A 142313-nucleotide genomic window follows, 5' to 3' on the forward strand; every position below is an offset into this window, starting at 1 on the left:
CATACACAGCGTCACCGTAGCCCATGTGAGAACGACCACGACCGGGGCCGGGCCTTAGACCTGTGCTTTGGAGTGGGACAGGCGAGGGAATTTTTTTAACCCTAGCCTAAAATTCGCTCCCACGGGGAGTCGAACCCAGGACCTGAGGAGTGCTACTAGAGCCACCTAACCAACTCAGCTAGAGGCTCGTTCGCTTACTTATTACTCATATAGCTATAATCATGCATGGATTTTAGAGATATCGCAATCAACATTTCCTTTTGTGATGGAGTTCTTTTTCTTATCCTTACTATCGTTAACGTCTCATACTGTTTAGGTTCTTTGTGGATCAAGGTTATCAAGTGTGCCACATGGCCTTGAAAACTGTGCTAGCTGTGTTCCGCTAGTGTCACTACACACATCTCAGCACAATGAGCAGCTAAATCCCCGACTGCCTCACGAGTCATCATCAACAGAAAACTATCTTAATGCAGAAGCAGCTGAACAAAGACAACAGGTAACTTTTATTTTTAAAAAATGAGCACCCCTAAAAAAATATGTAATATTAGAATTGTATAGCCAGTCTTATGTACTTATTTATGCACAAATCTATTTTATTGATTTGAATTGACCCAACATGCTTAATAGTTATGTATGCACCATACTCTGATGCTGTAATTGCTTCACAAGTCCACTGTATTGCTTGAATATTATCACACTGTATACAGCACTTACTAGAATTCTCAAGGTATAAAAAGTCTGAACAACCACTTTCTATGTGCTTTGATATAACTTGCCATGCTGTAATCTCTGTGATGCATGTTTTTTCATGTACATGCACGACTCAAAGGATGCTCATGTTTGGGTACATTTGTTTGATTTTTTTTTTTTATTGTTTACTTGTTGCTCTGCATTTTTTTATGATACTGCACAGCAAGCTACAAGTTTCAGTTCTCAACAGAGATGGTTGGGAAAGACGAATTTTGTTGAGGTCCGTTCTTTTTGTCATCTCTTCAGAAGCTTTGATAGGATGTGGACACTCCTTGTGCTTGGGCTTCAGGTTTACTTTATATCTTTATGAATGGGTCGATGCATTTAGGATTGCTTTCATAATTCTGTCAGACCTTTTGGCACATTTCCTTATTCGTTTTATTTTCAGGTTCTGATAATAATGGCATGGCATGGATTGGGAAGCCCTACTCAGTTACTTGATCCAGTAATTTTTGAGGATATTCTGAGTATTTTCATCACCAATGCAGTACTTCGAGTTATTCAAGGTTGTCATGAGTCTTGTATTGTGTGTATATATTATCAGTTATTATGTTATGAAAACTAGTGCTTAATAAACTGAAATACCTAATTCCTTTTTTCACCATCTTCAATAATGGTTGATGTACCTACTTTTTCTTGCAGTCATCCTTGACATTGCTTTCTCACGGAGAACCAAGGGAACATTGAGAGTTGATCAGATACTAAGATTTACTATAAAACTTTCTCTTGCGGTGGCATGGGCGATTATTCTTCCTATATTTTATGCCAATTCTCAAAATTATAAGGCTTGTTCAACTAAACGGTCTAAAGCCTTTTTGGGGATGTTCTGCTTGTCAAAATATATGGTGGTTGTCGCATTGTACCTTGCAAGCAATGTGGTTGGGATGGCATTATTTTTTGTCCCAGCTGTCACCAACTACATAGAGACATCTACATGGAAAATTTGTAATGTGTTGTCATGGTGGTGTCAAGTATGTTCTTTCTCTCTCCATTTGTTTGTAATTTAGTATAACAAATTATATATTTTTCGTAAAACTATTCAGATGTGTCGTAGTGACATTTTATCAGATAACTTCAGTACATTTAAAGTTCTAAAAGATTATACTGTTTTCACGTAGGTTATACCTCTTTGTACTTCACCTGATAGCTTTCATATCTTGTTATTAAGCCCTAATTATCATTACCTGTGCAGCCACAATTATACGTTGGACGAGGAATGCAAGAAGGACTAGTATCTATACTGAAGTACAGTATTTGTTTACATTTGTATGACTTTATGTCAGCCACTTAGTATGAGCTTAATCATTCTATTTATACCTCACAGGTACACAACTTTTTGGATGATTCTATTGTCATGTAAATTTTTATTCAGCTACTACTTTGAGGTAATATTCTCTCTCACACATGCACTGAACATGATCCTAGTTACAACTAGAAAAGTTATGTTTGTTGTTGTTAGTTTCTTCCTCTGCTTCCTGATGCATTGTTTCTTAAACAAAATATATACAGATTAAGCCACTTGTGGGACCAACGAAAGAAATTATGAAGATCAATGTGAACAAATATGAGTGGCATGAATTCTTTCCACAAGGTCCTCCATTTGATTTTTGTGTTTTTTCCTTACTTTCTGTAATACTATTATATTTTTGCACTGTCAAATTACAGTCAAACAAAAATAATGATACCATGCGTCTCTTGCACCAGTGAAGAGTAATGCTGGCGCTATTCTTGCTGTGTGGGCCCCTATAATTCTTGTGAGGACTCTATTCTTGCAGTACTTATAGTTTTAATTGTGCATATGCCTCTGTAACTGGGATTATCTATTTTTTTTTTCTCCCAACAGGTCTATTTCATGGACACACAAATATGGTATTCTGTATTCTGTACTATTTTCGGTGGTATGTGTGGTATTATCCATCATCTTGGTGAGGTGAGATGAGGCATCACTTAACATGGGTACTCATTTTAGATGCCTAAAGTGTACCAAATTGTTAACTTCGATACTCGTCTAGATTCGCACAATGGGAATGGTGAGAAGTCGGTTTTGTTCCTTACCAGAAGCCTTCAACATGTCTCTTGTTCCTCCAGCAATGCCAATAGAGAGAAAGCGAATGCCTTTTAGTTTCTTAGAGAAGAAAATATTCAAGGTGAAAATTGTTCATGTCATTTTGTGAACTACCTGAAGGTGCATTTTCCCTTATGTGCATTCTTTTTTTTTCCCCAAATGATTCCTCTTTTCAGAAATTAGGTAAAGCTGAAAGACATGACCCAACAAAGTTTGCACTGGTTTGGAACCAGATAATAAGTAGCTTCCGTTCAGAGGACTTAATAAGTAATAGGTACACTTTGATTACTCTGCTGCAACTCATGTCTCACCAGATTTGTAAAGAAAAAATGTTGTTTTTCCAGAGAGATGGATTTGATGACAATGCCCATGTCACTAGTGCATAGTTCTGGTTCTATCCGTTGGCCATTGTTTTTACTTACTAAAAAGGTATGCTGATCTATTCTCCGATACATGACATCAGTTTGGGTGACATGTGTTCACCGTCTTTTGCTACACCATAGTGTTAAAGTTCACATAACCTATTTATTTTGATACGTTAATTTTCTTGTTTCGACAATCCTTTGACAGAGTATATGGTGCATCTCACAGTAAGCACATTATCATGCAAAGGCAAATTTCTCAAATATAATATTGTGGGATTATTCAGAATAAAGCTTGGCTACCATAGAATTTGTGTCACTTAAGTTCTTAAATTTAGAAAACATTACTTTATGAGAAGTTTTCAGCTAGGCTAGCTGTATACTCCCTCTGTTCCAAAATGTAGGTTGTTTTAGTTGATTTTAAACAAATATGATTTCAAAGCTTGCACGCCACTAGATGTTCTGCATTTAGGAACAACTTGCAGTGTTTGGTCGCTTGTGCAGTCTGGCATATATTGAGTACTTCTATCTCTGTATTTATCTACACTCTTATATCTGTTTTGATTACATTGTAGTTTTCAGAAGCAGTGGATATGGCAGCAAATTTTACTGGAAAAAGTGCTCAACTCTTCTGGAAAATTAAGAAGGATCACTACATGTTTTGCTCTATAAATGATTTCTATGAACTGACAAAAAATATTTTTGGATTTCTCATTATTGGGGAGATAGAGAAGAGGTAATTCAATTTGATCCTAGATTATCTCCACTAGTTCTTTTGCCCAAGCTTGCAATTTGGTAGTATATGTTCCTGTGAATATTATTATGATGTTTACAAATTGTATTCAGGGTGGTAGCTGCCATATTTGATGAAATAAATAAGAGTATTCAAAATTCAAGCCTGATGACCGATTTTCGGATGGATCAATTGCCTTCACTGTTCCGCAAATTTGACCGGTTAGCTGAACTTCTGGTAATAACTGAACTAGAACTATCCCTCTTTTATTTATCGTGGTTTATACTTCTCTGTTGTTACTGTATTTCATATGCATTGTGATTCTAGAAATCTGGACCTTACTTTGTTAGAGCAATGCTAGACTCTGCTTTGACGATCTTTTGAACAAAAGATTACTTTCACAATCTACCTGCCCAGCTATTTATCCCTTTTTTTACTGCAACCTTGGCAATGATTCCGGGTTTTGCAATTGATATGTGTTAAGGTGAATTTCCAATATATAATAAGAAGTTAGAGGGCACAGCAGCCAAGACAGCCATGGGAACTGCTCGCGTCAGCCAGTCCTAAGAAGCTGAATTGTTGAGGGACTTGATAGCACCCGCACCCACCTTCTCCATGTACTACAGGCGAACCCTGCCATTGGCCGTGCCATCACTTTGTCGCCGAGGAACCCACCTTCCAACTGAAACCCAAACCATAATAGTTGGGTTGTTGCTTACTCAGCACGCTCACATGTCACACCAGTCACAATCCAGGATTGAGGCAAAAATGTCAATCAGAGGGTGTATATGTAACTAGAAACCTAACATTAGCCAACACTCTTGTAGTGTAGTGGTAACCTCCCCAGTTTAGGGAGACACTAGCCAGGGTTCAAATCCTGATGGCACAAAAAAAAAATCCCCTCACCAAAAAATAGTGGTAGGGTGCCAGCCTGTGGCACCTATGGTTGGTTTAGGCCCTCCTACCAGGGGGACAGTTGTAGTGGTCGCCAGCCCAGAGGTTGTGATCAGTCCAGGTTACAGTGCGGCACTATAGGGTAAAGCCGGGGTTCGGGGATTTTCTCTGTAGGTTTGACTGAGAGCTTCTTCTTAGTGCAATACTATGGGGTGGTCTTTCCCCACCAGCTGAGTTTTTAGAAACGCAGCATCACATTTGGAGAACTTAGGATAAATTATTTCTACTTCAGCTCTTTATATTAATGGATAGCCAATACAGTTTTTTCTTTATCTTGAACTCTGTTAACATGGTACAGGCAGCCCTTTCCATGTCTTTTCAATCCTCTTTATGTGCCAACCAATATAATTGAATTTTCTTGCATGTGTTACCTAGTTTATAAATAAACAAGAACATCGATATGAAGTGACAATTCTGCTCCAAGATATTGTTGATATTCTAATCCAGGATATGATTGTGGATCCTCAAAGGTAAGAATTTTTTAATAATAGTTTGATATGTTAATGTATATACCAGTACAATAACTTCCTTTTTGTACAGTATACTGGATGTGGTTAATTCTTCAGAGAGACTGAACTCTGATGATTATGGAGCATTCAACTACTATGAACCAGAGCTCTTTGCATCAGTCAGCTCAATAACAAGCATCCGATATCCATATTCTGATAAGCAAAAAGAACAGGTCTGAGCAAACCTTTGATTACCTGAGGACAAAGGAACATATTATAATTCTTTCAATGATGAAATGTCCTTGCATATTCAGGTTAAACGCCTCTATCTTTTGCTTAGTACAAAAGAAAAGGCTGCGGAAATACCATCAAATTTAGAGGCTCGGCGACGCATTTCATTTTTCGCCACATCTCTGTTTATGGATATACCTGCTGCTCCCAAAGTTCGCAGTATGTTGTCGTTTAGGTAATACTTTTTCTTTCAAAGGACACTTGAACTTACTCCCAGTTACCTTGAATATTCCCAAATATTGAACCAATGAGGACTTTCTTTTTTTTCATGTCTGACAAATGTGGCCTTCATCGATTTGCTTGTATAATCAACTCATATTATCTGAATATTGGTGGCATACACTGCCAAATAAAAGTAGCATAACTTCAACATGGGATCTACTCAGAGATGAACCAGATCCAAACTATCTGATAATGCTAGAAGTCTAAATAGTTCACACTGTATCCCTGAACGATCTCCATTCAGTATCTCCTAGATGTAGCTCAGGCACACCCTATGGTTGCCTGTATATATACACATGTATCTTGTACTTGGCGATCAATCAATCTAATCACACGCAATTGACTTTTCTTACACTCCTTTCTCTCTCTCTTTTTTATCAGTTAGAGTTGCTACCTGTTCGTAACATACTGTCTCCTTTTAAGTCAATCGCATAGTTCAGTTTTAGGAGTCCCATCAGTATCATGGACCACGATAAACCTCAAATGCAACCACAATCAACCAGTTTTTATGATTTTGTCTTTCATCACTTCTGGTTAATCACCGCACTGAAATAATAACCAATAAGAATCACTATACATATAAAGCAAGCTGGACTGTTAATAGTTCTATAAAAAAAAGGGGCGTACCCAGTGCAGAGAGCTCCCGCTCTGTGCGGGGTCTGGGGAAGGGTGTCAGTGGCAAGCCTTACCCTCGCCTGTGCAATGCGAGGAGACCGCGACTCGAACCCGGGACCTTCTGGTCACAGGCGGTAAGACTCTACCGCTTGCACCAGGTCCGCCCTTCACTGTTAATAGTTCTATGTTTGATAATTTTGATACCTGCATCCATCTCAATGGAAAACAGTTGCAATTTACATGTTACTGAAAATAGTTTTGATTTACATGTCATTAAATCCTGACATGACATACTTTATGCAGTGTAATAACTCCATATTTCATGGAAGAAGTGAAGTTTTCGGATGAAGAACTTCATTCAAATCAAGATGAAGCATCCATCCTTTCCTACATGCAAAATATATATCCAGGTCACCTATATAATGAAACTTTCTTTTGACTGCTACGACAACTGCTTGCATGGTTTATATGAAGGCGTACTGGATTTCCATATGTTACTAAGATATACTCCTTCCCTCCCAAAATAACTGCACATCTCGTTTTTTGAGGAGTTAAACTTTTTTTAGTTTGACCAAATTTATACAAAAGTATACTAATATTTGTGATGTGTAATAAGTATCATTAGATTAATAGTGATAATATTTTCTATAAATCTAGTCAAACTTCTAAAAAAGCTTAACTCCTAAAAAAGCATGATGTGCGGTTATTTTGGGACGGAGGGAGTATCAAGACGAGGCATCCATCTTAACCTTACTGAGATTTCGTACTCTCGTGATTTTAGATCAATGGAAAAACTTTCTGGAACGCCTTGGTTCAAAGGTAACAAATGATGAAATTAGATACTGGGCTTCCTTCCGTGGCCAAACACTGAGCCGAACTGGTAATCCAGAGCACATTCTCATCTGTTGTATTACCATTTAAGCCTATGGCCACCTCATCTCACACCTGTTTTTATTACAAACTATCTAGTTCGGGGAATGATGTACTACAGAAAAGCATTGAAACTACAGGCTTTCTTAGACAGGACAAATGATCAAGGTGCGTATGCAAATCTTGTCCTAACGAGATTCAGTAACAACTTCTCATTTCTTCAATGGTGGAAATTTATAGCCAACTAGAAAGTTAAGACATGTAAAGTTCTAGTAACAATTTTTTTATTTCATAAGCTTCATCTCTATTTCTTTGGAAACAGTTTCCACTAATTCAGTTTTGTAAAACTTATGCAGATTTATTTGAAGCACCTATGGCAACTGAACAAGGAAAAAATAAAAGAAATATCCACCAAACATTATCGGCTGAACTAGAAGCGCTTGCAGATATGAAATTTTCATATGTCATTTCGTGTCAGAAGTTTGGGGAACAAAAAATCAAAGGTGATCCCCATGCTCAAGACATCATAGATCTGATGATGAGGTATGAAATGACATATATAGCTTTGGAACATAAATAATTTTAGAAAAATGATGATCACTAGAGCCATCCTGATCTTTTTCACTTGTGCCATATGAAGGTACCCTGCTCTGAAGGTTGCTTATATCGAAGAGAAGGAAGTCATAGTAAATAACTGTCCTCATAAGGTTTATTCGTCTGTGTTAATAAAAGCAGAGAATAATTTGGACCAGGTAATGATATCAGATTAAGACTAAAAGTAGAAAATCTTGTAACATCTTTTTTTTTTTTGAAACAAAATCTTGTAACATCTAAGATCTCTTGAAAGCACCTCTCTTCTTTTATTTTATCATCACGACTATCTCTCATTAGTTATTCAGCATAATTATCACCCCTATTAAAAAATCTTGCTTGTAAAACATATGATTCTCTTTTTTGAATCCCTCTAATCACTTGGCCTTTATTGACGTGTTGGTTATGTCCATAGGAGATTTACCGTATAAAGCTGCCTGGTCCACCTATCATTGGAGAAGGGAAGCCTGAAAATCAGAACCATGCCATTATCTTCACTCGTGGAGAAGCTCTACAAACAATTGATATGAATCAAGTAATGAATTGTACATGCTTCTATAGTCGTGTTACCTTTTGTTTAAAGATTGGCAGAATAGCCGTTTTGGTCCCTGAACTATTACTCGAGGCTCACTTTCATCCTTGAAGTTTCAAAATGGCTATTTTAGTCCTCAAACTCTACTTTTGGGCTCACTTTCATCCTAGAACTATGAAGATGATCATTTCAGTCCTCAAACTTTGCATTTTGGACTCAATTTCATCCATAAACTATCAAAGTGCATTTCGGTCTTTAAACTTTATCTTCAACTCAACTTTGTCTATAAATAAAACTTTATATTTTAGGCACAATTTCATCCATGAATTACAAAATGCATTTTGGCTCAACTATAATAATATAGGGTTATAGGTCCAGCACCACCCACGTTTTGAGATGGACAGTTATTGTTAGGTACTATTGTCCCTAGTGTCGTCCCAGCTAGCGAATCGGATAGCAGACTTTCAACATTTATATTCATATTCTAAGATGCATATAGATATAAATATTCTTAAATATGAACTATTTTTAGCCTATGGATAAAAAATATTATTTTATACACTAATTATTTTTTAGTTGAGCCTAACTCTAGGAGTAGCTAAGGAAAAAATTATAGATTTGCTATTATTTCAGTATATATCCATGTATTCTTAGGGAATAAATAGCGTTCCAAGCAACTGTAATTGCTCCCACAAAAATCATTTAATCAGATATATATATAAACGGTACCATTATAAGGTAACATAACAGCTTGGGATTATTAATGGCCACTAAAGAGTTTTTTATGAATATTATATGTTCTATCTCCAATCGTTGGTGGTGTTGGAGATGAATAGGTGCAACAGTGCAACGTTCCACGTAGGACGATAGACAAAGTTCAGTTGAAAAATAAAAGTTTAAAGTCTGAAATACATTTTGATAATTTACGGATCAAGTTGAGCCCAAAATGCAAAGTTTGAGGACTGAAACGATCATCTTCATAGTTCTGGTATGAAATTGAGCCTAAAAGTAGAGTTTGAGGACTAATACGGCCTTTTTGAAAGTTTGGGGATGAAAGTGAGCCTTGAGTAATAGTTCAGGGACCAATACGGCTATTCTGCCTTAAAGATTCTATGTTCATGTATGTAAGTTGATATTAGGACAATTATCTGGAAGAAGCTTACAAAATGAGGAATGTCCTTCAAGAGTTTGTAAGGCGTCCTAGGGACCAATCTCCAACTATCCTTGGGCTAAGAGAGCATATCTTCACTGGAAGGTCTGTAATCTTACAACACACGTCTTTGATGTTTTGTCTCGTGGGATAATTATGATACTATTATTTGTGCAGTGTTTCATCTCTTGCTGGCTTCATGTCATATCAAGAGACAAGCTTTGTTACAATTGGACAAAGATTTCTTGCTGAACCCCTTAGGTGAAAACATGCTTCTTATTATATCTTATAATGTAGGCACATTCTTTTATTTTAAGTTCTTATTTCTGGTAGAATTAGCTAAAGAGCCTCTAGCTGAGTTGGTTTGGTGCCTTGAGTAGCACTCCTTAGATCCTGGGTTCGACTCCCTGTGGGAGCGAATTTTCAGACTGGTGTTCAAAAATCCCCTCGTCTATCCCACGCCAAAGCACAGGTCTAAGTCCCGGCCTCGGTCGTGGTCGTTCTCACATGGGCTACGGTGCCGTTGTGTATGGGTGGGGTAGGGGTTCGGGGGCTTTCTCGACCTGTGTAAGAAGGTCTTCTTCTTAATGCAATGCCCAGGGACTGTCTTACCCCCCGCAGGTTGAGTTTTTTTTTATTTGGTAGAATTATGTTCTGTTTTAGACAGAAATCTGACTATGTTATTGCAGAACCGTAGGATATCATTTTAAGGTAGATGAGTGGAAAACTGTACAGCACGAGACCCTTGCACAACATTACAATTTACAACCAACGCACCATGGACTTAAGAAACAACCCGACTAGGAAAAAGGCTAAGGAAAACAAACACCTAGCCTATCCCCATAAATAGACATGGAGCTCCTTAGCTTCAGTGTCAGCAGCCATATAATGACATTGAATGATGGCTGAGTTTCTTATCAAAATGTCACTTCGTCAAAGTTGAATAGGAGTGGCATGTTTAGAATGTTAATTTTTGGAGGTGAGCCAAGGTCAGTTCGTCAGAGGTGTGGGTGTACACCCTCACCACCAAGCTTCAAGTCCTCTTCTACTTGAATTTGGGTGTCTATTTTCTTATTTACAATGGCACCTAGTTCCTTAAAGATTGGTTGAGCCTTTTTTTTTGCAAAGTGGTAATTTTCTCTTCCATTGTTTGAACTTTATTAGGTGATTTTATAGTCATTCATAGACTGTGACAAATCAATTGGACGAAGCAATGGGGAATCTTGTTGCATTAACTAGCGGAGCTTTTCTTTTCTGAATGCTACTAGCAGAGCTTAGTTAAGGCTAATCATGGCTATGCCCAGTTGCTCACATGTCCCCTTCTTTAGTTAAGTTGCCTAAATATTATATAGTTCTACTGGTTGTTTAAACTTCACAGACCCCTTTTCATTTGATTGCTTGGGTCACTGACACTATTTGTTGTCAAAGTAGCGAGATATTATTTGGTTCTGCAGAGTCCCGTATACATAGTTCAGTCAGTAGTGGCCCAGGTGAGGTAGCAGCAGTAACACAGGTATGGGATGACACAAATATTGATGAATAATACTGGCTATGGTGGCTGCAATACATAAAGAGGGAGGATAAGGCAGTAGGAGCAATATTGCGGATGCAGAAAAGAAATTACTAAGATATATAATCCCATTCAGAGAAAGCTTTGAAATGGGTGTGATACATTCCCTTTCATAGTTGTAAGTGGAGTTTTCAGCAGTTTAGAGTGCACAATGACATATGAAACCTTTTTACCTTTAGATAATATCTATACATTTTGATTTCTCACAGATTGATAGTGATGGAAACTTAGTATCAATGTCAGGAGTCCCACCTTTATTAAACTCCAGCTATAATCCAATACATATAAATAACGGGTGTGAGGATATTGAGGACAGCACACTGTTTTTTTTATAAATTTCTACCATATAATATGAAGAAGCCCATTCTGAAGTCAATTTTGTTATTCAAATGACTATTTTCCTTGACTGTAGGGTACGGTTTCACTATGGTCATCCAGATATTTTTGATCGGATATTTCATTTAACAAGAGGCGGCATAAGTAAAGCATCTAAAACTATAAACTTAAGTGAGGATGTCTTTGCTGGTAAGTTAAAATCTTCCTTCTGTTTTTTCGAGAAAACAAAATCTTCCTTCTGTTGAAACTGAAATTGAAACTAATCATGTCATTTTCTAAAACAAGTGCTGCTTTGGAATTCTGTTTACAGGGTATAATTCCATATTGCGTCGTGGGAGTATAATTTACAACGAATACATTCAAGTTGGCAAAGGGCGTGATGTTGGTCTTAACCAGATATCAAAATTTGAAGCTAAAGTAGCAAATGGCAATAGTGAGCAAACAATCAGTCGTGATATTCACCGGCTAGGTCGGCGATTTGATTTCTTCAGGATGCTTTCATGCTATTTTACAACAGTGGGATTTTACTTTAATAGCCTAGTATGCTCTCTCTCTCTCTCTCTCTCTCTCTCTCATCAAAAGTTTCGGAGTTATCTTATTCATCAAAATGGACCATAGCAATCAGCTCTTCTTATATTTCCTTTGTTTGGGCTTAATAATAATGGACCATAGCACTGAGTATTAGTCTAATTGTTCAGTTGATCCTTATGTTGTGCAGATATCAGTTGTTGGTGTTTATGTTTTCCTCTATGGCCAGTTGTACTTGGTTCTCAGTGGCCTGCAGAGGGCTCTGTTACTTGAATCTCAGACTCAGAATATAAAGTCCTTAGAAACAGCCCTTGCATCTCAGTCTTTTCTCCAGCTAGGACTGCTTACAGGATTGCCGATGGTGATGGAACTAGGTTTGGAAAAGGGTTTCCGTGCAGCTCTGAGTGATTTTATCCTCATGCAATTGCAGTTGGCATCAGTTTTCTTCACGTTCTCTCTTGGAACAAAAGCACACTACTATGGCCGTACTATTCTCCATGGGGGTGCTAAATACCAGCCTACAGGGCGTAAATTTGTAGTTTTCCATGCAAGCTTTACTGAGAACTATCAGTTGTATTCCAGAAGTCATTTCGTCAAAGGATTTGAGTTGATCTTCCTTTTGATAGTCTACCACATCTTTAGGAGATCTCATGTGAGCAATGTGGTGCATGTGATGATCACATACTCAACATGGTTTATGGCAGTGGCTTGGCTGTTTACTCCTTTTCTTTTTAACCCGGCTGGTTTTGCTTGGCAAAAAATTGTTGATGACTGGGCTGACTGGAATAGGTGGATGAAGAATCAAGGGGGCATAGGAGTGCAACCAGAAAAGAGCTGGGAGTCATGGTGGAATGGTGAGAATGCACATCTACGTCACTCAGTATTGAGTTCTAGAATTCTTGAAGTGCTGCTCTCCCTACGCTTCTTCATATATCAATATGGCCTTGTCTATCACCTGAATATCTCTCAAGACAACAAGAATTTCCTTGTCTACCTTCTTTCATGGGTCGTAATTATTGCCATTATTGGTTTTGTTAAGGTATCTACTTCATCTCCAGAATTCTATATTGTTTCATACAATTGAGATTCTTTTTCTTATGCTGATTTTTCTTTCCAAGCCGAATATTCATTTGTTAAAATTGCTGCAGCTTGTCAATTGTGCTAGCCGTCGTTTGAGCACAAAGCACCAACTCATCTTCAGGCTCATAAAACTTTTGACATTCCTCTCAGTGGTTACTTCCTTGATCCTTCTCTATTGTCTCTGCCAATTATCTATCATGGATCTGATCATCTGTTGTCTGGCATTCATACCAACTGGCTGGGGTCTCCTCCTTGTAAGTTTCAACTGGCAGCTCACCATTTTTGCCAAATTTAGTTCCTTTTGCTGCATTACACCCTAATTTCTTCCCATTGTCTTACAGATTGTTCAAGTTTTGAGACCCAAAATAGAGTACTATGCAATATGGGAGCCTATTCAGGTCATAGCTCACGCTTACGACTATGGAATGGGATCTCTGCTTTTCTTCCCGATCGTTGTACTCGCATGGATGCCTGTTATCTCGGCCATTCAAACTCGGGTTCTTTTCAACAGAGCATTTTCCCGGCAACTACAGATCCAGCCTTTCATTGTAGGCAAAACTAAACGGGGATAGCATAACTGATGGTTTTACATGGATGCGTATTGGGGATTTGTGAATATGATCTATTGGTTGGTCAGCAGGGCAATAAGTTTCTGTACTCTGGTAGCGTAAATGTCGTGTGCAGTGTGACCCATGATTCTTTGGTCCAAGCCTGTGCCAGATCTAACATAGTAATACCTCAGTTTCGGCTTTTGTCGCGGTGTAACTTTTACATATCGTCTCTGTAAAAAGAAACAGCTCTAGCATTGCTCTTAGATGAGTCATGACTCATGAATCTCATGATACCTATACAGTTACAAAGGTACTATCTTATTTCCAATATATTTTATGGTAATATTAGGGAATATATTGCGACCAACTTCACGTACAGCAAGCTTGACGAAGAATTCATGTGGTTGAACTGCTGCCTGACTGTCGAGATACAGAGGTTGCGCGCAGGTGTGCCATTTTGGCATTCAAACGCCTCCAGAACCAATAGGAAAATTGTTGAGCTCATGGATTCCCAACGCAACTGCATCGTGTTTCTTCATGTGTGGTTGCTTTTAAATGGCCCAAGCATATATTGCCATGTCACAGACTCACGGTTGATTACAGAATGGCTGGCCGGAGCCGGTTCCGGTCGGATTGGATTTAGGTTGCCACAGATTGAGCAGCTAGCTGAATTTGCAGTCTGTCGATAATTCGGTAGTGATGGACCCCAGGTTGTTAACATGATATTACTTTGGCCATTTTGTAACCTACCCAACACTGTTTTATATAGGATTAGTTTTTTTTTTTCTAAGTCAATGTTTAATTTATTAGCATTGATAAAACGCACCAATATCTACACAGATCGTTTTATGTCTTATTGTCCATTTTATGTCTTATTGTCCATCTTCTACACTAGTCTTTATTTTCCTCGATATATCTCAGATGAGACACTGAGTGTCTCTGTCAAAAAAAAAATCAGAATATTGAGCATTTATCTGGTAATTTTAAATGCTATTAGTATTTGTGTCATGTAAGGGACACAAAAGCAGATGAAAAAAAAAACTGTGGCCCAAGTAAATAAAATAGAGGAGACAGGAGCTACCAGTGAGTCCGAATTTTTTACTTTTTGGCCCTTTTTCCGAAAGTTTCTCTCAAATAGACCCCTGACGGAAAGAATTCCAGAAATGGACCCTTGGCTCGGCGCCAGAGTGAGTGGCGCCGAGCTCGGCGCCACACTGACTGGCGCCGAGCTCCTGGCCACGGGCAAACGGCCTGCAAGGGGCTCGGCGCCAGAGCGGATGGCGCCGAGCTCGGCGGCCGTAGATCTTGGCGCCGAGCTCGGCGCCACTCACTCTGGCGCCGAGCTTCGGGCCTAAAGATCTACCCGGCCGGCCGGCCTTCTTCCTCCTCTACTTGCCCTAGCCAGCCCCCGAGCGCCGCCGCCGCCGCGCCCACGCCCGCCCGCGCCCGACGTCGCCCGCGCCCCCCCGCCTCGACGCCGCGCAAACCCGTCGCCCGCGTCCCCACAGCAGCGCGCCCGCGGCGGCCCCCCCACCCCGCGCCTGCCCTTGCCCCGCCTGCCCTTGCCCTTCCGCGCGCCCGCCCGCGCGTGCCGCGCCCGCCGCGCCACTCGCCCTCCCGCCGCCTGCGCAGAGCCCGCCGTCGCGCTAGGCCCGTCCGAGCCGCTGCTTGCTGGCGCTCTCGGTGACTGGTCCCGCCGCTCCCTCCGCCTCCCGTCTCGCCCGAGCCGCGCCGCGCCGGGCCCGTCCGAGCCGCTGCTGCTCCGGCGGCCGAGCCCGCGCCGCTGCCTCTGCTCCCTCGCCCTGAGCCCGCACCGCGCCGCCGTGCCCTCGCGCTGTTGGCCGTTGGTTGGCTGCAGCGCCGAGCCGCCACGCCCTCCACCGTCGTCGTAGCCTTTGTCTCCACCGCCGGCCTCGGCCTCGCCCCGCCTTCCCGACGTCCACCGCTGTCCTCGCCTCGCCCCGCCTCCCGCGGCCATCGAGCCGGTCTCACAGCGCGGAGCGCCGGCCACCCCGCGACCGCCGTGTGCCACCTCTGTCGTTGGCCGCGCCACCGCAGTCCCGGATATTCGCCTAGACCTACGCCCATCGTCCGTCGACCCGGAAAGGTATAAAATATGAATATGCAATGTATCTATTTAGTTGGTGTATGTTATTGACTAGTTATATTGTGATGACTTTGTTAGTTGATTTAGTTATATATATATATATGTAGATAGATAGAAACATAGATACATTGATAAATAGATATAGTTAGATAGCTACTTAGATATGTAGTTATATTTGTAGTTAACTACATATGATCTTGCTATTTAGTGAGTACACTATAAATATATACGTAGTTATGATCATGATTACTTAGTTTGTAGTTAGAAAGTACTTGTTAGGTACTATCTATCGTATAATTTGGACTAAAGGACATGTGTTTCGTTACGTTTTTTAAATAGATGGACAACCTAGTGACCATATATCATGGAGGCACGGTTGAAAGCGATCGTTATGGATATGTTGAGTTTGTTGACATGCAAAGCGTGCCTGTGCTATTCAATGATAGGCCTTCATTTAGTGATATGGTTGCAAGGGCTCGGGAGGAGCTGCATTGCTTTGGAGATGATGACATTGCAGTTGATGGTGTACTGCACCTAGGTTGTCCTCCGAACATCTTCAGGCGAACGATCTCAATTGGTTGTGCGGATCAGTGGGACAACTATGTGAGATCGGCTATGAAGAGCCAGCTGCAATGTTTGGACGTGGTTGTTCGTCGGGTGTTAGTTGATCCAATCCCTCATGGGTTTACCCCAGCAATGGATCATCCGGCACACATCGACCCTCCCGTTCCGGAACCTTACCTGCATGTGCAGATTGCGCCTACGGTTCCTGATGCTCAATCTGCCCCCAATGCGTTATTTGGAGATGGTTGTCATACTCATGTTTTCGTGGCAGATCCTCCTTATGAGATCCCTTTGACACAGAATCATCCGAGTAAGTGTCTTAACCGCATGGTTTTTGGGAGCTCATCAGAATCATGGTATTTTTTTCATTCTTTCCTCATTTCTGTAATGACGTTGCAGGAGACATTCCTGAGAATATCGATGTGCCCCATGTTGCTGCGCAAGTGCACTTTTCAGATGGATTTCGTGGCTCCAATAATGTTGAAATTATGAATGATTCGGAGCCATATGAGATGGCTAGGGCTCTTGATTCTGATGATGATCGTCCTATTGGAGAGCTGACGGAGAGTGATGTTGAGATGATGAGACGTATCTTTCCCGACCGCCGTGATCCTAGAGTTCATGAGTTTAGTGATCTTGCTCATTCTGATCTGGCGTTTGCAGAAGGACGTGATGATGAGCTCCTAGAAGCTCCTGAGGCCGGTCCTAACATGGTAATTGAGGAGGGGAGGGTGTTCAATGACCTCCCTGCTTTGAAGAGGTGGTTGCAGGCTTTTGCAGTGATACGAAAGAGGCCTTACAGGGTATTGCATTCATATGTGGAGCGCCGTTACACAGTTGTGTGTGACAAGGAACGCTGCCCATGGAGGGTTTGTGCAAGGAAGCAACAGGTGACCGGAAAATGGAAGATCACAAAAGTAGTTGGGCCACACAATTGTGCTGACCATGAGCTGACACTGAGGCATCGGCAGTTGACATCTACCCTAATTGCCAAGCGGTTGATGGGAATTTTGCAGGGAGAACCCAACATGAAGGTGAGAACAATTATCAGGACCGTTGAGGCGTTGTATGGAGGATATGTGATAACTTATGGTAAAGCATGGAGGGCTAAGCAGCGAGCGTGGAACATGATATATGGGGACTGGGAGGATGGGTATGAGCAGCTGCCAGTTCTTTTCAATGCAATCAAAGCGGTGAATCCAGGCATGCATTATGAGTACATCCCAAAACCTAATGCATGGAAGGATGGGAGGCAGATATTTTTCCGTGCCTTCTGGTGCTTTCCTCAGTGTGTCGAGGCCTTTAGGCATTGTCGTCCTGTCTTCTCCATTGATGGTACGTTCTTGATTGGTAAATACCAGGGCACACTTCTTATAGCCATATCCTGTGACGCGAACAACAAGTTGGTTCCTTTAGCATTTGCTTTAGGTTGAGAAGGAGAACAATGACAGTTGGGGATGGTTCTTGAGGCTAGTCCGGATACATGTGGTTGGCCCTGGCAGGGAGGTTGGCGTCATATCTGATAGGCATCAGGGCATACTTAATGCCGTGCGAGAGCAGTTAGAGGGGTATGCACCTTTGCACCATCGTTGGTGTACTCGACACCTTGCCGAGAATCTCCTACGGAAGGACAGTGTGAAGAAAAACTTTGATCTATTGCAGGAGGCTGCTCGACAGCTTGAGGACAAGTACTTTAGAGAAAAGTTGGAGCAGGTCAGAACCGCATCAAATGCAGAAGGTAGACAATGGCTCACGGGTTTGATGAGGGATTTGGAGAAATGGACGAGAGCTCATGACGATGGTGGCTGGAGGTACGAGTTTCAATGCAGCAACATGGCAGAGTCATTCAATAAATTGCTATTGGGGATACGTGGTATGCCCGTGAATGCAATTGTTCAATTCACCTTCTATAAGCTTGTTGCCTGGTTCAACGATAGACACGCCCATGCATTGCAGTTGAGTAGTGATGGAGAGGTATGGGCTCCAAAACCAAAGGCACACCTAGAGAAGGCAAGAGAAAGGGCTGGCACACATGAGGTTGCATGCTTTGACCACGCCACAGGGACTTATCAGGTCGAGCATAGGGGCGGTACAACGTCCGATGGCGAGGTCCGAGAGTCGAGGATACATGTGGTTGTCCTCCAAGATTTCAAGTGCACTTGTGGTAAACCAAGGCAATACCACTTTGTATGTTCGCATTTGGTGGCAGCAGCTAGGCATCGCAACTATAATATCGAGAGGAGGATACCTCACGAGTTCAGTGTCAACACGCTTGTGAACACATGGAGCCCTCGCTTCGTGCCTTTCCGGGACCCTGGAGAGTGGCCTCCTTATGATGGGCCGAAGTACATTGCGGATCCAGCTTACCGTTGGAACAAGCGTGGATCAAGGCAGAGGACGAGACATAGGATGGTTATGGATCAGATACCCGGAAGAACTAGGCGTGGGAGAGGAACTCCATTTGTTACTGATCCCGAGCAGTACGAGTGCGGCAAGTGCGGTAGACTTGGCCACAACTCACGAAGTTGCCATTGGCAGATTAGTGAGGTAGGACTATTGGTTTATAGTATTATTTTATATTTTGTCGTATCATATATTTAATTATGCATGTCTCAATTTATGCTTGTATTTGTGTCAATTATGTATACATTTATAAGTTCATGTTTCATTGTACATTGCAATTCTAATTCATTCACTTTTTTTGTAGGATGGAGCAATTCCACCTGCTCGACCCGACGTACGAGGAGACCCACAGAGGACGTCTCGTTGCGCTGGGGCAGGTAATAATCTATAAGTTTTATTCGTACATGTGTTCGTGAAGTAACATGTTACTATGTTATCTTCGATGCAGGACCTTCCGCACCTTCGTTCTAGGACCCACAGTGGGTTCTTGGACATTCGGTACGATGATAGGTACACTCCATTCCTGCAAAGAGCTGGCCTGGATGTCATCTCCTTTCAGGTTCGTCGTGGGTTGCCCAAGTTCAACTCAGCGGCGATAACTGCGTTGGTAGACAGGTATTAAAGTGAATCATTGCCTTCATTCATGGCCATTTATTAATGCGATTGACTGTTTGACAAGTAATCTTCCTTGGTCTTAAATATAGGTGGCGGCCGGAGACTCACAGCTTCCACCTACCTTTCGGGGAGATGACAGTCTCGCTTCAGGACTGTCAGAAGATGCTAGGCCTAAGGATTCATGGGAACCCAGTCACCGGGCAGTGCAGGTCAGAGGGATGGAGAGCACGAGTGGAGGCCTTCCTTGGGCGTGAGCTTGGCGAGCAAGGGGCTCGCACTTCTGGAGTTCCCGTCTCATGGCTACGTACAGAGTTCGCACAGTGCCCCGAGGAGGCAGATGAGAAGACGGTTGTGTACTACTGCCGGGCGTGGATCCTACACCTTTTTGCTTGCGTTCTCTTTCCAGACGCGACGGGTGATAATGCGTCTTGGATGTGGATCCACTGCCTTAGTAACTGGGACCAGGCAGGTCAATACAGCTGGGGCTCTGTAGTCTTGTGTTTTCTATATCGGCAGCTGTGCGAGGGGTGTCGTCGGTCTATGGCGAACCCGTCACTTGGTGGATGCGTGTACCTGTTACAGTTGTGGATGTGGGCTCGTTTTCCAGTTGGTCGTCCAGAGGTACTGGCTCGTCGTGAGTGGTTCCCAGGTCAGCCGCCAAGTCGCCAGCCGACGTGGGCGTACCTTTGGGACCAGGTCAGGGTTTCGCACACGAGGATAGACCGGGCGTACATTCAGTACACGAACGAGCTAGATTCGCTGACGGCGTCTAGTGTAAGTAAATTTTATTTTCCATGCACCTATTAAAAGGATTAGTATACCATCTAACATCTTATTTGAACATGATGCAGGTAGAGTGGGAGCCATATGGTGGACAGGACGCACTACTTTTTCAGCTGAGCACCGTATGTGGGGCCGACGACTACTTCTATAGGATGAGGTGTCCTCTAATCTGCTTTTATGCTATCGAGTACCACCTGCCAGATAGGGTTGCACGCCAATTTGGAGTGAGACAGCTTTGGCCTATGCCTATGTTCTCAACTGGCGTTGACTTACATAAGTAAGTGTTTTGATATTTCAAATGAGTCATGATGATGGTCCATTTATTATAATATGGTGCCACGTACGTGGATTAATGTAACGATGACATACGTGCAGGTTGGATCGTCAGAGGAACAAGAAGATTTTTGACTGGGAGAGGCACCACCAATCCTACATTGAGGAATGGGAGGAGATGCACGACAACCTGGACGACAACAACGAGCCGCACACGAACCGTGAGTTCAGGCGGTACCAAGCTTGGTACCAGCGTTCGACAAGGTGCAGGCTCAGACTACAGTGGACCGAAGCTGACTACGCCGACATCGAGTCCTCCGACGATGAGGACACGACGTACGACCGGTCCACTCGTGCAGGAAGGCAGGTGGAGGCAGGACCGATCTTGGACAGAGTGGTAAGCCAATCGACTTATTTTGTTACGTTTAGTTACATAACAATACATTAGGTGTTCTTGGACCGACGTTAGGAGTTATCTATTGTAGTTATTGCAACCTTCGCGCTGTATAACCCTTGTAATAAGTTACATTCTTGTACAAAAGAAAATAAAACTAAATATATAACCCTTGTAATACATTAGGTGTTCAGAAGTCTTAATATTGAAAACATTGTTGCAGGGCAATACACTGAGAAGCTCAGTTGAAGAGATCGAGCGCGTTCGGCCTAGAGTCAATGATGACTACATACTTGGCTTCCTAGATGTAAGATTACAAATATTCTTTCAAACAAATCATTAATACGTTATATTCTTTCACTTAACATTGTTTTGTACAACAGAGGCTGTCACGTCGTCTACGCCGTGCGGCTGGTCGTTGTGGTTGCAGGACAAACACGACGCATGACGTGTACGATCCTTCCGCAGGAAGAGGAGCCTTGGGTTCCTCTAGTCAAGCAGCTACAGGGGACGAGGAGGAGGACGAGGAGGCCGAGGACGACGATGACATGGACAAGAGGCACGATGAGCTTGGGCCCTCTCAGCTCCATGACGCTCCATCGACTTATCCTACACCGCCTCTAGGCACTAGGCGACGCCGTCCCCGTGACCCTTACACTCCAGGCACCAGCGCTCTGGGTCACAAGGGTAGGGGCAAGAGTAGGAGACAGTGAGGGACGTGGTAGATGTTACTATGAACTATTGTATTTACTTATCTTTAATTATTCGGGACCGTATGAATATTGTGGACTATTTGTACTTTGCATGACATATTATGTTAGTTGTGATATTCGTTGTGGTTGCATTATGCTTGTTGGATGAGTAAATGTTTAGAATATATATTGATGTCTCTGTTTGTAACTGTGGATGCTTCTAATACAAGACTGTATCTTGCGAATTTTTTTCGTGAATCTTTAATCATACTATACTTGTACAAAGACACAAATGTAGTACACAGATTAACTATAAATTTATTACGTTTATAATCCAGGAATATTTGTACATACGCTGTGTACAAGATTCTATGCATTTCAGAGAATCTATGATTTTCATAGAATAAATATAGACTTTTCAGATACACGGACATCATCGAATTATCACATCACTGATATAGACCTCTCAGCTGCAAGGACAACATGCAAGGAAGCACAACTAAACTCTATCTCCACCATCCATCTTATGACTGTTTGATCCAAGGGCTGAGGTAAAGCGGCACACGGATCGCTGACATGGCACATTGACAGGCCTCCATTCCTCCTCTTGACCTATAAATAACCACTCACTCCCTCTCATTCACACAAACAATAAGGAAGAAGAACACTCCTCAGCATTTGCTTTCGTTGTAGTACCAATGTCTGGAGGGTCGTCCAGAGGGAGAGGAAAGGGGAAGAAAACTACCTGGGGGTGGGAGGGTCCTCTTGGTCCCGATTTCTTTGAGGAAGCTCTTTATGAGAGGTTCCCAGTTGAGAGCAAAAGTGATTTCACCAAAGAGGCACCACTGACAGGATACGATGAAAGGAAAGAAGAGTGGCCAAAATGCATGCATGGTGAGGACTGCCTAGTGCAGATGTTCACCGAGGGAATAGATGGAGGTCGTCGTTTCTTCAAATGCCCGCGAGCATGGGTAATTTCTTTTACTATTTGTTTCTTCATTATGTTTGTCTTGTATATCACTTACACGACATACTTTTTGTAGTCTTCCTTGTCAGAAGAAAATTGTGGGTTCAGTAGGTGGGTCGATCCTCGACCTATTTATCCGCATGCGGAGTACATCTACTACCTACAAGACCGTATCTTCGATCTAGAAAGGGAAGTTAGCAGCGGTTACAAGGACGACGAACAGGACGACAACAACAATGGTGCCGATTCACAGGAGGCACTCTGCAATGATCCATATTGCACCTGCCCTAACCACAAGAAAAAGGGGTCTCCCCCATCACCCCCGCCACCACCACCACCAACAACGGGAGGCTACTATGGAGAAGGTGCAACACAATTTGCTATGTGGCCACACTACTAGGATGAGTTTATGTTTTTCTTGTGGAGAATCCCAGGTTTAATTATCTAAGGCATGTTAGGTTTAATTATCGAAGGCATGGTTTAATTACCTAAGGCATGTTAGGTTTAGTCAAAGAACACTATGTACCCAGGTTCGGTACCTGTAGTCACATGCCATTTAATGTGTTTCGTGTGTTGATTTCTATAATATCGTATGTCGTTAACTGTTTTTTGCAGCACGTGTTCGAATAGAAAGAAGTCTGTATTATTAAGCGGAATATTAAGACCATTGATAATGAAAACAACCACATAATGAAAAGTTAGATACTATATCATATTACACAACATATTAATAGTATAACTAAGTGCCGACATTAGACAAAGGGGCAAATGCACTTCCAAATCCTCAATCTGAAACGTACTGAGTAAGCAACTCATCATCCGAGTACCAGTCCTCTACTACAACCCTGTTGCTGCGGCTAGGCTCAACTGCGTTGCTCTCACCTGCCTGTCGCTTGTAGTAAGCGGCCTCCGCTTCGTCTGCAGCCGCTGCGGCCTGAGTGAAGAACGCGTCGTCATCCTCCTCTGCCTGTAAGCCTGCCTCTGCTAGGGCGATGAGCTCGCTCAGTCTGCCAGTGTCGTCGTCAGCCTCCTGCGCCTGAATGCCCGCCTCTGCTAGAGAGATGAGCTCGCTCAGTCTGCCTGTGTCGTCGTCAGCCTCCTGCGCCTGTATGCCCGCCTCTGCTAAAGCAATGAGCTCACTCAGTCTGCCAGTGTCGTCCTCATCCTCGTCTCCATCATCACACAGCACAATCGATGATTGAACGGTGCGACCAGCTCAGTGATCTATGGGCATCTAACTTCTTCTCCTCATATCTTGCACGAGCCACCTCTGCAGCATGTTCTCCGCTGCAACCAATCCCTTGATGTATAAAATGCAATCAGTTAGCAACTCGATAATATTACATTTAAAACCAGGCAACGAAAAAAGGTTTTCAAGCACTCACTGGCACATAATGTAGCAACATGCTCGTCCAAGACCTGCATCTGTACTCTTGTCTCCTCCCTTGCCTCATTCCTTGCCCTCTCCTCCTCTAACGTCGTTCGCCTCTCCAATCCCCATTTGTTAAGCCCAACATCGATCGGGTTACAAATACCGCGCTGTCTAGCAAACTCACACATCTTTTCTTTGTGATGTTTAACGAATAGGTTGACGTAGTCAGGTCCATATCCCCTCTTCCGTGCAATTAGTTGCCTCTTCTTCAGTTCATCCAAGAACTTAGCTTGACCATCATAACATTCCCAACTGCATTTCCTAGTGCTCTGTTCAAAACAAATATTATATCATATATGTATTAGGAAAACAAACAAAATACGATTTCATGTTTACCAGAATTATAACAAACCTCATCATACTCAATCATATGGCCGCAATAATGACCTATTCCAAGCTCCGAAGGGACTAGGCCATAGTTGGATTTTACACCACATTCGCACATGACAGGAGGTGCTTTGTAGATTACACGTTCTTTCTTCTTTTCCTTAACCCTCCGCGGTTCTTCCGGCCATTGGTTCTTAGGACCATACAACCACTCCTTGAAACGACACTTCGCCATTGAATACACCTAAATAATGAGACATTAGTACATAAACACATATAGCTCAAGATTTTAACACATATACTTTGCACTTACTTCATGCTTGTTTGGACACACAAACTCCAACGTATTCTCAGGGTTTATCACAGCTCGATCTCCGCAATCGCACAGAGGAGGTTCCTCGAGTCGTCTAACGGCGGCTAGGTGCTTCTCCTTAGCCGTCATTGCCGGAGGGTTAGGGGGGGTGGAACCCACCGCTTGAAGTGCTCACGTGGATGTCTCCCTCTAAACCAATCGTCGAAAAACAGGTACCTAGGATCAAACTTTTCTGCACCATCGATCCACTGAAAGAAAAAGCACCTCTCATGGTCCTACACAACGAGATTCCAATAATATATTAGTACCATACTTAAACAAATAAAGAAAAAGGATAGTACAAATAATTTCTTACATTAAACCGACTACATGTGTAGAAGCAACGCGCGGCTGTGTCCGGATGTTTCGATTGAAAAACATGGGCCGGGAAACCACAATCACAGTTAGGGACAGGAAGGTCAGGGGGAACAGGGGCATCTTTGCTAGACGCGTCGGGGTATAATTCGCGAGGACGACCCCGTTTTCGCCAAAACTCCTCCCGAAACATTTCTTGCATCTAACAAATAGGATGTAATTTAGCAAACAAAATATCAATGAGAACCATAACTACAATACAATCAATTTCGTTATAAGAACCAAAAGCAGTTAACATTATACCCTAAACCTAGGGTTTCTCATTTCATCCACAACAATAAAACCCATAACATAACTACATTCGGCTTGGTTTGCTAGCATTTTTCAACCCTTGAAATGAACCTAAAGTTGTATAATACATATATTGAGGGATACAATGAAACCCTAAGTGATGACGATTCTTAGGTTCAAAAATCCGACTAATATATACCGAATCGATGCGAAAAAAACAAGGAGGGGAGCGAGGATACCTTGCTCTCGAAGATCTACGGATCAAATCAAGGTTTTCAAGGTCCAATATGTCGATTCGTGAGGTAGGATGAAGTGGCGAGAAAAAAAACCGAGGAGAAAGAAGAGGAAGAACGCTCAGGGAAGAAGGCTGGGCGGGGGTTAAATGCAGGTAGCTCGGCGCCAGAGTGAGTGGCGCCGAGCTCGGCGCCAAGATCTACGGCGCCGAGCTCGGCGCCATCCGCTCTGGCGCCGAGCCCCTTGCAGGCCGTTTGCCCGTGGCCAGGAGCTCGGCGCCAGTTAGTGTGGCGCCGAGCTCGGCGCCACTCACTCTGGCGCCGAGCCAAGGGTCCATTTATGGAATTCTTTCCGCCAGGGGTCTATTTGAGAGAAACTTTCGAAAAAAGAGCCAAAAAGTAAAAAATTCGGCCAGTGAGTGCATAAAGAAGAGAAGTGGTCCATGCCTTGGTTCATCCTAACCCACAGCATATATAATCCGCAAGGCACTGATGAGTGATTTAACGTCACGAGATCGGCCGCCGTGCATGTGCTGCTACGGCTGGCTGGCTGTCAAAAAGGAACATCGCTCACGAGTACCCACCCCTGCTGGCTGGTGTGCATCTCTACCTCTACTTGGGTTTTAGTTGGGAAAAAAAACGCAGCAAAGGGGACCCTGCAGCTAGCGACAGCGCATCAATAGATCGACGCGCATTGGCGCACACGGCAAAGGCGAGCACACGGCGGGCCGGATACTACGTGTAGGAACTGGTAGAAGGAAACTTTTTTTTATATGGTTACACACAGTACAGTGCGATGCAAGGAAGGCACCATCTGCCGCGTATGCACATGTGCAAAGCAAAGGGCAGCCCTGATGTATATAGCTAGCTAGGTGGAGAACATACATACACACACGTTGCGTTGGAGGCTGCTTGGAGGTTGGAGCAATGCAATGGAATGGAATGCAAAGCGGAAGGCGGGCGGGTGGTGCATGTGAGGCGATCGGCCCTGTTCGTGGGAATGTCCTACGCCCAGCGGGCACATGGCCATGGGGGCGCAACCGCAACGCATTATTTGAGCCTGTCCTGCCGCTGCGCCACTTGTTGCTTACGACGCGGTCGTTCCCCGGCCGTGTCTTCTCTCTCTAACCATCACTACTACACCTAGTAGCAGCGATTTCTCATGAACTAGTAGTATGATTGTATGAACTAATAAAGAATTGCTACATATGAGTGCAAGAAAGAATTCATGGTAAATCAAACAGTTGAATTGCGTAAAATTTATGCGCTCCAATTGGAGACCATGCATTAATCTAATACTCCTACTAGTTTATTTTCACAAGCAGAGCAGGCAACCAAACTAGATGCATCTTTTGAGCCACGTTCCTTCCCTCGGCCTCATGTGCCGCTGCCGCCCCGCCCCGCCCCGGCTACACAAATCCTGGTAACAGACAGCGCATGACAGAAGAGAAGAATATAAAGCATCCATCCATCATGCCCGCCGTTTCATTTCAGTCACATATATTAATCTTACCCTATCTATCTAATGATTCATTCCCCAGTATGTAACTGTTAGCATAACTACGCCATGCATGCATCCAGGTCGTTTGGCATTTTCCCTGGACAGCAACGTTTCATCCTTATCTGAGTTATCTCCATTCACGATAGCTAGAATCTGGATCTGGCATGTACATCGATGCCGAATTTGAACTGCTCGTAACATGGCAGACGAGAGCAAGTGACCACACCTTGTCTGGTCCAGGCGTCCACCACGTGGTTGAGCTGCTCTGCAGTCTGCAGCTGCCCAGCTGAGTGACGAGCTGCTCACGTCTGAAACCCAGAACCAGAAGCCAGTCCCTTCAGCTCCACGATTAAGGCCTTGTTTAGATCGAAAGTTTTTTCAACCTGATGAATAGTATCACTTTTGTCTTATTTGACAAATATTGTCCAATCGTGGACCAACTAGGCTCAAAAGATTCATCTCGTGATTTTCAACTAAACTGTGTAATTAGTTATTTTTTTTACCTACATTTAATACTCCATACAAGCGTCCAAAAATTGATGTGATGAAGAGAGAGTGAAAAAACTTAAAATTTTGATGGGAACTAAACAAGGCCTAATTAGTGGGCGAAAAACATTTACAAGTACCACTAGTACTACTAGTACCGGTCTATGTCTATCTATCTATCCTACATTTCTACTATTTTCTACTCATCAGCATGTGCAGTTATATATGTACTGGGCCTAATGCCATGCATCTTCCTCCACAGCCTCTCACTTAGCTGTTGCTAGCTGTCCGCTTCCCCGCATCATGTGACCTCCCTCCACCCTTGCTCCTACTTGCCACCTTTTTTCTTCCCGTAATAAATAAAACAAATAAATGGACCCTAACTAACTTTGCCCAGCTAGCTAATTACTGTACCTTTGGATAACTAATCACAAAGGTCATTACATGCATCATCTCATCCATAGCAGAGCACAAGCTCCCTGCTGTACCGCCAAGGCACCAATAGCTAATTAACATAGTAGCATCAACATTACACATCTTGGCAACAATTTGATCTTGCTTACTCCGTAAGTATCAAGAACAAATGCTAGAAACTAAAGGTTAACTAGGAGCAGTAATCCATTTTGACTAGGCAACAAGATGAAATCATTGCCCTAGCTAGGCATAGTAGTAGAGTACTCCTAACCACCTAACCTACCATATCTCTTGGATCTTGATATGCATAGCCCTAAACACATGCATGATGCTGCAAGAAATGGACTCTAAAGGTCACCAGCTTAGTTATAGCTCGCATGCATGCAGATGCAGGGGTGGTTAGATGCTTTTGGAATGACAAAATTTTTGCCCCTAATTTTTTGATGTAAAACTTTTGTTATTTAAACTTATGGTATTTGGTGTTTAGATGCATAGTAAAATTTTAGCCATGCAGACATAGCACGCGCTCCCAAGATATTTTTTTTCTCAGTTTTGGGCCTCTTGGGCCCCAAATACCAAAGTTTTGTAGCCCAAGTTTTACTGTTTTTACCTACGATGTTTAGATTTATTTTATCAAAAGATAAAATAAAAACAAAAGTTTTGAAAAAAATGGGGAACTAAACATGCCCGCAGTCTATCTCACACACTGATGCAATGCAAATGCAGTGTGTGATGTGCCCCACCAGGCCATGGCCATCCCCATCCCCATGCATGTGCACTGAGTCCACCTCAATATATACACACCATAGATCTCTCCACCAACACTCTGCCTGCTTTGCAACCAATAACCATATACATACACACTTATATAGTACATCTCAAGCGCAGCTATAGCACAGCACACTAGTCCAGCACTCTAGCCTGTAGAGTCTAGCTTTGCCTTCGCATTTCACCCAGAGCAGGAGCAGCAGCAGAGGTACCGGCCTTGCCAAGAAGATCTCCAGAACAAAAGTGATGGCGCAGCTGCCGCCGAGGGCGCCGAGCGCCTTGCCGCAGGACCACTGGTCGGCGGGGGCGGAGTTCCTGGGGTTCGCCGCGACGAGGCGGGGCGCGCACCGCCGCTCCGCGAGCGACTCGGTCGCGTTCCTCGAGGCCGTGCCCATGGACGACGTCATCGGCGGCGGCGGGAGCGCCGGCGACGACTTCGACCGCCTAGACGATGAGCAGCTCATGTCCATGTTCTCCGACGTCGACGCGCCGGCCGTCTCCGACGGCGGCGCCGGGGAGAGGGCCGGGGACGCGGCGCAGCTCATGGACGTCGGGGACGCGGACGACGGAATGGCGGCATCGTCGCCGGCCGCCGCGCGGGCGGCTGCGGACGGCGTCGCTGACCCCAAAAGGGTCAAGAGGTTAGTTGCAACTTGCAATTTCTCTAGTGTATAAAGTGATCTGCTAGTACATTTTAACTTTTTAAGTAGTCATCTTTTTCATCTACCAATCTACCATGGTAAAACAGTAGTTCTTTTATTCAAGATTAATTTTTTATTGTGGAGTCACGACTCAGGAGTGCCTTTAATTTGTCAAAATTTTCTGTTCATCTCTTAGATTAGGATTTCCAAATTGAAATTACCGCTGCATAGTTACTGTGGACCACTAATAGTTAAGTCAACTTGCAAGGTCCCCAGAGAGGGGGAGATAAAAGAAAGGGGGCTAATTTTCACCAGACGTTGAGAATTGAAAGGGAGGAAATGAGAAGAACTTCAAAATTTTAGCTCTTAAAACTTGAATTTATTTACCTACGTAGTGCACATTTATTCATGAATTTCACAACATTATTGTTCATATAACTTGTACACAATTTGTTTAAACTGAGCCTTTTAAGCAGGAACAAATGCATTTGCATGGTTCGTTGTCAATCTGTTTCACTCAAACAAAGTAACATACACAAGTATATATTGATCCACACGCACATGTATTAATCGTAATTTCTTAACAACTATAGATCATAGATGCCTAGCAATCGTTCCAAAAGAAAAATTGACGAGTAGCAATATTTTTTCTCCGTTCCTTGGGTTTTTTTTCAGGATATTGGCAAACAGGCAGTCAGCTCAGAGGTCACGAGTTAGGAAGCTGCAGTACATCTCGGAGCTTGAACGGAGTGTCACCGGTCTCCAGGTGACCACTTCTTTCTCAGACTAGCTAGCTAATGGATTCACAGGCAGCACTTGAGCCATTCATTCTGAGATCCGATCCATCTGTTTCATCTTCTCTCTGCTGTTGCTAACTGCAGATGGAGGTGTCAGCACTGTCCCCTCGCGTGGCCTTCCTGGATCACCAGCGGTCACTGCTCACCGTTGGCAACAGCCATCTCAAGCAAAGAATCGCGGCGCTCGCCCAAGACAAGATCTTCAAAGACGGTATGTATGCTATCAGAATCAGATCATTCTGTTCAGTTTCACTAGACAGGCACGTACAGTAATGAATGGTTAGGTGTCGATTTAAACTGATCGCAAGCTATGCATGCAAAATATAACAACAACGCAGCTCATCAAGAGGCACTGAAGAAGGAGATCGAACGGCTACGCCAAGTGTACCAGCAGCAGCAGATCAAGGTGGCCACCACCGGCGGCGCCGACATCGCCACGGCCGCCTCCATGCAGGCCAGGCAAGAGCTGCTCGCGTATGAGGGCGCCGCCATTCGATAGCGGAGGACGGAGGCGTTCATTGCGCCAACTTTTGCTGGGTTTCTGGGGGCAATTCATCGTGCGTGGAAATACACGCGCCTGGTAGTAGCTTAATTTTTGTGCAGTCTCTGATCAATATATGTTGGCTTTGTTTGCTGCTTCTTAATTAATTCGTATTATGTGATGTATTCTCCTCACCCTAGCAAAAAAAGTTGTGCAGGGATGAAGAGTTGTTGTGAATGAATGTATTTGGTTATTTTTTGGACGGGCTTACAATTTGTGTTGGTAAAGATTTTTTTCCAAAGGTGCAGCCTGTTCGCTTGCTCGTAAACGATCTAAAATTTCCAGTCAGGAACAGTGTTTTTCTCTCACACCAAACCAGCCAGCAGTAAATAATCCACGATACGATACGGCCTCCCGAACAGGCTGGTGATTGGTTGCTTCAGGTGTTCAAGTCATTTTTGTACAACTGCAAATGTCGTGCATTATAAAGAGATCTTGGGCCATAACATTTTCCCCAATGTCTGCTAGAAATATTCCTTGAACTCACTGGTATTTTGAACCAATTTTTGGCGTCACAACTCACAATACGATGAGGATGACAATTGCCTATGGAGAATTGGTGGACAATTGCCTTGGAAAATTGGTGAGTGCTCGCTCCTTCCTAGTAAAATGTAAGTCAAACAATTCTAATTAGCTGTGTGGTTTAACTTTTTTTAGAAAAGAGAATATGTATTAATATTCCAGCCTCTGTATCGATCGATCCATAGTTCAGTTGTGTGTCGCCCTTCCTATTGTTTTTATTCTTGTGCGTACTCAAACCTCGTAGGTTATCATGTCGATTTGGGAGTGTAAATCAGATAACCGGTTAGGAATGGAGGAAAACAAACTATGGTTTTTTTTAAAACTAACAAACTATGGGTTTTGGTGACAATGGCGATTAGCAATGACATGCTTAAAAAACGTACTCCTAGGAGTTTTGCCATTTCTTTGGGCTTCATGGCAGCACGGGGACGGGCAGTATGGGCTTTAGTGTCCCCCGTGAATTATTGTAATGGGCCAGAACCTAAAATGGCCGATACAATACAAGTGGGAGAAATCTGTACTGGCCTTTTGTAGACCTATTTAGGACATCGGCGGCAGCTTGGCAATTACAAGAGCCTCTCATAAAATTTAATCTATAGTTTCTCAAAAAAAAATCTCTATACTTCAATGTGGAGAGCCATTTTATAGATGTTCTTTTTATATACTCCCTCCGTACTAGTAATTCAAGTCGTTTTGGATAAGGTTTAGGTCAAATATTGGGAATATAAATCATGAATAAAACTTTTAAGTTATTGAGTTTGGAAATATAAAAACCATATTAATAGATTTGTCTTGAAAATCATTTTCATAAAAATATACATATATCACTTTCCAATAAATATTCTTATAAAAATAAGAAGTCAAAGTTATACTTTGAAGATCATGTCGCGAACGACTTGAATTACCAGTACGAAGGAAGTATCTCTCATGTGTCTGACGAAATCTCTAGGCCCATCTAATCAGCAGCAAACGTTCCCTCACAATCAATCAGCGCCTCACAATCAATCAGCGAACACTCAAACAACGCTCATTTTTTTCTTTTCCGACAAAGGCGCCTTCTATTTTCTTTTTTCGGCCACGTAGTGCACATGAGCTGATTTTAATTAATGTAACACTTGTCCATGCCATCGGTGTGGTTTCTTATTTCTCTTTTGTCGAACTGTATCATTTCTCTTTGCCACGCTCCGTCATTTTCTATTTTGACCGCAAATCTTTCGGGACAACGGCGGAGAAACATGCAAAATAATTGGGTGGGAGAGTCAAATAAAAAGCTTCTTTTACCAATTATAAGTAACTATTGTTGTTCAAGCATACAACTGCATTCAAATCACTGACCATGAAGAAAAAATTTCACTCCAAAGAAATTTCAAAAGTACATGACGTTTAAGAAGAATATATGCGTTTCTGAAAAAAGACCATCCATATTTTGTTGCTAAAGTCAAAACTCGATGCCATAGATGGAACGAGATTTGGAGCCTTGCACAAACATAGAAATGTTTCTTTCCACCTCCTATATCTGCATTAGAAAAAAAATTGTATTCACAAATTCAACTTCAAATAAATTATCTAGTTTTTCATCAAAAAAATTTATCTATTAGTGGCTAGATCATAGTGGCTAATTCGGGTCACACACAGTATTAGTGGCTAGATCGTCCGAAGCCACACATGGCCTAGATACCTAGCAGAGGGAGGTTGACGAGGTCAATATGACGCTCGTTCTTCGCAAAAAAAAGACGCCTTTTAGGAAGACTCATCGGAGAGATGTGCAGCGGGGGACTCTAGGATTAACGCCAGCAAATCTTGTCAAGAAAAGTGTTGGATAGCAAGGGGGTTGAAAAGTTTGAGGTATAGAAGATAAAAAGTAAATATAGAATTTTGATGATTGGACTGATTCATCTCTATATAGGTTGTGATCCTCTCATATAAATAGAGTGCTAGTCTTGTCTTAGTAAAAAAAACTTATTTCGCAGGAAATATACAAGATTTCCATCGGCTAAGTTTTCATAAGGAAAAACACTTTTTTGGGCTCGGATTGTCAAAACTGGCATGGACCATTTTGTACGGGGCGAAGTGAGGAATCAGCCAAATTTGTCTTGTGTTGTTTTTTAGGATTTTTGTATTTGTTTCCTCAAATGATAATGAGAGGATGCGGGCATCCATCCTGTCAGGAAGTCGCACGCCGCGCCCCATCTCGCACCGCTCGCTCGCTCACACCCATCTGATTGAGCCAAGGCTAGTGCCGGTGGGGCTTGTGGTGGTGGTGGTTGCCCGCTCCCTCCCATCGCTGCGTTGCCTGTCTGTCTGAGCCAAGCCCGGTGCTGGTGGTGGTGGTGGTTGCGTGCCGCCGCTCGCTGCCAGCTCCGACCCCGACGGCTGGAATCGACCGGCCCCGGTCTCCCCTATGTTGCAAAACTCATGTTTTAAGTGTTTCAAATGTTAATGTTGCAAGTGTTTCATATGAACGTTGTAAAAGTAGATCAGGATGTTGCATATATTGTAATGGTTGTACACGTATATTGCAAGCTTCCATTCCTAATGTTTCATCTTTTTTCAGACGTATGTTGCAAGTGTGTTTATCGGGATGTTGCTTATGTTTCACGTATATGTAGGTGTTTTATCTGAATGTTGCGTATGTTTACGATGGTTTCAAGTGTTTTTCATGTGTTTTTGCAAGTGTTTCAGACGCATGTTTCAAGTGTTTCATCTAGATGTTTTAAAAGTAGATCATGTGTTGCATCTACCTCATCGCCTTCTGCTGACTCGCCTTGGTGTCTCCTCCTCCTCCAGACGCTGGATGGACATCTGATATGATGCCGTGGCCAGGGCACACCGTTGGTCCTTCCGAACCAGAGGCGCAGGCGGGCGCCGTCCCCTCTCCTTCTTTTCGAGGCCGGTGACGTTCGGGCGGCGCGGGCCCCACGTGGGGCGCTAGCACTGCCGTTCCTCTAGTTACTCCAAATTTGAATCTTTTTGTTCTTTTGTTGTTGTCAAGTGGGCAGAAGAGTCCACTACTGGAAACTTGGTTTTTTCTGTGTGTGCGAAAACACACAGGAAAATACGAATCCTGTCAGAAAAATATTTTTCTGACGGTGTACCCTCAGAAAAATACCCACAGAAATATGATGACAGAAAAATTTAATTGTTCTGTGTGTTCGCCGTCAGAAACAATTTTTCTGTGGGTGTTACACGCACAAAAAAAATTGCGTTAGCCCAGATTAATTTTAAATATTGTGTGCGTTAATCCTCACAGAAAAAAGAAAAAGCCCGACAGAAAAATGATTTTTCTGTGGGTGTTACACGCACAGAAAAATTACGTTAGGCAGATTAAATTTAAATGTTGTGTCGGTCTCGGTTAACACGCAGAAAAATAAAAGAACCACCAACAGAAAAAACCCTTAACCATGCAGCAAATATGGACTGTCCATACTGTAATTTCATCACAACATAATAGATAGCATACATATAAAGATCCAAATGTTCAGCACATTCATTAATGGCATCCGGGCTACATATAGATGATGTCCAAATGGTCCGGCATCAATACATTCAAAAGCATTACCATCTCATCTCAACAGTTTAAGTCTCAGTCAAGATGAGTAAAGTACAAGCATGCATCATTGAGTCATATTATAGCTAAAACTAAAGCTAAAGCTAAAACTAAAGCTAACACAACCATCACATTATCGATGCATGATCGCCATTGTTGTCGGAACCTTGATTGTTGTCAAGGTTTGCAGCATGAAGATCCCCATTGGTGTGGCTGCAACATTGAACCAGTATAAGCAATCAATAGTCAGGATAAGTTAAATGGTCTACTTGTGATAATACTTACAGCATGAGCACCCATTGGTGGAAATCCAGCTGACTTAGGGATGGATCCAACAAGCGGACCATTGGTAGGTGGAGGTGCTCTTGCTCCATTGGTAGGAGCAGCACAAGAGTGATCAGTAAAGAGTGTCTTGATGTCAGGGTTTGGTCTGGGGTTCTTGCAGAGCTGATGTTGCCAGTTCAGACTGAAAGGCATTAGAAAGAAAGAAATAAAGTCCAGTTAGCCTCACCTTTTACATGCACGAAATGTGCTTCTAGAAGCACTGTTAGACTTGTAGGCATAACAAGTAGAGAAATCCCAATTGTTGCATGTATGGATACGACCTTACAATAAGGGAAAAAAAGGATGGTAAAGTACAAGCATGCATCATTGAGTAAAGTACAATAAGGAAAAAGTCTCTGCCAATTGATAATGATTTACAATGTTCTGAGGGTTAATTGATATGTTTTTTTTCTTCTGTCCATTACAGTTTTACAAAATCTGCATGCATGTAATGCTTAACACTTTCCCCTATACGACTGAAATCAAAATCTAGGCACCCAGTTGACATGTGCATGCAGTAAGATATTGTCTGTTGGTAAATGTAATTGGATCAAGCATGAGCAGGGGCGTGTACCTCAATTATATCAAGATGAGATAGCATTCTTTTTTATTAAAGAGCAAATGAGATAACATTCTGGCTAATTATATCAAGAAAAGATAACATTCTTTTTTGGCTAATTTATTATTCTGAACATCTGCACTGCTTAAAAAATGGATTTTATACACAGATGAAGTCAACATATTAAGCAAGAGTTACATATGCCCACAATTTCACGATACTATGACTGTTGTGAAAACTTATATACAGGTCGGAACATAATTTCTGAAAATGGCAAATTTCAGACAATTGATGTACCATAACAAATCTAAGTGTTCACGAAATGGATGGAGAGCAGCGTGAACCTGGTTTGCCGCTTTGTGCTCTGTTTGTTTGTCTCGATGAATCCAAAACCAGAAACAAAGAACGCGCACTCAACAGCTTGGCGATGGTGAACAGCACATATCTAATGAAATGTATATATAGATATCATGTATATTTGAAAACCATCATTGAACAGTGCACTCTGACTGTTACATGTCATTTCAGTAGTTTATGCAGCCCTTAAACTTCTATAGAAATCATCTAGCGTTGCTGCTGTGCTACATGTAATGTTTCCTGGATGTGGGTCACTATTACAAGGAAGTTAAGATGCTGAAAAGCTGTTAAGATGGCATGCTGTTAAGATGCTGAAAGCAGCACTTGCTTCTATTTTTTTTAATGGTACCACTTTCTTGTTATCACATATTCGGTGCTTGACATCTACATTCTAGAGCTAAAAATGGCGACTGCAACATCTTTGATTGCCAGGTGCCTAGGATCTTGTGATAAAAATTGAATAATAGGATGCAAATAGGTGCGTATTTAAAGAAATCTTATAAGACTGGATATGAATCCACCAAACCTCTATTGTGCACTGGAGCTGCGAATAGATTTTGCAACAGCACAGAATAGGTTTGGAATCCAATGGGTGGAAGTATGGGGTGTTAAAAAAATGAAAAAATAATAGGGAAAAGATCTATGCTTTATCACTTAATTAATAATAATAATCACTTGATTGGGCAGTACAATATCCAAATAGACTACGACAAGATTACAAAAAAGCACAAAGTGTTTGGGTTTTAGCTGCTTACCTAGAAAGTTATGGTTACACAAACTGAAAGGTGATTGATCAAGGACCGGACCAGTGAACAACTGACCTACAGATTGCCAGAGACCTGCATGAGTAAAATAGTTTGCATTACCTAAAAGAAAAGTTAACAGTAAATTCTGCTATAACATAAGCATCTAAAGCTAGAGCCGCTATAAAGTGATAAAATTTCTTTGCACATTGTCGATAAAAGCTGATTACTTGGGATAAACAGGTAGAGATGTCCAAATCACATGAAAACAATCCCAAAAGAACCATATCAAGAAGATTCTGTAGTGCTGGACAACCAGGAGCAATAAAATTCCAACAAGTCAAATGAACAAAGGAAGCAATGACTACATTTAACTGTCACCTTATCCATCCATAAATACTAAGGGAAGTCAAAGAAACACATCATTTGGCATCAGAATAACCAAAAAGAAGATAAAGAACAAAAATAGTGAACCTACACAAGTAGCAGTTAGGTGATTGAACTATTTGATTTATATCAGTTGTGCACATAAAAATAGTAAACCGACAGCAAATTCAGCCAAAAAAAACAACAACCTTGACAACAACAAGGGACCAAGAGTAGCGTAGTGATGAGTCGGTCACCTATCAAGGGCCTCAGGTGTAGTAAAAACATGCACTAGTGATATGTTGCCCTGTAAACAGTGTCTCAAAATTCCATTAGTGACATTCCTTGCATGGCAGGCAGTGTAATGTAGAAATACAAGGTTGAGAAAAGTTGGTAACTTACATGGGAACTGCATTTTCTAAATGGTCTGGATGTTAAATTGTAGAGTGATCTTCTGAAGATTTGGTGTGTGCTGGAGAAAGCTAAGTAATGCATGAAGATCTCCAGACACCAATCAACAAGACAAAATGTTCTTAACTTGTGAAACATAGGGCAACATTCCAAGTCCTTTTTGAAATTAAACTGAATTGCAAATGGATAAATCCAAGTCATGACTTAAACTTAAGATCTGATCATGCGATGATATATACTGAGGTGGACATATATGAACATTGAATATATAAGCACTGCATTTAAATATTATAAGCTCATCTACAACATTTACGCTGAAAGGAAAATCATCAATATCCCTAGTTTAGTTATTCATCAACTGAGAAATTGAAAGAACTGAAGTGTATGCAGAATAAGTTATGGATACATATCATAAAAAACTCTTACATGTATTCACCACAACCTGGTCTTTCAAAGCACATGGATGCATAGCAATTGACTTGGACTTTATTACTTTTCATGTTAATAGATGTAGAATATAGTTGGTTAAATATATCGTGAACTAAAAAAAAGAACTAAAGTTCATGACAAAATAAGGACAGGGTAACTTCTTACATATATCATTGTATCTCCACAACCTGATCTGTAAAAGAACATTCATGGATAATTATATCATGAACTAAATTTAATTTAGTAGCTGGATAATTATATCATGAACTAACAAATTAAAAGAACTAAAGTTCATAACAAAATAAGGACACAGGCGGCAGAAATACGAGAGCGGTCATCATTTTCCCCTGGGCTAACACCAAATCTGCACTTGACAAAGCTCAAGCGTTTCGCAGATGGGGAGATGAACTCACAGGCTTCGAATATGCACGAGGTGATCTCAAGATCCTCGAGCGCTGGACATCTCGAAAAATCCATGACATATTCTTCGGTGTACACACGCTCAATATGCAGCACCGGTGAGCGGGCACGGCGCCGGCCACCGGCGGAGCCCAGCCGCGCTGCGCTCTGGCCGGGGACGGCCACCGTGGGCGGATCGGCGCTGGGCAAGGAGGGGAGGGACCGGGGCCGGCCGCCGGCGGGAGGAGAGGAGGCGGCGGATCCGGGGCGGCGCGGGGCAAGGAGGGGAGGGGCCGGGGCCGGCCGCCGGCGGGAGGAGGGGAGGGGAGGGGCCGGGGCGGCGCGGCGGATCCAGGGCGGCGCGGGGCAAGGAGGGGAGGGGCCGCCGGCAGGAGGCAGTGAGAGGGAGCGGGGGCAGGGAGAGGAGGGCCGAGCAGGCGCGAGTGCGTGCGTGCGGCGGGCGACGGGTTAGGGTTAGCACTTCTTCGTTTTTTTATTTATGGTGTGCATATATTTTTTTTGTGTGTGCATACATTTTTTCTATGCGTTTTTAAAGCACCGACAGAATAAATTGAGTTTTTCTGTGAGTTCTGATTTTTTCCGTGTGTGTATTGTCACGCACAGAAAAATCATACAATTATTCTGTGGGTTTTTGTATTTTTCTATCGGGATATTTTAAAACCGACAAAAAAAATTTCTATACGTACCAAAAAAAAACGATTTTTTTTCACGCACAGACCAATTCGAGTTTCCGGTAGCGGTCAGCGAGAGACGACCGGTTCGCTGGCTGGCAGCGACGTGCACATGCGGATACGCGTCGTTATCCGAGCGTTACACGTGTTACGTGTGATACACCTGTCCAGAGAAATCACACACACCAGTTCCTTACCTTTTCTTTTCCTTTTTTTCACTATGTATAATCTGTGCGCCTTGACATGTGCCAGTTCCCAAATCGGCCGGATTTGCAAAGCTGTACCACCGTCACCGGCGGGTTCCTTGCCGCTTTTGGCGCCTCCTCCTTTCCTCGTGTAGCCGTGTTGCGCTGGCGGCCGGCCGAGAGCCCGAGATGTGGGGCAATGCTGGGAAAAAAAAAAATTCGGCCTGCCTGCAGCGTCTCCCCCGAGCCAGGTCTCCGGTCTCCCCCTCCATTCATGGCATCAGCGCCCATCCCTGCACTAAACAACAGCACTAGTATACCCGATCATATCCCACTCTTGGCTGTTGGCGTCCTGCCCGCTTGCTCTTCCACTCGCAGCCCGTGGCCGTGCGTGACAATGCCCACGCGTCTCCCTTTCCCTCTCCCACTCCTCCTCCTCCTTGCTGTCGCCGGCGCCGCGTATGGCCGCCGCGGTATCTCTTCCTCCTCCTCCCCCGTCGGCGGCGGCCTGCTCCTCCTCCCCGCCGGCAGCAGTGATGATGGTGCCGGCGCGACGACGACGGTCCTCCGGCTCCCGTCGGCGGGGGAGGAGAAGGATCCGCCGGAAACCGCCGCCTGCGAGATGACGTACGGCTTCCTGCCCTGCACCGACACCGTGCCCGGCAACCTCTTCCTCGTCCTCGCCTACGGCTTCCTCATGTTCAAGGCCGCCACCTACCTCTCCGCCGGCAGCGAGCTGCTGCTCCAGATCCTCGGCCCGGGCATCGTCGGTGGCCTCTTCCTCCCCATCCTCGGCGCGCTACCCGACGCAATGCTCATCCTCGGTGCGTACCGTCTCTGCTTTCGTTTCACCTTCTTGTGGTCATTCTACTAGCGGCCGTGATTCCGTCGCGTCCGCTCCATGTGAATGAGATCCACGCCGGCACCGCCGTCATCAACGCTTCACTAGCTAGTTACTATTTGGCGCTTCGTAGTTGCCTTGCATGTTACTTACTCTTCTGCTCATAAACAAAAAGTTCATGTTTGTCGGTTTCGAAAACCCGAAAGGTCGTCAAATAGGAACCATGGACGTTATTGGAGTATGCATTGCCAGTGAGCACAAGCTCCGTTAGCGTCCGACAAATGCGTGCTCTGTTCTTCATGAAAAAAAAACGTAGTCATATATATTTATTTATGATAACAACGGGAGCATGCAACAGTGTTCACTGTTTAGTACACTTGTTTCAAAGTTCAGTATGGTCATGGCCTGTTTACCAGTAGTCCACTTCTTTGAAGGTTCAGTATGATCAAGGTTTGTGTGTACTCACCAACATAGTATGCTTCTTTTGAGGTGCTATAACATGCAAAATTACTCAACTAGCAAGCTATCGATTCATTACCATGTTCTTCATCTGATTTGAGTTCTTATAAACACAAACACGGTTCATCTGTTTATCCATCACAATTGTACATCCACTTGATTGCATTCTACATGATGCAGATCCATGACCTGTTGTTTTTATGTTTCAGTCTCTGGGCTCTCCGGCACTAAAGAGGTTGCGCAAAGCCAGGTTTTGATTGGAATGGGCCTGCTTGCAGGTTCAACAGTCATGCTTTTGACCCTTCTCTGGGGATCTTGTGTTGTTGTTGGCAAATGTGATTTGTCGGAGAACTCAACTGCAACTGATTCTCGAGATACAAAAGGCTTCAGTCTTTTTGGTATGCTGAATATTTGCTGTGTTCTTCCTCATTTCCGTTCTATTCAATTCGGGCATCACCCATTATAGATCCATATTTAAGGAACATCGTTGTTTTAGCGCAAGACAGAAACCGTGTATTAATCAGGCAACCGCAGAAGGCAAGGCTACTCATGGTCTAAGTCTAACCAGGAAACAAGAAATTTAGTTCAGTTTCTACAACTATACTACAACTGCCTGTCTGTCAACATTTAAGAATTTTTTTTGCATTTGTCCTTATAACATTTGCTAAATACCTTGTGCATTTTTGCAGGATCTGGTGTTTCTACTGATGTGCAGACCAGCTATGCTGCAAGAATCATGGCGATATCTGTGCTTCCCTTTATTATTGTTCAGATACCCCAAATTCTTAAGCTCCATTCTGGTCATCGTTTGACTGTCCTGCTTGGACTTATTGTTGCAGCTCTACTTGTGCTCGCCTATTGCCTATATCAGGTATTGTGCTGACCTCAGGAAACTTTGAACTCTACATCTTGGCAACTTATTTAATTCAACATTTTCATATAGAATTAGGGTGACTATTTTTCAAGTGGCTGAAAAAACAGCTCATTTTCACACTGTCCTATGCCCTTGGAACTGCATCAACTGCCTCAAACCATATGAAGTTTGGCTTTTGACTAGGATTTGGCTGAAAATTAAGTTTTTTTTAATAAGCTGAGAAATTGTCCCCATCAATTGATATAATTGTTGTATGGAGTTTTATTCGGAAAACATTGAAAAGGTTTATTGAACAAGACACTTGATAAAATCTAGAAATCGTCAATTTGAACCAAGAAAAAATGTGACTCCGTACCATCCAAATCCGGCTAGTTTTTCTCTAGATCCTTCATGCAACTTTTTATTAGGAATTCATTTACTGCTAAATTTCTGCGCTTCTGGAGTTCTGTCGCTGACTTTTTGTCAGGAATTCTTTTACTGCTAAATTTCTGCCCTATTCTGGACTTCTGTCCCTGTTACTGCATTATGGAGAAATGTGCTTTCTGTATTAGAATCTATTTTGTTTTTTGTCTGCTCAATAGATGTCGATATTCCTTTGCTGAAGTGTCCCTTTTTTATCTGCATGCAATTTTTCATCACTGTCTGAATCTTTCTCAAACAGATCTTTCAGCCATGGATCCAGAGAAGGAGGTTAGAATATGCAGGACTAAAGCACGTAATGTCTGGACTTCTAAGACATGCTCAGATGCACGTTTTTGGTCGTCTTCTTCATGAAGATGGAACACCAAATATACCTGTGATCGAGAAGTATGCCTTGGCACCCACCTCATCTTTTAGCTGTTTTCGCAATTGTAAATCTTTCAGAACCGAGATCCAATAAAAAAATTTTGCAGGTTGTTTCATAAGATTGATCTGGACAATGATGGAAAACTTGAACGCGGCGAACTACAAGCTTTCATCATTGGTGTTAAGTTCGAAGATGTTGACTTGGATAGTAACCTGGCTGTAGATCAAGTCATGGCAGACTTCGATAGATCACATAATTTTGTCATTGAAAAGGGGGAGTTTATCGACGGAATCTTGAGGTGGCTAGAAGAAGCGAAACGCTCGGCTGTTACCTCCGGTTCCTACTCGAAAAAGTTTCTGCAAGATTTTCACACAGTACGTTTTTCGGTCCGCATGTTTATCAAGTTTGTTCTTCATGGGCAACAATTAATCTGCATCAATCAACGTCCTGTATTTTTGCAGAGAACTAGGGATGAGCATAATCTGCTGCTTGGAAAGGACGATAACGATGGCGAAGCTATTGAAAACCCAACCTGGACCAGCTTTAAGGCCATTCTACTTTTGCTCCTGGGAACTGCAATGGCAGCGGCATTTGCAGACCCACTTGTTGACGCCGTGCACAATTTTTCAAACGCTACGAGTATCCCTTCGTTTTTCATCTCTTTCATTGCAATGCCCCTGGCTACCAATTCCAGTGAGGCTGTCTCAGCAATCATATTTGCTAGCCGGAAGAAGCAGCGGACTCTGTCACTTACATTCTCTGAGGTGTGTATGTCTGCTGAATACCTTCCCGTTGGAGTGGAATTGCATCTTTGTGAATACCTTTTGCATCTCTGTCATAAGTTTCAGATATTCCCATGTGATTGTGGATTGTGATGCCATCCTTTTAACAACCGCAGGTCTACGGTGGGGTGACCATGAACAACACGCTCTGCCTGGCCGTGTTCTTGGGCCTCATCTACGTGCGGGGTTTGACGTGGGATTTCTCGTCAGAGGTCCTCATCATCTTCCTCGTCTGCACCATAATGGGCCTCTTCACCAGCTTCCGGACAAACTTCCCACTCTGGACGTGTTTCGTGGCCTATCTGCTGTATCCGCTGTCCCTCGTCATCGTCTACGTCCTTGACTTTAAGTTCGGCTGGTCATAGACCTGCATCACCGTCTGGAGCTTAGCTTGTAACACATTACACATATGTTGATATAACCTACACGTACATTGTTTAACGTTATACGATGGGCAAAACATCAGATTCTCCATGCGAATTACGTCTTTGTTACGTAGTACTATACTCCGCTCGTGTATGTGCTTTTTTAGAACTTTATTTAAATAGAAAACGTAATAAGTATTCAAAAGCTTAAAAACGTAACATGTTTGCTGGTTGGTTTTAGCCAGCCCAAACCAGCCAGCCAACAGTGTTTTCCTCTCACAACAAACCAGCATCAACCAGCCCAAACTAGCCCAGAAACCAACCAGCGACCCGATCGCTGCTCTCGACCAGCCCAGAAACCAACCAGCGATCCGATCGCTGCTCTCGACCTACGTAAGGGTGTGTTTGATTGCCTGGACGTTTTTACCTGGTTCATAGGTAGAGGCTAGTCCAGCAGGTGCAACTTTCTGTGTTCGGTTGTTTTTCCCTACACAGCCAGGCTAGTTACAGTGTTTGTTTAGTTGCACGATGAGATATAGTCACCTTGCAGCAACATGGGGGTAGAGTTACCCCTGCTCTCACCATTTGGGCATTCCATCGAGCACCTGCTCTACAGCTATACTAGCGGAGGTTGGAGCGCCGGAATGACCCACTCTACCCGTAGGGACCACCACCTCCATCTCGCCGTGGATCCCCAGCACCCTGTCCGCCATCTCCGCCATGGACGCGGTGCCCATGCCGGCCGTGCCGCGGAGCTCGAGCGTGGACCCAAGGCGCTGTGGCACCAGCGGTGCATAGAAGGTGCTACGGCATTAGCAGGGAGGCGGTGCCACGCCGCCGCTAGCCGCGAGCAGCCCCCAGGAGAAGAAGCGCTGGAGCTTCAAGCGGCCCACGCCGGCGCCATCCTCGTTGGCATCGCTGGAGCCGTTGGCGCGCGAGATCGACGATAGCGATCACGCCGCGGTGATGGCTGACGTGGTGGCTCGTTTGACGGCTGCAGCACCTTCTCCGGCGGCACCGGCGGAGGAGCCCTCATCCCTGTACGCGGCGGGTGCGGTGGCGCCGAGACAGCTGCAGGAGGAGGTGACGCGGTGGCGGAGGCAGCACCGCCGGAGTCGCACCAGGCGGACGGCATCGCTCGGGAGCCACGGCATGGAGGAGGACGGGAGGAGCGGCTCCGCGGCGGCCTCCGAGCTTTGCGTCCGTACCGTGGAGAAGAGGAGGCGGGTGAGAGAAACGCTAAGGCCTCGTTCGTTTCTATCGGATCGGCCCGGCCCGGAAAGATCAAAGAGGTCCATTCCACCCGGATCGGGCCAGCACGGAATGAATACTAGTCCAGCATAGAACATATGTTTGGTTAAGGCTAGGCTAGATTATAATTCAGCCCGTTTCGACAATTCGACCCCATCTATAGCCTAGAACCAATCCCCACCTATGACTCGCAGGAACAAATCCATCTGGAATCTGGGTCCATGAATGAAAAGTGGGTCAGATTCAAGCCTGAGGTGCCGAACGAGGCCTAGGTGGTGATAAAACCCAGCCGTTGCCAATGAGAGAGCCAAGTCCAGAGGAAACGAAGTCCATTTCCGTTTCTCGCCAGCCTAGCCCAAACCTGCTTTAAGACGCGTGCGAGCCAGGCCCATAGCTTGTTCAGGAAACAAACACATCCGGTTGTAGCTCGTGAGCCTATCCCAAAAGACCGTCCAAGCAATCAAACACGCCCTAAGTGTCCGAAATTCATTGGTGGGTAAACTTTGGGAACGACTAAAATCTTATGTGATATAATTAAGAAAATTAGAAGTTCTTGATAAATATAACAATAATGATCTACTGAGGGCGTCCATCCATCCGGACACACCTCCCTTGGCCTACGAACCACCCCGGCTTGCTCCCCCTCACGGTCCATCTAAAAAATGGAACAGACGCATTTCTCTTCCTCCTCACCCAATCGCTCGTTGCGCGGTTCTCGTTACCACAGTCGCGATGCCCTCACCGATCGCGGAGCTAGCGCTCCCGGCGGCCTTCCTCTACGTCCCGTCCCCGATCCTCTCCATGCCACTCCTCGGTGCTGCATTCTCCGCCTCCCCCACGCCCTTCTCCCACCATGCCTCCCTCCCACGCCCATGCGGCGGGCCCTGAGCGCTCTTTGTCGGTATCTCTGTCTCGAGCCCCACTTTCTCTATAGCGTCATGGCTCCATCCTCCTTCTCCACCGCAACCTAGCGCCAGATCCCATTGTGCAATGCTCCGCCAGCCCACTCGCCTGCAAGGGTTTACTGAAAAGCGCATGTTGCAAGTGTATGTTTTAAGTGTTTCAGATGTTTCAGAGGTATGTTGCAAGTGTTTCATATGGATGTTGCAAAAGTAGATCAGGATATTGCATATATTGCAATGGCTATACACGTATGTTGCAAGTGTCTGTTCCAAATGTTTTATCTGTTTTTTTAAAAGTATGTTGCAAGTATGTTTATCTAGGTGTTGCATATCTTCAAACATATGCTGCAAGTGTTTTATCTAGATGTTGTATATGTTTTTGTAATAGCTTTTCAAGTGTTTTTAGGTTTTTTGCAAATGTTTCAGATGCATGTTTTAAGTGTTTCATCTGTCTTAGACGTATGTTACAAATGTTCCTTCTATATGTTTCAAAAGTAGATCGAGTATTGCACATGTTGTAATGGCGCTGGTGGCTGGTGGACAGCGGCCTACCGCAAGGCTTTGGCTCCTTTCTCGTGCGGCGCACCTCACCCTCTCCTCTCCTTGCCCTCCATTCCCTTCCCTCCCTTCCCTTCCTTCCCTCCATCTTGACGCGGCAGTTCGAGCTTAGCGAGCACGATGACGTGGATGCTCGACAAGCGCGATGCCCGCGGATATGGTGAGCCCAACGAGCGTGAGGAAGTGGTGGGCCGGGGTGGGCTGACGGCGGGTCTGATGTTCGCGTGGTGGCCCCGCAGGAAGCTGAAAGGTCCTAAATGGCTAAAAGGGGGTGAATAGCCTATAAAAATCTCTACAAAATCACTAGAGCAATTGATTAGTACACTAAATGATGTAATGCAATTTTGTTCTAACTCTACAAGTGTTGCAAGCCACCTATACCAACAATTCCAGTTGTTATGATCTCTAAGTATACACAAGCCTAAGTCACTACTCTCTAATTTAGTAAGCTCTCAAAGACTAACTAAAGAGCCTCACTAACCAAACTAACAAGCTCTCAAAAACTAACTACACTAAAGAGCTTGACTAGGCAAGAATGTAAACAATGTAAATACAAGAGAGTATGTAGGGTGATTATACCGCCGTGGCAAGTGAGGTGAACCAATAAATGAATACCAAGACAGTCACCAGGAGAAGTCCAATGCAAAGAGACAATCAATTTTTCTCTCGAGGTTCACATGCTTACCGACACGCTAGTCTCCGTTGTGTCGACCAACACTTGGTGGTTCGATGACTAATTTACACCACACCAAGCGTTCACTAGGCGCCGCAAGAACCTACCACAAGTGAGGTAACTCAATGACATGAGCAATCCACTAGAGTTACCTTTTGACTCTCCACTAGGGAAAGTACAACACCCCCTCACAATCACCGGAGATGGCTATGAACAATCACCAACTCATGCTAATGCTCCTCCGCTGGTCCAAGCTATCTAGGTGGCGGCAACCACCAAGAGTAACAAAAAATCCACAGCCACAACGATCCCCAAGTATCACTAGATGCAATCACTCAAGCAAATGCACTAGGAATCACTCCTAATCTCACTATGATGATGAATCAATGATGGAGATGAGTGGGAGGTATTTACTTAGGCTCACAAGGATGTCAAGTATGTCAGTGTCAAGAGAGTGAGCCAAAGCCGAGCCAAGTCTATTTATAGAGCCCTCAAGATTCCACTAGCCGTTAGTCCACAGGAAGGGCAATCGGACCCAACTCCATGGGGTGTCGGACCGTCCGACGTAGGGGTCCAACGCCCTACCACGGCCACTCCCATGAAGCCACACATCCTGTTTGAACAAAATGACTGTTGCCGCCTAAGAACGCACCGTCAGACTTAGCCAGGTGCCACCATCGAACCGACCGACGCCTAGAGTCCGATGCCCGCAAAAATTACACCTAGAGGGTCCAGAGCCAGGTTTTTAGTCAGACCCTGGTCTGACGCCTATCGTCGGACCTAGGCAATGGTCTGACGCCTCCACGTGTTAGGCTCGTGTCAACCTCCTCGTCAGCTAGGCACTGTCGAACCCGAGGAATAGTGTTCTCGTCGCATCCGATGCCTCCTCCTTGCATGGTCCGACGCTGCTGCGCCCACGCCTGAGGGTGAGGGTTCGCCGTCGGACCCGGCTAGGTAGGGTCCGATGCCTCCTGAGCCAGGGTTTGACGCCCCAGCTCCTACTCTTCTCCTTTTTCCAACACTTCAACCACTTCACCCTTGCTTATAAGTTGCTAACCACAAAGTATAGAACTAGTGTGCAAGTGTGTTAGCATTTTTCAAGGGTCAATTGTTAGCACGCTAGGTTCGTAATGCATATGCAAGAATCATGTCACCTTGTGGCACCCGATAACCGCTTAGCCAAAGATTTTCCCTCTTTATAGAACGGCTATCGATCATAAACACACTCACACGCTCTATGGTGTCTTGAGTGCCAAAAACAACAACCTATTTGATACCTTTGCCTTGATCACCTTGGTTTTTGTTTTTCTCTTTCTTCTTTTCCAAGTTGGAGCTTGATCTTCATCATCTCATGTCCATCTCCACCTCCATGGACTTCTAACTTGCTACATCACTTGGTGTGTACCAACCCAGCTCATGATCACACTTGATGACATAGGTTAATACTTAGGTTTCATCAATTATCCAAAACCAAATTAGGGCTTTTAATCTCCCCTTTTTGGTAATTGGTGACAACATTTTCACAAAGATATTCAATGATATCTTTTTGGATTCATGTTGCTTGCCCAAGAATTTTACCATGTGGAAAGGATATGGACAAGTTTCATAAACCCGAATTGATTGCATTAGCTCCCCCTATATATGTGCTAAGAGTTTAGATTTGAAAGCTTGCACATATGCATGGATTGAGAAGTGTGGGAGAGTAATGACTACCAAATGATGCTAAAGTATAAAGAATAGACCTTTGAAGCGTAATACCAATCGGAGTTGCCAATAATACTATCTCTAGCACCATGGTTAATTAGATAGCACTTGCAAAACACAAACACTAGATACCTCGTGAGATCAACATTATAAGCAAGGCTCTAGTTCCATTTGTAAAGCAAGCAAGGCACATCTAACTATCATCCTATGCATGCTAGTTTTGCATTTCATCAATCAATCCTACAACTAGCATACACCGCACAAGCATGGATATGGAATTAAAAAACTTATGTCATGCAAGCAAACATATGTAATGCACATTCAAATGCATCAAACAAGTTTATGAGCTTGCTCCCTCTACTTGTGTGCTTTAAATTTTAATTGATCCCCTTCTATTACCATTTTATTTGTTTGCTCCCCCTATCTTATTATCTTTGTGAATTACATCTCCCACTTTGACATCAAATACCACAAAAGGTGAGCTTAAATTTTAGATAGGTTAGAGTGAAATCATGTTAGGTGAGAATCATTTTTCATATTTGGTTCAATCTTGACCACTTGCAAAAGATATTTAACTTAGGGCCTGTTCGACTGGTATTAAAGCCAGTTGATAAGCCGGCTGAAGCTGTTTTGTTGTGAGAGAAAAATACTATAGATTCTAGCTGATAAGCCGGCTGATAATTTCAAGCGAACATGCCTTTTGCAAGGTCCCCAGAGAGGGCAAGCTTTTTCACACCTCATTTCAAGGGTTATTTTGACCATGTTGAGTTAAACACTTATAGCTCATTTTTTAGATTAAACACTAGGTTCATAAGCCCACAAACATTTCATATGCTACCACTAGATTATTTCAAGTATACAAGCAATAGTGGTACCATATAAGCACCAAATCCATTTGATTTTCATGAATGAGCCTAAGACATGTGAGGAATGACTAGATGCACTAAACAAGTCCTTAGCAATGTATGAATGATACGTCAATCAATTTTATCTTGCTTTTCTCCAAGGAGAGGCATGCCATATAATGGGGGTGTATCAACACATATTTGAGAAGTTAAGTATGTTCAATTTATTTCTTAGCTTACAAAACCTCTTCTCATCAAGTGACTTGGTAAAAATGTCGGCAAGTTGATTATCAATGCCCACACTCTCAATGTAAATGTCTCCTTTTTGTTGATAGACTCTTATGAAATAATGGTGGACATCTATGTGCTTTGTTCTTGAATGTTGAACGGGGTTGTTGGTGAGCTTCACGGCACTCTCATTGTCACGTAGCGATAACACTTGTTTGAACTTGATTCCAAAATCATTTAAAGTAGTCTTCATTCAAAATAATTGAACACAACTACCACCGGTCGACATGTACCCACTTTGACTGTTGAAAGTCACTGCACGCAAACCAAACAGTATCTAACGACCACGTACAATACGTGGTCGTCGGTTGCCACGAATGAGTAGTTCTCGATTTACCTGGGGTGCCCGACGACCAAAATTTTGGTGGTCGTTATCTAGCTTTGGCATGTGGTCGCTAACCTTCATGGTAAGTATTTTTTCATTGATGATTTTCTTCCTAGGCCAATCTCCAATCAGCTCTTGTTTAGTTCCAGAAATTTGGAATTTGGGGCTACTGTAGCACCTTCGTTTTTATTTGACAATTAGTGTTCAAACATGGACTAATTAGGCTTAAAACGTTCGTCTCGCAATTTCCCACCAAACTGTACAATTAATTTTTTTTCATCTACATTTAATGCTCCATGCACGAATCGTAAATATTCAATGTGACAGATACTGTAGCATTTTTTTTTTTGAATTTGGGGTCGAGCTCAATCTCTCCGCCGCTCTGTTCTCCAGAACCACGCAGATTCCAGAGACGGTAATCATTTCCGTCAGCCATCGTCCTTTGCTGCCCTACCTCGGCACTTCCTAACTCCGACGCATCAGCCTAATGTCGTTCACCTGTGCCTTCTGCCGCCGCCATGGTTTGCACGCACTTCTAACCGTCGCTGCCCTCATCTCATCTACGATGTCCCATGTCACCGATCTACAACCACAACTCCCAAAGATCCACCTGCAGGGCTGGAACTAGCGGATCCACAACTACACCAGTGGATTTACAAACAAGTAGATCCAAATCTGATTTCAATGGTTTGTTACCAGGCACTGTGATGGTACTGCTACCTAGTATGTTCTTATCCACTGTGGATTCAGAATCTCTTCTCTTTATGGATCCGTAATCACCTATGTGCGTCCTCTTCCTCGTGTGAATTCTGCAGCTGCAGCTGTAGCTGCAGCCGATTTCTGATTTGTGGTTGGATGCCGATGTCACAGCCAGGACATAATGCATTGGGTAATTGTATTCTATTTTGCTACTGTTTCCTCGATTCATCCTAGAGTTGTTATCCTCTTATAGAGCAACTCAATCTATTGAATCCGTAGATCAGTTTGAATTCATGTGATTGTTTATATTCTCCAAGTAAATTTACAAAAAAAATAAAATATGATATGTGATGATTATTGCAGATGCTAACCTAAAATTTCTGCTGGGTCAATGGAATCTATATTTAGGGCTCGTGCTTGTCGAATAGTTTCCTCTGCAGGTCAATATGTATCCACCATTGTGCGTTAAGGGCTTCAGGTTTCTTTGCCCTATGCACTATGCCTCTTCAGCAGAGATCTGATTGGTGGCTAACTGGCCAATAAAATAAGTCTGTTGGAATTAAGGTAGGTATGCTATTGCCTCACTCTGTTTTTGTTAATTCATTTAGCTGCACTGTTGTTTTTCTTTCTCTTAGTCACAGTGAATCTGTGGCATGTCAATTGGATTATACTCAGTTGGTTTTGTAAAATTAAATTTCATATAACTAAACAAAGTATATGAAGAAAACTAAACAGGTTCAGTAATATTTCTTTAGGGAAATTTGTCATCCTGTCCAGAGTACAGATTGCATAACCAGTTCACCATATCAATTGTTATTAACCCGCACAACCTCGTATACATAGGAATTCTTCTATGACCTGCACTGGTGCTTTTGTGGTTGGATACAAAATCATCAGTGGCAGCATAAAGCAGTAATGTTTCTTCTCTTGGTTTTCTATCCTAGTAAATTCTTATATGTATTTGGGTTAGAAGACTAAATATATGAAGAGCTTTGATATTGTTGTTTTTTCATTTTTGAATCAGATTACATATATGGAGCTCGAATATTTGGTTGCCATTGGAATCATTTCCTCCTTGCATTCTGCTCCAACAGCTAACAACCAGATTTGTGCATCGGAGGTAAATTACTCAGACCTTGGACACGGAGCTTCCTAGGGGCGGGGTGGGGCGGCCGCCCCAGCTATCGGCGCCATAGCATCAGACCCCCGGACCCCCTCTTCTGCGTTCTTCTCCATCTCCGACGTCCGGCGACCGGCTGTCGAGGACGCGAGGCAGAGCGGTGACGTGCGACGCGAGGAGAGCGGCGATGAACGACGCGTTTCGGCTGCTTGCTTCCTTGCTGGGCCTTGTTTTTGGCAGTATAGGTAAGTTGTTTAGCCCACTAAGGGCCCAAATTTACTCCCCAATTCCCCAATCCCATTCTCCAGTTGGTGTTCCGCATCCACATCGAGCGAGCGCGGCCGCTGCACGCTGCGCCCGCACGCCGCACTTCCTCTCCACCCGCCGCACTTCTCTCCACCCGCCGCCTGCCGCACTTCAGCCCCCGGCGCGGCGACGCCCATTTGCCCGCTGCCCGCCGCTCGCCGCCGGGTGCCCAGCCGCCTAGGCCAGCGCTAGGTGCGCCCGCTGCCCGCCGAGGCTCCGAGCAGGAGCTGGCTGCGCCCGGCGATGGAGGGAGGAGGAGAGGAGGAGCAGGAGCTGGCCCCTGGGACTGGGACCGGCCATGGCCGCAGACAGATTAGCGGAGCAAGGGCAGCAGCTCCACCTCCACCAATATCTGGATTCGGCCGAGGTTGAGGTTCAAGCAAAGGCCGAGGTTCAAGCATTGGCAAGAACAACAAGAAAAATGGTATTGTTTTATGATTTTTCAGTTCACGAATCATTACTTCATTAGCATCTTAAATTATTAGCAAGACAGTAATAGAGTATGCTAATTTGACAAGTAATTTTTGTGCAGACTTGAAGAATTATTTTACAACTTTGAGTGTTGGTTCAAGTTCAACTGGCAGCCGCCCAAGCACTAATGAAAGTGCCAACGCCACTACTTCAACGGCGGGAGAAGTTGTTTAAGAAAATGAAGCTATGCAGTCTGTAGCAACAGATTTAGCACACGTTGATATTGGTGTTGATGATGCACAACCACCAGAACCACAACAACGGCCACAGGAAGAAGAACAACAAGAAGATGAAGGTATCAGCCTTATCACAGAATTTGACCCGCATGTTCATATTGTAGCTGATCCAAATCCAGCTCTTAGAATGCCAATTGAAAGATTTCATCCTAATGTTCAATCAGATGTTAGAAGGGCTTATTTATTGAGAGGTTCGACACAACCCATTGGACATAATTTTCCTCGCAAGCGTGTTGGTAATGATTGGAGACAATTTCTCCCAAAATGGTTTAAGGAACATGATTGGCTAGAGTATAGTGTGTCCAAGGATGCAGCATTTTGCTTCTATTGTTATCTTTTTAGGCAAGAAGCCGACCATGAGAAATTTGGTCATGCGGTTTTCACAAAGACAGAGTTTAATGATTTTAAACATGCATATAGAGGATTTCCAGGTCATGTTGGAGGAGTTTCTAGTTGCCACAATAAAGCTAGATTATGTGCCGAAGATTTTAAGAATCAAAGAGCAAGTATTACCCATAAGATTGATGCTAATACCAAAACAACAGAAATGCTCTATGAAGTTTGCTTGACTGCTGCTCTAGATGTTGCAAGCTTTCTCATTGCACAGGGTCATGCTTTTCGTGGCAATGACGAATCTGGCACCTCTCTAAACAAGGGCAATTTCCTAGAAATGATTGATTGGTACAAAAACATGAATGATGATGTGAGGGTTGCATATGATGAGTTATGTCAAAATAATGCCTGCATGACTTCTCAGATTCAGCAAGATATTACATGGAAAGTTAGAGAGTGGTGAGATTCTAAGAGGGAGGGGAAGGAATCAAATGACAAACTTGCATAGACCAGGAGAAACAAGATGGGGTTCTCATTATATAACATTACTTCGTATTGAGTCAATGTGGGATTCCGTAGTCAAGGTGTTAGCCATGATTCATGAAGATGAACGTAATCCTAGCCGAGCCGGTGGTTTGGTGCACAAAATGGAAAGCTTTTCCTTTGTTTTAAATATGAAGTTGATGTTGAAAGTGTTCCGTATTACAAATGAGTTGTCTCTTCTTTTTCAAAGAAAAGACCAAAACATTGTTGAGGCCATGTCATTGCTTATTGATGTGAAAGCACGCTTGATCAGTTTAAGAAATGAAGGCTGGGAGCAATTATTGGAAGAGGTCAAATCATTTTGTGTTGCAAAAGAAATTCCAATACCAAATATGGAAGAGGCAATACCAAGATGGGGCAGATCAAGGCGTGATGGCAACTTAATCACTCAAGCGCATCATTACCGTGTTGATACTTTCCTTGCTGCACTTGATGCTATAATCATGGAGATGGATCATCGCTTCAATGAGGTATCATCTGAGTTGCTTGTTTCATTTGCTTGTCTTGATCCAAGAGAGAACTTTGCTAGGTTTGATGTTGAAAAGATTGCTCGGATAACTGAGATCTATGATCAAGATTTCTCTATTCGTGATCGTGATAATATAAGGGAAGAACTTGAGACATTCCTTGTTCATGTGAGTAGAGTTGATGATTTCAAATCTTGTCATGACCTTGGAAGCTTGGCTACAACAATGATTGCAAATAAGAAACATATCCTTTTTCCATTGGTCTATCGCATCATTGAGTTAGCATTGATCCTACCTGTGGCAACATCTTCAGTTGAAAGAGCCTTCTCAGCTATGCACTTCATCAAGACAGCTTTGCAGAACAAGATGGGTGATGAATGGCTCAATAACTTGTTAGTGTGCTACATTGAGAAAGGGATCTTCAAGGAACTTGGTATTGATAAAGTTAAGAAGAGGTTTCAATCTATGAAAACCCGAAGAGTGAGCTTGCCAAAGAGCCCTCGACGTCATCAACATTCTTAGTCCTTCACCACTAGTAAGTATTTTCTCATGATGTCCATTATTGATTGAGGGCTACCATTATTTTATTGTTACTCGCTAAGACGCTAATTGATATTCATTCAATCTACAGGTTCATCCATTCTTAGTTATTTCACTTATTTGTAATTTGCAATGTATGGATCAACATCAACTAATCAAGAACTAGTTTATTCTTCAAATTTGAGGTAACATCTTTTGTTTCTCGTCTACTTTTTGTCGTCATGTGTGATCGTAGCGTTTTTACCATGATTTGTGTGATTATAGTATGTGAGTACGGTACATTGTGAATACGATATCTTTTTGGTTCATTTTCTGGTTGAAATTCGCCCCACCTATAATTTTTTCCTGGCTCCGTCATTGCTTGGACTTGTTCTGAACTTCTGATTTGCTTAACACCTATATTTGTAGAACTTTTAAATTCTTGAACAGAATGAAAATATATTTTAGTCTTTATAGTGGTGAAATGATATTAAATACCCATAAGTAATTAAGGACATGCTTTTTCATCCCTATGAAGGGCGGGCCTGGTGCAAGCAGTAGAGTCTTACCGCCTGTGACTGGAAGGTCCCAGGTTTGAGTCGCGGTCTCCTTGCATTGCACATGCGAGGGTCAGGCTTGCCACTGACACCCTTCCCTAGACCCCGCACAGAGCGGGAGCTCTCTGCACTGGGTACGCCCTTTTTCATCCCTATATGGGTTTTGTAAGATAGGTTTAAGCAGTTGTTATTGCCAATCATCATATCTGTGTGCTGCTTGGATGTCAAAAATCTCATAGATCTTGTCAGGCACATTGCTGATTACTGATTCATGGTATGATACTTGTTTTTTCTGATGCAAGTATTATAGCCAGCATGATCAATTTACCATGTAGTATGCTAAGCAATATGGTGACTGTTGGTGACATGCACTGCAAAACTTTGGCATTTTGTTCCAAATTTTCATCTTAATTATTTTTTCTTCAGTAGGTTTGCTAATTGTTCTGTTCTATGGTATTAAAGCTATATTTACCTTAGTTTAGGTAACAATTTTTTTTAGCAGAGTTTCGATGACACATGCAGGTGCTTTTTAAGGAAGAGGAGCTGTGCTTAGTTTAGTGGAAAGTGACTACTACTGACTAATTACATGTCTTGTTAGTTCTTTTAATAATGAATAATGGATATAGGTATACAGACATACAAGGTAACAAGTTCCATTCCTTTAGACCTTGCAATTTCATTTAAGTTCATTTAATTAATAATTGGTTATGATTTTGTTTGGGTCGTATATAGGATTAACACTGAAGTTACTGTAGGCTTCTGAAGGAACTTCTTGTTCACAAGACCAAGCTATCGAAGGACAGTGTGGCGGTGTGCCTCCAGTTGAAGATTAGTATTTTGTTACAGTAGTACAGGTTGTGTTCATAATTTTTGTTATAGGAACTGTCTGTAAGTTAGGCAATGTTAGTTTCATGGTTAGTTGATATTTTTTTCTCTTTTATGTAAAGATACATCTTGATATATTGACCATGTGAATCAATAATATTTGCTTTCTGTTACAAGTTTATTAATTATTTATTTATCCTTGTGTTGTTGAAAATATGTCAGATCTGGTGCCTAGTGGTGGCTGCTGTAATAAATAAGTAGGCACTAGGAAAAAAATATCACTATAAATCAATATAAATGTAGCCTAAAGTATTATTAATAAAATAAACGATGAAAAATGTGGTCGTTATTACTAGAAATGTGGCCATTACTGCCTCATGGTAGATGGTGCAAAAACATTAACGATGGAAAATGTGGTCGTTATTATTAGAAATGTGGTCATTATTAATCTAGTATCAATGATCACATATTATACGGTCGTTGAAAAGTTAACGATGGGAAATATTATGTGGTTGTTAATTATATTAACGACAGCGCTTTTAACGACCATGGACGACCACATTTTTGTGGTTGTTAATAACTTTTAGCGACCACATTTGGACCTTTAACGACCACATATCCCGTCGTTAATACCACTTTTTCTTGTAGTGTTCTTTGCTTTGGCCTTGCTCTTAGATGATGTGCTAGCCTTGAATGCCACACTCTTCTTCTTCCTGTCCTCTTCCTTCTTCTCATCTTGGTCAACCCCTCCCTTTTCACATGGTATGTCTCTTGTGTCATGACATCACCTAGTACTTGGTTAGAGGTTATGTCCTTCAATCCTCCTCTTATGATGATCAATCTCAATGTTTTAAACCTTGGAGATAGGCACATTAAGAATCGATGAGAGAAATCACCATCTTGTACTTTCTCACCCAAACTCTTAAGATCATTGACAATCACTTGCATTCTATGGAACATCTCTGGAATGCTCTCATCATCCTTCATCTTGAAGCTTGCCAACTTGTACTTGAGAATGTACAATTTTGCACTCTTGACCGTCGGTGTGCACTCATATGTTTCTTCTAATCTCTTTCATACCTCACTAGCTCTCTCAAGATCCTTGATTTACTCAAACACATTTAAATCAATGGCACTGTAGATGGTGTTGAGCGCTATTGTGTTGCATTACTTGTTCTCTAGTTCTCTTGGGGTTGGATTGGTGGGATCAAGAATCACAAAATCATTCTCGGTCATATCCCACACCTTGTCATTGATTGAACCCAAATACATCTTCATTTTTCTATTCCAATAATCATAGCATGTGCCATCAAAGTGTGGTGGTTTTCTCCAAACATGGTTGAACACTATTTGAGCCATCTTTTGATACCAAGGTTGTTAAGCCTTCAATCAAACGCTGACCACAGCTCCGATACCACTTGAAAGGTCCTAAATAGCTAGAGGAGGTGAATACCTATAAAACATCTCTACAAAATCACTAGAGCAATTGATTACTACACTAAATAGTGTAATGCAATTTTGCTCTAGCTCTACAAGGGTTGCAAGCCACCTATACCAACAATTCTAGTTGTTATGATCTCTAAGCATACATAAGTCTAAGTCACTACTCTCTAAGTTAGTGTGCCATCAAAGACTAACTAAAGAGCCTCACTAACCAAACTAACAAGCTCTCAAAGACTAATTGCACTAAAGAGCTTGACTAGGCAAGAATGTAAACAATATAAATATAAGAAAGTGTGTAAGGTGATTATACCGCCGTGGCAAGAGAGATGAACAATAAATAAATACCAAGTCCATCATCAGGTGAAGTCCAATGCACAAGAGAATCAATTTTTCTTCTGAGGTTCACGTGCTTGCCGCCACGCTAGTCCTCGTTGTGTCGACCAACACTTGGTGGTTCGGCGGCTAATTGGCAGTTTGGCACCACAACATGCCTTCACTAGGCATCGCAAGTACCTACCACAAGTGAGGTAACTCAATGACACGAGCAATCCACTAGAGTTACCTTTCGGCTCTCTGTCGGGGAAGGTACAATACCCCTCACAATCACTAGAGATGGCCACGAATAATCACCAACTTGTGCCAATGTTCCTCCGCTGCTCCAAGCCGTCTAGGTGGCGGCAACCTCCAAGAGTAACAAGAAATCCGTAGCCACAACGATCCCCAAGTGCCACTAGATGCAATCACTCAAGCAAATGCACTAGGAATCACTCTCAATCTCACTATGATGATGAATCAATGACGAACATGAGTGGAAGGTGTTTGCTTAGGCTCACAAGGATGTCAAGTATGTCAAAGTGCCAAGAGATCGAGCCAAAGCCGAGCCAAGTCTATTTATAGAGCCCTCAAGGCTCCACTAGCCGTTAGGCCACGGGAAAGGGCCGTCGGACCCAACTCCACGGGGCGTTGGACCGTCCGACGTAGGGTCCAATGCCCTACCACGGCCACTCCCACGAAGCCACGCATCCCGTTTGAACGAAACGACCATTGTCGCCTAAGAACGCACCGTCAGACTTAGCCAGGTGCCACCGTCGAACCGACCAACGCCCAGAGTCCGATGCCCGCAAAAATTACACCTAGAGGGTCCAGAGCCGATTTTTTAGTCAGACCCTGGTCAGACGCCTACCGTCGGACCCAGGCAATGGTCCGACGCCTCCACGTGTCATGCTCGCGTCAACCTTCTCGTTAGTTGGGCATCGTCGGACCTGAGGAAAAGTGCTCCTGTCGCGTCCAATGCCTCCTCCTTGCCCGGTCCGACGCTGCTACGCCCATGCCTGAGAGCAAGGGTTGGCCATCGGACCCGGCCAGATAGGTCCGACGCCTCCTGAGCCAGGGTCTGATGCCCCTACTCCTTATCTTCTCCTTTTTCCAACACTTCAACCACTTCACCCTTGCTTCCAAGTTGCTAACCACAAAGTGTAGAACTAGTGTGCACGTGTGTTAGCATTTTTTCAAGCATTTTTCAAGGTTCAATTGTTAGCACACTAGGTCCCTAATGCATATGCAAGAATCATGTCATTTATTGGCACTCGATAACCGCTTAGCCAAAGATTTCATCTCTTTATAGTACGGCTATCGATCTTAAACACACTCACATCCTTTATGGTGTCTTGAGTGCCAAAAACAAAAACCTATTTGATACATTTGTCTTGATCACCTTGATTTTTGTTTTTCTCTTTCTTCTTTTCCAAGTTGGAGCTTAATCACCATCATCTCATGTCCATCTCCACCTCCATGGACTTCTAACTTGCTCCATCACTTGGTGTATACCAACCCAGCTCATGATCACACTTGATGACGTAGGTTAGTACTTAGGTTTCATCAATTATCCAAAACCAAACTAGAGCTTTCAGAACCTGAGTCCGGTCTGTTCGCTACGTATGCGAAACAGAGCAGCTGCGGGCATCCGGACGTCCGGACGCTAGTCCTGCCCTAAATATAATTATGTAAGATTTCAAATTGCGTATCTATGTTTGCTTTCTATTTTATTTTCTAACATAATACTAACATAATATTTGTACAAACGCTCTGTAATATCTAGTATCTTGTATCTACCCGATTGTCATAGATATTACCAATTGCTCTGCATGATTTACTGTTCATATTTATAGATTTTTTTTCTTTATATCACACTTTTTGTCTTCATGTCTTCGATATTAATGTAGCTGATATTTTAGCTCAAGTTACGTCAGCTGGTGCTACATTCGATACACCTGCAGCGAGAGTGGTTAAGTATGGAAGTTGGACAATTTTGCTGTAATAATTAACTTAGGGCCTTCTTTGGAATACAAGATTTTTTTGTTTCTAGTTTTTTTTCCTATGACAAATGAACTTATTCCTGTGAAATTTCTACGTTTTAAAGGGACTCTTAGAGTGGGTAGGAGCATAGTTATTAGGACCAGACCGGCAATCGAACCAGCAAGGTCATTGGTTAATTAGTTCAACTATTAAAAACCGGTTGAACCGCTAAGGTCGTTGGTTCATTGCTAAGATGTAAATCTTAATATGAATATGTTGAACGTTATATAATGAGCAATGTTTATGATATTCTCATTTTTGTTGCTACATGTGTCTTGTAGACATCTGGGCATACATATAACAAGTGCTTAGTTTTATTTGAAAAACTAGGTGTATCATCACCTCCTGTACTCCACTGAAACATAAGCTGAGATTGTTCTTCTTCAACCCTCTGTATGTTTAGACCGGAAAGGTCCGGTGCTCCTTCACCAAAGAGCTCTGGTGCTCCTAGCCTGAGCACTCCAATAGTCTATAGGTTCTCCTTTTCATATCTTTTCATTCGAGCTTCTTCCACTTATGTCTTGAACTTCTTGATTGTTATGTATGGTCTTCATGTCAGCTTCTTAACTTTTTCTTGAGGTGTTGATGACTTGATGGTCTTCGTACCCTTGCTCAAGTCCATCCTTGTATCCATAGGACTAAAACCTTATATACTAGCAAACAACATTAGCCTATATGATCATGTTGTCACTCAATGACCAAAATCACTAATGTTTCTTGCTAGACACTAGGTTCATGAGAAAGATATTCCACCTTTGCAAACAAAAAATGCTTAATAATAATAATAATAATAATAATAATAATAATAATAATAATAATAATAATAATAATAATAATAATAATAATAATAATAATAATAATAATAATAATAAATAACAACAACAACAAGAATAATAATAGCAATAATGATGATGATAATAATAATAATAACAGCAACAACAACAACAATAATAATAATATAGTTTATAGAAGATTAATGTTTCGGTTTCATTAGAATAATATTCCGGCTTCATGAGAATATATTGCAAACTCCAAAGAATAATACTCTAAGATCAGAGAAATGATATTCGAGGTTTAGTACAACAATATTGCAACCTTGGAGAAAAAAGTGCTAGTTCAAGGATATTTTGTACAACAATATTACAACAATATTACAGATTTAAGAGAATAATGTTTCATATTTTGTTGAAGTGAGTGATATTTCAGATCATGTGAATATATTTTTCTATGTATCTAGACATATTATTATATGCAGACGTATAGTAAAATAGATGTATAAAAAAAAAGTCAAAACAATTTATAATTTGAAACAGAGAAAGAAGTAAGTAAATCAAAAAAAGGAAAGGAAAATAAATTCAAGTTTAGAACTCCAGCAGGCTTTGTGGAGCCTTCGATCGCTCTCTATCTGGGGCACCAAGGACTTCCCTACCATCGCACCATCCTTTTTTTTCCCCATGTGCCGCCCGTTTCACGCCACACATTACTAGAGCCTGAGGTCTGCTTGGGCATGCTGCAGACGCGGTTGTCCCCAGCCCAGAGTTCCACGGCTCTCGCGCGTTGCTTTGGCTTGTTGGGGTCCTCGGGCTGTCCGTCTTCCAGTGGCCTTGGCTGGCGAGGATATGGCGTGTTTGGTTGGAGACCAAAGCTTATCATGTCAAAGATCAATCATGCTATAATTTATTTTGGCAGCTGTTTGGTTCAGTGCCCCGCCACGCATCGATGGCCATGCATTGATGCATCTATCATTCGGCTGCTGCAGCGAGCGACCTGACCTGAGATGCTAGCTAGGCCAATCTTTGATCTCCGTGTCTATGCGCTCGTTCACCACACGTGCACCTCGTTGGTCGTTGCTGTGCGGGATACCATGGACCCACCACTCTGATGGCCCGACTGATCTCCATGTCGACCATGCATGCTCAGGTGGTGTTGGATGATCAGCCTGTTCGTTTGGCTGTGACTTGTCGTAAACGATCGTAAATTTTCAGCCGGAACAGTATTTTTCTCTCACACAAACCAACTAGCAGTACTTCTTCACGAACCAGCAACGATACGAACCAGCCAACCGAACAGGCTGATGCTCGAGATGACCGACTTTTTTTTTTATTTTGTAGCCTTTTTTAAAGATATTCACAAATACGTCTATGATGGTATTCTTTTAAAAAATAGATCCTGACCTCGGCGCCGTGACAATTGGCGTCGAGGTTGTACGTCTCAGCGCCAATTGCTTTGGCGCCGAGGTCCAGGGTTATTTTCTGGGTGTTGCTGACGTGGCTGCTTGTGTGACGCAGATGTGGCATGAACTCGGCGCCGTGGATCTTGGCGCCAAGCTCGGCGCCAATTGCTACGACGCCGAACTATAGAAATTGATAAATTTGAATTTTTACCATGACTTGGATATTGAGAAATGTGGCTAACTCTATAGTTTTTACGGTGATTTGCTGTTTGATCACTTAAAACAATCTAGAATTACTTAAGACAAAAAAATGATCAGGGGTTTACATTCCCTAACTAGCCTAAAAATGCTTTGAAGTGTTGGATCAATAGTTAACCCCTTTTTTCGTGATGTTGTTTTGACCAGGGTAAAACTATAGTTTGTTTTCTAAATATGAAGTTTGACCTTTAATAGAAGTTGTAGTTTGAGTTGAGTACAACGAACTTTGCTTTTAGACCTAAACCTAAATCAGTCTTTAACATCGCTGAATAGTGACCACAAGTTTGAATATAGTGTTGTTTGGGCCCCTCTAAATCTTTCTAATCCCCTGATCGCCGGCAGTGAATTGATATGTTTGCGACATTTTATCTTCCAAATTTGTATAGCAACTCAGTTTGATACCTTACTACGAGTTTGAATACTCTCTGAGAAGATGACAACAAAACAAGTCTCGTCAAGTTTGGACATAGCCACGGTTCGCTTGAACTACTTCAGCAATACTTTTCAACGAATGAACAATGTTTTTCTCTCACAACAAATCAGTGTAAGCATCGCATAAGCCAAATTTCAGCATAAGCAAATAGGGCCGGTAAAAAACCAGACTTAGCCACGGTCATAAATTCAAGATTTAGCCATATTTTCATGTGCTTACAGGTCATGACGTGTTTACAAGTGAGGTGTGTTGCGTCAATGCTTGCATGTCTGCACATGCATGTATGCTTCATGCACGTAGTACGTACTACTACTCCAGTTAGCAATGCAAGAGACGGATGGAGCCGAGCCCTGCATCGCCCGGTCATGCTGTAGGAGCCGAGACCTGCACTGTGCCGCCCAGACGTGCTGTACATTTGGTAAATCGCAAATTTTTTATCTTAAGTATTTCTAGATTGTTTTAAGTGATCAAACAACAAGTCACTGTAAAACTTTAGAGTTAACCATATTTCTTAATATCCAAGTCATGCATTTTTTTTGGTTAATTATCATAACTCGGCACCGTAGTAATTAGCGCCGAGTTTGACACCAAAATCTACGACGCCGAACTCATGACACATCCGCGCCACGCAGGTAGCCACGTCAGTGATACCCAGAAAAAGATCTGGACCTCGGCGCCAAAGCAATTGACGCCGAGACGTGAAAGCTCGGCGCCAATTGTCACGGCGCCGAGGTCAGGATCTATTTTTTGAAAGGATACGACATATTTATAAAAATCTTTAAAAAAGGTTAAAATGCAAAAAATTTGGTCCAGATGACGCGGCTCCAGTTCAGTACCGACTTCGACTTAATGATGGCCCCGTTCGCTGGTCTGAAACTTGGCTGAAACTGGCTGAAAAATACTGTTCTGTCTGAATTGTTGTGAGAGAAAAATACTCTTCCGATTGAAAAAAGAAGCCGAACAAACCGAATATGGGGTAAGCCGAACAGGGCCGATGTGGTGACAGATTCCAAAAAAAAAAAAAAAAAAAGAGAGAGAGAGACGGCTTTAGAGAAGTTGCTGCAGAATGTTTACATATTCAAGTTTTCATGGAGTTGCTCTAACTTGAGAATAATATTCCTAGTTAGGGAGAAAAATACCTTTGTACGTCCAGGATAACAATATTCCAATCTAACAATATATTCTAGATTCCTGATAGGAATATTCTAGATTTAGGAGAATAATGTTGCAGGTAGAGTATGATATTTCATATCGAGAACAATATTCTAGTCAAGAGTGAAAATTAATTAGAATGAAATAAATAAAAAGGAAAAAGGAAAATAAGAAAAATAAAAATAGTATATGATACATTTAGGAGAAAAACATTTCTGTCCATGCTAGTCTAGAGTAAAAAAAGTTATTAATGCATAAAAAAATAAAGAAATGAAAAAAATCAACGTTATCGTGGAAATAAAAAAATAAAAGGAAAGGAAAAATAAATAAATTATAGTGATAGGTCTAAAGCGTGTATCCGAGATGGGTCTATGTAACCGTGATAGGGTAGCAATAGCTCACGTGGGCTGCAAGAATGGGAAGGAATTGAAAACTAATGTCATGTTTGGATACGCATTCTGCCATCGCGTGGTGCAACAACGAAGCCGCGCTACGTGAAAATCAGACTCCCTGTTTATTCTCACTGTGAGCGAGTCTTTGTGCGGTGAAAAGAACCATCGATACCACGAGTCTTTGGCAGGATGTTTTCAATTCTCAATGTGAGGCGGCCGGGAATTTGAGTTTAATCAATTCCAAACAACATCTGAGTAGGTCGTGGGAAGGGAGTTGGTCAGGGATGGAAACGAATCAGATTCGCATACGGTCATGGATTTTTTTAATGCGAATACAAAAATAATGTCTCGAATTGAAATTGCGTCGGGATTGGAGACCAATACTAGAATACCCGAAGAGAAGGAACTAATGGTCATCAATATTGATTCAACCGAGCAGTCAAGAGTGCGTCTACAGCTCCAACCGACCCCCAGGTACGTGGGCTCCGCCTCGCCCGACCCCGAGACCGTGATCTCCGCCTCGCCCGACCTCCGAGGGCTGGCTCCACCTCGCTCGACCCCGAGGCCGTGATCTTCGCCTCGCCCGACCGCGAGGCCGCGACCCTGAGGCCCCACGATCTCCGCCTCGCCCGACCTCTGGGAGCGGGCTCCGCCTCACCTGACCCCGAGGCCACGGGCTCCGCCTCGTCCGACCCCGAGGCCGCAGGCTCTGCCTCACCAGACCCCTTGGGTGTGGGCTCCGTCTCACCCGATGGAGACCCTTACCACCGCCAACCACTCCAGGTCCAAACATATGGGCTTGGGTCAAAACTCTTACACCAAGGAAGAGACCAGCACACCCTGATATAACTTGCGGCCATGACGGGCCATACCTGAGGATTCACATCAAGAACAATGTCGGGCGTACCGGTGCTGTTCTGCCTAACCCTCATACGAACACTGACAGACACGTCAGTTCACCACGATGTCCGCCAGGATGGAATGGAGCGCCATGACTAGTGGATGATGCCTGCGCATGGCGCCAGTGATGGATGGGACCACGACGTGGAGCCACCCCTGTTGACATCTACAGGGTCGACGGGACCCGTACGAAGGAGAAGAAGGACCCGGTGATCCTAGATGCCTTTCTCTCTCTCATTCTTCTCTTTTTTCTCCGCTATAACCCGCGCTTTCCCTTGGCCTATAAATGGGAAAGCAGGGCGCCCCATGAAAGAGACCTCAGAACCGATCGACCCATCAAGATCCAATACAGATCCGCACAAGAGCACGACACGAACGCACAGCTGAGCAGCGATCGAGCTCTCAGCACCCACTCACTCCTTTCACCAGAGACTTGGGATCCTTTCTCTATCTTGTCCGTTTGTAACCCCTACTATAAACTTTTGGTGCTAGTAACACGAGCAGCAGCGATGAATTGGACGTAGGGACTTTCTGCCCGAACCAGTATAAACCTCAGGTCCTCTAAGCACACCTTCCAAGCCAGACGCGCAATAAGACAAATTTACTCGTCGGTGGTAACTCGAAACACCGACAGTTGGCACGCCAGGTAGAGGCCTTTTGCGTGTCTCGATGTCCACATCAGGCCTCAGATGGCTAGTCACAACGTCAGCTGGGTCCCAGGCACGCACGTGCTCAATAACCTAGACTTCATTGTCATGACAGAGAGAGAGTTGGTACGGGCTCCTATCATCGTCCAACCTCTCCACTCCACCAGCCTCGATGCGATTGCCGAGGAGCTTGAGGAGTTGCAGCTACATGCACCAAAGGCCTGGGCCCCTAGGAGCGACCAGCTCATTGGCTTCGACTACGGGAGGCTAGAGCTCCAGCTCGGCGCCTTCTTGGGAGCCCGACCATCCCGAGAGGACTTGCGTCATCTCACCTTCTCGTTCACCAAAGTCATGACGTAGCTTGCTGGAGGAAAGCCGCTCTCCCAGAATACCTCATCCGGAGCACCCTGACAGCACTCTTGTTCTATCTCCACATCATCGTAGAGACCGTTGGCCACCCTATGGTGCAACGCACGCCTCCATCCCCCGCGAACGATGAGTTCATGGGGATGACCGAATATATCATGGAATCTTTCCATGAGCCCCTCGTGGGAGAATCAGGGTCACCCTCCGACTCTGAATCCAGCGAGGGGAGCCATCACCCTTCTCATAAATGTTTCGTATGTACCCCCGAGGGACACATCAAAAGCATCCACGAGGGAGAGGCTACCCCAATGAACGACCTCAATGATGAGGTCGAGAGGGATGCAGGGGCCCCACCTCACCTATGGGTGGAGCAGCTGAAGGCCTAGCACCAAGAGCTCGAGGAAGCACAACTCCAGCTCGAGCAAGAGATCAAGCGCCATGGAGACGGCGGTCGTGCGTGTGCCGTGGCCCGCGACATGAACCAGAGGATCATCGAGGATGATGAAGCCCTCCCACACTTCACTCAGGTGAGCCAGAACATCGCTGCTGCTGCGGCCTTGCTCCAGGGGCTTTCGAGGCCTGCGACGCCCGAGGATCATCGGGCCCATCGTGAGATTCGCACACCACTCGAGCATGCGGTAGTGCAACAGGATGAGAGCTCACTGTCCCAACTATGTGAGCTCGACGCCAGCCGATGCACGCTCAAAGCAACCCAACATGGACATACTAGTCCATGACGCACAGCAAGGCGGCAGGCCGCGCACTGCGGTCCTAGTACACAAGTGTCTCGGCTGCAACCGTGACGCGCGTGACACCCTCGATGCCCACAGGCGTGCCCGCAGCGACACATGGGAGGGGGCCAGCCGCAGCTACCACCCTCGTTGTGGCGGATGGATATCGGTGAGGATTGAAGCCTGAGCCCCGACTTACCAGGACCTCAGGCCTTTGGCCGACACATCCTCAACGTCGCCTTTCCACCACGGTATCGATCGTCAACCAACATCGCAAAATGTTCTAGGGAAACGAACCCTAGACTATGGCTCAAGGATTATCGACTTGCTTGCCAAGCTAGTGGAGTGGATAATAATGATTTCATTATCTGCGACCTTCCATTGTTCCTGGCCGATTTGACGTGAACGCGATTGGAACACCTTCCACCCAACAGAATCCAAAGTTGGGCAGACCTAAAAGAGGTCTTCGTGGGATACTTCTAGGGCACATACGCACATCCTAGGAACCTATGGGATCTAAAAAACTATCGATAGAAGGCTAGGGAAACTCTCTGTGGGTACATCCGGTGCTTCTTCCAGTAGTGCAATGAGCTACCTAGCATCACCGCCGTCGACGTCTTAGGAGCCTTCCTGTCTAGGACCTCCTACACGTCCCTAGTTCAAAAGCTTGGATGTAGGGGCCCATGAACCACCAAGGAGCTCCTTAACATCGCCACCAGCCACGCCTCGTGCGAGGAACTAGTTGGAGCAATCTTTGACCGTCTCAAGGGCAAGGCAAAGCGGGATGAGGATGCCAGCAAAGGCGCCTCCAACCGTCCCACCAAGAAGAAGAATAAGCAGTGGCGCGAGGGCTCGCTCGTGGCCACCACCGACCGCAAGGGGGGTTGGAAGCCCGCCGAGGGCACCCTGGACCACTTTGAGAAGCTACTCGAAGGACCATGTCCGAATCATGCTTCCCCCGTCAAGTATCTATACAAGGACTTTGGTCTTATGAAGCGGTTCTCGTCTAGAGGCTCCAACAAGGGGGAGCATAGGAAGGACCCGAAGCCGTCCACAGACAATGCCAAGGGGAAGGATGGTGGCCTTCCAACACTGGATGGCTACCTCATGATCTTTAGAGGGTTGGCGGCCTATGTCTCCAAGTGCCGCCAGAAGCTCGCACGTCGTGAGGTCTATACGGCTGAGCCAACCACATCTACCTTCCTCCGATGGTCGGAGTCCGCCATAACCTTTGATCAAACTGACCACCCGGAGAGCGTCCCACAACCAGGGAGATATCTGCTCATGGTCGACCCGATCATTGGCACAAAGCGACACACCAAGGTACTGAGGGATGGAGACAGTGGCCTCAACATCATGTACGCCGAAACGCTAGATGCCATGGGCATCGACCGATCGCACATCCGACCGACTAGAGTGCCTTTCTATGGCATCGTGCCTAGAAATCAGGCCATGCCACTTAGGTAGATCAATCTGCCCGTCACCTTTGGGGATTCGACCAATTATAGGACAGAGACCCTTACCTTAGAGGTGGTCGGGTTCCATGGAACCTACCATGCCATCCTAGGACGTCCATGCTACGTGAAGTTCATGGCCGTCCCCAACTACACCTATCTGAAGTTGAAGATGCTGGGACCATGTGGGGTCATCACCATCAGCACCTCCTTCCAGCGCGCCTATGAGTGCGAGGTCAAGTGTGGCAATCATCGCCTCCAAGGAGCTTATGGCCATCAGGAAGGAGGTCGCTGAAGAAGCACCCAACCCCAAATGGTCGGTCGAGTCTTTTGAGCCTGTAGAGGGCGCCAAGGAGGTCCTCATAGACCCCAGTGGCTCCAAGGGAAAAGTGGTGCATATTGGCACCACGCTTTCCTCCAAATAGAAAAGCACGCTTGTTGACTTCCTCCACGCCAATAAAGACATCTTTGCGTGGAAATCCTTGGACATGCCAGGTATTTTGAGAGAAGTCACGGAGCATGCCTTGAAGATTAGGCCAGGATCCACGCCGGTGAAGCAGCGCCCATGTTGCTTCGGTGAGGAGAAACATAGGGCCATCGGCGAGGAGATTGCAAAGCTTTTGGTGGCTGGGTTCATCAAGAAATTATACCACCCTGAGTGGTTAGTTAATCCCGTTCTAGTATGAAAAAAGAGTGTGAAATGGAGAATGTGTCGACTACACGGGTCTACAAAGCGTGTCTAAAGGATTTGTCTCCTTTGCATGCATAGACCAAGTAGTTGACTCAACCTCAGGGTCCGAAACCCTTTGCTTCCTCGATGCATACTCTGGGTACCATCAAATCACGATGAAAGAGTTCGACCAGCTCGTGACATCTTTTATCACCCCAATCGGATCGTTCTGCTATGTCACGATGCCGTTCGGTTTGAAAAATGCCGGTGCTACATACCAGTGTTGTATGCTTAAATGTTTTGGGGACCTCATCGGGCGAACCATTGAGGCCTATGTGGATGACATCATGGTCAAGTCCAAATGGGCTGACCAGGTCATAGCTGTCCTAGAGTAGACCTTCATGAAACTCTGAGCAAACAACATTAAGCTCAACCCCAAGAAGTGCGTTTTTGGGGTCCCAAGAGGTATGATGCTAGGTTTTATCGTCTCCAAGCGTGGCATCGAAGCCAACCCAGAGAAGATCTCGACCATCATGAGGATGGGCCTGATTTAGAATATAAAGGGGGTACAACGAGTTATAGGGTGCCTCACCATGCTCAACCGCTTTATCTCACACCTCGGTGAATCAGGTCTCCCCCTCTATCAAATCCTGAAGAAGGCCGACCATTTCGAATGGATGCCTAAGGCCTAGGAGGCACTTGACACGGTCAAGCAGCTTTTAACAAAGGCCCTGATCCTGGTCCCTTCGACCGATGGGGAACCACTTCTGCTCTACATTGCAACCACCACACAAGTGGTCAACACCGTCTAGGGGGTGGAGCGAGAAGAAGAGGGACACGCCCTCAAAGTGTAGCATCCCGTGTAATTCATTAGCAAGGTCTTGTCTGATTCTAAGACCCACTATCCCCAAATCCAAAAACTCCTGGAGCACCGAGGGTTAGGGCGTATGATGAACAGGGAGCCAAGGCATCCCTTGAGGATGCCATGGACTAGCTAGATGAAGCGTGCGATGTTGCCCTCCTCTGCTCGGCCAAGTACTAGCAAGCATTATGCTGGTACCACTGCCATCGAGTGCGGGGTCAGGCGTTTAACGTCTGGGACCTGGTGCCCCGCCTCATCTAGAGCAACAAGAACCACCACAAACTCTGTCTACCATGGAAAGGACCATATGTCATCGCAGAGGTGCTCTGACCAGGCACCTACAAGCTCAAGACCATCGACGACGAAGTTTTGTCAATGCCTAGAACATCAAACACTACGTTGTTTTTACCCTTAATATACACACACTTTCTCTTATCAGTTTCGCTACCAACACCCGACCCCAGCAACGGTAGGGGATCGGGCCTCACTCAAGGGCTGATATGAGTGTATCTATCTGGTAGACATTCTCTACGCCTGACCCTTTCTCATGTTAAGACCCAGAAGCAAGGGTTGCAGAAATAGATTCTGAGTAAAACTGGTCAGACTAAAGGAACCTACACCCCAGCGGCTATGTCATTTTTTGCTCACCAGCGTGATCAGAGTTTTTTCCGCACCTCGAGCTTTCTAGCCTTAACTATAGAAAGAGTCAGTATGCATCTAAGAGTATATCCACTCGGTAGACATTCTCTACTCCCGACCCTCTCTCATGTTAAGACCCAGAAGCATGGGTTACAAAAACAGACACTGAGAAAAACTGGTCGGACTGCAAAAAACCTACACCCCAGCAGCTATGGCATTTTTGCTCACCAGTGTTATTAGAGTTTTTTCCGCACCCCAAGGTTTTCTAGCCTTAACTATGGAAAGGGTCGGTACGCGTCTAAGAGTATCCACCTGGCAAACATTCTCTATGCCACATTAAGACCTAGAAGCAAGGGTTGTGAAAACAAACACTGAGTAAAACTGGTCGGACCACAAGAAACCTACGCCCCAGCGACTATGGCATTTTTGCTCACCAACGTGACTAGAGTTTGTTCACCAGCACCCTAGGCTTTATAGCCTTAATAATGGAAAGGGTTGAAATGCATTAACCTTTTTATACAAAAAGGGGAGAAGGGCTAAAAATTTGTTTGGCCATAACAAAATTTAAGAGCTTGTTCACTTGTTACGAGTTCACCACCCAACTCATCTGCCTAAATTTTTGGGGAGGATGATCTCATCCTCTATCTATGCAGGAAAGTCCTATGCCAGTAGGTCACCCAGGTCGGTCAGACGGCTCGGGCCACTGTCGAGAGACGGGCAAGGAGCAGTAGGATGCCCCATGGGGGTTATGCTGACCCCATCACGAATGACAGACCTAGATTTCACTCGAACATATCATGTAAGAGCTCCCCAAACCTGTCATTCATGCCATCAAGGTAAGTCCTATGCCAGCAGGTAACCCAAGTCAATCGGATGGCTCAGGCCGCTGCCGAGAGATGGGTCACCCTTAATTTACGCATGTCTTCTCCTTTTGGTTTCACTATGGACTCCATGATCTCTAAGTGATGCTAACCCCTAGCAATGGCTAGGGGTTAGTCCTCACTTAGGGGCTGGTAAGAGTATGTCTATTTGGTAGACATTCTCCCTGCCCAACCCTTTTTCACGTTAAAAAACTAGAGGCAAGGTTTGCGGAGACAAACACTGCATAAAACTGGTCGGACTATAAGAAACCTACGCCCCAGTGGCTACAGTGTTTTTGCTCACTAGCGTGATCAGAGTTAGTTGCCCGCACTCTGAGCTTTAGCCTCTGCCTTCCTAGGAACGGTTTGGAGGGGCCCACCTATGGAATCTCTATCGAGGAGAGGCCAACAGGTCACCCAAGTCGATCGGGCGACTCAGGCCGCTGCCGAGAGATGGTAAGGAGCAGTGGGAGGCCCCATGTGGGTTATGCCGACTCTATCATGAATGACATACCTATATTCCACTCAAACATATCCGATAAGAGCTCCCTAAAACCATCACTTGAGCCATTGAGGTAACTTTACCAACCCTTGTTCCACTTTTCCAGTGCATGATCATTCATTCATCCATTCCGATGCATGCTTTCATACATTATCCCATACGTCCAAGCATCACATATGCAATTATTGCATCACAACGCTTCGTGTCGCGTCACAAAGCGATAGTCAGCTCATCTGATATGAGCTACGACTGACCGAGGTTCGAAGGTCGACCCATGAAGGGCTTGAGGCCGCCTCGCGTCAAACCAAACTAGGAGAGAAAATACAGATGAGCCCTAGTGGCCTTTGCCTAACTGGCTTAGAAGCAGACAGGGTCATCTTGACCTTCTCGTTCGATCCTAACCTTGAGCCATGCCCACAGAATCTCCATCGAGGGGAGGCCAATGGGCCACCTGAGTCAATCTCTGGAATGACTCCAGCATCTACCGACAGATAGGTTAAGGAGCCATGGATTGCCACGTGAGGGCTATGCCAACCCCGACATGAATGACAGACCTAGATTCCACTTAGACATGCCTATTAGCGAGCTCTTCGAGCACAACACTCAAGCCATCGAGGCAAGTGTCGTTAGCTCAGCCCCTCTGGTTGTGGAAACCATGGATGGGGTAATGATCGTAAAGACGAGCCGATCCTCGACCGGACCCCCACTACGCGTGGGGGCTTGAGGAAAGTTGGACTCATATGGAGACCGAATGCATGATCGTAGAACGATGGCTCAGATCCTAGGGAGGAGATACGTGAGAAAAACTAAGGATAACATTTCTAAAACAAGAGACGCTTTCTCCAACTAGTTTTGCTATCGTGTCTCTTGATCTTTAGTGAACCCCAACCTCGGCAATGACATGGGGTCGGGCCTCACTCGAGGGCTAATACGGGTATATATATACCCTTTCTAAAATAGTCACCATGTCTGACCCCATCCTCATGTTAAAAACCTAGAGGCAAGGTTTGCAGAAACGAACGACTAAGTAAGTGTTAGCACAAAAAAGTGTCGAACACATGAGCAAGTTGGAAGGGTCTGCTCGATAGAGCTAGAGATCCGCCTGGCTTCAACGTAGGGATGATCGATCCTGCGTACTCCTCCCGAGACGTGCCAGTCAATTTGACCCTACAATTAACAAGGAGAGAAAGTTTATCAGTAATTTAAGGTAGAATGTGCCGGTCTGTGCCCAGACAGTTTCAAGTGTGCCGCTTTAGGAGCAGCCATACGGGAAGCTCGTGGGTAGCGATTAATTTCATATCGATAGGTACAATACTCGTAGATGTAAATAAGATCATCAGCTAGATAGATATTGCCAGTGTAAAGCATTGAGCCAATGAATCTAATTAGGAAAAGATATAGCAAATGAATAAATCAAATATCTGATATGAACGGATCTACAAATGCTCTAAATCTAATCTGTTACCACTAACAGTGAGGTTCGACCGAATCGATGACAGCTATGATGATAGTAACAAACTAAACCAAAGAATCCGTAAAAACATCCATACTTCTACAGGCTTTTCGAAAGACATGCTAATGGAGACAGGGATCCTGATCTTCTGTCAGGTGATGGTAACTATTGTTGTGGTGGAGAATGACACACCGATCCGGCTTCAGATCGAAAGATCGAACCCTACAATCTTAGCACCACCACTCCTCTGGTTATCAACCAAGTCACGGACCAGGTTGACCTCGCCAAGAGGCTAATCCCTGCCTGCGCAACGAAGAACACAAGCAAGAACGAGAAAGAAAGCTACCAAATTGCAGATGATTGATTAATCTCATGAGTTGGGGTCTCACAATCCGAAGAACGGCGAAACTATTTCTTGACAGAATAATCTAAGCAAAATCCAAAATCTAATGTAGGTGGTGGCTACTGATTATATAGCCTAAGGGATGTTCAAGGATCCCTCTTCACGTCCTAAAGGTGTCCCAACACGTTACAAGGCCCAACGGCCCAAAAGAAGGTGTCGCAGCACCCTAACAGATTCTGGATGCTGACTTGTTTCGATTATTCCCATTGATTCCGAAGAGCTTTTGATGTGAAACCACTTGGATTGGCTTCCTTATCAAATTATCTTTCCATCCATATGTGGATCATCGAAAACGGAGTTCGGATGCGTCCTGGGCGTCCGTTTTATTGCAGACTGGTCCTGACGGCCGAGGCAGACTCGAACTCGGATTGGACTAGGCCTCTGGCTTGGCTTGGACGTCCTTGCTGGCCTCCTAAGGTGGTGGCCAAGGAGGAGGACGTCCAAGGCCATCTCTTAGGTGTTCTCTATCTTCTTGGGGCATGCTCCAACTTGGGCCTGGGTCCCAAGGATGTCTAACAAGCCCATGACGATAGTGTAGCTCCCGCCAGAAATAGCGACAGAATATATTGGTGATTTGGAGTCCTTGCCGATGTGATATTGAGATGGGACCAGATCTATTTGAAAGCTTATCAAACAAGCTTTCCATCAAGTGCTCATTGACCTCGATCACACTCCGGATGGATGAGTTATGGCCTTCCCAATGAGGCACTATCGGGCTACCGACGAACCAAAAGTTTAACTTTGATGAACTTCCATTATGAAACATATTTGAACCTACAATCAAATAGTGACATGTACATGTGGAACCAAGTGAATTATAACCAAAGCCACTATGCAAATATAGGAACGAGCGCACCTTATAATCATTGTTCGTATCCGAAGGTGCCATGTCCTCATCATCCTCCCCTTCTTGACAACAAACCATCCTCGGTTTGGGATTAGCTGAAGGAAACATTGTTGGTAGTAGCCAACATTGCTCCCCTTCTTGAAATTTAACATGTTTCTTTATAACAAAACTAGGGAAACTCGACATGACAAGATTATAGCAATTGGAATCCTTTGGTTGATCATACTTTTGCGCAATATTAGGAGATTTCAGAGTTGAACAAATATAGACATGATGCACCATATACTCTCCTTTACAATTATATTTTCCAATAAAATGATATGTACAAGTAAACAACCATGGCAATTCAACACATTTAAGTTTCTCTTCTAAACTACTAAGAGCATATAATGTATCAAACTCAATATAACCCAAAGTATTTGAAGAATACAATAATTTCTTTTCTTTTTTTTGGTAGCAATGGGAAGCAAACGTTTATGTTCAGCATAAGTAATTGGTTCCAAAACATGGAAAACTGAAGCATTATCAACTAATTCATCTTTATCACAAGGAACATCAAGCAAATTATCATGGGACAAAGATAAATCAAGAGAGGGTTCCACTAACAATTGCTCTATGATAGCATGGTTTGTGGAAAAATTTAGTACATTAAGACAATTTTCACCTTCCGTGAGTGTAGCACCATGGGCATTACCTGTGTTCTCAGCAGGAGTAATAGGTGCATTGTGAAGTGATGGTTCTGAATTTGGATATGAGGTTGTGAGCTCCTCATTTTCTTCCATGTCATCCTTTCGCTTATATACATTATCCTGCAGAAGGTTAGTCATAGCAAGAGGAATAACAACAGACTCTTCCTCTAAATGGTGCACCTCATCATATGAAGTCAAAACAGGAGGTGGATTAACAAAGGTTTCTCGCATAAGAAGTTTCATATCATTCCAAGTTTGAGGTTTATCAGAAGGATATAAAGACTCCCACCAAGATAAAGCAGAATGTCGCAAAACACTAGCTGCATTTTTTACCTTCCTCCTTGGACACATAAAGCGAGTAGCAAATATGTTATCAATGGCAATTTCCCACTCCATGTACTCATCAGCACCTATGCCATCATAAGTCGGTGGATACGAACAACCTGTCATTGTAAACACAAAAACAAGGAACAAACGGTGAAAGTTATCCCTACCAAATGACTATGTGGTTGCAGTGGTGTCACTTTTCACAGCAAGTGGAAGCGTCTTACCAAGCTCTTACAAAGTTCTTACCAACGCAAGCAGTGGCGGTACAACTGGCGGCTGGTTTGTGATACCTGTGAGGCAGTGGTACCGAGATTGCAAGGGTCTTTTTCTGTACCGATCTGAAGTATATGTGGAGCTTGGGAGGCACGCAAAAGAACAAATATGTATATGTGGCACACAAGTCAGTGATAGACAGCAATATTGAATAAATGTCCAGAGCACTTGTCCTAGTTGCTGGCCTATACATGTTCCTATCACCAGTTGTGATAAACAAGAGAGGAAACAAGGATGAAAGGAAACAAGTATTAAAGGTAGCAACGGATATGAACAAGGCAAAAGGTACCACAAACAATAGAGCTATTAAGTGTTCCTTATGTGCTCCTTTTCGATATCTTCTATTCTCTTTTACTATTTTTTTCTTTTTTTTGTCCAATCTTTTTTTTCTTGCTTTTGCTCTTTTGATATTTTTTCTCAGCAAGGAGCACACAAGAATAAACCATAAAAAATTTGAGCTCAATTGAATAAAAGATGTGGCCTATAGAAAATTAGGACTGTGCTCTAAAAAGCATACCAAAACTTGTGGGCCCAGAAACTCAATTTTCCTAATCGAATTTCGCAAATCTAATTTTTGCAAACCTAGCAATGCTTGAATGAAATAGATCTGAAATTTTCTGGCGTTCTCCGTAGATATAAAATTTTTCCCGTTTCGAGTTCGGATGCAAAAGTTATGACTGTTTTAAGGAAGCTACTCGAATCAGGGATTTAGTGGACACAAGATGCAAACCGATGGTGGTATGGAATAGCGGCGGGTGAAGGGATCAACACAAACTAGAAAAGAACACAATCTAAACCAGCAATAAGACTTTGACCTAGGACACAAACTCAACAAAGCGGACTCTGAAACTAAAATATGCAAAGGCTATGGCGCGGAAGGTTCTAGGACAGGAAAAACGAGTATGACACTGGACTATGGGACAAATGCGAAACACTCAAATGAGGGAATAAATGTGAACCTGATGGTATACCTTAGCTCTGACTACCACTTAATGGAAATGGGGATCCCGATCTTCCGTCAGGTGATGGTAACTATCGTTGTGGCGGAGAATGACACACCGATCCGGCTTCAGATCGAAAGATCGAACCCTACAATCTTAGCACCACTGCTCATCTGGTTATCAACCAAGTCATGGACCAGGTTGACCTCGCCAAGAAGGCTAATCCCTGCCTGCGCAACGAAGAACACAAGCAAGAACGAGAAAGAAAGCAACCAAATTGCAGATGATTGATTAATCTCACGAGTTGGGGTCTCACAAACCGAAGAACGATGAAACTATTTCTTGACAGAATAATCTAAGCAAAACCCAAAACCTAATGTAGGTGGTGGCTACTGATTATATAGCCTAAGGGACGTTCAAGGATCCCTCTTCACGTCCTAAAGGTGTCCCAACACGTTACAAGGCCCAACGGCCCAAAAGAAGGTGTCGCAGCACCCTGACAGATTCTAGATGCTGACTTGTTTCGATTATTCCCATTGATTCCGAAGAGCTTTTGATGTAAAACCACTTGGATTGGCTTCCTTATCAAATTATCTTTCCATCCATATGTGGATCATCAAAAACTGAGTTCGGATGCGTCTTGGGCATCCATTTTATTGCAGACTGGTCCTGACGACCGAGACAGACTCGAACTCGGATTGGACTGGGCCTCTGGCTTGGCTTGGACGTCCTTGCTGGCCTCCTAAGGTGGTGGCCAAGGAGGAGGACGTCCAAGGCCATCTCTTAGGTGTTCTCTATCTTCTTGGGGCGTGCTCTAACTTGGGCCTGGGTCCCAAGGATGTCTAACAAGCCCATGACGACAGTGTAGCTCCCGCCAGAAATAGCGATAGAATATATTGGTGATTTGGAGGCCTTGCCGACATGATATTGAGATGGGACCAGATCTATTTGAAAGCTTATCAAACAAGCTTTCCATCAAGTGCTCATTGACCTCGATCGCACTCCGGATGGATGAGTTATGGCCTTCCCAATGAGGTACTGTCGTGCTGCCGATGAACCAAAAGTTTAACTTTGATGAACTTCTATTATGAAACACATTTGAACCTACAATCAAATAGTGACATGTACATGTGGAACCAAGTGAATTATAACCAAAGCCACTATGCAAATATAGGAACGAGCGCACCTTATAATCATTGTTCGTATCCGAAGGTGCCATGTCCTCATCACATGCTATAGTGAAGGCTCGGATGAATCGGCTAAAATAGCCAATTCAGGTGAAAAGGACTACAGCATGTGAACAATTGACTATTTCACATGAGCAACCCTATGGACTCCTTAGACTCAACTTGCTATCTCTAATAGTGGAGTTCGACCGGATCGATGCAACCATGAAAAAGACAACGAATCAAACCCTTAAAGTATATAGATCTATTCACGATTAACAGAATCATGGACGCACATCGTACGCGTTAACGCACAGACAATCGCCTATTTAGCCAATGCAAGCATAGCAAACAGCTAAGGTCACGCCTAACCAGGAACAAATCTACTAACTAGCATCCTCCAATCTACAGTGCCATCAGTGGGGTTCGACCGGATCGTTACAGCCATAATGATGAACTATAAACCAGATTCAACTTGCCAGCAAACCTCTTCAAGATTATTCATGCCTTAACCGCATACTATGCATGATTAAGATCGAGGTAAAACCAGTCGATGAAGCATAATCCATCGCTCAGAGTAAGAAACATCGTGTTGTAGTAAAGCGAACGACAGACTGAAAGGATATAAGGCCGATCTAATTCGATCTCGACCAAGCGGATTGATGTTGCTGTAAGCTAATAACGATGAAAAAACATCAACAAGATCGGTAACTTAATGAATCTACCCAAAGGACACCATCCTTAGATAGAGCCGATAATTTGACCTTAATCTAGTTCAAGCTGTGGAGGTCGACCGAATCAATGCAGCCATACATGAACTAGACAAGAGTCGATAACTAGCTTATACTAGAGTCATAGTGGAGGTCGATCGGATCGATGTAGCCGTATGAACAAAAGTATAAGCCATGACAGTACTTACAAACAAGCTGAAGGTCGATCGGACCGATGCAGCCCTGCTTGCTGAAGAACTCGTCGAGATCTACTCTACTCCTACTCCTAAGGGTTGGCCGGAGCTGAAAAAGTAAATGACTTGTATTTGATTGATTGAGTCTCTTACAATAGCCGGGGTTCAATATTTATACCCAGGGCCTAGGCATAAATCCTACTCGAGTACGACTCATTATAATCTTTGTATAAAAGAAAATATTCCTATCTTAAGATAACTTCGACCCTATTCTTTCCCCTTTTATAGAGTCTGATATGTAGTTTCCTGACGCCAACTGTAGCTCAAAATCGTTATCTACCGACGTCATTCAAAGAGAGCCGATTCAGTGTCGCATCTGAATCAGCTAATATCGATCCTTTTGTAATTGATTCCTTGATTGACATGATCTTGGAAGCCTTTGAGTTCCCGCGTTCTTCTCCCAAATTTTGGTGTAAACACATGCCCCCCAATTTTGGGATAAAAGTGATTTTATTCTAAAATTCCTATTTATCCATTTATCACGCCACAACCATTCTATTCTGAGATATACGCATGACTCCTGGCTTCCCGACCTGAGTTTTATATAGTATTCCAATAGTATCTCTTCTAACTCACTCGGCCTGTTTGCTTTTCCCTTCTCCCTCAAGCAAATCTTAACATTCGATGCCATCATCGCCAAGGCCTCAAACACTAGCAAATCCTCTATTCTATCAAGCCATTATTCAAGTGATCTTCATCAGATTCAAATCTACTTTGGCTTCAATGGCAACTAGCAACCACATCCCTAAGGTATGCTTCCAAGTTTCCATTCTCCAAGTACCAGCCGCTACCCTATACATCTTTTCTTCTCAAATTTATTTCATTCGATTTCTAGGAAATGAGGAACGAAATCTTGATTCACTCATCTATTGCTTCCAATGTCTATTTTCTTGGGCCTATGGGTGACCCTGATCCATCTGATTTCATTCGTCAAGAAACCAACCAAATCCCTTTTGAACAGTCTGTAGTGAATTCGTCCTCCTGGAATATCAAAACCCCTTCAGAAACTGGCCTAAAATGCCTAAGGGATAGAGAGATTGGTTTCGTAGGGTATCCGAGAAAAAGGCCAGAGATTGAGAGGTTTATGATTTGAATCAATGTTTAACACTCTCGTTATCTGGGATGGAGAGGAATGATTCACTCTTGATTTCTGCATCCTATTTCTAGGCTAATGCCCTGAACGCCTTTGTTTTTTATCATGGTCCAATGACCATCACTCTGGCCAATATTTACATGTTGACTAGCCTTAGAATTATTGGATCAATGCAGCCTTATGAGTACTTGAGTGCTGGTTCCAAGAAATTAGCCAAGATACTAGACTGCATAGGATGGGCAAGTTATATTCTGAACCATATTAGAGACGAATCAACTATTAGTGAAAAGGAATATGTGGCCTTTCTAAATATGTGGTTAGAAAGATTCATCTTCTATGGGTCATCTTGTGGTCCAACTTACAATCATAAACTCATGGCAGAGCATCTAGCAATAGGCAAGGATAACCCTCTTGGAAAGTATCTGTTAGGAGCTACTTATCATCTGGTGTACTAGGTAGCTGCCCAATTACTGAAGAATGAACCAGTGCATACTATCGGTGGCCATTGGTCGTTGATACAACTATGGCTCAACCTATACATGTACAAGATTGTACGGCCTAATCTCAAAAGCCTGAGTTTTCCTTCCTCTAAGTTTGATGAGGAATATAGAGGTGACAAAGAAAGAACCTGTCAGTGCATGAGCTATGGTGAGGCTGCATCAGCCATAACAATTCATATCGATATTGGCCATTTCTTTAAAAAATTTATAGAGGGTTGATGCAGACATCCTGACTTGGCTACCATACGATGAGGATGAGAATAATGAGCTGATCTTCCCATTCAAATTTCAATTTGAATCAAGCTATTTGGACGAGACAACGGCTGTAATCTTTAATTCCTTCATAAGCCATGCGTTCTTCTAGCTGAATTTCATTATGGTGGTGGCAAAATCTCTACAGGCTCCTTTCTTCCAGGCAAACTTCCAACTTATGAGTTTTACAATCCATCTTTCATAGCTCGTCAGTTTAGTTTTGGTCAACTCCCTAGTCAATTGTTCTTCAAAAACACATTGAAGCCAAGAGAAGATATCAGTGAGGTGATGGAAGCCTCCAGAGTCTTTCAATTGGGATCAAATCTTCCTTTCCTTTGTGTGCACGACTGGATCAGAGTCAGCTTCTCTTTTACTCTCTTTGACTCCTAGTGGTAAGAATGGCACTCCCATCTTTTCTATGGGTTGGTTAACCCTTTGTGCATAGCACTGGACAGAGAATTCGCTTCTAATAGGCACTCAATCTTCTAGCCCTGAGCTACTCTTTCAATCTTGAGGAGTATCTTGATGAAGATGAAATTAGCTCATCATCCACCTCCTCTAAGGAAGCTTTGTCAGAAGAGACCAGAAATCAGCTAAGAGATATATTGCCAATGTTTGAGAAGAATATAGCCAATTTGGTCCAAGACACTGATTCAATGCAGTGTCTTCTTGGCTATTAAGGGTAATCCATCCCTATTTCTCTCTAGAGTCTTATTACCTTTATCTACTTTTGAAGATTAGACCCTGAAGGTGAATAAGGCTTAGAGGAATCTGTCCGACCATGAAACTTTATTAGCTAAGGGGAACTCCAACAGGCAAGAGGCCAAAGAGCTGATATAGCTGATTGATCATTTGAAGAACTCCTCCCTCAGGATTGACCCAGAGTTGTCTCAATTGGAAATCAAGTGTGCAGAACTTGAGAGGGAGCTAGAAAACATGAAGGCTACCATTGATCATCATAAGTCTACCCTAGCTCAAATACCTGATGCCATCAAACAAAAGAAACAGGAACTACTAGCCAAAGTCAGAGAAGGCAGAGCCATCCGAAGTAGCCTCGAGAACATTCTTGAATTAGCCGAAGAAGATAAGCAACAAATCATAGAAGTTGATGCTATTCGGCTAGAAGTGTTGAAAGCAATCCAGAATGTTCTAGACTTGTAATTCGTGTATTATATATCTTGTGTAGCATCGATGCTGATCATACTCTCTGCCGCCTAATTGTACTTCTTGTTTCGGCCGAAGAGCTGATTTGAAAATAGCCGATTCCAAACTTCCAACCTTGATTCAATTAAGTCTAAAAACACGACCTTTATTAAGAGAATCCATCGATCTTCTATCCTTAGTCACCTAGCGCCGCATTCTCTTCGGCATTAGTGAAATGGCGCTTCGCCTTTTGCACGTCCCGAGGCGTCCACCTCTTAGTGAAATTGCGGTTGCCTTTTGCACGTCCCGAGGCATCCACCTCTTCGCTCCATGGCTTCAAATACCAGCCAAGGGTCACGGTCTCGATCACATCTACATTTGCAACCACACCTGTTCCTTTGCACTTCTCCGCCCTCACAAAAACTCTATAGCAGCCTTCTTCCCTTTCCAGCAGACCCAATCAACTCAATGGCCAGCTAAGACAACCGAGGTAAGCGTGCAACGGAGGAGATCCTAGAGAAGAATATGGCTGTGAACCAGCGCCTCCGACGCATGAGGTGATATCGAAATCTTTTATTCATGATGATGAACTATTCTGACTTACCCATATGTTTGTTTTGAATGACAGTCTTTGTCCTTTTCCTAGGGCCGACAAGCCCTTTGATGTTGCATCTTCTGTGATGGCCTCGTCATTGGATTCTTCCGACTCCTATGATGGCGATGACGCCCAGCATTTCCTCTAAGAGTGAAGGGTGGCCCAAGACCGTTATTCTGAGGTGACTTAGGAAAACGGATAGCTTGAGATCCGTGTCAAGGTCTCCCAAGCTGCCCTTCATGCTACCAAAGAGGAGGGCAGTGTCGCTCAGGCGCGGCTGGCCGAGTCCTATGCCATGGTGGCAGCTAAGATGAATTCCAGGAATGCTCTATTTTGATTTCCATTGTCTTCTATGCTAATAACTTTCCTATTTCTATGATCGCTAGCCCTGATGGTGCAGTTGGAGTCCCTTCAATTGGCGGCAAATGCGACCGTGGATGCCGTCAATGCTCAGGGCCCCTCATCAACATCCGCCTCCATGACATCCTGGCCCCCATCCAGGAGATCGCTCTCCATGGCGTTCATCATGGCGCATCGGTGGCGCTGGCCACAGTGCAAGTTCAGACTAGGTATGACCTCCACGACATGGAGACTGGCTTCCCGATGGGCAATGACCCCGAGGAGCATGAGAATCTAATCGTAGAATTTGTCATCGTGATGGAGGCCATTGTGGACATCACATCTGCTTAGGATGTGGTGAACAAGGTCTTTGATTAGTTTGTATTTAGGGCAAACTAATGAATGAAATCTTCTGCTTTTCCATGACTGTGTTTCAGTGCAATGCCCTTATATGTGTCACAATTGTCTTCGTTTTTGCTTTTGCTCTATAGGCAATAAATATCGTATCGGCTTTTACATCTTTGGGTTTATTTTTTGAACTAGAGGCGATACCCTTCTAGTACCAGCTATTAGAGCTGATGACTAAACAAATCGGCTATCAGGTGTTGATCAAACGCTAGGATAATATCCCTTCAAATATTTTTCATCGATCGCTATTGATAGGTTGCACCAGAACTTTTTAGACCGATGGTTAAACGATCGATCGATCCATGCCAAGCACCGCATCAAGCAAAACAAAACTTCCTTTAATAGATCTGTCAACTCTGACCTGCACTTAGGATTCGATTTAGCGCTCACATATGTCGGCCTAAGCCTAGGACCAATGCTTATTTTCATTAATCCAACGGCCGATGCGAAGCCATGACTATTCACTAAAACAAACTATCAGAGTCGATTGCTTAGATCAGCAGTTGGCCTTCATTACTGATCTTAATGAAGCCTCCTTCCCACAGCTTACCAAAAAACACTCAAATTCTTCTAGTTCCCAATACACTGAATCGGTTGTTGCGATACTCACGGACTCATCAACGCGAATCAGCTCGACATCATCTCCATGCTATTGAATCAAACACTAATGCATGGTTGATGGCACACAACAATTTGCATGAATCCAGTCATGACCAAGGAGTAAACTGTATGACCCTTTTCTATCAATGATGAAGAACATGGTGAGCAGAGTCTTACTCCTGTTTGTCAGTTCGATGTTCATTGCCCCTGGGGTCTTAGATGCATTACCCGCAAAGTCTTTAAGCATCATGTTGGTCTCAATCAGATCTCTTGGTCCCTTGTCAAGTTTGTGAAAAGTGGTGTAAGGCATAAGATTGATAGAAGCACCTCCATCCACCAACATCTTGTTCATCGGCTTCCCATCAACAAAACATTTTACATATAAAGCCTTTAAGTGCCGATGCTTGACTGGTTTATCAAATATAGCCTATTGTATGACTGTTAACTTAGCAACTATGTCCTCATACTTCAATTCATCAAAATCTAAGTAAACTTCTTGATCTGCTGGAGCTCTAAACTCTGATGGCAACAGAAAAAGCCATTTGAATATTAGCCAATGATTGCCTTCTATTGGTTGTTTGCTTAGTACGCCACACTTAAGGTCTACCAGAAGCTCGAGCCTATTCCAACTCTCTATTTCTTAGGCATTGCACCCTTCTTTTCTAGCTTCTTATAAGACCTTCTGGACACCATTGGCCTTCCTGCCAAACATATTCTTCCTCATTACTTTCTTCTTCATAATCAGCCCAATTTTGATCAACAACTCATTTTCCAAGCCGATCATGAGCACTTCTATTTTTAAGCGCCGATCCATGTTATTATGATGATACGCATCTTGAGCATGGATAGATCAGCGGTTGGCTTGAGATTGCCTAAACTCCTAATATTATTCGCTGCACTCTGGACAGTTATTTCTGGTAAGCAATTTCAAACCTTCGTTCTAGCAATGTCTAAAGAAAGGACAATTCCAATGTGATTCAGCTTGCTTTCTTTCATACCACTCTTTTTCCTGTTGATGCTGGTATTCTTGCTCTTCTAACCAACACTGATAATCCTTTTCCTTCTACCGCTGCTGTTTATTCAACAAAATTCGAGATGTAACACGTGGCTTTGTCGCCCCATCTTTTGATGTTTCTCCCTACTCATATCAGCTCTTTTGCTTGTCACGACGTCTTCTAATTTCTTTGTATTCATTAGCCAACATTTGCATCTTAGGATCAATCGTTCTAGTTTCTCTTGATCTGGTTGATGTTAGGACCTTAGTCTTTCCTTTGAGCAGCCTAGCATCGACCATGTTTTGATCTCTTAGGAAAGGATTATCATCAACTTTCATTTTCTGAGGCGTATTAAATTCGAGCCTTCCTTGCTGAATAACCCTCTGTATATGCTGCCAAAAAACTCTGCACTCAATAGTAGAATGAGATGTAGTGTTATGAAACTTGCAGAACTTCTTATTCTTTAACTAATCGAGAGGCAACATAACATGATTATCGGGCAACTTGATCTGCCCCTTCTCAAGCAAGAAATCGAAGAGCTTGTCCGATTTTGTGACATCAAAGTCATAGCTCTCCTTGACTCCTCTTCCTCAAGGATTTGACACCATTACCGTCTTCTTACCCCAATTCCATTCAGCCGCAATGAAAGCATCTAGGCCCCTAGTTGGGTTTCGGTGATTAATGACAATATGTGATTACTATGACTAATGTGTGTTTTATAGAGGCAATTAAATTAGGTCATGGTAATGGAGATCAATTGGGCTATCATGGTGGTCATGCCCCTACGATGAAAATTATTTTGGTTTTCAAAGGATGGACGACAAGGTTAAGGATGGACTAGTTCTAAGTGTCGATTGGAGTGGAAGAGACACTTAGTGTAGTTTAGGACTTTGTTTTTTCCTTTGGCCATACTATTAAGGGGGGTATGGACGGGTAGCTTGACCTAGGTGAGTCTAGTGAGTTAGGTGTGGTGCACACTTGCTAAATCTAGCACTAGGTAGCTCCTAAAAAGCCCTTAGATCCATTGGAGCAAACTTTATTCACATATAATCATGAGTTGGAAGTGAATGGAGGGTCAAATACTGACCGAACGCTAGCTCCAGGGTGACTGAACGCTGGTGCAGAGTCCGATCAGTTCATTTGATCAAGGTGAAATTATCTGGTGCGACCAGACACTGAGAGGTGAAGTGACCGGACGCTGAGTCTCAGCGTCCGATCGACTCCAGTAAGGTTTCAGAGAGGGAAAATCATGACCGGACATGTCCGGTCAAAACTTAAACACTGGAGTTTGGGGAGAACTGACCAAAGCGTCCGGTCAACATGGCCGGAGCGTCCGGTCACCCCGTAGAGGCACATAACGGTTCATTTTTCAGCCATAGTTATAAATACTTCCTCTATTCGTGTGTGGGGGTACTTTTGCTCATTCCAACATCTGAGAAACACCTTTGAGAGTGCCAAGAAGAGCAAGGTCCTAGTAAGGTAATTAAGATTTGAGAATCCCAAAGAGAGCCCTCATTAGTGAAAGAAAGAGTAGCAAAGTGTGCATCCACCCTTCTCATTAGGCTTGTCATGGTCAAGTGAGAGTTTATGCTTGTTACTCTTGGTGATCGCCATCACCTAGACAGCTCGATGGTGATTGGGAGTTTGGTGATCATCCGGTGGAGCTTATGGATGACCTAACTCAAGTTGTGAGCGGTTGTGGGTGATTCACCATGACGGAGTGTCAAAGAATCAACCCGTAGAGAGCACTTGATCCTTGCGTGGATCAAGGGGGAGCTACACCCTTGCGTGGGTGCTCCAACGAGGATTAGTGGGGAGTGGTGACTCTCCGATGCCTCAGCAAAACATCACCGCATTCCTCCTTCTCTCTTTACTTTGTGCATTTACTTTGAGCAATTTAATTCTTGTCATTTACATTCATAGAATTGCCATGCTAGAGTAGAATTAGAACATAGGTTGCTAAACTTTTATGCGATAGATCAATAGAAACACTTTCTAGGCACAAGGGGTTAATTCGGTTAACCGTAGGATTTAATTATTGCAAAGAAATTTTGAATTAGCCCAATTCACCCCCCCCCCTCTTGGGCATCTTGATCCTTTCAATTGGTATTGGAGCCTCATGCTCACATTTTTAGGCTTAACCACCTAGAGAAAGATGTCTCACGAGGATGGACCTCCTCCTATCTTTAAGGGGGATGATTTTCCATATTAGAAAATCCGTATGGAGGCATATCTAGAAGCTCTAGATGTTGGAATACTTAGAGCAACCTCACAAGGCTTCCCAAAACCTCGAGATGCTACACACCTACAAGGCGATGAGGTGAATTATGAAAAATGGAATGCAAAGGCTCAAAACACCATCTTTAGAGGCCTTTGCAAAGATGTGTTCAACCGGGTGAGAAACCACAAAGACGCCCATGCACTATGGTCAGACGTTTGTGTGCTCCATGAGGGAACAAAGAGTGAGCATGAGGAATGCTATCATCTTGTCATGAAAAAGCTTAACTCTTTTGAGATGCTTCCTAAAGAATGTGCTGATGAAATGTACTCACGCTTGAATGTTCTTATAGAGGAAGTCAATGGGCTTAGACTCACTCAAATGCAACCATCCGATGTTGTAAGAACGATCTTGAGTGTCCTCCCCATTGACAAATATGGGCTTATTGTGACCATGCTTCATCAAGGTGATCTTTCCATCGCTACATCGACACAAATCTTGGGAAATATCAATGCTCATGAGATGTACATGCACATCACACCATAAGATGGCTCATCCTCCACTAAGAAGAAAGAAAAGGACTTAGCATTCAAAGCTAGCCAAGAGAAGGGCAAAGCAAGGCTTGAGTATGAGAGCTCAAGTGATGATAAAGTTGATGATGCAAGCCTTGCTCTCATGGTGAAAAGAACCGCCAAGATGCTAAAGAAGCTCAACAAGAGTGGCATCAAGTTCGATGGCAAGAAGAAGAAGTTCTTCACAAGCTCTAGAAGGAAGCCAATCTTAGAGATGGATTGCTATAATTGTGGAGAACTTGGTCATCTAGCACATCAATGCACAAAGCCCAAGAAAGACAAGTACAAGTACAAGTACAAGGACAAGAAAGATGACTTAAGCAATGAAGAAGAAGATGAGAAGAAGAAAAATAAGCCATACAAGAAGAGAGATGGCAAGAAGAAGGACTTCCACAACAAGAAGAAAAGTGAAAAGGCATACATCGTCGGTGATTGGCTCACGGACATTGATTCATCTAGTGGCTCATCCGATGATGATAGTGACAATGAGAAGGTGGACGCCATTGTTATTGACTCTTTATCATCTTCACCGCCACCACGACCATCATCCTCTACACACCTATGCCTTATGGCCAAGGGTGATCGCAAGGTATCAAATGATGATAGTAGTGGTGATGAACATGCTAGCAATGATGATAGCGATAGCGATGATGATGAATATGAATCACCTTCTTATGATGATCTTGTTAAATTGCTAAATCAATACACTAAGATCATTAGAAAGAGTAGAGCTAAAAATGAAAAACTAGAAGCTAAGAATGATTCTCTTTTAGCTAAATGTGATGTAGCTGAAAAGGCTAGTGTTGAGCTTAGAGAAGCAAATGATGCTATATCATCCAAACTTAAGGAGCTCAAATCTTCTAAGAAAGAGCTTAAAGATAAACATAATAAACTTGAGAGGATACATAGTGACTCATCACTAGCCACAACATGCTAAAATAAGAATAAACTACTCTTAAGATTAATCATGATAATCTTGTCATTGCTCAAGAATTTGTATCCAATGAGCCACATGATGCTACTAACAATGTTGTTAAAATTTATATAGCTACATCATGTGATGATTTGATCATTGAGAGCATTGAGCAAAGTTCTAGTAGCAAGGGTAAGCAAGTGGTTGAGGCCGATGATTATGATAAGTTTGTCAAGCTCAAGAATGACTATAAAAAGCTCAAGAAAGATCTTGCAGAGATCAAAAGCCATAACACTATTATGTTAGAAACTCTTGATGATGATAGTGATTTGACTCTTGAGAATGAGAAGCTCAAAGAAGAGAACAAGAAGCTCAAGGAAGAGAAAAATAATGATGCTCTCAAGGAAGAGAACAAGAAACTCAAGTTGGAGAAAGAGCATCTCAAGATTGGATTGAGCAAGTTCACAAGAGGCAAGCATCTTCAAAGTGAGCTACTAATGAACATCATCATGAAGATGGATAGAAGTGGCATTGGGTACTTGGCAAACCAAGAGAAAAAGGTTCAAGCTCAACAACAACACAAGTCAAAGCCAAAGCCAAAGAGATGTTTTGAGTGTGGACAAGAAGGCCACTTTGCCCATGAGTGCCAAACTCCACCACCACAACCCTTGCCGAAGCATGCTAGACCTTTTGCTTTCAATGCTCATTACATGCTTAGAAAGGATTCTAGTGGAAAGATGAAAGTCATGTTCTTAGGACCTCTAAGCAAGGATGGGCCTAAGAAAATTTGGGTTGCAAAGTCACTTGTTGAGAAGGTGAAGGGCCATCAACAAGTTTGGGTCCCTAAAGCTTGATCTCTTGTGTGTAGGTAAACTACAAGACCAGTGGAAGTCATTGGGTTATTGATAGTGGTTGCACATAACATATGATCGGTGATCCTCGTATGTTCACCTCACTAGATGAAGAAGTAGATGGACAAGAAAGAATCACATTTGGAGATAATTCAAAGGGCAAGGTTAAAGGATTGGGCAAAGTGGTAATATCAAATGATCATTTTATCTCAAATGTGCTATATATTGCTTCGTTGAGCTTCAACTTGCTATCCATTGGACAATTGTGTGATCTTGGCTTCCAATGCTTATTTACCGAGAAGAAAGTGGTTGTATCTAAAAAGAATTGTGATCAAGTGATATTCAAAGGATTTAGATACAACAACCTATATCTAATGGATTTCACCTCCAAGGATGCTAACTTGAAGACATGCCTATTCACCAAAATAACACTTGGGTGGCTATGGCATAGAAGACTTGCTCATGTTGGGATGAGCTCACTCAAGAAGCTAATGAAGAATGAATTGGTGAGAGGGTTGAAGGATGTGAAGTTTGAGAAGGACATGCTTTATAGTGCATGTCAAGCCGGCAAGCAAATTGCAAATACTCATCCAACAAAAGCTTTTATGTCAACCACAAGAGTGCTAGAATTCCTTCACATGGACTTATTTGGACCAACAACATACAAGAGTTTGGGAGGAAATCTTTATTATCTTATGATTATTGATGACTATTCAAGATACACATGGGTATTCTTCATTCATGATAAATCCAAAGTTGCATCTTTCTTCAAGAAGTTTGCCAAGAGAGCACAAAATGAATTTGAAGTGAAGCTCAAGAAGATTAGAAGTGACAATGAGAAGGAATTTGACAACACAAACATAGAAGCCTATTGTGATGAAGTTGGGATCAAGCATGAGGTCTCCGTAATATATACTCCTCAACAAAATAGTGTAGTTGAGAGAAAGAACCAGACATTGATTACTTTTGCAGGAACAATGCTAGATGAGTACAACACCCCTAAAGCTCTATGGGCAGAAGCTATCAACACCGCATGCTATGCATCAAACTGCCTATTCCTTTAAAAGTTTTTTGGCAAAACACCTTATGAGTTGCTCAATGGAAAGAAGTCGGATGTCTCTTTCTTTAGGGTGTTTGGTTGCAAATGCTACATCTATAAGAAGCGGCAACACCTAGGGAAGTTTCAAAGATGTTGTGATATTAGTTTTCTTGTTGGTTACTCATCAAAGTCCAAAGCATATAGATTATTTAATCATGCCACTGGCTTGGTTGAAGAAACATATGATGTGGAATTTAATGAATCTAATGGCTCCCAAAGAGCACATGAGAATCTTGATGATGTAGGTGATGAACCATTAGGGGAGGCTATGAAGAACATTCCAGTTGGAGATGCCTAAAGATGATGAAGATGATGTACAAGTAATTGATCCACCTTCTTCATCAAATGTGCCACAAGATGGTGATAAAGATGAGATAGTAGAAAATGAAGACACTAATGTCTCTCATGATCAAATGGTGGTACAAGCACAAGATGTTGATGCTCCACAACCCCCTCCTCAAGTGGTTAATAGAAGAAACACACCTCTACTACAAGATCATCCACAAGATCTCATCATAGGGAGTCCATCAAAGGGTGTAATGACTCGCCCACAAAAACTTGCCTCATTTATTGCACATCACTCTTTTGTCTCTTGCTTTGAGCCTACTAAGGTAGAAGAAGCTCTTCAAGATCTGGATTGGATAAATGCCATGCATGAAGAGTTGAACAACTTCACCCGCAATGAAGTTTGGACTCTTGAAGAGCGACCAAAAGGTGCAAGAGTCATTGGAACAAAGTGGGTGTTCTGCAATAAGCAAGATGATCAAGGCGTAGTTGTGAGGAACTAGGCAAGACTAGTTGCAAAGGGGTTCTCTCAAGTTGAAGGTTTGGATTTTAGAGAGACCTTTGCACCGGTTGCCAGACTAGAAGCCATTCGTATCCTCCTTGCATATGCATCACATCATGACATGAAACTATATCAAATGGATGTGAAAAGTGCATTTTTAAATGGCTTTATTAATAAACTAGTCTATGTTGATCAACCTCCTAGATTTGAAGACCCTAGATATCCTAATCATGTTTATAGGTTGTCCAAGGCGTTATATGGGCTTAAGCAAGCCCCAAGAGCTTGGTATGAGCGCCTTCGGGACTTCCTCATTGAGAAGGGCTTCACCATTGGGAAGGTCGACACCACACTATTCACCAAGAAGCTTGATGGGCATATCTTCATTTGTCAAGTGTATGTTGATGATATCATCTTTGGATCATCAAATGAAGATTCTTGCAAAGAGTTTGGTGAATTGATGTCGAAAGAGTTCGAGATGTCAATGATTGGAGAGCTTACATTCTTTCTTGGTTTTCAAGTCAAGCAAATGAGAGAAGGGATTTTCATCTCTCAAGAGAAATATACAAATGATCTTCTCAAGAGATTCAAGATGGATGAATATAAGTCAATCAAGACACCAATGCCAACTAATAGACATCTCAACCTAGATGAGGGAGGTAATATGGTTGATCAAACTCTCTACTGCTCCATGATTGGTAGCTTGTTATATTTAACCGCATCTAGGCCCGACATCATGTTTAGTGTGTGTATGTGTGCTAGATTTCAAGCTAATCCAAAGGAAACTCATTTGATTGCCATTAAAAGAATCCTTAGGTATCTTAAGCACACACCAAGCATTGGCCTTTGGTATCCCAAAGGAGCTATATTTGAATTAGTTGGATATTCCAATTTGGATTATGCCGGTTGCAAAGTGGATAGAAAAAGCACATTCGGAGAGTGCCATTTGCTTGGTAGATCACTTGTGTCTTGGTCCTCCAAGAAATAAAATAGTGTGGCTCTGTCCACCGCCAAAGCAGAATACATTATCGTGGGTGCTTGTTGTGCACAAATACTTTACATGAAACAAACTTTGTTAGACTATGGTGTAGTTCTAGAAAAAGTACCTCTTTTGTGCGACAATAAAAGTGTGGTAAAACTTGCAAATAATCTGGTTCAACACTCTCGCACCAAGCACATATATATCCGTCATCACTTTCTTAGAGATCATGTTGCAAAGAATGATATTTCATTAGAAGGTGTAAGGACCGAGGATCAATTGGCGGATATCTTCACTAAACCGCTAGATGAGGCAACTTTTTGTCGATTGCGGAATGAGCTCAATGTGCTTGATTTTAGTAACTTCACTAAAAAATGAGCTTGTGTTGTCCCTTGCATTGCATTGTAATATACAACATGTTTAATCTTTGGTAATGCATATAGGGCTTGTCTAACATGGTTAAGATAAGTGCCATAAAGCGTGTGAAGAAGCTTAACCTTGGATCAAACTTGACAAGCAACTATATTTACATTCAAGTTTTGCATTGCACATGCATGAATATTGCTTTGTCGTTTATCTTTAATTGCCCTCTTATTGCCTATTTTCTTAAAAAGAATTATAGCCTAAGGCAAAATATTTTTGAAAAATTTGAGGGTTTGAGAGAGGTCACTCACAGCAGTCCCAATTGGTGTTTATTTGGATCATATTGGAGTTGGGACTTGATTGGGAACAGGCAGCACAAAGGACTTTGAAGATTTGCAGGAAAAAGAGTGACCGGACGCTGCACCGGACTCTGAAGTCCAGCGCTGCTAAGAAGGAGTGATTGAACGCTAAAACAGTGCCTTCCCAGCATCTGGTCAGATGGTGATCCAGCGTCCGATCAAGCGAAGAAGACGAAGTCAGGATCGACCGAACTTTGCCTATGTCTGGTCAGTGGTGATCGGACGCGTCTGGTCGTGATTCTAGGAGTTTTGGACCTCTCTAGAATTGACTAGACGCTGGGTGGCAGTGTCTGGTTAGTAGAAAACATACGGGGTCCTGTTTCCTCTCTGTTTCCTTATCTACTCTATCGGGGGCCACAATAAATTTTGCCACGCCGCGACCTAGAGTCGCATACGCCATCATCGCCGCTCGCCTCACTCGCCTTGCTCCCACACCGCTGTGCCGGAGTTGCTCCATCTACCCGCACCTCTGCTCCGCATTCCTGTGCTCCAGCAATGGCGCCCAGCCCACACCACCAATAGCCCTTTCGTGCCACTCTGCTCCACCATCCACACGCCAGCGCCGCTGTGCCTCTGCTCCACGCACCCTAGCTCCATGCCACCGAAGCAGCACCACCTAACCATAGAACTCACCTGCACCGCCGCGCCCGCGCCGCCGCTCGCCCCGCGTGATGGGCTCCCACAGCAGCAATGCCGCTTCACTAGCACCGCCCCCATGCTCTAGCGCCGCTGCCATGCTCTCTACTCCTGTGCCCTAGCTCTAGCGCTGTCACCCACACTCGTGCCCTCATTGCATTGCTTGGTCGCAAAATTTCGCTGCAACCCTAACCCTAGACGTTCAGTTGCTGACCCGGTGGTTCCCCGATTCGTTCCTCTTCTCGTCGATTCGCCGGTTCATAAGGTAGCAAGCCCTCGTTTCCAAATTCATATCCATTGCTTGCTTTCTTAGGGTTTCGTATCTCTAGATATATTGTATTTATTTGTATATCCTATCTATTCTATCATGCAGCGAGTCGGTGCCATTGTGGTCCCTTTGGCAGTTGACAATTAACTCGGGGCCAAGCTCACGAGTATGGATCGAGACCAAGCCTCAGAAGTGACAGTTGGCAGTTGATTCTTGTTAGGGTAGTTGTTTTTTTCAGCTTCATCAGATGGCTCATGTTAAGAATGTCGGAGGAGTTCCCAATGATGAGGATCCGAGGCCCCCGCCTCGCCAGTCTACAGATGCAAAAGGCAAGGCAACAAAGAAGCTAGCAACGAGGAAGTGCAAGTACCCTGATGCAAATACAGTGAGAGCAGCCATAGTTGTAGAGGCCATAGAGCGCACAGAGAGAGGAGGTGCTCAAAGAGGTGTTGTTATTGTAGATCAGCTTTCTCCATCAATGAGGGCTGCACTTGAGTAGGTTGAGCGCCGTCATGGTGGTCCAGCTGGGACTCTCATGGTTGGAGGATGGCATGTTGCTATTGATGAGAGTCAGTCTCAGGGGGAGCCTCAGTAGCATCCATAGCTAGCAAAGCATACTTAGGAGGGAGAGCAGGCCGAGGAGATAGAGCAGGTACCTTAGCCATAGCTTCGCCGCTCTGGTCATACCCGTGCTCCAGTCACATCGAGGTCAGAGACACAGTGGAGGGGTTCACGTCCATCACCTAGACCATAGGGTCCGCCTCTAGTGACTCACTTGGATTTGAGGGCCGCCATGGCCAAGCAGGTTTAGCAGCTCAGATTTATGGACTTTGAGCAGTGGTTCCCACCAATGAGGGATGACCAAGCTTCAGAAGGCTTCTACACACCTCCACAGGAAGATTTTTATAATGCATATCTTAATAGTGGGGCAATATTCAGATCTTAGAGGGTGTGCAACATTGAGACCATTGTAGCAGTAACTAGAGAGCATATTCGCCCTTACCTATCTTACCTACCACGGCTGACAGATTCACTTGGATGGATAGGCCTATATGTTCTATCTTGGGTCCGTCAGTTCTATGCTACACTTTGGATTGGCCCACATCACATATTCATTCACTTTGCTTTCAGATGTAGAGATTATAGGCTGATGAGCACTAGGGTTAGAGAGATACTCAGACTTCAGGAGCAGCCTATCCAGCTACATGAGGTTTGCTATGGATAGACAGCGCCACCCAGATGCCCTCCCGGCGGTCTTGTGCCCCCTACAGATCTAGTCCACTATTGCTTTATAGAGCCATTCGACGAGGGGTCAAGCAGGACACCTAGTGATCTCACTCCTACAGCTAGAGTGTTGGATGCTATTATGAGGAGGACACTGCTTTCGAGGATAGGGTATCACAAGGGCTTAACTCACATACAGTTATAGTTACTGAACTCTCTGATGTAGTAGACAGTGTTTGACATTTGGGATCTCCTTCTATCAGAGATGGAGGATAATATTGCAGAGGGGTTCAGGGGTCACAAGCAGCTATCATATGCTTACTGGATTACATTCTTGATCCATAGGGCAGTTACTATGAGGCCACCTGAGATGCTGGCAGAGTATAGTGGTGCTACTATAGAGTTACCTGCATACAACATGACTTAGATGATCCATCATAGTGCAGTGAGGACACCCAGCCAACTGAGCCAACATCCAGAGGTGCTAGAGACTGTAGCTTAGTAGGATGAGACAATTAGGGGTATAGCAGCTATAGAGGAGGAGCAGCTTGATGCTTAGTAGGAGGGGATGGTCGAGAGCGACCCCAGCGACAGCTCAGATGAGGACTACTGCGATATCCCTTAGATGCCTCCACGATGACATGACCATGAGGCCAGTAGCTCTAGTTTAGCTCCACCTACACCGCAGACAGACCTCGCTCTACTTGTCATCCTTGAGTGGATGAGGCAGAATCAGGCTCGCTAGGCATAGGAGACCGCCGCTACTTTTGCATAGTTCTAGACTCAGCAAGATGAGTTCCAGCGATAGCAGCAGGCGATCTAGTAGTAGCAGTAGGCTATACAGTAGCAGCAGTAGGCCATGCAGTAGTAGGCCATGCAGCAGCAGTAGCTTCTCATGCAGCAGCAACTACTTGGGTTTATGCAGCATGTTGTGTCAGCCATTGGGGGTCCACTGTCACAGCCTTCACCCTAGATTGGTCAGCCTGTCATCACTTCTATGACTCCAGCATTATAGCCTAGTGGGCTTTAGAGCCAGGGACAACCACTAGCATAATTTGCTTCACCTATAGAGTAGGTGTCCAAGTGGTTTGCCTCGCCAGTGGTAGCCCCGCAGTTCACACCTCTTCACACCAGCTCACACTTCCTCACTGCTAGTGCCAGATACCTCAGTCTCTAGGAGCCTTGGAGCAACTTTTAGTGAGTTGATAGGGCAGCCTACTCCTCCATATTTACATGTCCAAGGTCCTTCTACAGTTGCACCTATTACCAGGACTATAGAGACGCTCCCTTCTTCTGTTGCATCATCAGAGCCGCCTACTTCAGTGATACCTACACAGTCTATGGCTGCTCTAGTCCTTGATCTGACCCAGACTGCTTTAGCATCGCTTCCAACTATAGAGGGTCAGACTGCTCAGAGCTCTGGATTAGATGATGATGGCATACAATTCTAGCTCGCTCCTCGTACCTCAGCGCCCAACTCATTCGCTGCAGCCCCGTCGACCGACCCTTAGGTTTTGGTGTTTGATGCCAAAGGGGGAGAGGGATCGAGTATGTTAATCATAGGGGGAGCGATACATTTAGGGGGAGTTTATCTATTAGCTTATCTATTACATTTGGTTTTTATGTGTGATACGCTATTATGCATTCGTGTGTGTTTACTTTCATGCATCAAACTATATTTATGTGATAGTGATATCTATGCGATCATGATATTTGACATATGTGCTCTCTACTTTGAATCTTTTATATGTCATATCACTAGTATTATGCTCATTTGCTTTGCTTCCATGTTTTACTCCGATGCAAATGAGCTTTATTACTTCTACTCATGCTTATTTCATATCTTTTGAGTACATCATGTTGGCTTGGGTCATATAAGCTTGCCTAACTCCTTTCTTCTTATTGTCAAAAGCTTATATAAACCAAGCATGTTAAAAACCTCAACTCTTTCACATACTCGAGGTGGTATTGTCATCAATCACCAAAAAGGGGGAGATTGAAAGCATCTAGACCCCTAGTTGGGTTTCGGTGATTAATGACAATACATGATTACTATGACTAACGTATGTTTTGCAAAGGCAATTAAGTTAGGTCATGGTAATGGAGATTGATTGGGCTATCATGGTGGTCATGCCCCTATGATGGAAATCGTTTAGAGTGGAAAAGACGCTTAGAGTAGTTTAGGACTTTGTTTTTTTCTTTGGCCATACTATTAAGGAGGGTATGGATGGGTAGCTTGACCTAGATGAGTCTAGTGAGTTAGGTGTGGTGTACACTTGTTAAATTTAGCATCATGTAGCTCCTAAAAAGCCTTAGATCTATTGGAACAAACTTCATTCACATATGATCGAGAGTTGAAAGTGAATAGAGGGTCAAATACTGACCGGACGCTGGCTCTGGAGTGACCAGACGCTGGCGTAGAGTCCGGTTAGTTCATTTGATCAAGGTGAAATCATCTAGCACGACTGGACGCTGAGTCCCAGCGTCTGGTCGACTCTAGTAAGGTTCTAGAGAGGGAAAATCATGACCGAACGTGTCCGGTCAGTGTTGACCGGACGCTGTCCAGCATTCGGTCACAACTTAAACACTAGAGTTCGGGGAGAACAACCCGGAGCGTCCGATCAACATGACCGAAGCATTCGGTCACCCCGTAGAGGCACATAACGGTTTGTTTTTCAGCCATGGTTATAAATACTTCCTCTATTCGTGTGTGGGGGTACTTTTGCTCATTCCAATAGCTGAGAAACACCTTTGAGAGTGCCAAGAAGAGCAAGGTCCTAGTAAGGTGATTAAGATTTGAGAATCCCAAAGAGAGGCCTCATTAGTGAAAGCAAGAGTAGCAAAGTGTGCATCCACCCTTCTCATTAGGCTTGTCGTGGTTAAGTGAGAGTTCGTGCTTGTTACTCTTGGTGATCGCCATCACCTAGACAGCTTGGTGGTGATTGGGAGTTTGGTGATCATTCGACAGAGCTTGTGGATGACCCAACTCAAGTTGTAAGCGGTTGTGGGTTATTCCACGATAGAGTGTCAAAGAATCAACCCGTAGAGAGCACTTGATCTTTGCGCGGATCAAGGCGGAGCTACACCCTTGCATGGGTGCTCCAACGAGGACTAGTGGGGAGTGGCGACTCTCCGATACCTCAACAAAATATCGCCACGTTCCTCCTTCTCTCTTTACTTTGTGCATTTACTTTGAGCAATTCAATTCTTGTCATTTACATTCATTGAGTTGCCATGCTAGAGTAGAATTGGAACATAGGTTGCTAAACTTTTGTGCGGTAGATCAATAGAAACACTTTCTAGGCACAAGGGGTTAATTAGGCTAACCGTAGGATTTAATTATTGCAAAGAAATTCCGAATTAGACCAATTCACCCCCCTCTTGGGCATCTTAATCCTTTCATGTGGCAACCTCTTCTTCTTCATCATCTTCATAGCTATCATCGACTGAATATGGATGATAGGCTTCATCCATTGTGGTACTTTTTGGAATCAGGTATCTCTGCGCATACTCTGGAATTAGCTATTGAGCACCACCACTCGTTGAGCCAGTTGACCCAAGTTATCAAACTCTTATCCCAGCAGCTTCTCTGTCCATGTTAGCAATATTCCTTGAATAGTCAAAGTAGCTAGCTGATCATTAGCCAAGTTTAAAAGAAGCATAAATTTCTAGTCTCTCGGAACCTCTAAAGAAACTCGGTGCCCGATTTATTAGTTCTCTGCCTTATAGTTGTCAAATCGGTAATCTTCTTTTCTTCTGTCCCAGTGTAAAAATATATATGAAACTTCTTCTCTAGGTCAGCCCAATTGGCAATGGAGTTAACTAGCAGTGATGAGAACTAGGTGAAGGCTGGCCCTAACTAGGACAAGGAGAAGAAACGAACTCGAAGGGCTTCTTGAATAGATGCTTCACCCAACCGTGTAAGATACCAATTGACATGTTCTATTATGCTTGTGCTGTCTTGGCCAGTAAACTTAGCAAACTCTGAGAGCCTATAATTTGTAGGAAGAGTGATCAAATCATACCATTCTAGATATGGGCATTTGTATGAGAAGGTCTGCCCTTTTGGCTTCAAACTGAACTGATTCTTCGTCATCTCGGTCACTCTCAGCAACAACTCATCAGTATTTGAATTTGGATTTCTCTACACCTGCTAAGCCATCTATGGATTGAAATCTCGTGTACCTTGATACCCTAGATTCGAAATCATGTGAAGATTGTTGTCATCTATGCCATAATGATATCCCTGTGGAATCTCTATCTGCTGGGCCCTTTGCTAGTTTGCTGCTTGAAGTCTCTGGTTATAGACGTTAGGATCTATATCTCTATGGATCCTTTGAATTGATGGTGCTATTTTTTGAGCCGACGATGGTATGTGACCTGATGTGCCAAAATTAATCATCTAGTTCTGATCTTGCCCTACCAGTTGTTGCACATGCTACACTAACGATCTAGGATTATACTGTATCTGATTCGTAGTAGCACCTTGAACTTACTCAGATGAACTCTGAACTACCTGGACATCATCACTATTGGCAAGTGCTGCTTCTTGATGGCTAGTATCGGCTTGATTAGTCCCCTAAATCAATGGATGCGGAATGTTGTAATAAGCTAGTCCAACCTGATCAACTGGAAACTCATGAAACACCTCTTTCATGGTGTTGTGGAATGTGTTCAAGAAAACTTCATTATGGTTCGATATGGCATCCTGAACAGATTTGTTTATAGCTTCCATGAAGAAATGCCTATCTTCAGCTTCATCTACATATGTCTGCCTATGCAACAGAACTCTTGGTAGTGGATATTTCTGAACAATTGTATTGTCATGTGTCTTGGTGTAGGACAATAAACACTTGTTCTAAAATTCTTCTATAGCTTTGCTGATGACATCTTTATCTCCATCAGGTAGGTCTTCATAAGGTACCATAAGGATGCCGTTGTTATTGTAAGCCGCCATGACGATTGTGGTGTCCTACTAGGCATGCCAGAATGTGTGTCGGCACAAAAAAGTGTTGGGCACACGAGCAAGCCAGAAGGGTCTGCTTGATGGAGCTAGAGATCCGCCTGGCATCAACGTAGGGATGATCGATCCTGCGTACTCCTTCCAAGACGTGCCAATCAATTTGACCCTACAATTGACAAGGAGAGAAAGTTTATCAGTAATTTAATGTGGAACATGCTGGTCTATGCCTAGACAGTTCCAAGTGTGCCGCTTTGGGAGTAGCCATACGGAAAGAGCGACTAAATAGCCGATCCACACAGAAATTGGCTATTATGGACTGTAAAGCTCATGGGTAGCGATTAATTTCATATCAGTAGGTACAATACTCATAAATATAAATAAGATCATTAGCTAGATAGATATTGCTGGTGTAAAGCATTGAGCCGATGAATCTAATCAGGAAAAGATATAGCACACGAACGAATCGACTATCTGATACCACCAACAGTGAGGTTCGACCGGATCGATGGCAGCTATGATGATAGTAACAAACTAAAACCAAAGAATTCGCAAAAATGTCTGTACTTCGATAGACTTTCCGAAAGACATGCTATACGTGAAGGCTAGATGAATCGGCTAAAATAACCGATTCAGGTGAAAAAGGACTACAGCATGTGAACAATCGACTATTTCACATGAACAAACCTATGGACTCCTCAGACTCAACCTGCCTAAGCATAAATCCTACACGAGTATGACTCATTATAATCTTTGGTATAAAAGAAAATATTCCTATCTTAAGATAACTTAGACCCTATTCTTTCCCCTTTTGTAGAGTCCGATATATAGTTTCCTGACGCCAACTGTAGCTCATCATCATTAGCTGCTGATGTCATTCAAAGAGAGCCGATTCTAGTGTCACGTCTAAATCAGCTGATATCGATCCTTATGTAATCGATTTCTTGATTGACGTGATCTTGGAAGCCTTTGAGTTCCCGCGTTCTTCTCTCAAATTTTGGTGTAAACAGTAAGGCTAGTTGGACTGTAAGAAACCTACGCCCTAGCGGCTATGATACTCTTACTTACCAGTGTAATTAGAGTTTCTTGCCCACACCTCGAGCTCTACGGTCTTAACAATAGGAAGAGTCAGAACACATCAACCCCTTTTTACACACAAAAAGGAAGAAAGAATAAATTTGTTCAAACAAAATAACAAGTTTGTTTAAACAAAGTACAAGGGTCAGAACTTGTTCGCTTATTACAAGAATGACTGCCCAACCTATTTAACTAGCTAGCCCCTCTAGGGGAGAACTATGCCTTCTATCCTATCCGCTAAGTCCTGTTAAAGGGGAGCCACCGCTGTTTCCATCTCCTCCAGCTCATGGACTTCATAACTAGGCGCGTAGCCATGGCTCATCGCCTCTAGATCGATGATGTCCCCATAATAAGAATGAACAATCATGAAGGACCGATTGACCCTAGCATGAAGGGCATTCCTCTTGAGCTGGCGCACCTGGGCTATGATCTTGACGGCATGAGCCGTGAGCGAGCTAGTCCCCTCCGACCGCACCACCTCAAGGTCATCATAGACCACTCCGAGGGCGGCGCTCAGGATACCAAGCTTGTCACTCTCCGCCTAAAGTTTTCTCCTTTCCTCAGCGAGATCCACAGCCAGTCTGGTAGAAATGCCCTCGGCCTCCAGCTTCCAGGTCATCTCCCTTTTGAGCTCAGCCTAGAGGGAGCTAACTTTTTGCTTCGCGTCATCGTGCTCTTGGCAGGCCTGGTCATGCTCTCGGAAAGCATGGTCGCGCTCCTGGCGAGCCATGCCACATTTCGAGTGGAGCCTCTCTATGGTTTGGATTAGCTCATCCTGCTCCTTGCACAGCCAAGTGACAACCATAGCAACCAGGCTCACCTTTTTCTCTAGGGCCACGAGCTTCTCCTCGGCCCCAAGCCTTAGATCCCTTTCTTTCTCAACCTCGCTCAGAAGGTCAAGGATCCACTGATGGGTTTCAGCGTCTTTCTAAAGCAACTCATCCTGCTCCTTCCTGACCCTAGCGACTTCATCATCCATCCATGACCTCGCCAATAGGGCCTCGAACGCCTTCTCGGCCTCGTTAGCATCCCGATGGGCCTCATCCACCCATGACCAAAGATTGGCTGCCTCCTCGGCAAGGGGAGTCAGCTCGACCACCCACTGCTGGGTGGCAGTGAGCTGAGCTATCACCTCCCCATGTAGCCATGCCTAATCGATGAGGTGGTCCTAGGTTTCCTTCTGTTGATGAAGGAAACGAGATTTCCCCCGACGACGAGCTATAAGGGACTACAGGGAGATGATGGTCAGGATACGAAAACTATATAGAGGAAGAAAAGGGCAAGAAGCAGGACCAAACCATACTCGGCTGGAGGGAATAATAACATCATGCAATGCACTCGTGGCATGGTCCATGGCCTCGAGCATCGATACGATCCCTACATCAAAGCTCTCCCGCTCCATGCTCTCTGTGTCGTCGTCAAGGGTGCGACACTAGCCGACAGCCACTGCCTAGATTGGAGGGCGATGCTCTTCTTCAGCACCAGCACTAAGGGATTCCACTGCCTGCCACCACTACAAAGGATAAAAAACACAAGTCATGATGAAATCTGACTAAAATAGGAAAAAATAGAGGAATCGATAACTCACCTCAGCGTCATCGGGCAGCAGATGTGTTTAGGGGACGAACCCCCCAACCCTTGCTCCACCTTGTCAGAACAAGGCCACTTCGAGCCCGCCTCCTGCTCTTGTGCAGAGGGGCTCACCCCGGGTAGCTCCTGTGGCACATTGGTGGAACGCCCTGCTCCCCTTGGCTCTTAGGGCCCAACGGCAGGGCCATCCGCCTCCACTAGCACCTCAGGCCCAATGGTAGAGCTGCCTGCCTCTATTGAGTCTTGGGGCAGGCCGATGGTATGTCCTACCTCCACCGGCTCCCTAGATGTACCCTCTCCTTCATGGGACGAGAAGGGTCCCGATGCCTACAAGGACGAATCGATGTCTATCAGCGCATCCTCGTTCTCCAAGTTGTCCCACTCGATATCACCGGCTACCATTTCTTCTTCCTCCATCACCTCATTGTCATCACCATCGTCATCGCCATCATCATTGTCAGTGTCCTCCCCTTCTCCCAGCATCCGCAGCTTCTACTGCTTCTTCCTCTTATTGTCCTCCTTCACCTTCCTCAGTCGCTCACCCTCGGCGTGATTAGCCACCCTCATGGCTGAATCCCTCGGCAGCGGTGCTAGGTGATCCATGAGGATGAGGTCCCTCGGCTGGTCCTGTCCCTCTCAAAGTTAGTCCCATGGGGTTAGGAAATCAATTGAAGAGAAGGCAGGAGACAAGCGGCGAACGACACCACATAGCCATCGGGCAACGACAGCAAACCCTCATTGCCGGGTGCAAGCACTCTTCGACTAAGGTCCGTGTGTGGAGAAGACCGCGATGGATCACGCCCTCCATGCTTTTGAAGGTGATGTCATAATAGCACCACAGATCAATTGGAGGTGGGAGCGGATGGATGCGAGCTCAATGGTGGTAGAGATGCGGAGGCAGGAAAGCTAAGCGTTGGCGGTGGTGGCGTGGCTACGGAGGCTAGGATGTAGGTGTGCGTATGAAACCCAGAGGGCTAACCCTTTGGTTTTATAGGGGCTGCGTGTGCGGGGAAACCAACCGCTCACCTAGATCTCCACGCCTACCATGACCTATCACCACATCTCATCGTGGGGCATGCGCACACAACCTATGGCCGTCCCCTCAAAAAAATGCGTCGGACGTTTTGCCTCCCCGAACGGGCCACGACCCATCTAAGCCTAGAAGTTCAAAGGTTGGCCCACCGACGGGTTCAACAACTGCTCTAGGCACTTTTAGAGTGAGGGTGGAAAGGGATGGGCCCACTAGTGGTCAGTACCCGGGCGCACGAGCATCATGGGTGTCCCAGCCCATGTTCAAGCCTCGGGCGGATTCGATCCATGGTTTTTCCTCTAAGAAAGGCCGAGAGCCCTCAAGACCGATCCAATGGACCCGAGAACTATATGGATTGATCGCTGAGAATCTAGAGTAGGTCACCAGCTAATCCAAGCCGGACCCCCATGAACAGGATGTCAGGGGCCCACTCGGACTAGCCCGTTAATAACTCACCGATCAACATGGCTCCTCCGTAGAGGAAAATCATGGCACAGCTTAGCCCCTCTATTTTTATCAGAAAAAATGCTTAAGGAAAGATGAGCTGACCCTCGACCAGACCCCTGCTACATGCGGGGGCTCAAGGAAAGTTAGACTCACTAGGAGATCGAACGCACGGTCACAGAACGACAGACCCCTATAGGGGTCGAAATTAGAAAAGACCTTTTTTGACCCACTAAATCTCACACTTATACCCTCGAGAGGCCCGATCACGACAAAAGGGAATCGTCGTCCCTAGGACATGCCATGGGTGACAAGAAAAGGCCAAGGCTCTCAGAGTCCTCCTATTTAGAAAAGCCTCTGAAGGAGTATTCTACTCCTCCATGGGCTCAGGGGCTGCTGTTGGGGACCAATACTAGGGTACTCGAAGAGGAGCTAATGGTCATCAACATTGATTCAACCAAGCAGTCAAGAGCGCGTCTACAGCTCCAACCGACCCCAGGTGTACGGGCTCCACCTCGCCTGACCTCTGGGGGTAGGCTCCACCTCGCCCGACCCTGAGGACACGATCTCCACCTCGCCTGACCTCCAGGGGCGGGCTCCACCTCGCTCGACCTTGAGGCCACGATCTTCGCCTTGCTAGACCCCTTGGGTGCAGGCTCCGTCTCGCTCGACGAGGACTCATAACATCGCCAACCACTTCAGGTCTAAGTGTATGGGCCTGGGTCAAAACTCTTATACCAAGGAAGAGACCGTCACGCCCTAATGTAACCCATGGCCATAATGGGCCATACCTGAGGATTCACATCAAGAACAGCGTCGGGCGTACAGGTGTTGTTCTGCCTAACCCTCATATGAACACTGACAGACGTGTCAGTTCACCACGATGTCTGCTAGGACGGAGTGGAGCGCCTTGACCGGCGGATGACGCCTACGCATGGCACCAGTGACGGACAGGACTGCGACGTGGAGCCGTCCCTATTGACATCTACAAGGTCGACGAGACCCTATGAAGGAGAAGAAGGACCCGACGATCTTGGAGGCCTTCCTCTCTCTCTCGTTCTTCTCCTTTTCATCCGCTATAACCCGCGCTTTCCCTTGGTCTATAAAAGGGAAAGCAGGACGCCCCATGAAAGAGACCCCGAAACCGATTGACCCATCAAGATTCAATACAGATCCGCACAAGAGCACGACACGAACGCACAGCTGAGCAGCGATCGAGCTCTCAACACACACTCACTCCTTTCACCAGAGACTTGGGATCCTTTTCCTCTCTCGTTCATTTGTAACCTCAACTACAAACTTTTGGTGCTAGTAACACGAGCAGCAGCGACAAACTGGACGTAGGGACTTTCTGTCTGAACCAGTATAAACCTCGTGTCCTCTAAGCACACCATCCGAGTCAGACGCGCAATAATACAAATTTACTCGTCGGTGGTAACTTGAAACATCGACAAATTGCTTTTCGAATATTTACTCAATTCAACTCAAAATACATATTGTTAAATTCAACATACATGAATAGAATTTAATTACTAAGTTCGTCAATAACCAAAGTGAAATAAAATCAAGTGCACTTAATCTCCATTGTTGAAGTGAATCAAATTATAATGGATAATATTTATTGAAATGGGAGGTCAAGTGAAGAATGTTAGGCAACTAGTAGCCATTTTGGTTTAACAATGTTTTTGAAGTTACAAAATGACATAAGTAGAGATAAAAGTATGTGGATATATAACATAGACAAAGATAGCTCATGAAAAATACTATAGTTATAAAAATATTTAATAATTAAAGTTAGTCGATTAATATTTATATAATATCTAACATGAAATTGTAAATTATATAAAATAATTTGTATTAGTAAATAAATAAAGTATTAAAATAATTTACAACAAGAAATATCCTATGTTTAAACTACAGTAAAAATACCTAAAATTAATTTAATGTTTCTATATCATTAATAATACTAAATTGATGTTAAAATTTATTATGGATATACTATACATAGTTTCAATGCACCAATAGTAATATAAAAATTAAATAATATGTCACCAATTGTAGAAAGAAAAAAATTAAATAGATTTATTATACTTAAGTGTCGGATATTTTATATTTTTTTAGAATACAGATTTAGAATGATACTTAAAAATTGAATCGGTTACACCCATTGGGCCTGTTCGCTTGTCTGAATTCTAGAGGAATCTGGATGGTTTGGAGGAATGCTGGAGGAATTTGTGAGAGAAAAATACTGTTCCGGATGAAAAAAATAAGCGAATCAAGTCGGGTTTGAGGGCACGTAAACAGAGCCTGTCTGAAAGTGGAAGCTGAGGTCAACGCGTGTGGAGACCCCGCGACATACACCGCCGCAGCGACCCATGCATATGCATAGGAGGAAGGCTAATAATACAGGAGGTGCTATTGTAAGGTTTCTGGGTAGACTGTTTTCAGCCTATCTATATAATAGTTAGCTATTCATTATTAATACATGACCTATCCGTCTTTCATATAAAAAAATTTTGGTTATCGTGTCTAAGCTGGCTGTAAGCTTACAACTTGTTTCTCCTCTCTTTCCTTTCTCCCTTCTCCACTTTAGCATTTAGCTAGCTTACAACCTGTTATTCATCATTTTCTAAAACACTACTTCAGCAGTACTTTTCAGCGAACGAACAGTATTTTTCTCTCACAATAAATCAGCATAAGTCAAGTTTTAGCATAATAGTTGCTCTAAAGCTTTGTTCAAGGTTCATGCTCTAGCTTCTCGCAGACTCCATTGGATATTGGACCATCGACCACATACTCTCTCTGTCCTAATTTAACTGTCGTTTTCGGTGTCCGTGCCACGACTTTGACTCAATTTATACAAAATATGTACAACATTTGTGTCTCCAAATAAATTTGTTAAAAAACTAGATTCAAAGATCTTTCCAATAATACTAATTATGTATCATAAATAATAATATTTTTTAATATATATTTTATTAAATTTGTTTTTCAGAAAACGAGAATGACAGATCTTCTGGACCGGAGGAGTAATGATTAGTACCAATCAACGTGATCTCCACGGAGAAAAAGGATAATCAGAGCACATGCAACGCAAGGACGGTGAACAGTTTGAACTCTCATCCAGGATCGTGTTTAGTTGGATGAATTTGGGAATTTTGACTATTGTAGCACTTTTGTTTTTATTCGGCAATTAGTGTTCAATCATGGACTAATTAGGCTTAAAACGTTCGTCTCGTAATTTTCAATCAAACTGTGTAATTAGTTTTTTTTTGTCTATATTTAATGCTCCATACACGTATCGCAAGATTCGATGTGATAAGTATTGTATCACTTTTTAGAATTTTGGGTAGCAACTAAACACGCGCAGGTGATCCAGGTCCATGCCTGACTCAAAACTTCTGTATGTCACAGCCATAGGCTCATAGCCGACCAGACCAGCACGACGACAAAAGCTCGCCGCTTGTAGACACCTTCCTACTGTGCACCGAATTCTCTGGCAAGCTGCACAGAATTCTCCTTTCCCATTCTCAAATTACAGACTTTGTAGGATTGCTCCACCAACACGGCTCCGTAGACTCGATCATAGAGCAACTACATAATAGACTAGAGTTTCCAGAGCACCTATGAAGGTGCTTTCTTGATTTATAGGGTGTTTGAATTTCGTTACTAAAATTTAGGAGGTGTGTCAGGAGGATATTGTATAGGATATTCGGACACTAATAAAAAAATAAATTACATAATCCGTCAGTACTCCACGAGACGAATTTTTAAACCTAATTAATCCGTCAGTCGTAAACTATGTAATTAGTTTCGTAATTAGTCTATATTTAATACTCTATGCATATGTCCAAACATCCGATAGGACAACGATTAAAATTTAGGTGGGAAACCAAACACCCCTTAGAATAGAGTTTGTAAAGCTGCAGCTATTTAACAAAAAAAAAGTCGCAGCAATCATTCTTTTCGCAATCTATTAAGCTGTAGCTGGCTACGGAATATCTAATTCTGTAGCCGGATCCAACCCATCGACCAGACCGCCACCATCGAGCGGACGTGCACGGACCCACCGAAACTTTTGTTAATTATTAATTCAATTCCATGCCGCTTGCCTTTCATGGCTCGTAAATGTAGCCATTTAATTAGATTGGATACCCCTTAATCACGGCGCTTCCTAATTGCTCCATTTGGCCAACGATCATTGGACGGAGAAGAGCTCGACGAGGCTCTGCATCAGCTGCACCTGCGCGCAGACCGCAGAGGCAGCGCACATAGTCGCCAGTCACGTCGAGGAGGCTGCATTACTCCTTCTCGGGCTCTCGGCGCCGCCTGGAACATCGACGATGGTCTCGTCGAGGCTGCAGTACTCCATCCCGTACGGGCAGAAGCAGGCAACCGAGGTAAGTAGCAGCAAACGTCGATGATGGTCAGGCGCGCGCCCTCCAGCCTATTCATCCACGTCATTCAGCTTGCATGTTTGGGCAGGTCCATACACCGCACGGAGGAGGTGGCCGCCGGTCACGACGTTCGCATCCACCGCCTCTCCGCCGTCGAGACCCCGACGGACCACACGGGCTCCGTCGAGTTCGTCTCCTAGGTCGTGCAGCTGTGTACGCGGCCCACGTCAGGGCGGCCGTCTCGAGCCTGGTGTGCCCGGTGGCTGCGCTCATTCTCGACCTGTTCTGCACCCCGCTGGTCGATGTGGCCCGCGAGCTCGTAGGGCCGGCAAGCGCTCTCCTTCTTGCGCCTGCCGGCGCTGTGCGAGGAGGTGGCCGGCGAGTTCGGGGAGAGATAGATAGCGCGGCGGACATCGCTGGGCTGCCCCCAGTGCCGAATGTGCGTGGTACATGTACCATGGCAGGCATTTCATGGATGCCGTCGGCATCATCGTTAACACAGTCGCCGAGCTCGAGCAGGGCGTCGTCTCCGCCATTGCCGAGGGCCGGTGCACGCGCACGACCGGGTGCCCTGCTCTGACGCTGTACCCGATCGGCTCGGTCATCTCGTTCCGTTAGTTCAAAATTCTTGTAAATACTTGTATTCATAGTACAAAGTTCTTGTAAATATTCTTTGTGCAAGTTCTCGTAATAAATTTCATAGTACGAGATATTCGTAGTATATATCTTGATCCATATTTTGTGTAATATAATTTCGTTTTAGGTGTACATTCTTTATTATCCCTTTACAAATCTCTGTTACACCTGAATCCCATGACTTTATTCCAGGTGTAGGGACATTTTGTTCCCCTAAGACCCTGTTCGGTTATCAGAGAATGATAACCTCGAAAAAAATCCAGTGAGATCCGCTACCATAATTTGTATAAGCAGTCAAACCTAGAATGATTCCTGGCTCTAGAATCAGCTAACCGAACAAGGCCTCAGGAGTTTTGTTCCACATGAATAAACTTTTAGTTAAGATATAAGACGGCGGTCGTGAAGGTTTACCCATGGTGGTGACGTGATGTTTTCAGCTCAATCATTTTTGCAGAAGCGGGGTTAGGTCTTGCTAAAGCCAAAAGTCAAGGAAGCAGTTAACAACATTATTGGGGATCGTCTTCGACTGGATGAATGACGTCAGACCGCCGACCTTAGCTGTTTTAGTCTTTCAGACATTGGCCCTGTTTGGATCATGGATTAGAGCTAGTTTGGGCTAGTTGGAGCTCAACTAGCCCTAAAGTAACCAAACAGGAGGGCTAGAGTGGGTTATTTGCAACTAGCCCACCCTAAAAAACTATCCCCCTAAAGAGGTGATTATTTGGGCTAGTTGGGACTATTTGAGGTGGGGTCTACTGTTTTCTCTCTACTTTCACCCGCACCAATGATTTGGAAAGCACATTTATTATCATTTTAACCCTTGTATCCAAACATCTCTTAGGCTAGAGTTAGTTCAGGGCTAGTCCTGAGCTAGAAACTAACTCTAATCTCTAGCTGTGCTAGAGTATCCAAACAGGGCCATTGCGGTTAAATAATAGGATAGCGGTCGTTAAAGTCTCGGGAGTGTGGCCGTGTGACCTCAGTATCCCCAGCCGTACCATAGTGCCTGTTTAGTTACCAAAATTTTACAAAATTTTTCAAGATTCTCCGTCACATCGAATCTTTGGACGTGCATGAAACATTAAATATAAATAAAAAATAAAACTAATTACACAGTTTAGACGAAATTCACGAGACGAATCTTTTAAGTCTAATTAGACTATGATTGGACACTAATTGCCAAATAACAACGAAAAGTGCTACAATATCATTTTCCAAAAAAATCGCCAACTAAACAAGGCCCTAGTGACTCTAATTGCTTTATTAAAAGCAGAGTAACTATTTTCTTTAAAAAAATACTTCTTAGTTTTAACTATATAGGTGTTCAGAATTCATACCCAAAAATTTTCACTTGAATTCCATGATTTGTGCAATTTTTTTTGTTCCTCCTTGTAACGGTTTGGTCCACCAAAAGTGCATGATTTATTTTTTAGTGAAGTGTACAAAATTTCCATTTCCATGTATGTATAACTTTTTCCACCTAAACAAACTTTTGTGTTTCTCAAAGAACTTAAGATTATCACACAGTCTGTTCTAGAAGATGGGTCGTTGAAATTTACAACTGAAGCCCACCAACTATCATATGGAGGACAAACAGTCGGAAGGCAGAATAAGCCTCCTCACAAAAATGTAAAGAAAGAAAGAGAATAATCCTAAGGACATGTTTGTTTCAGTTTTTTTTTTTTTGCTACTGTTAGGCAGGAGCTTAAATAAACAGTCGAATTGTTGAGCTTAACAACATTATTGGGGATCGTCTTCGACTGGATGAATGACGTCAGACCGCCGACCTTAGCTGTTTTAGTCTTTTCAGACATTGCGGTTAAATAATAGGATAGCGGTCGTTAGTCTCGGTGCTTTTTTAAAAAAATTTGAAAGCTGGCTTCTATCCAAATAAATAAAAAGCTAAAAAGAAGATTAGGAGTTTTTCTAGTTTTCCGTGTACCAAGAAGCTAAAAGTTATTACAAAAAAAGTCAATAGTAAAAAGCTAATAACCGAAAGTCAGTGTTTAACTAAAAGCCCTAACCCTAAACCCTTCGCTGTTCGTTTCGCTAAAATTTGGCTAATGCTGATTTGTTGTGAGAGAAAAATATTGTTTATTTACTAAAAAATATTACTAAACTAGTGCTGAAAAACAGGGCGTAAAACCGCAGCTCAAACAAAGGTCTAAGCAAAAAAAAAAAATTAAGAGGAAGGAGGTGTGCGTCACGTGGCATCATGATTTGGCATGCGAACAGCTCCCTATAGGCTATATATTCTACTCAAATTTCATAACTCCCATGCTAAACGCATGTTTTATACTTAACTTAGGAAAGGCGTGCGCGTACCTAAAAACAAAATAATTCTCTAGTCTACAGTGGCTATGAGAAAGCTTAAAACCTGCACCGTCAGAGGTCAGACTAGCAATGCGGTAGAGTAGTGGATGTGAGGTAGTAGCGATGGCCATGGACCAGTTAGCAATGCCCATGCTCCTGTCCACCGACTCAGCAGCCGCCGTCATGGTGCTCCTTTCCGTGGCCACACTGCTTGTTGCCCTGAACCACATGCTCTCATCACGGCGGCGATCTTCTCGGCGGCTTCCCCCGAGCCCGCCGCGCCTCCCGGTGATCGGTCACCTCCACCTGCTGCGTCCACCGGTGCACCGCACCTTCCACGAGCTCGCGTCCCGGCTGGGGGCGCCCCTGATGCACATCAGCCTCGGCTCCACGCACTGCGTCGTGGCCGGCACGGCCGACGTGGCCAGGGAGCTCATCCGCGACCACGACGCCACCATCTCGGGGCGGCCGGTCTCGGTGCTGTCCCGGCTCTTCTCCTACGGTTCCGCCGGCTTCGCGTTCACGCCCAACAGTCCGCACTGGCGCTTCCTCAGGCGGCTGTGCGTCTCCGAGGTCCTGGGCCCGCGCACCGTCGAGCAGCTGCGGCACGTCCGGCGCGGCAGCCTGGCGTCGCTGCTGCGCGCCGTGCGGGCGTCGGCTGCGCGGGGCGAGGCGGTGGACGTCACCCGCGAGCTCATCCGCTTCTCCAACACCGCCATCATCCGGATGGTGGCGAGCGACGTGGGCGTGACCGACGAGGCTCAGGAGCTGGTGAAAGCGGTGACGGAGCTGCTCGGCGCCTTCAACCTGGAGGACTACGTCCCCCTGTGCCGCGGCTGGGACCTCCAGGGCCTCCGCAGGAAGGCCACCCTTGTCCACCGGCGGTTTGACGCCGTGTTGGAGCAGATGATCAGGCACAAGGAGGAGGCCAGGGACAGGGAGCGTCGCCGCGGCGGCGGCGGCACGCAAGAGGAGAAGAAAGTAGAGGGGCCGCCGGCGACGTGCAAGCAGCGCAACAAGGACCTGTTGGACATCCTGCTGGACAAGGCGGAGGACGAGACGGCGGAGGTGAAGCTCACCAGGGAAAACATGAAAGCCTTCATCATTGTAAGTAACCCTGTAAGCGTGCAAAAGTCCCAGCAGCGTAGCGTCCATGCATGCTAGTAACAACGTTGCCGATGCAGGACGTGGTGACCGCTGGGTCAGATTCGTCGGCGGCGACGGTGGAGTGGATGCTGGCGGAGCTGATGAACCACCCGGAGGCCCTCGGCAAGGTGCGTGCCGAGATCGACGCGGTGGTCGGCGGGGACAGCAGGATCGTGGGGGAGGCGGACCTGCGGAGGCTGCCGTACCTGCAGGCGACGTTCAAGGAGACGGTGCGGCTGCACCCGGGGGCGCCCATCGCGCACCGGCAGTCGACGGCCGAGATGGTGGTCCGCGGGTTCACGGTGCCGCCGGACACGGCGGTGTTCATCAACCTCTGGGCCATCGGCCGCGACCCGTCCTTCTGGGAGGAACCGCTGGCGTTCAGGCCGGAGCGCTTCATGCCCGGCGGCGCCGCGGAGGGGCTCGAGCCCGGCGGCCGCCAGCAGTTCCAGTTCATGCCCTTCGGCAGCGGGCGCCGGGGATGCCCGGGCATGGGGCTCGCGCAGCAGTCCGTGCCGGCGGTCCTCGCGGCCCTCGTGCAGTGCTTTGATTGGGCCGCTGCCGACGGCGGGACAGCGGCGATAGGTATGGATGAGTCCGACGTGGGCCTAGTGTGCGCTCGGAAGCACCCGCTTGTGCTCCGTCCCACCGCTCGTCTCAACCCGTTCCCGGCGGTCGTCTGAACCCGTTCCCAGCATGCCGGCCGGCTTGCCGATCGCCATCGTATATATACATGTCCCTTAATTTTGTACTCGTATATTGTTCACACAAAAAAAATGTAGTCGTATATACGTACCTGGGTCCTAAAATAAGTACATTTCTGATGCACAGTAACAGGAAACCAGCCAATTCTTCGTATGTACAGTACAGCTTACTCGGTAGATTTGTTGTGATTGCGCCATGTGCAAGCATACCTGGGTGAAGTTTCTGTCCAGTTACAAAAGTGTCTGGATATCTATATCCAGCCAAGAGAAAATTGCTACTTCGCCATTATCAAACGTGGGCTTCGCTCTTTTGCCATCTCGCAAATGGGATTCGCCCGTCTGCCATTTTCAAACGCGACGCACCGCCAGAATGCCCTGGACCAGTATATGTACCGTATTTTGATTTTGATTTTTTTTTTCGTTATTTCCTTTCCCCTTTTACCCCTCACCCATCCCCATCAGAACTGAGATCTCCATCAGAACCTTACTCTGTTCGCACGACAAGGACCGGGAGGGAGAGAAGGAACGGGGGAGAGAGAGACGCCGCCAGGCAGCGAGGTGGTCGACTGCGCCGTGGCCGCCTCCCCCGGCCAGCCCACCGAGGCCGCCCCGACTCGCCGGCGCGTGGCTAGGACTTGACGGCGCGCGGCCAGGTCTCGCCGGCGCGCGGGCAGCAAGCTGGTCGACGGCGCCGCTGCCGCCTCCACGTCCTGCCCACCGCGGCCGCCCCCACTCGCCCATGCCGTGACCTCACCGGCCGCCCCCACTCGCCCACGCAGCCTGGTGTCACGACTCCGCCATCGCCGCCGTGCTTCTCCAAGTGTTGGATGGACAACTTGCCAGATCTCATCCAAGGGTACGTATTCTTGCTGTTGTAGAAGTTCTCGTGGTAATCTAACTGTGCCAATTTAGTGTAGAAGTTCTCCAAGCGTATAGACTAGCATCGATTAGTGTAGATGTGGTTGTAAATCTAACTGTCCCGCATTTTTTCTGTCCTAGGCTCGATGGAGAGCCTGAGCTTAGCTTAGCAGTGGTAGAACCTCCTGCACGGCAACTGCAGGCACCTCTTCTTGATTGGGAAGGTCCTGCACAACAGATGCAGTCATCTTGTGTTGTTTGGCAAGCCCCTGCCCAGCAGCTACATGCACCTCTTGTTGACTGGGATACATTGCGCATTGAAGAAAGTCGAGATGAAGAGGGAAGAATAGAGATTGTTGATGATGAGGTTATGTATGAATTGCTGGGGTTTAGGGCCGAGGATGCAGCCCAAAAAGGTTGTACTACTGACGTAATCAATGATGTAGATGAGCATTTTGATACAACTGGGGCAGCCAATGATGTAGATGAGCATTTTGATACAACCGGGGCAGCCAATGATGTAGATGAGGATTTTGATACAACTTGGGCAGCCAATGATGTAGATGAGGATTTTGATACAACTGGGGCAGCCAATGATGTCGATGAGGATTTTGATACAACTGGGGCAGCCATTGATGTTGATGATTATTTACCAGGAGAGAGGATTGTGGTGCATGATCCAAATGGACCCAGCTTGGATCTTGGTTCAGTGTATCCTAACATGAAGGAGTTTAGATTGGCTGTGAGACAATTTGCTATACGTGTAGAGTTTAAACTACACATTGTCAAAATAGACCCAACTAGATACATGGCGGACTGCAAGGGAGAAGGATGCAATGGAGAACGATGTCGTTGGCATCTTGTTGGGCGTAGACAGCCTGATGGGTGCACTGTGATGGTACTAACTTGCATTTAGTGGTGCCAATTTAATTTTCCTTTATTATTGTTTGCAGACACTAATTATTATTTATTTTTATAGGTGACAGTGTTAGATCCTATACACATTTGTTCATCAAGTGCTAGGAGGAAGACTACGACACCAACTAGTGCCTGGGTTGCTGCAAAGGCAATACATCACCTCAGGAAGACACCAACTATGGGATGTAAGGATCTGAAAAAAAAACTTTACAGGATGAGCAAAAGTGTGAAATTCATTATGACACTATTTGGAAGGGTAGGCAAATTGCCTTGAGAGAATTGTATGGTAAATGGGAAGAGAGCTTTCAGATGCTATTCAATTGGAGGGCAGAGGTCATGAAGAGGTCTCCAGGTAGTGTTATTGAGATTGGTGTTAAGGAGGTAGATGGCATATTCTATTTCCACATATTTTTCTGTGCACTGAAACCTTGCATAGATGGTTTCTTGGAAGGATGCAGGCCATATCTTAGCGTTGACTCTACTGCGCTTAATGGTAGGTGGAATGATCATTTAGCTGCAGCTTGTGGTATAGATGGTCACAACTGAATGTACCCAGTTGCTTTTGGCTTCATTGATGGTGAAACAACAGACAACTGGACCTGGTTTATGACTCAATTGCATAAGGCCATAGGAGACCTTCCTGTTTTAGCTATCTCGTCAGATGCATGCAAAGGTCTAGAAAATGCAGTTAAGAATGTGTTTCCAAGAGCTGAACATAGAGAGTGCTTTAGACATCTAATGAACAACTTTATTAAAAAGTTTGGGGGTGACGTATTCTCTAAGATGTATCCTGCAGCCAGATCTTATAGAGAAGAAGTTCACCAGTACTTTTTCAAGTCAGTTGTTGAAGCTAGTCCTGCTGTTTTGGTTTGGCTGCAGGCTCGCCATTATAAGCTGTGGATGAGATCTGCCTTCAACCCTGCTATTAAATGTGATTATATCACTAATAACCTTGCTGAGTCGTTTAACAATTGGATCAAGGACTGGAAGGACCTTCCTGTTGTGGAGCTCGCAGACAAAATCAGAGAGAAGACAATGGTTTTGTGGGCAAAAAGGAGGAAAATTTCAGAAAGGCTTAGTGGTAAGATCCTCCTAGCAGTCATATATCAGTTGAATGCAAGAACAAGAGGACTTGGGCACTTGACTGTCGTGGATGGTGGATATTCTGCAGCAGAAATTTGGGACACCTCAAACACTCACAGTAGACATGTTGTTAAGTCATATCTGCATGAGTGCACTTGTCTTGAGTGGCAGCATACTGGTAAGCCTTGCCAGCATGCTCTGGCTTTGATAACAAGTGTGCAATCTGCTAATGTGCATATGGAGGATTTTGTGCACGAGTATTGCTCTGTAGACAGGTTCAAGGCAGCCTACAAGAGACTCATAGAGCCACTGCCTAATAGGTCACAGTGGCCAAATGTTGAATTGCCTTTTGGGCTTAAGGCACCCCTTGACAAGAAGGAAGCTGGTAGATACAGAAAAGTCAGGATAAAAAGCTGTCTTGAAGGTGGAAATAGCAGAGGGAAAAGGGCAGCCAAGGAAGCAGCAATAGAGGCAGATAAACTAGCTGCAAATGAGGCGCAAAAGGGCAACAAAAGGATGATTAGAGGCAAAAGGAAGTGCAAGAGATGTGGAGAATTAGGCCATGGCGAAACAAGCTACAAATGCCATCTTAATGGGACTAAGAAAGGCAAGAACTCCTATATTCACTTGCTGCCTTGATTTGTTGAGCTCATTAACTTCAATATTTCACTTGAATATTGAACTTGCAGGCAAAGGAAGCCAAGGCCAAATAAAACAAAATATGGTGAAAATGCAAAGATGCCAACAAAGAGAGCAAAGAAGGTGGTTCACAGTGCTGCTGAACCAACAATGGAAGAAATGCCACCAGCTGCCCTAAATGACCAAGAAATGGCACCACCTGGCCCAAATGACCAAGAAATGGCAACAACAGCCATAGATGCAGTCTGCAGTCCCACAATGCTCACAGTAGACCAGATCATACAGACTAGCCCCATTAGGGTGACAAGAGGGTACACAACACATTAGTTCTCCTTTTTTTATAGATATACACAACTATAATCAATATTGGTGCTTCTATTGCAGCCGAATCCAAACTTTGCTGGGAGAAGGTGTGGATTCAAGCATTGCTGCCTCACCAGACAAGACAATCCAGAAGAGGAGCCCGACGAAGAAATTGAAGCCTAGGAAACCGAAAATCAAATGATGCTTTGTGTTGTTGTATTAGACCTATGTAGACCTATGTTATTGTATTAGAACTTAAATGCTATGCTTCTGTGATCATGTAAACTGGTTAATCCAATGGTTAATGAGCGTCAAGTCGGCTCATCCGATGGTTAAAGGCGTAACTGCCGCCTCGTCCAACCCCAGGGGCCGGGCCATGCCTCGTCCGACTCCGAGGACGAGGTTTCCGCCTCCTCTGACCCCAAGGCATGGGCTCCAACCCCGAGGACGAGGTTTTCGCCTTGTCCGACTCCAAGGATGAGGTTTCCGCCTCGTTCGACCCCAAGGTGTGGGCTCTGACTCATCTGGTCCCACGGGGAGGGCTCCGCCTTGTTCGACTCCCGAGGGTCAGATTCCATCTCGCTCGGCCCCCAGGGTGAGATTTCCGCCTCGCTCGTTTCCTGGGGGTCGGATTTGCTACCCGACAAAAGCAGTGGCCCTAGGGTGAGACCCAAACCGCTTCAACCACTACGGCGTGGAGACGCACGCCCGGGAGCACGTCTCGGGCACGTCCTGATGTGATTGGCGGTCGCATCAGGCCATGCTGGGAGACTCACATCGCCCACCGCGTTAATAAGCTAGCACTATGCTACCAACTCCCTGCCTGACCACCGTCCAACGTCAGTCGACCGACGTTAGTTGACTAGCACTGTACCGCCAGCCCCCTGCATGACCTCTGTTAGGGGACCCTTTAACCATTCCATTCGCTCGGATAGGATGGTAGGCAAGAACGGCGCACGACGCCCGCATGTATGCCGCAGCAGCCAATAGGACCCCGGTACGACGCTGCTATCACCACGATCCATAGGGTCAGTGAGACCCACGCGAAGAGGAGGACGGCACACCCCGAGAGCCTTATTTCTCTTTCTTTTTTCCCTCTTCCCTTCTCTCGGTCTCGGGTATCCTATTCTCTCTCTTTGGTCTATAAAAGGGAAGGCAGGGCACCGCTCAGGAGAGAGATCGATCAACCGATAGATCGAGCCATAGAAACATCGAGCAATCGAACCACAAAGACTTGGGAGCTCCTCCCTCTCTCACCAATTTGTAACCCCCTACTACAAATTTAGTGCTGGTAACACGAGCAGCCTCAAACTGGACATAGGGACATTTGGCCCGAACTAGTATAATCCTTGTGTCCTCTTAGCACACCATCCGAGCCAGACACGCAATACTACAAATTTACTCATTGGTGTTTACTCGAAACACAGACAGTTGGCGCGCCAGGTTGGGGGACTTTTGTGTGTCTCGACATCAACACCAGGCCTTGGATGGCTAGTCATGACATCAGCTGGGTCCCGGGCGCACATGTGCGCTTTGGGGACCTAGACTTCATCATCACGATGGAGGAAGAGCTGGCATGGGCGCCCATCATCGTTCAACCCCTCCACTCCACCGACCTCGATGCAATCACCGAGGTGCTCGAGGAGCGGCGGCCAGCTCCTCGACTTCGACTATAGGAGGTTGGAGTGTCAGCTCGGCATCTTCCTAGGACCCCAATCATCCTGGGAGGGCCTGCGCCACCTCACCTTCTCATTCGCCAACATCATGGCGTAACTTACCGGGGGAGAGCCGCTCTCCCCAAAATACCTCATTCGGAGCACCCCGACAGTGCTCCTGTTCGGTCTCCACAACGCCGCAGAGACCGTTGGCCACCTTGTGGCGCAACGCATGATTCCATCCCCCACGAACAATGAGTTCGTGGGGGTGATCAAACACATCGCAGAGTCTTTCCATGACCTCCTAGTAGAAGAGCCAGAGTCGCCCTTTGGCTCTGACTCCAGCAGGGGGAGCCATCACCCCTCTCGTGAATGCTTCATGATAGGTACCCTCGAGGGATACGTCGAAAGCATCCACGAGGAGGATGCTACCTCGATGAATGACCTCGATGATGAGGTCAAGGGAGATACAGGAGCCCCAACCCGCCTATGGGTGGAGCAGCTGAAGGCCACCTAGAGCTTGAGGAAGCGCGACTCCAACTCAAGAAGAAACGCACAGAGCTCAATCGTGAGATTGAGCGCCATGGAGATGGGGGGCACGCATGCTCCATGGCCCATGACGTGAACCGGAGGATCGTCGAGGATGATCAAGCGCTCCCACACTTTGCCCGAGCAAGCTAGAACATCGCTGTTGTGGCAGCCTTGCTCAGGGGGCTTTCGGTGCCTATGACGCACAAGGATTGATGGGCCCACCGTGAGATTCGCACGCAGCAGGCCAAGAGCTCGCTGTCTCAGCGACGGGAGCTCAATGCTAGCCAACGCATGCCCTTAGTGTGACCCGACAAGGATGCATCGGTCCACTAGGCACCACGCAGTGGAAGGACGCGCATCACAGTTCCAGTGCAGGAGCATCTCGGTTGCAACCGTGATGCGCGCGACACCCTCGATGCCCATCGGCGTACCCGAAGCAATGCGGGGGAGGGGGCCAGCCGATGTTACCACCCTCGATAGGGTGGATGCTACGACCACAAGGAGGACTGGAGTCATAGCCCCAAACCAATGGGGCCCCAGGCTTTTGGTTGGCATATCCTCAAGGCGGCTTTCCAGCCCTAATACCGCTTGCCGACTAACATCCCAAAGTACTCCAAGGAAACGAACCCTGGCTTGTGGCTCAAGGACTACCAGCTCGCCTATCGGGCTGGCGGTGCGGTCAATGATGACTTCGTCATCTGCAATCTCCGCCTATTCCTGGCCGACTCGGCATAAACATGGCTGGAGCATCTTTCGCCCAACAGCGTTTAGAGTTGGGCGGACCTGAAACAAATCTTCGTGGGGAACTTCCAGGGCACTTACATGCTTCTTCCATCAGTGCAACGAGCTCCCCAATGTTGCCAATGCTAATGTCATCGGAGCCTTCCTACTAGGGACCACCTGTGAGTCCCTAGTCCATAAGTTGGGACGTAAGGGCCCATGGACTACCAAGGAACTCCTCGACATCGCGACCAGCTCTCTTCCTATGAGGAGGCAGTTGGAGCAATTTTCGATCGCTCCAAAGGCAAGGCAAAGCGGAACGAGGACGCTGACGAAGGCCCCTCCGACTGCTCAAATAAGAAGAAGAACCAGAAATAGCGTGGGGGCTCGCTCGTGGTCACTGCCGAGTGAAAAGTCGGTCGAGCACCGGCCGAGGGCACCCCCGATCACTTCGACAAGCTACTCGAGGGGCCATGCCCAAACCATGCCTTTCCCGTCAAACACATGTACAAGGATTGCTCCCTCATGAAGCGCTTCTTCACCGATGGCTCCAAGAAATGGGAGCAAAAGAAGCTCGAGGCAGAAGCGACGATGCTAGAGAGAAGGACAGTGGCTTTCCATTGCCAGATGGCTACCTCATGATCTTCGGTGGGCCAGAGGCATACGACTAGGGGTCGGATTTGCTACCGAACAAAAGCAGTGGCCCTAGGGTGGGACCCGAACCGCTTCAACCACTATGGCATGGAGGCGCACGCCCGAGAGCACATCTCGGGCACATCCTGATGCGGCTGGCGGTCGCATCAGACCATGTTGGGAGACTCACATCGCCCATCGCGTTAATAGGCTAGCACTGTGCTTCCAACTCCCTGCCTGACCACCGTCCAACGTCAGTCGATCAGCGTCAGTTGACTGGCACTATACCGCCAACCCCCTGCATGACCTCTGTCAGGGGACCCTTTGACCATTCCGTCCGCTCAGATGGGATGGAAGACAAGAACGACGCATGACGCCTACACGTATGCCGCAGCGGCCAATAGGACCACGGTGCGACGCCGCTGCCACCATGATCTACAGGGTTAGCGGGACCCACACGAAGAAGAGGTCGGCGCACCCCTAGGAGCCTTATTTCTCTTTCTTTTTTCCCTCTTCCCTTTTCTTGGTCTCTAGTATCCTATTCTCTCCCCTTGGTCTATGAAAGGGAAGGCAGGGCACCACTCAGGAGAGAGATCGATTGACCGATAGATCGAGCAGTAGAAACATCGAGCAATCGAACCACAGAGACTTAGGAGCTCCTCCCTCTCTCGCCAGTTTGTAACCCCCTACTACAAATTCAGTGCTGGTAACACGAGCAGCCCGAAACTGGACGTAGGGACATTCGGCCTGAACTAGTATAATACGCGTATCCTCTTAGCACACCATCCGAGCCAGACGCGCAATATTATAAATTTACTGATTGGTGTTTACTCGAAACACCGACACAAAGTTTTTGATTTCAGAATACAAAGTTTGAAATATTTTTGTACAAAGTTTGGAAACTTGTAGTGTAAAGTGTTAATTACAAAGTTTCCAAGTTAGATGTATCAAAGTTTTATAGCATGCCATTAGAATTTTACAGTGTGGTAGTACAACGGTCCTTAGTTCAAACTTCAAAAAATATTTCAATATGCTGATATGTTGTGAGACACTGTTCCCCTATGGCCCCGTTCGCTTCACTGAAAAAATAAGCTAAAACACTGTTCCAGCTGATTTGTTGTGAGCGAAAAACACTGTTCCGGCTAAAAAAACAAGCTGAAAAAGACGGATTATAAGAGAAACGAACAGGGCCATAAAGTTTCCGATTTTTGTGTGCAAAGTTTGGAATAACAAGTTTTGAATCTGAGTTTTGTTTTAAATATGCTAGTAGAAAGTTTTTAAATTATTTGTAAAAAGTCCTTTTAAAATTATTAATTTTGCTACTAGTTTTTTTTTTAGAAAAGGGTTGCGTTTTATTAATATAGGATACAGGAAAAGAACTAGTACATCTAGCCCCCATAAAGGGCACCCCTCAAGAAAAGAAAAATTACAGCCAAGTCCTCTGGAGGAGCACCCCGCGGCCTTCGCCGTCGTCGCCGACCGATGTTGCCGCAAGCTGGTCCTTCTCCACCTCCCGCAATGAAGAAGGCATGGGATGAAGCTCACGGCCGAATTCCAGATCGACGAAGAATCTTCATCAAAGTTTAGGGAGCCCATAAAAAACATGCCCAAGGCGTGCCGTTGATTCGTCGAACGCCAGTTGCCTCACCGTCCAACCCCAGACGATGAACAGCAAAACCACCAAGGGGATCTGAATACACCAACCTGAACACAGGAAGGTGGATAGCTAACCTCGCAAGAAAACTTCTGACGCATCCACCAAAATTGCCTTGGAGGAACAAAAGATCAATGGATGACACCCCATCTCCATCGAAACATCCACCAAAACTCTTCCATGTCTGCCACCATACCATGGCTTGCGAGACCAGTGTCGTCGATGAAGGCATGGGCATCGCCGGCACAAGTAGAACACAGAGGAATCGAACACCAATGCAAAGGAAAACATCGATGGCATACCCGTCACTGTCGAATCCCCCGCAGAAGATGCTGTCACCGAGCACCATGCACTCACCATCACCATCGAGACTCACTCACAATGGAAGGAGACAAAAGCAGAGAAGCTATGGAACAACCAAAAGGAACCCGACGATATTCTCACTGGGACAAAATCCAACCCTAAACTACCTAAAACTACCCTAAAAAGAGGGGATATGTACACTACCCACCGGATCCATAGCTCACCCTGCTCACTGGGGCTACATAGGCCGGCGATGGTCAGGAAAGCCGGCGAAACAATCATCTTAGAGTCGCCCTTGCGTTACTATTTGGAAGACTCTGGATAGCATCGGAGACTATAGACATTAATTTATCGTGTGTTTAAATGGGCCTACAACCTGGCCCATGTGGAGTGCTAGATGGGTCAGATAAGTGAAAGCGTGATCCACTTCTCCCCGTGGGTTGGTAATGTGTGCGTCACGTTGGTAGCTGTACTCGCGCGTCTGGATGGCTCCACGCTCTCAAGAATCAGAGCTGGAATGTCGGTGGTTTAATTGAATTCTCTTAGGTTAGCTGGCTAATCTCGGTATGAATATTGCTTTCCTCCATATAAGGTCTCGCTTGGTACAGGACTCTTCTCGGTTTCGGCTCTGGCTCTGACTCCTTTGAAGGAGCCATGTCAAAAGGTTGAGTAGGAGAAGCTATTTGAAGTCATTTTTCACTTTAAAAAAAGAAACCAGAGCTGTTTAACAGCTCCGGCTCCTCCATAGGAGCGGCTCAGATTCTCTGACTTATTGAAGCTAAGTCATAGCTGCCTTACCTCATGCCTGATGCCCTCCATTTCTCATCCAATGGTTGATGAAAGAACCCACTTTTTCACCCCAAATAGCATAGGCCAGCTGTAGTTCTAGCCCAAATACAGCCCAAGCCCAACTTGGAATTATACGTGAAACAGACAACTACAGGAATGCTAAGTATAAGTACTTCCATAGCAGAATTAAATAAGCATTTACTAAGTATTTTCAATAGTTTACATGGTCCAAATAACCAAAATAAACTCTACTAAAAAGCACCACTACATCATATACTATATACAAATATGTATAATCAGCCATAGAATTGTTATGGCTAAAACAAAATAATCTTCGCCAAGAGCCATCTATTAGCACATACTAGACGAATTTGCCCATAAGAACAAAATATCCTTCCATGTGAGAGCAACCTAAAGATCTTGAACAGACATACCAGTCAATTCCGCTACGATCCTGCAAAGACAAAGGAAAAGTTAAAACAGGAAGAATTGATAGTTAATTCTATATATTTAAAAAATTATAATACTATCGAAACTACCATTATCAAATCTATAAAGCTAGTGAAGACCAATGTATTATGGTCGTTATGAGCATTATCCATGGATTCTTGAGTTTGTACACCACCACCATTCTCTTCATGTTGCATAAAGCATCCAAACTTGTTTGTTAGCTAGTAGTGATAAATAGTTACAATATATAGATATTGCAAGGGTTTTCAGCAACATACATTAGATTCGTTTGGTACTTTCTTTTTGAGCTTTCGAGTCTTGTCGAGCCAACTTCTTTGCCGCTTTGAATTTTTTGGTTGAATCTCTTTTTTTCTTTAAGCATGCAGCGCTAAGCATGTCTTCATCTTGTTGAACATTAGGCTAGACATTGTATGAATTAGACAAAATACTTGTAGACGCACTGATTTTCTCCTTCAGTTGATTACTAAGACAATCAAGTGCATTATCTACCAATACGGAACACTCTATTTAGCTTGCAGCTTGATATGCCAAGTTCAGAAATTTATGAGACATAAACATGTAGCGGAGCATAGCATCCAGTTTTGGATTTTCAATGATGCTCCTTCCTTTGTTGTCCTGTACGTTCCATACCTTGCTTCCCTTGTCCAACACTTCAGAATGTAATGATTGGGCAATAACTTGATATTCATCAAGTCAAGAACTTTCAAAGCATGGCCACACAAAACACCAGTCCTTGTAAATTGCTCACAGTTGCACGAAGTTGTTTGCTCTAGAGGATCACCAACAACTATGCACTCTTGTTCAGAACTTAAATCACCATTAGACCTCACAATCGAAATAGCATATGTGTTATTTTCATCCAATGCTCTAGTGCATGCTGCCATGGATCTTTTATATTCAGCTTGGAATGCTTTAAATATTTGGGGGGTGTAAAGTTTGCTTGCTTGCACTAGCATAGGTGTCCTCATTCTTATTCTAGGTAGCTTTTTCCTAGCTTCAAATTCTTCATCTAGTTCTTTGTTTCTTTTTCCTTGCACCCCTCTTTCAAAATGCTTTAAGAACCGAATGATGTAAAAATATGATTTCAGATGGGTTTTCAAGTCACTATTGAAACTCTCACTTAATTGTGTGCTTCTCATACCCAATGTGAAAATATCCCTCATATAACATTCAGCCCATTTTTCCTCAAACTTGTAGATGCTATCAAGCCATGACACCCTCTTATTGTCAACCTTACTCCTCATGATATTAAATGCTTCTTCAAAGGCTATCTTGTCCTCAATGCTATACATGCAAGCACTAAAATCTGTCAAAACATGTGATTCTTCATCTTCATCATTTTTCTTATTGCATAAGTGCTTGACAACATTTTGCATTATGTGATGAGTGCACAACCAAGCTTCTGTGAATACCTCCTTAATAGCATTTCCCATTGCAGTGTCTTGATCAGTAAATATAGCTCTAGGTTGTTTCCCATTCTGTGCAGATAGAAAAGCTTTAAATAGCCATGTAAAAGATGCACATGTTTCATCAAATAGAAGAGCAGCTCCAAAAATAGTGATCTCTCTGTATTGATTGAATCCAACAAAAACACCAAAATGCCTATATTCTTTGTTTTTGCCAAAAGTAGTGTCAAAAGTCACCACATCACCAAAGTGAGCATAATCAATTATCATCTTAGCATCAACCCAGAAAACATTAGTTATATGTTCTTCCACATCTAATTGTAGAGCATAGTGGAAAGAAGGGTTCTCAGAGATCTTGTCTTGAAAATACTTCAGCATGCTTCCTGCCTGACCATATGCGAACTCTCTTTGACACCTCCCCTGCAAGTAATTTTTTGATCACGACAAGTGTAGTTGAGATTCATTGGTCCTCCAACTTGGCAACTAGCCAAATCATGTGCAGCTTTTGGCCTAATTCCTAAATCATCGGTAGACTCAATTTCAAAAGCTTGCACTTCTAAAATATTTCTTTGTGATAGCATCAAATGGAAGGTTTGTGGCAAGTGAAGAACATGATTGTGCACAACAATTAGATCAAGCACTTCATAATTCTAGCTCCTTCCTTAGGCAAAAGATGTTGCCTTTACTTCCTACCTCTAGAAAGACTTATGTGGAGCTCAAGGTAGTGTAAAGTGTAGCATACTTACCTTGCACATGTTGCGAAGTCAAAATCCGGATCTAAGGAGAAATAAGTCATACAATCTGATCAAGAGGTGCCAGTGTGTGGTATTTTATGGTTTTTGTGGAAGAAATACTCCTTTATGGTTTTTAATCTCTTTCTTCCTTCACCATAGGTTTCTTTTATAGAGGTCATGGCAATCTTTTGATTTTTATCTTTTTTTCTTCTTTCCTTTTGGACTTTTTGAGTCCATTTTCTTTGGACTTCTTTGAGTCCTTTTTATTTTGGACTTTCTTTTGTCCATTTTTTTCTTTTTTATTGCTATGCCTCTCTTCTTCTTTTTTATGAAACATTGGTGAAGCGAGATCGAGAGCTTTCATGGAGCTTTCTTTTTTTTGTGGATGCATGGATGGAATTTTTTTTTGTGCTAACTTCCAGTGTAGAAGCTTAGCTTTATTTTGTGGGTGGTGTGTACGTGCTCTTGAATCATGAAAGCATGAAATATTTCTTCACAAAGTATCACAACATTTTGACAAAGCTCAGTACAAAAGTAAGTAGCATGTTTGATAAGGTTTTGAAACAAATTCATCTTTTGGCCTTGGTAGGTATTAAAAATATCATCTAAGGAGCATGCTATTTGAGTTTTTGATTTTGTAAATAAATCCTAAGTACTTTGCAAGAGCGGGCAAGTTTCATTTCCATCCTACTATATCTCATATTCCAATCACTTAGATAAAATGGGTTCCCTATGATAAGTTGTTCACAAGTGTAGGAATATTTGTGAGGAATAAAGAGTATGCAAATTTTTAATCATAGGATAACATGGAGATGGAGCATTGTAGAAAAATCATATTTTAATTTGTTCAATTTTAGTTTCAATTCAAAACTAGGGAGTGAGGATAGTGTTGCACAAACTATCGTAGAAGGAGTTGAGGGGAGTCAGAGGTGGTTTGGCTGAACTAGAAGTTCAGTCAATCCTCTCTGGAGCATTTGGCCCTATCCTTCTGCATGATGATTGCTTGATGTTGTGCAACATGTGGGGGGGGGGGGGAGATCTCGAATGTGTGGCTGTTCTACTTGAGAGATCTCCCCCACACTTATTCTTGTACCTGCTTTATTGAATAGCAAAACAAAAACAAACAAGGGCTCTACAAGTTGGAATACTAGGGAGCCCAAATTTTATTTTATTATTATATTTATTATTTATATTTATTATTTTTATTTATTTGTTCACCAATTTTTTTTATATATATAATTCTTTTTAGAATAACTCATACAAGGCTGAGGTAAAAATGTAAAGTATTCCTAGCCTTGTTTTATCTCCATCATAGATTACTTCTGTTGTTTATAGAAATGATTACTCAAAGTTCATTAATCAAAATGAAACACCATGTCTAAATTTGATTAAAGAATGCTATTTTAACCTAAGCACCATGCTTAATTTAAAAAGTCTATGAATGTGCCACACAGGCCTGTGTGACTACACTCAAACCAGAGCATATATCAGAAACAAGGGAAGCATGAATTGAATGATCAAGATGTATTCTTATGGAGATAAAAAAATGAGTCAAGGAGTTGGTGAACTTTTATTTACCTTTGCATACCTGAGTATTCTTACCGGTCGCATTCATGGATGGAAGCTTTGGAGCTGCTGCAGCGACGACTTGATTATAGAAGGTCCATCTCAGGTTAGCACCAAGGCTAGACCACACACATAGTGAGTGTGTATGGACCATGGGCCTTGGTGGTAAACAGCAAAGGTATAGAAGAGGAGAATTCTTGATGGAGTCAGGTGGCACTTTGGTATTTGTGGTGGCCATGTGGGGCTAGCCTACTCCTCTCTCTTCTTCTTTTTCTTCTTCTTTTTTTCATATATCATTTTTTCTCTTTCTTTTTTTATCAATCTCTTCTCTTTTTTAGCTCTCTTTTATATATATATTCTTTTTTTCTCTTTCCCCTTTTCCCCCCTCTTTTTTCTCTTTTTTATATAGCAAGGTAGAGCTGACATCATCATTTTTTTGAATGGCCTTTGATATGGATGGAACTTGTAGTTAGGCTCTCACCATCCTCCTCCACACTTAGACTTTTGTGTAAAAGTCAAGTGTGTAAGTTCGAAATCTCCTTTTTGAGTGTGTTCCTTCACCAAAGGGCATCAAGGTTTACAGTTGATGTAGCTCTCATGTTCTCTAGTATCGTATGTCCCTTGTTCTTCTTAGTCTCAACCTGAAATGGTTAGTGACAAGAATACCCGAAAGTGCATACTAACTTGACAACATGTTCTTTCTTTTATTAAAAAGAAAAGTTCTTTTTTACTATTATTATTGTTATTGTTTTTTATGATAATCTAGGGTATCTCCCGCCAGTGCTTAGTTTATGGTCATAAGCTTGACCATCAAAGCTAGGACAGAGTTCATAGCCAGAAGCTATGATTGGATTTGATGGTGGAGGCTCTAAGAACTCGTCCTTAGGAGCAAGATTTTTTTCGAAATGTAAGTTGCTCCATTGGAGAAGAAAAAAAGAAAAAGGAATATTTTTTTGAAAGGTAAAACACAAGGATACACGGGTGAACTAGGTTCAGAGATTCTACAGCAACCATTCCCCGGCAACGACGCCAGAAATGCTTGTTGGTATTTCTTAACGCATACAGAAATAATCCGTAAGCGCATGGAATTACCGTTGTAGCATTTCACACGGAAGTATTTAGGGTATCGTATTTCCACGAGGAACGGATGTGTAAAAGTCTCTTAACTAGTCCACCTAAGATAATAAGAAGAAAGATAGCTCGGGTAGTAAGGTTTTCTAGGGCTACAGATCCTAAGTCAAGATAGCTTTGCCATTATAGACTTGCTTCGGGCACCGGATAACACTTGGTCCACCAAGCATTGTCGACCTACGGCTCTATGCCGTACCTAGACGTGGGGGATTACGAGAAACGGATAGGGCTGTCAGCACCTGCCGCCTACCCCTCGACCGTAGGGTACGAGGCAAACAAAGGTAGCCTCTAGCCTAGACACCAAGTCCATGCTATCGACTACTACTCTAGTGTCGATCAGAGTTATCTATCTTTATCAGGGCCCTCTACTAGAGTATCCGCTACAAGAGCGGACGATGAACCCACAAGTAAATAATGAACGAGACTAACTTAAAGTAAGAGCTCACCATCATAGAAGAACACGAACCTTGCACTCCAAATAGTACTAGATTCGCCGAGGTACAAGTGAAGAGAGAGTCGGCATCCCCGGCACTCCTTCCGCTCGGTGTACAAGGTTCGCCAAGTACACAAGTGGAGGTAGCCGACAACTCCGGTACTCTCCATCTCTTTCTCTTCCTCACTCACTCCCTAAACTAAGAATAGCTAAAACTATAAATAGGAGTGTAGCTCTTCTCTTCTTGTCACATTGTGTTGTCTCTTGTGTTGATGATATGAGGAGGAGGCATTCCCATCTATATATAAGAGTGGAATGGTCGGTTGTAGGGAATATTCCACAAGATCCCGCATGCAACCGCCTTGGGAGAGCCACCAGGAGATGCCACATGGAAGGGGGAGGCGATGCCTGCATGCAGGGGTGCGGGCGCACCCTAGGTGCGGCCGTACCCAGGTGTTGCCTCCCCGTGACCGTCTTCCGCATGGTGGTCGTATGTTGGGCCTAGACCGCTTCCACGTGGGTTTTTGGCCCAGATTCAATAGGTAAGTGGGCCTTCCTTCATTTGCTTGTTTTGGATCTGTGTTACGCTTTTCTCCTATTGCGCATTTTGACTATTTTTCATATGTATTCCATGTATGCGTCCTGCAAATGCACAACTCACTAAAACATATGGAAATCATTGGGGCATTTAATTTTTTACCACTCTTACGAATGACACCATAACATGTGTCACTGACACATGAGTCACTGACATGATATTTTATATACCACTCACCTCATAAGTCTGGTAAAAAGTTAATTATTCCGAAATCATTAGTTTAAAGCTCTATTACTGGGTTTGGTTTTTATTTGAGTGAATTTTATACGAATGTTGGTGGTTAAAATTGAGAGTTAAAGGACCGCCAACACTCAGCAGCAGACCACGCGGACGCAGACGCGGTGGGGGCAGCGGCGGCACGGACGCTCGGCCGCGGCGGCGCGCCAATCCCGCCCAAAATTATCCCGTACGCCGTCGCGCCATTTTTTTGCCAACGGCCGCAGGAACAAGTTAGGCGTAGGTCATTCCTTGAACCCGAGCTGGGCCTTATTTGGGCCACGAAACGCAACTGGGCTGTGATTTGGGAGGTGGAAAGGTGCTCTTATATCAACCGTTGGATAGCAAATGAATGGCATCGAGCGGGGGGCAACCTATGACTTACCTTCAGTAAGTTAGACAATCCGAGCCACCGTTGGAGTTCTCCCAAACTATGCTTAAAATACTACTATCATAAAATAGACAATCACTGTTAGACTATTATTGCCAGTGGTTCATACTTTTAATCGTTAGTGATAGTACAACCGAAAGTAACATACCTGTTTGGTATGGCTTAGTTGAAACCAACGGCCAAACGATACGCTTTTTTAGTCTATTTTGGTCACGCTTATTCTCAGCGTTCCTATTTGTATTAAAAAGCAGAAGCTAGATCATACCAGCTTATTTGGCCTCACTCTTATTCTATTTGTGCAACTTATCTGAAAAGCGCTTTTAAGATAATAAGCTCTACCTAATAGGATTTTCACTGCCGGTTTGTTATCACTGCGAGTTGTAGCTACGAACGGGCAGTTAAAGTCCACATATCACAGCTAATTGTAGCCATGAACTGACAGCTATCGGTTCATGGATTCAACCACCAATGATAGGCTCTTTTACCACAAAAAATCGTAACTTTTCATATATGGTCATATCAAGATAAACTCTATATAAAATTATATAATTCAAAGATATCCGAAACTTTGTAGTTGACAACATTTTAAGTTTAGGTGGTTTATATGTCCAAATATTCAATATAAGTTCTCATATTAGATTTGAGATAGTTAACCATGTTAAATGGCGATAAAGTCAACATCAAACTTGTAGTACTTGACGAGATCTACAACTTTTTCATTTGATATCGTTTAGAGCATTTCCAGAGCCTTTCTAAAAATTATTCTCTAAATCATCATTTGGAGAGTCTTTCGAGTAAAAATTATTTTCTATATTTTTTACCCTCCAACAACTTTTCTATATCTTGTGTGTAAGTCATCCTCGCTCTTTGTTTTTGGCTAGCGAGAAATCTGGAATAGAGGATGTCTATATTTGGATATTCAATTGAAGATGCTGTTGGAGGATATTTTTTTCACCAAAATCTCTATTACTATAAATTAGAAAAGATATAAAGAGTTTGTTGGAGATGCTCTGAGTGTCAAAATATAATAAAAGATTTGTAAACATGTATGTAGTTAAAAGAATATTAGCAGTTGAAGGTGTTTGGATGCAGGGACTAAAGTTTAAGAGGTGTCACATCGGATGTCACATTATGTGTCGTACAGGGTGTTCGAATACTAATAAAAAATAAATTACAGAAGTTCTTAGTAATTCCCGAGACGAATTTATTAAGCTTAATTATTTGTCATTAGCACATATTTACTGTAGCACAACATTGTCAAATCATGAACTAGTTAGGCTTAATAAATTCGTCTTAATAAATGAGTTTGAATTTAAAAAACACATATTTATTTTTTATCACTAATGCCAGGTTTAGACAAGTGATGGAGTAATCTAATTGTGACTATCGTGCAATACAACATGCAAACGTAGTGCCTATTTTTAATCGTGTCATATTATCAAATCTTAATCTCATTAATGTTGTAATCTTCACCATCAGCAATTTGTAAGATATTTCTTCCTCTTATATACTCCCTCCATTCTAAATTATAAGTCACTTTGATTTTTTTGGTTTATCCAATTTGCTATGTATCTAGACGTAATACTATATTTAGATACATAGCAAAATGAATATATCAAAAAAGTCAAAGCGACTTATAATTTGGAACGGGGGAAGTATTTGATAGACTCTATGACTTCTGATATATATAGAGTCGCTACTCAAATCATCTTGTGTTATTCAATTTCATGCCTTGCTTACTGAGTGATGGCTTTATATGGGTAGTTTTTATCACCATTAGAGCAAGTATAATAGCAGGCTGTAAGCTGGCTGAATGCTGAGGTGGAGGGGAGAGGAGAAGGGAGAGAAGAGAAGTGCGTTGTAAGTTTATAGCCAGCTTAGACATAAGAACCGAGAAACTTTGTGAGAGAGATAAGTGGGCCATGTATTAACAGTGAAGAGCTAATTACTATATGAGTGGGCTAAGAGAAGGCTACAAAGATCCTTACAGCCGGTCTGCCGGCTATATTATTGGCCTTGCTCTTAGAGGTTATGATGATAGCGTTTAGCTATATGTTTTTTTCTAAAAAAAATATCTCATATTATGTATGTTTGTATTTTACCATTTACTATCATTTAAATGTCATTCCCAAATGTAAATGCATTAAGTATGGTGTATGTATGTGGTTAGCTTGATGTTTTTCTTTCCTTTTTTTTATCTGTTTTTTCTTTTTCTTAATAATGACATGAGTGGGTAATAGTGGAACAGGTATAAGGATATTTAGGGTAATTTTTTTGTATAATGATAGTGGTGGATTTTATCAAAATATCTAAAGGGCACTTTGATTTTATTTCTTCTGACTAATATGATAATTTTGGGGCCTTATGAATGAACATGGAGGTTCCTTTTGGTGTAATCAACCATGTAGGGAGATTACTATACATGGCATCAGTCTGCCTCCTAGGATGGCTGTGACTGTGAGCCCATGCCATACCGCTAGGACTCGACAAAAAGCTCGCACCTTGATAGCTCGTTTGACTCGAGTTGTTAGTGAATTGACTCGACTCAGTTTGTTTATATTTTTTTCAACAAGGTGACTCAACATTTCTGCTGGCTTGCGAGCCTAATGAACTAAAGCTGGTGGTATTGAACTTATGTTAGTCTTGTATAAGTTGATGTCTTACATTTTAAGAAATTGATCGCTGGCTGGATGTAGACCCTAGAGATTTGGACTTACTACCACTTTATCCTAAATGGATATACAGATAATTATTAGTGAATTATGGATATATCAGGGTGTAATACTGTAGTGTATTTCTATATTTATATATGTCAGTACATGTTAATTTATTTTATTTTTTTGAGTGGAGTGTTAATTTATTTATTTGATTTCATGTTTATGAAAAGATTACTTTTGTATTTAAAGGCCCAATAGACAAAGGTCCAGTGAGAAAATGACTAGGGCCATGCTTCTGATTCGGCTTCCCGTTCCCTCCGACCGCGCCCAAAGCGCCGAATCGACACGGACGGACACGGAAGAAGGGGAGCCAACCATGATGATCCAGGCCGCGCCGCCACCACGCACGCCGGCCGCCGGGTCATCGGCCTCCTCGTCTCCGCCAACAGGCCAGGCGCCACGCTGGCATGCGGCTATCCTGTGCCACCGTCCACCGGCGACCGGCCTCCAGCTCCTTGTGGCCTCAACCTCTGACTCCAGTCCAGGGCTCCAGCCTCCAGGCCACTGCCCACCGGCGGTGACCGGCCGTCCGGCCCTCCTCCCTACTAGTATATCTCTCTTTCTTTAGACAAAATCATTTAGAAACAAAAGGCAGTTTTGAATCTAGAGCTCTTTGCTTTACATTTGTTGCCTTCTTCACGTTTCAGTGTCCAAAGGACTTGTTCTTGTTCACATCTATCAGTGTTGTACAAGATGAACAGCGTATTCAAGGGCTTCAAGGTCATCTCTCAGATCTTTGGTATGTAATCAACATCAGCATGTGTGGATTTTTATGTGGTTTCATATAGATAAAAATAAGGAAGGATTTGTGACGATTCTGAGAAAACCTTGAAAGCTCAAGTTCATTTCTTGTGCGCCAACTAATTCTTTGTTGTTCATGTATAACATTCTTGCAGTTTTCCGACTGATGTGAAGCATGTTGCAATTTGAAACATTGTTATTAATAAAATTTTAGTGTCTTTCAACTGCCAATAGCATCTTCTGTTGGTGGTGGTGGAGCTGCGATTCAACTCACGGCAGTGCTAGCGCCCGGACGTCAGGACGGATGCCCGTGTCCGAACCGCGCCTGCACTTCGCGTACCGCGCCCAACCCCACGTGGCGTTTGCGCCGCGCTTGACCCCTCGTGCCCCCAGTAGCTGCAACAGGTAGTTCACGTTGCAATATGTGCAACACCCGATCTACTTTCGAAATATCCAAATGCAACACTTGTAACATACGTCTGAAGACAAATAAAACATTTGAAACGTGCGTCTGAAACACTCGCAAAAGCACTTGAAAACACTTCTAAACCATTGCAAACATACGCAACATCAAGATAAAACACTTGCAACATATGTGCAACATCTAGATAGACATCCTTGCAACATACGTCTAAAAGTAGATGAAACATTAGGAACATAAGTTTGCAACATACGTGTGCAACCATTGCAACATATGTAACATCTCGATCTACTTTTGCAACATCCATACAAAACACTCGCAACATACCTCTTAAAACATCTGAAGCACTTGAAACATACGCTTTCAGCACAACATCTATTTGCTGCCTTGGATGTATGGAAGCTCATCGACATGGAACTTGACGCTGGCACGGAGCTCGATGCAGTGGAGTGGCTCGCAGCTCTGGTGGAGAAGGTGGCCAGCGCGGTGGAGAACGACGCGGCGGTGGATGGCTGGGTGGAGATGAAGGATGGCAAGCGGTGCGCTGGAGTGCGGTGGAAAGAAAGATGAAGGATGGTTGTAGCATTTGAAGTCGTGTTTACGATGAGCAAGGAGGATGTCCTCAAGGTTCAGGTGTGTGAGCTTTGCTTCTTCTCTACTCAACCACCATTCTTCTTGTTTTGGCTGCCATTTTCCTCCAGCAGGTGGAGGCAGCTTTTGCTTGTGTTTGCAGCATGTGTTCCCTTCCAAGTCTGCTGCCATGTTTTTGTTTCTTGAAAATCATTTTTGTTTTGCTGTGTTGGTGATGTTTCCCCCCTCATTCTCAGACTTTGACGCTGAGAGTGAACATACACTGTGATGGGTGCGAGAAGGTCAAGAAGACCCTCCACAAGAAATATGGTAAGAGAGAAAAAAACTCATCTTTTGTTAAAGAGCGCATTGCTTGAGTTTTTCTTGTTGATTAGTGTTTTCTTTTCTCAACGTTTGCTCTGCATTTTATGATGAAATTTTGACGAAATTGATCCGTAGGTGCCTATCAAAGCAGCATCGACGCCGAACAGGGGAAGGTGACGGTGTCCGGCTTGCTGGATCCGGACACCATCATCAGGAAGCTCAACAAGGCCGGCAAGCCAGCGCAGCTGTGGGGCTCCAAGCCTGGTGTGCCTCAGAATGTCCACCATGGTGGTGGTGGGGGCAAGGGCCAGCCCAAGGACGCCGGCGGCAAGGGCCATTCCAAGGATGGCGGCGGCGGCAAAGCCCAGAAGGGCGGAGCGGGTGGTGGCAACCACAAGGATGGTGGTGGCGGCGGAGGCAAGGATGCGAAGATGGTGCTGCCACAGCAAACGTAGCAACAGCTCCAGCAGCTTGTTAGCACCCGACGACGCTGAGGAAGAAGGAAAAGCAGGCAGAACAGAAATTACAGAGATAAGCTACCATGAATGATTAAAACTCAATTTAGGGTTTTACAATTTTTCTCTTCCTGTTCCTCTCCCCATTCCTCTTTGCTACTTATACTATATCTTCTAGTTGATCCAGGATGGGCCAATCACCCAGGAGCTGGGCTTCGTGACTCTCTTGGGCCAAATCTGTGGTGGGCCGGTAAGCAAGCTAGAAGTAGTAGCATCTTCTTCAGGTGCCTGGCCAGCACTGCTGATAGTCCCTAGGTCTTCAGAGCCGGCATGTCCCCAAGCCGGCGCACGTGGAAATTACTGATGAAGAGTTACAAGCGGCTCCCAGGTAGCCAACTCCGGTGGAGTATGTGACCATTGGATGAGACCCTGCTCCATGGGATGATCTCCCAAAGTCCAGCGACATTGTAGAATATGAAGGGGAACTTGGAAAGCATGTAAGTCAGATGGCAATGCAGAGGATACCTGTTGATCACCTAGAGACAACTTCAGCTAGGAAACATGAAAAACTGGGTGAATAGATGAAGATGGTGGTAACTCCAGTTTGTAAGCTACTAGCCCAAGCTTCTCAAGAATTTTGAAAGGACCAAAGAAGTGAAATGACAGCTTGTGATTTGCATGGCGCAGCAGAGAAGACTGCACATATGGTTGGAGCTTCAAGAACACCTTGTCACCCACTGAAAACACATGCTCTGAGCGACCTTTGTCAGCTTGACGCTTCATGCAGTCCTGAGCACGCAGCAAGTGTTACTGGATAAGCTCCTGCATGTGTCTATGACCAGCAAGCCAGGACTACAAATCTGGGACAGGAGCAACCGATTCCACATCCAGACCCATGCGTCGAGGAGGAAAGCCATATAGGACCTCGAAAGGCGACTTGCCCAATGCAGAATCGAAGGATGTATTATACCAATACTCCAAAAGTGATAACTAGCGATGCCACTGGGAGGGGTAGGAGTGAGAAAAACAGTGGAGAAAGGTCTCGAGGCATTGATTTATCCGTTCAGTTTGTCTGTCAGTCTGCAGGTGGTATGAAGAGCTGAGGCGGAGAGAAGTACTGGCTGCCTTAAATAGAGCCTGCCAAAACTAACTCGTGAAGATCTTGTCATGATCAGAGATGATGGATGTGGGCAGACCATGAAGGCGATAAACATTGTCTAGGAACAGCTGAGCCACAGTCTTGGCCGTGAACGGGTGCTTCAACGCGATGAAATGAGCAAATTTGGAGAACTTATTAGAAACAACCAAAATGGCATTGGCAGACCCTGATGTGGGAAGTCCGTTGACAAAATCCATGGAAATGATCTCCCATGAGTTTTTAGGAATCGACGGAGGCTGTAGAAGACCTGGGTAACGGGCGTGGTTAGGTTTACCCTGTAAGCACACTGAACAGGACTGCACCATGTGCTAGACATCGGCTTTCATGCCAGTCCAGAAGAAGAGACATTTCAGTCTAGAGTATGTAGCTGGGGCACCGGAGTGACCACCCATCGGGCTAGCATGAAAGGCTGTCAAGACTTGTTGTTGGATGGCTTTACTGGATCCCAACCAAATGCGCCCTCGGTAGTGAATCACACCCTGGACCAGAGAATACTAAGGAACAGACTTTGGGTTGATAGCCAATTGTGACAGCAGCTTTGTAGCCTTGGAATTAGCTTGATAGCTAAGCACCATAGCATCTAACCACTGATGGGTGATAGATGAGATAGCCATAATTTGCTCAAGATGGCGACGCCGAGACAAGGCATCAACGGCTCCATTCTCGGTCCCCTTCTTGTATAGAATCTTGTACTGGAGACCCATTAGATGAGCAAACACCTTTTGCTACCATGCGGTATGAAGGCGTTGGTCGTTGAGGTGTGTTAAACTTTGATGATCCATGTGGATATAGAACTCTGCTTGGAGAAGGTAATGTCGCAATGATCCACTGCCAACAAGATTGCCAAGTATTCCTTCGCGTAGATAGTGAGGCCTTGATTTCTTTGGCTAAGTGGCTTGCTAATAAAAGCAATAGGATGGCCGTCTTGCTGGAGAACAGCTCCAATCCCTAAACTAGAAGCATCTGTCTCAATGTGGAATGGCTGATTAAAATCAGGAAGAGCTAGGACTGGGCCCGAACATAGAGCAGCTTTGAGCAGTGAAAAGGCTTCAGCATGAGCAGGGGTCCACACAAAGACTTGATCCTTCTTGAGCAACTCAGTTAGGGGCTTAGCAAGAATACCAAAATGTCTGACAAATTTCTGATAATAACTTGCCAAACCGAGAAACCCACAGAGTTCTCTGATATTGGATGGTACTGGCCAATCTGCAACTGCACGCACCTTTGCAGGATCTGTAGACAAGCCATCTGCACTAATCACGTGGCCTAGGTAGGATATGGACTGCCGAGCAAAACTGCATTTGGATTTTTTCAACTTCCACTGATCATGTCGGAGCCAATCAAAGACTTGTTGAAGATGCATGACATGAGACTCAAATGAAGGACTGAACACCAGGATGTCGTCAAAAAAGACACTAACAAATTTGTGTAGCCTAGGAGCAAGGGTAGCGTTCATCGCACCTTGGAATGTACCTTTGCGCAACAAAATCTGATGAAAGCCAGCCCGTAGATCCAGAGTAGAAAACCAGCGGGCATGTGCTATCTCATCCATGAGTTGGTCGAAGACTAGGACAGGAAACTTGGAATTTAGTGTCAAGGCGTTGAGGTGATGGAAATCCACACAAAATCGATAGCCGCCATCCTTTTTGCGAACTAGGAGTACCGGAGAAGAGAAGGAGCTATGGCTATGCCAAATCAACCCCTGGGATAACATCTCTTGCACCTATTTCTCAATCTCGTCCTTGAGCTTCGGTGGGTACCGATAAGGTCTCACTAGAACAGGTGCCGCTCCAGGTATCAGAGGTATCTCATGATCATAGGCCCTTAATGGCGGCAAGGAAGTAGGAGGCTTGAACAAGTCAGAGTAAGCATCCAACAGGGACTGTAGCTCAACTAGCAACGGCGGCAAATCCGGTTCAGCTTTCTCAACAGCATCCACTGAAGCAATGTGAAGCAATAGTTGCTGAGGAAAGGAAGTTGGAAGCCCCTGCAACACCGTTAACTGACCATGGTATGGAATCGCCATCCACTCCTGCCAATGGATCTCCATGGGACTGTATGTTGCCAACCAATCCATGCCAATCACCACATCAAAGGAGCCTAGTGGTAGCACCCTGAAGTCAGACTAAAAAGAACAATCACCAACTGACCAAGGCACTTGAAGCAGCACGGCCGAGCTGGTGAGCTAAGTGCCGCTAGCAACCAAGATAGAGCTAGAGACTGGGACTGAAACAACACCTATCAAGTGAGGGACCAAGGCTTCATGCACAAAGGAAGAGGAACTGCCTAAGTCAACTAGAATCTGCACTGGTACTGACTATAACAAGCATGCGAAGCAAATCAAGCTAGAAGCTGGCACACCAAAAAGTGTAGACTTGGAGAGTGTTAAGCAACACTATTCAGTAGGCGGAAACTCCTCAACAAAATCAACTAATGAATCTTCTGAAGAAAATGAATCCTAGAGAGCATCGACTGCATGAAGGACCTTGGGAGCATAGACATGATCCTTACTCCATTTGGCGTTGCATTTGAAACATAGACCAAGAGCCCACCGATACGCCTTGACAGCCGCCATGGTTTCATGGTTTGGCTGAGCAGTCGCCCCGGCTAGAGCAGCAGCAACTGGGGCCACCACTTTGTCAGCACGTGGTGGAGGCGGGGGCAGTAGCAAGGGTGATGCTGCGGCCGCTGGCAGTCAAGGATGAAAAGCAGCCTACCAATCACCACCATGTGGGGCTCATAGATTAGGAGCCATGCCCACCTTTTCCTACAGTAAAGCGAGACGAACAGCAGCATCAAAATTTTGTAGACGCTGAACAAGAATTATTGCTCTAATGTCAGAACGAAGTCCATCAATGAAACATTGAGTGAAGAATAGTGGGTCGACATTAGGAGAATAGGAAATGAGCTGATCGACTAACTATGAAAATGCGGTGACATAAGCTGAGATAGACATCTGTTGACGGACACTGAACATTTGACGGAGGAGATGCTCATGCTGATCACGATCGAATCATTCGTGAAGCAATTGACAGAAGGAATCCCAAGTTGCCGAGGGCAGCTGGGGGGCAATAGATTGGTACCAAATTACTGTTGGACCCTCCATATAGTGTTCGACTAAACCAATCCAAATAGAAGGATCGACATCATACGTGTTGAAATATTTCTCACAAAGGGAACGCCAACGTTTTGGGTTGACCCCATCGAACATTGGAAAGGGAAGTTTAGGAAGCCTGCTAGTCAGGTGGCTGGGACAGTTGGGATCAGGGTAAACGGTTGGTATAGGAGGGGAATTCTAGAGATGGAGGGGTCTGGGATGAAAATTGGGATGGGGTGGTGGAGGGGATGAAATAGATGTGAGGGTGGATGATGAACAGGATCAGGCACCGGGCGTGGAGGAATGACGACGGGCGGTGGACAAAATTCAGATGTAGGAAGACGAGAGTGATAGTCAGGAAACATACCATTGGCCGAGGCATGGGTCCAAGTCATGATGACTCTGGACCCAACATCCTATGCACTGATGTCGACGCGGTGCCCGCTGGGTGGTGTGGCATGCAGACCGGTAGCCAAAGCCAACGCAGTCACTGCCAGTGGTGAATGAAGTGCGACTGGGCGGTGAGATGAATCATCAAACACCTGGCGGTCGAGGTTCTTCACCAGCTTCTAGACGTCCTTCTGGATGTCATCTAGGACGTCATCCACGCCTAGGCACCATGCTTCTAGATCTGTCGAGACCTTCTCAAGCGCGGCCACCCACGGATCGAACTCCAGCTTGACGGTAATGTCGTTGCTAGTCTCCAGAGTGATGAGGCGGTGGCCGTGGCCATCGGCAAATGATGCTTCAAGGGAGGCGAGGCATTGTTTGACGGATGCAGACACCGGATCCAAAAGCCATGACTCGATCCCCGCTAAGCGCCGCTCGAGCCTAATAGGTTGGGTGGAGATTGATGTTTCCAGCGAGGCAAAGCAGGAGTCGATGGAGCCGGTGCGGTCGGCGAAGATGTGGTCGCGGTCATCGAGACAGCGGTCGAATTCGTCGAAGCGGGAGTTGAGCGCGTCGAGGATTTGCTTTAGGGACGGTTCCATGGCGCTACGAGCGCGATTGAGCTAGGTATAGTGGTGGTGCAGAGTTGGGGGCGACGGCGGAGGGGTGGCGGTGACGGAATGGCCAGGATTGGAACTAGACGTCCAATACCAGGTGTTAGCACCCGACGGCGCCGAGGAAGAAGGAAAAGCAGGCAAAACAGAAATTATAGAGATGAGCTACCATGAATGATTAAAACTCAATTTAGGGTTTTACAATTTTTCTCTTCCTATTCCTCTTCCCATTCCTCTTTGGTACTTATACTATATCTTCTAGTTGATCCAGGATGGGCCAATTACCCGCGAGCTAGGCTCCATGACTCTCTTGGGCCGAATATGTGGTGGGCCGGTAAGCAAGCAAGAAGTAGCAGCATCTTCTTCAGTGCCTACCAGTGCTGCTGACACAGCGGCAGCAGCAGTTGCAGATGAAGGGGCTAAAACTTCTGCCGTAGCTCTTGGGCGGCAATATGCCGGGATTCACCCTGGCTGCGCTGTTGAAGGACCCCAAGTCCGTCAAGTTTGCCCTCGCCGAGGATGACTTCGACGACGATGGCAGTGAATTCAACGATGAGTTCAATGACTTCGATGACTACGACGACGACGGCCTCGACGATGATTTCTATGATGACCCCAAGATGATGATGAAGCCCATGGGTGCCGGTGGGGGCGACAAGAAAGGTGGCAAGAAGGGTGGCAGCGGGAATGAGATCTCGACACAGAGTAACAGAAATGGTCAGGGCCACAACATGGGTGCGAAGGGAGGCGCCCTGGGCGGCGGGAATCAACCGGCCTAGGGGAAGAAGGGCGGCGGCAATGCCACTGGTGTTGGGGGGCCCATGTCTGGCATGCTGCCTCAACAGCAGGGCTTGGTGAGGCCTAACATTATCGGTGGTGTCGGCTTCCCTGGTACAGGGCAGATGGGCGGTGGTGTACCCATGCGTATGCCGCTGAGCATCCGACCATGGGTTTGATGTATTAGGGTGGCGGTGGCACCAGCACTGGTGCTAGTGGTGTCGTACAGGGCATGCCAGCGCTAGGGTTCTACCAGGGAGGAGGTGGCAGGCCGTCGGGCGCCGAGATGCTGCAGGCTGCTACTGAGGCCGGGAACCCCATGGCGTATGGCCTTGATGCAGCAGCAGCAGACGATGATGAATGGCCATGGCCACCACCATGGCCATGATAGTGTAGGGTACCCATCAATGGGCTACGGCTATGGCCGCCCACCAATGCATTACCCAATGGGCTACCCAATGCCCCCGCCCCATTCGCATTCTAGGGATTACAACATCTTCAGTGATGAGAACCCGAATAGCTGCTCGGTGATGTGAGGGGGAGAGAAAAGATGGCGTCGACCAGTTAGCTTCGTCTTGCTGCCCAAGGTCACAGGTGATCAACATCGCCATGGTTGAAAGTTGAAATACCATGGCTCAATCATCAGTGTACTTTGAGTGCCAGCTAGAACTTATCTTTTTTCCCTTTCCTCTTCTCTTTCTCTTTTTGTCCTTTCTTTGGAGAAAGAAACTTCCTTGAATGCGAAGTTTGGTATAGTAATTATGGATAGTCTTGATAAGGGAGAGATGAGCCTTTTAGCCTATTCGCTAGTTGGTTTCT

The 142313-nt window shown here is 44.5% G+C and overlaps 8 protein-coding genes, 2 long non-coding RNA genes and 2 pseudogenes across 12 annotated transcripts in view; 9 read left to right on the top strand and 3 right to left on the bottom strand.

Annotated features, from left to right (window-relative positions):
* The window catches only part of LOC136476144 (putative callose synthase 8), a 21270-nt gene extending 7307 nt beyond the window's left edge, over positions 1-13963 (top strand). For both annotated transcript variants that reach the window (XM_066473862.1, XM_066473863.1), the window contains 30 exons: positions 317-496; positions 914-1039; positions 1139-1256; positions 1393-1721; positions 1943-1995; positions 2075-2135; positions 2260-2341; positions 2455-2504; positions 2594-2680; positions 2763-2897; positions 2992-3089; positions 3160-3244; positions 3753-3913; positions 4024-4147; positions 5240-5334; positions 5405-5546; positions 5628-5779; positions 6745-6851; positions 7223-7321; positions 7411-7479; positions 7668-7854; positions 7952-8063; positions 8318-8437; positions 9574-9689; positions 9762-9845; positions 11567-11679; positions 11801-12030; positions 12209-13057; positions 13167-13352; positions 13440-13963. In XM_066473862.1, the coding sequence (XP_066329959.1) occupies positions 317-496; positions 914-1039; positions 1139-1256; positions 1393-1721; positions 1943-1995; positions 2075-2135; positions 2260-2341; positions 2455-2504; positions 2594-2680; positions 2763-2897; positions 2992-3089; positions 3160-3244; positions 3753-3913; positions 4024-4147; positions 5240-5334; positions 5405-5546; positions 5628-5779; positions 6745-6851; positions 7223-7321; positions 7411-7479; positions 7668-7854; positions 7952-8063; positions 8318-8437; positions 9574-9689; positions 9762-9845; positions 11567-11679; positions 11801-12030; positions 12209-13057; positions 13167-13352; positions 13440-13670 (4581 nt within the window). In that variant the 3' untranslated portion in view covers positions 13671-13963. The remainder of the gene's footprint in view (positions 1-316; positions 497-913; positions 1040-1138; positions 1257-1392; positions 1722-1942; positions 1996-2074; positions 2136-2259; positions 2342-2454; positions 2505-2593; positions 2681-2762; positions 2898-2991; positions 3090-3159; positions 3245-3752; positions 3914-4023; positions 4148-5239; positions 5335-5404; positions 5547-5627; positions 5780-6744; positions 6852-7222; positions 7322-7410; positions 7480-7667; positions 7855-7951; positions 8064-8317; positions 8438-9573; positions 9690-9761; positions 9846-11566; positions 11680-11800; positions 12031-12208; positions 13058-13166; positions 13353-13439) is intronic.
* A 1037-nt stretch (positions 13964-15000) lies between these two features.
* LOC136468832 (glycine-rich cell wall structural protein 1.0-like) lies at positions 15001-15627 on the bottom strand. The gene has a single exon (XM_066467252.1). The coding sequence runs from the start codon at positions 15625-15627 to the stop codon at positions 15001-15003; it is 627 nt and encodes a 208-aa protein (XP_066323349.1).
* A 2811-nt stretch (positions 15628-18438) lies between these two features.
* LOC136468833 (protein MAIN-LIKE 2-like) lies at positions 18439-20349 on the top strand. Its single transcript, XM_066467253.1, has 6 exons — positions 18439-18867; positions 19028-19100; positions 19172-19338; positions 19428-19686; positions 20190-20243; positions 20323-20349. The coding sequence occupies exons 1-6, from the start codon at positions 18653-18655 to the stop codon at positions 20347-20349; spliced, it is 795 nt and encodes a 264-aa protein (XP_066323350.1). The 5' UTR covers positions 18439-18652.
* Positions 20275-21554, top strand: LOC136471540 (uncharacterized). Its single transcript, XM_066469280.1, has 4 exons — positions 20275-20398; positions 20497-20791; positions 21012-21095; positions 21172-21554. The coding sequence occupies exons 1-4, from the start codon at positions 20364-20366 to the stop codon at positions 21499-21501; spliced, it is 744 nt and encodes a 247-aa protein (XP_066325377.1). The 5' UTR covers positions 20275-20363; the 3' UTR covers positions 21502-21554.
* A 7099-nt stretch (positions 21555-28653) lies between these two features.
* Positions 28654-30752, top strand: LOC136471542 (basic leucine zipper 19-like). The gene is made up of 4 exons (XM_066469281.1): positions 28654-29207; positions 29883-29973; positions 30089-30215; positions 30343-30752. The coding sequence occupies exons 1-4, from the start codon at positions 28813-28815 to the stop codon at positions 30501-30503; spliced, it is 774 nt and encodes a 257-aa protein (XP_066325378.1). The 5' UTR covers positions 28654-28812; the 3' UTR covers positions 30504-30752.
* Positions 30753-34469: 3717 nt separating this feature from the next.
* LOC136471543 (uncharacterized) lies at positions 34470-36688 on the bottom strand. 2 transcript variants are annotated; one of them, XR_010762059.1, is made up of 4 exons: positions 36610-36688; positions 35842-35942; positions 34900-35080; positions 34470-34827 (listed from the first exon to the last, which is right to left on the bottom strand). It is a non-coding gene; the product is annotated as an uncharacterized lncRNA (long non-coding RNA). The 2 variants fall into 2 exon arrangements; XR_010762058.1 differs by lacking the exons at positions 35842-35942; positions 36610-36688 and having other exon boundaries at positions 34900-35104.
* Positions 36689-39385: 2697 nt separating this feature from the next.
* LOC136471544 (sodium/calcium exchanger NCL2-like) lies at positions 39386-43282 on the top strand. The gene is made up of 7 exons (XM_066469282.1): positions 39386-39903; positions 40589-40777; positions 41069-41250; positions 41915-42060; positions 42147-42414; positions 42502-42804; positions 42939-43282. Exons 1-7 carry the CDS (start codon positions 39477-39479, stop codon positions 43185-43187), a joined length of 1764 nt encoding a protein of 587 aa, XP_066325379.1. The 5' UTR covers positions 39386-39476; the 3' UTR covers positions 43188-43282.
* Positions 43283-50172: 6890 nt separating this feature from the next.
* On the top strand, positions 50173-55937 carry LOC136471545 (uncharacterized). Its single transcript, XR_010762060.1, has 7 exons — positions 50173-51344; positions 51457-52282; positions 52391-52624; positions 52730-54443; positions 54540-54633; positions 55507-55627; positions 55740-55937. It is a non-coding gene; the product is annotated as an uncharacterized lncRNA (long non-coding RNA).
* Positions 55938-111456: 55519 nt separating this feature from the next.
* Positions 111457-113265, top strand: LOC136471546 (cytochrome P450 93G1-like). Its single transcript, XM_066469284.1, has 2 exons — positions 111457-112454; positions 112532-113265. The coding sequence occupies exons 1-2, from the start codon at positions 111471-111473 to the stop codon at positions 113174-113176; spliced, it is 1629 nt and encodes a 542-aa protein (XP_066325381.1). The 5' UTR covers positions 111457-111470; the 3' UTR covers positions 113177-113265.
* A 759-nt stretch (positions 113266-114024) lies between these two features.
* LOC136468834 (uncharacterized) lies at positions 114025-117200 on the top strand (annotated as a pseudogene).
* A 6494-nt stretch (positions 117201-123694) lies between these two features.
* On the bottom strand, positions 123695-125915 carry LOC136468835 (protein FAR1-RELATED SEQUENCE 5-like). The gene is made up of 3 exons (XM_066467254.1): positions 125907-125915; positions 124385-125580; positions 123695-123737 (listed from the first exon to the last, which is right to left on the bottom strand). The coding sequence occupies exons 1-3, from the start codon at positions 125913-125915 to the stop codon at positions 123695-123697; spliced, it is 1248 nt and encodes a 415-aa protein (XP_066323351.1).
* An 8796-nt stretch (positions 125916-134711) lies between these two features.
* Positions 134712-142030, top strand: LOC136476148 (heavy metal-associated isoprenylated plant protein 33-like; annotated as a pseudogene).
* Positions 142031-142313: the final 283 nt, after the last annotated feature.

Source organism: Miscanthus floridulus, chromosome 8 (assembly GCF_019320115.1).
Source record: "Miscanthus floridulus cultivar M001 chromosome 8, ASM1932011v1, whole genome shotgun sequence".
NCBI classification, from domain to species: domain Eukaryota; kingdom Viridiplantae; phylum Streptophyta; class Magnoliopsida; order Poales; family Poaceae; genus Miscanthus; species Miscanthus floridulus.

What these genes read in the sequence shown, in the direction of transcription:
- LOC136468832 (XM_066467252.1), bottom strand. Translation starts at nt 15,627, where the DNA reads ATGGCCGCGGGAGGCGGGGCGAGGCGAGGACAGCGGTGGACGTCGGGA.
- LOC136468833 (XM_066467253.1), top strand. Translation starts at nt 18,653, where the DNA reads ATGATGGGCCGAAGTACATTGCGGATCCAGCTTACCGTTGGAACAAGC. An exon ending in GCCATTGGCAGATTAGTGAG is followed by an intron (nt 18,868 to 19,027) that starts GTAGGACTATTG and finishes CTTTTTTTGTAG; the next exon opens with GATGGAGCAATTCCACCTGC. An exon ending in AGGAGGCAGATGAGAAGACG is followed by an intron (nt 19,687 to 20,189) that starts GTTGTGTACTAC and finishes AACATGATGCAG; the next exon opens with GTAGAGTGGGAGCCATATGG.
- LOC136471540 (XM_066469280.1), top strand. Translation starts at nt 20,364, where the DNA reads ATGCCTATGTTCTCAACTGGCGTTGACTTACATAA. An exon ending in GACCGATCTTGGACAGAGTG is followed by an intron (nt 20,792 to 21,011) that starts GTAAGCCAATCG and finishes ACATTGTTGCAG; the next exon opens with GGCAATACACTGAGAAGCTC. An exon ending in ACATACTTGGCTTCCTAGAT is followed by an intron (nt 21,096 to 21,171) that starts GTAAGATTACAA and finishes TTTGTACAACAG; the next exon opens with AGGCTGTCACGTCGTCTACG.
- LOC136471542 (XM_066469281.1), top strand. Translation starts at nt 28,813, where the DNA reads ATGGCGCAGCTGCCGCCGAGGGCGCCGAGCGCCTTGCCGCAGGACCAC. An exon ending in GACCCCAAAAGGGTCAAGAG is followed by an intron (nt 29,208 to 29,882) that starts GTTAGTTGCAAC and finishes GTTTTTTTTCAG; the next exon opens with GATATTGGCAAACAGGCAGT. An exon ending in AGACAAGATCTTCAAAGACG is followed by an intron (nt 30,216 to 30,342) that starts GTATGTATGCTA and finishes ACAACAACGCAG; the next exon opens with CTCATCAAGAGGCACTGAAG.
- LOC136471544 (XM_066469282.1), top strand. Translation starts at nt 39,477, where the DNA reads ATGCCCACGCGTCTCCCTTTCCCTCTCCCACTCCTCCTCCTCCTTGCT. An exon ending in AATATACCTGTGATCGAGAA is followed by an intron (nt 42,061 to 42,146) that starts GTATGCCTTGGC and finishes AAAATTTTGCAG; the next exon opens with GTTGTTTCATAAGATTGATC. An exon ending in TGTCACTTACATTCTCTGAG is followed by an intron (nt 42,805 to 42,938) that starts GTGTGTATGTCT and finishes TAACAACCGCAG; the next exon opens with GTCTACGGTGGGGTGACCAT.
- LOC136471546 (XM_066469284.1), top strand. Translation starts at nt 111,471, where the DNA reads ATGGCCATGGACCAGTTAGCAATGCCCATGCTCCTGTCCACCGACTCA. An exon ending in ACATGAAAGCCTTCATCATT is followed by an intron (nt 112,455 to 112,531) that starts GTAAGTAACCCT and finishes TTGCCGATGCAG; the next exon opens with GACGTGGTGACCGCTGGGTC.
- LOC136468835 (XM_066467254.1), bottom strand. An exon ending in TGTTGGACAAGGGAAGCAAG is followed by an intron (nt 123,738 to 124,384) that starts GTATGGAACGTA and finishes TTGTCTTTGCAG; the next exon opens with GATCGTAGCGGAATTGACTG.